This window comes from Oenanthe melanoleuca, chromosome 1A (genome assembly GCF_029582105.1).
Source record: "Oenanthe melanoleuca isolate GR-GAL-2019-014 chromosome 1A, OMel1.0, whole genome shotgun sequence".
In the NCBI taxonomy this organism is placed as follows: Eukaryota; Metazoa; Chordata; class Aves; order Passeriformes; family Muscicapidae; genus Oenanthe; species Oenanthe melanoleuca.
The window spans coordinates 55,427,396-55,550,851 of NC_079334.1; the positions used below are offsets into that span (position 1 = coordinate 55,427,396).

At 38.7% G+C, this 123,456-nt stretch overlaps 1 protein-coding gene across 3 annotated transcripts; it reads right to left on the bottom strand.

The window, feature by feature from the left end:
• Positions 1–28,083: 28,083 nt before the first annotated feature.
• On the bottom strand, positions 28,084–99,995 carry CPNE8 (copine 8). Of its 3 annotated transcripts, XM_056516272.1 has the most exons (20): positions 99,693–99,995; positions 85,778–85,818; positions 79,370–79,416; positions 75,579–75,682; positions 72,832–72,871; positions 72,019–72,095; positions 68,068–68,131; positions 65,368–65,471; positions 63,505–63,609; positions 60,257–60,298; positions 54,593–54,668; positions 51,865–51,918; positions 48,721–48,782; positions 45,022–45,068; positions 44,189–44,370; positions 42,170–42,297; positions 38,830–38,932; positions 36,145–36,202; positions 33,466–33,539; positions 28,084–30,016 (listed from the first exon to the last, which is right to left on the bottom strand). In XM_056516272.1, the coding sequence occupies exons 1-20, from the start codon at positions 99,830–99,832 to the stop codon at positions 29,828–29,830; spliced, it is 1,737 nt and encodes a 578-aa protein (XP_056372247.1). In that variant the 5' UTR covers positions 99,833–99,995; the 3' UTR covers positions 28,084–29,827. The 3 variants fall into 3 exon arrangements, with proteins under 3 accessions (XP_056372247.1, XP_056372248.1, XP_056372249.1); XM_056516273.1 differs by lacking the exons at positions 79,370–79,416; positions 85,778–85,818 and having other exon boundaries at positions 99,693–99,753; XM_056516274.1 differs by lacking the exons at positions 28,084–30,016; positions 33,466–33,539; positions 36,145–36,202; ... (3 more) ...; positions 45,022–45,068; positions 48,721–48,782 and adding an exon at positions 48,789–48,887.
• Between the last annotated feature and the right edge of the window lie 23,461 nt (positions 99,996–123,456).

Below are 123,456 nucleotides of genomic sequence, written 5' to 3' on the forward strand. Positions count from 1 at the left end.
AGTACAGCAGCCTTGGGATGTTTTTGAACAGGATGTGAGAGGCCTGAGGAAAATAAAAACCCTGCACAGGGCTGGGCAAGGGGATGGGGAAGGGCTGAATGGCTCCTTTGCCCCACTGCTGTGGGGCCAGACCCAGTCCCATCCCAACAGTGGATTTCTGTTTTGGCTTGTGGGTGCTTGGGATATAGGGCAAGGTTCATCTTGGCAAGTTTAGATAGCTACAGTTTAGGCATCTTCTTGATCTGATTGCCTGAGTGCCTCCTCCATCCTGCCTGGGGTCCAGCTGCCCCACTCACAGATGGCTGAGCTGCTCTCCCATCCCTCCCAGTGACAGCAGGGAGAACTTCACCACCTAGCTCAGGAGAGATCTTTAATTTCTTTTTAGGTTTATAAGTGATCCAGCATGAAGCTTAGGCTGGGAGGAGGAGGACATTCCTCACACCCCAAGGGTAGACCCTGCAATTTTTCAGAAGGCCCCTTGCTGTCCCTGAGCCCAGATATCAGGGCAAGGCTGGGAAACGAAGATTAGTCTCATCTTTTAATCTCCACATCTGAAAGGCAATATTTTTAGTGCCTCATTTTCAAGCATTCTTCCTCTTCATTCAGCCAAATCACGAATAATCACTTGCATTTATGCAGCAACTTTTAGGCAGAACTCTGAAATGCTTTACAGATCCAAGATGGCTCTTTAAATTTCTTTTTTTTTTTTTTAGTCCTCCTTATGCTCTGGATAGGGACAAGCTGGTACCAATCAATTCTTTCTGCACTTATGAACTTCCATGGTCTGTGACTGACAACTTTAATAATCATCTTTATGAAGCCCAGGCAGCATCCAGAGCAGCACCTAAATGGTCCCCAGGAGCTGTAATTAAAATTAAGCCGCCCATGGGTTGCTTTGATTACAGCGGGGCAGGCCAGCTTAACCTTCAATTTATGCTGACTTAAAAGATGGCTCATACAGAGAACCTGTTTGCCAGACAGAGATTTGAATTAATTATGCTGATTCTCTGGTTTATTTTACTATCTGATTAGGCTCACAAATGAAATCCCATCTTTTGCAGAGGCTTTGGTGTGAACACCACATCCCAGCAGCCTGCTGTGGGGTACCTGTGGGTACCTGTGGGTTTCTGTGTGCTCCCCAGCACAAGGCATGTGTTGAGGCATCTGGAGGAAGTGATGGCCACTCATGCACCCACTGCTGAACTATTCCTGGCCACAGACACAAAGCTTCTCATTTGATCTCATTGGAAATGTGCACTGAGCATAAGCAGCTCTGGTAAACCCCAGCTCAGCCAGATGCACTTCTTCCTCCTGCTTCTCACAAATGGAACAGGTTTTCAGGCATTCCTTGTCTTCCACCTGCAAGGAACAAACTCTTAATTAGCAGCAACAGAATCTGAAAAACTAATCAGAAAATATGATTTCTTAGGTAAGGTTATTTTCTAACTTCTGTGTACCAAAATACAACTTCACATAGGGCATTTTGCATAAATTAGGTTAGATGTCTCTCATATTGTGTAGTTTGAAAAGCCAGAACTGAAAGGTGCTGGATGCATTACATCAAGGCTGTAATTTTTTCATAGTCACTTTTTGAAAATATCAAAATACAAACATGAAACCTCCCCCTCAGCAAATTTACTAAACCCATTGCTAACAGCATGTAGCATTGCTTCTTATCAAAATTTTTGTGTTAAATTAATAATTATATTTTTATTTCCTTTTCTTTCCTAAGAGCCTGTATCAAATCACTAGGTGAGCTACAGTCTCCCTCTGACAGTATTGCTTTCCCATAACTTGACAAAGTGCATGGAGTTAGGGAATTTCTTTTAATGTCTGTTTTCCTGTGTGTCATGGTTTAACCCCAGCCAAAAGCTCAGCCCCACAAAGCCACTCACTCACTCCTCCATGGTGGGATGGAAGAGAAAACCAGAAGGGTAAAAGCAAGAAAGTTTGTAGTTTGAGATAAAGACTGTTTGATAGATAAAGGAAAAGCTGTGCACACAAGCAGAGCAAAGCAATGAATTAATCCATCCCTTCCCATGGGCAGGGAGGTGTTCAGCCATCCCCAGGAGAGCAGGGCTCCATCATGTATAACAATGACTTGGGAAGACAAACCCCTCATTCTGACTGCCTCCATCTCTTCTTTCTTCTTCCTCCAGCTCTATATGCTGAGCATGATGCCACATGGTCTGTAAAATCTCCAGGGTCAGTTGGGGTGACCTGTCCTGGCTGTGTCCCCTCCCAGCCCCTTGTGCACCCCCAGCCTCATTGCTGGTGGGGTGATGGGCAGAAAAGGCCTTGGGTCTGTGCAAGCTCAGCACTGACTGAAAAGATCCCTGAATTGTCTGTTTCCAGCACAAATGCACAACACAGCCCCATAACAGCTACTATGAAGAAAATGAGCTCTACCCCAGCCAAAGCCAGCACACAGACACAATATTATCCTTTTCCAGCAGCAAAGACATTCCATGTACTTTTCCTGCACCTGTGGTAGATCCAGACTGCATTTTTCATTGGCATCTTTTAATGCAGTACAGATAAAATAAAGCTACTGTGTACCTTTGTTGGCAAGAATGGCACAAAACAGGCTTGAACTCCTGTGCTGCCTCTTATTAGTCCATGAACAGATGAAGAAGTTGAGTTAAAAAATTACTAGAATAGATTGACTGCCAGTGCCTAGGAGCATGCAGGTGCTGCTCCTGTCACTGGTGATCTGTAGGTGCCACTGTCCACAGCTGCCCAACCCAGGAGAGCAGCTTTCCATGGCAAAGCTGGCACCCACACCTCCTGGGGCAGCAGCCAGTGTCCTGAGTTGGCTAAATGGGGCAGAAATCTCCCTCCCTCCTTGTATCTGCAGGTGGAGATGGATCCCATCTGAGGATAAGGGCACTGCATGAGCTGAGCACAGCAGCAGCCTGGGCTCTGTGGCACACAGGACTCCAGGAAACACTGGCCAGCCACAGCTTATTTCTCACATGTGATTTTTAAAGTTTCTTCTCAAACTAAAGGCTTCTCAGCACACTGCTTTTGCAAGTTTGGGTGGTAGGTGTGATAATTTCTGCTGCTCTTCTGTTGAGGATGTCTTTATAGAGAATTACTTTCCATCTTCTGTAAAGTTTTTGGCTCAGCACAGAAGCAGCTTCTTCAAGCACCACTGTAAAATGTCTGCTGCAAAGATGGCAGAGTATTGAGTGCTTTGGTAGGAAGGTTTTGGAGAGTTCAAGCCTAAAACTCCTCTCCTCTGTGAGCTTCAGGCACTCAACTCTTGCAGTGAGAGCCACAGTGCTGCAGTTGGAAAAGGTCTTACTCTGAAAAGAGAATCAGCAATTTGCCAGATGTTTGGCTTATCCTGCACTGTGTTCTAGATGTTTTAGAAAGGCTTTAAATATGGGCCCTGAGATTTACTTCTTAATTTACACAAATTATTAAACTGCCAATCTTCATATTGTTGATGAAGCCCTATTAAAATATTTCAAATTATCCTTACAAATTGAATCTTCTCCTGTGTGTCTCATGTACTATGAATCCTATTTTCTTAGCACAGCAATATTTCAAGTCTAGAATTAAAGCCAGAAGGATTGGTACAGTAATTAGCCTTTGAAATAACTTTATCTGCAGTGCTTTGATGCCTTTTAATATTTGGTGGGTAAATGGCAGAGCTCTTCCTAGCAGCATTTTTGTAATGCCATTTGAGATGGGAACTGGCTTCCCTGAGAAAGGGCTGCAGGAGCTGAGAAATCTTTGGATGGTGGCTATAAAGAGAAGGAAAGCAGAAGGACCAGGCTTTGCCTTGCTTTCAGGGACTCTGGGGGACACAGCCTGGCAGGGGTGTAGCTCCTGTGCCCTGCAGCAGCAAGGGAGGAGCCCAGAGCCTGCCTTTGCCTTAGCTTATGTGACCTCCCAAAGAAATGTCTCAGTGACTGGGTACAGTCCTGTGCCTTCTGGGACCACCCTACCTGCATCTGTCACCTCCTGCTAAGTCCTGATCTGGGGCAGCCTGCACCATGTCCCGTTTCCAAGGCAGCTTCCCAAAAAACGTACTGCTGACTCAACCTATGTAAACCTCAGCCACAAAATCACATGCAATCAGCAAACAATAAATTTCAAAGAAAGTTTTAAACAAGCAGGACTGTGCAGTGAGGAGAAAGAACCACAGCCACACACAAATTTTACCCAATTTGGCAAACCCATCTCTAGCAGCTAGCTGCTGGTGTTTCTGGAGTAAGGCAGATTCTAGCCCATCTCTCTGTTTTAATCCCAGTCTTGTGATGGTTCAGAGGATGGGAAACTGATTTAGAAGCTTCACAGGCATGGTGGCTAGAAAGCCCTTGTGGAGACATCCAGCCCATCCTTGAGAAAATGTGGAACACAACACAGTCAGGCATGGCAACTCTTATGTCCACCTGAATCTTGGGTCTCCAAGCAGAGCAGGCTTCCAGCAGCTCTCTGGGCAGCCCCTCTCCCACTGTTCTGGTGAAGGGGGTGCAGCCTTACCATGGCTGGTGTGCCAGGCAGCAAGGCTTGGTGTGTCCTCTCCCAGCAGCCAGGGGTTTGTGCCACTGCCAGGGTGGAGAGAGGGATTACTCCAGAGAGGGATTTTGGTCCTCTGCTTTGAATACAAACTGTTGGGTTTGACTGTTAAAGCTGCTCTGCATCACTACTGGGAGGCAGAACTCTTGGAGCAGAACTGCTGGAGGTTATGTAGAGATATCTGCTTTTTTCCCCCCATGGATGTCAATGGAAAGTAAAGCTGGATTGTGACCAATAAGGACATGAATATATCTCTAGTGAGGTAGGCTAAGTTTTAATTTACCTCCTGCTGTGTCAGTCAAATGTCAGGAAGAGAATGTGCATCATGAAGTACCACAAAGAGCCAAGGTAGATATGGGAGATCAATTAAAGTTCAGGTCCTTTTGAAATCTTTTAGGTTTCTTTTTCACAAATCAAATTAATATGCAGTTTTCATGGCTGCTTTGATTATGTTGCTGCTTCCTTCCTAGAGCTCTTTAAGCATCATGAGTGTGCAGCTGATAGGCTGATATTAACTGCTAAGGGGCAGATTTTAGTGTAACAGCTCTTAGACAAAGATTGTGGGAGAACCAAACCAAACAGAATTAAGTCAGTTGGCTTCAAGAAACAGATTTCAGTAATCAAAGAGAAAAAATAAATAATACTTTGCATAAAAACAATCTAAAAGTAAATAGATCAGGAAAACTGTCCATTCCTTGTGAAAAATGATGTCAAGACACAATTCCAGCAGCATGTAGTCACACTGGAAATTGCAGCAAGAGACCAGTTTGGACAACTTCAGCTCTTTAGTAACTCATACAAGAAAAAGTACAGAAAACATGGGCATGAGGTCAAGTGAGCAAGGATGGAGGTCAAAGAACAGCATGTGCTGGAAGGGAGAAAATCAAATTCAAGAGAAAAAGAAATAAAGAATAGCAAATTCCACAATGTGTGGAGGCTTTGGAAAGAGAAATACCAGATGACACATTGGTTCACTACTCACTGCAGAAGGAAAGCTAATGACAAGAAATACCAAGGAGACAGAATACCTCCTTTGAGTCACTTGTTTCAAGATGCTTTGGTAGTGATTGAATAGCTGCTTTAATAGAGGGGAAATGGTTCAAACTCAGACTAAAAGAACAGAAATGTGAAAGATGTTAGAAGGTGGAATTTGAAAGTTGAATGCTCTCCACGGGTACTTCGAAAAGTACATGCAAAATTTCAGAGTAGAAGTGAAGAACCAAGAAGTTCCTTAAATGAAAATTTTATCTCTTGCTAAGAAGAGGAGAGGCAAAAGGAGACTCTGGTAATGCACATCATTTGGCTTATTTCTGAATCTCAGAAGAGGTATTGAAATAAAACCCATCCAACTTTTAAGTGCTTCAAATGTGTCAAATATACAAATAATAGCCACTGTAGATTTATCATACACTAATAGTGTGTATTGATAGCCTTGGACTGGGATCTTACTGGCATCTCCCAGATGCCTGGGATGTCTCCTGAGACTGGACTGTTGGAATGGAAGGATACAGGCTCTTCAGGAATAACAGGCAGCAGAGATGAGAAGGGGTGTTGCCCTCTAGGTCCATAGGCTGTGGGATGTGCAGCCATCACCTGGGAAGGACAGTGGGACTGGGTCAGACCAACGTCTCACCCTGAAGCACAGCCCAGCCTGTGACAAGCTCCTCTAGGCACCTCTCCTGCCCTGCAGAGTGGGTGTTACCAGGATATCCACAAGGGATATGGCAGCTCTTGATTTCCTCTACTAGGAGTGACTTTGAAGGGGCCAGGGCCATTTCCCTGCTCCAGCATGTTCATCCATGGACATGCAGAGGGGATCCCCCTGCCCCATCCCAGCCATGGCAGGCATGGGAGGATCAGCTTCCCCTCTCTGGTGTGGGGATGAGCAGGACCATTGTTGCAGGTGACCTGACCAGTGCTGCTCCTGGTGACACTAAAGAATTAAAATATAACCAGTTCAATGTGGATGTAGGTGACACTGAGACAAAAGCTGTTGCAGGACATATAGGAATTAATTCAGAGATTGTCAAACACCATCAATAAAATGATGGAGGGAAAAAGGTTTTCTAAACATCCTGCTCTAACAGGTCTTCACACTCTATCCTTTTCTTCCTAGTTGGTTGTTAAGAGACACACAAGGAATTTTAATCCTATCTAGAGAGTACTGAACAGTGTCCTTCAACTGATTTTAATTACCATAAACACTGTCAGTGTTTTTCAAGTTTCAGTATTGAGATGCAGTGAGCAAAGCATGCTCCACAAAAAAAAAAAAAAAAAAAAAAAAAAAAAAAAAAAAAAAAAAAAATCAGACTTCACAATGTGAAGATTAATTCATGGTCGCTGTCAAGGAACTTGGATATAATAAAGGAGAAATAAAGTGTTTCTTGTAAACCTAATATTAAAACATTGTTCCTTTCTGTTCTTCTGCAAAGAACATTTTAATGGGACTCTGTAGGTGAAAACTGCATTAAAAACAATTATCTCTGTAATTGCTATCTTGCAGCTCTTGACCTCAGAACACACAATCCTGCACTCATTGTAAGGAAATTATTCCTGGGATAAATGCCTATGTAAATGGGGTCAAATATGTGAGACATTTAAGATTGATGGATAAGAGGAAAGTAGAGTGATCAGAGGCTACAGGTGAGTTTTTATTTGTAGAGGAATTGTGCAGAGGCTGAGCTCCCAGCATTTCTCACCCCTGCTGCTCCAAGCACTCACACAATCACTGTGTCTCTGGCACTGAACAGCCAATATTGAGGGTGTCTGGTAGCAGCTGTACTCCAAGCTGCTTCCAAACACTGCACTATTTACAACTGCAAATGAGTGCCCATGACCAACTGAGGCCCACATTCCCTCCTACAATGGTACCTGGCACTTAGTCAAGAAAAATCCTGGCAATTGCCTTTGTGTCAGATGATGAGCCTCACCCCAAAAATTTGCTAGGCAGGCTGCAGATTTCCAATGGAAGACGTATTAAAACAACAACAATAAAAGTTTCATCCCACTTTTTTGCATATGATTAGATTGTGGCACTCAGCTGCTGAATTAGGATTCAGGATTCTGGATTCTGGATTCTTTAAACTGTCCTGTGCTGCTGGAGAAGGGCCCCACAGTACTCCTGATGGAAATCATCCAGCTGAGTTAAATGAAAGGAAGTAACAGGACTTAGAAATCTATCCCCTTTCTGCTTTGCACAGAAAGCAGGGAAGGAAGCACCATCATGTTTATTTTATTCCAGTCACTCTGTCAGGATGGTTTTCCATGAGAGGGACTCTTGGCTGAGTGCAGATGGCTGAAAACAGCACGTGAGCCAGGGTTTATCTACAGGTGTGACAGCTACCTGCAAGCAGCTCTGTGCTGGTAAGTGAGTCAGCTTGACGCAGCACAGCTGCAGCAATCTCCTCTGCATGCAGCAAGAGAAACTGTGAAGGAAATGACCTGCCTCTAAACATAACCTTGTTACATCTCTTTACCAGAACTGAGTCCAGGCTCTGCAGAGGAAAATGCCTGCTGGCTGCTCCTCAGGAGGAGAAATTACCTCTCTGCAATGCCAGTGCTGCCTCCAGCTGAATCTGCTGCTCCCAGGCAGGAGGCAATTAGATGGCCAAAGTTAAAATTCCTGGGTCATATCAGCAGTGAAGCTGCTCCTAGATGGAGCCAAGTGAGTTTTTTCAGTGACACAAAATGAGGATTTGAAATCAGTTTTATTGGGTTGGTCTCACTCTTAAAAAGCTCAAAAGGAACTTTCATTTTATTTCTGGTTACACTTTCAATGGCTCTTACATTCAGAAGTGGTTCTTCCTTCTCCCTGCCTGGCAGTGTATTAGTCAGAATCCTTTTCACAGGATCCTTTAGATATTGAAATTGGTTTTAGAAGAGGGCACCTTGCCAGTTATTTTTCTCCCATTTTCTTGGAAAAGGATCAGACATATTTATTGTCCTTGTGTTTGTAACCATGGCAAAGTATCTTATCTTCTCTGATGCTTATGTGGTAACATGGCCATCTTTTCCTGGAAGTGTGTCAAATTGCCTCCCAGAGATTTTAAGTCTATTAACATTTTCATAGATACCTTTCTTACAGATGTATTGAACTATACAATCTCCTCTCCAGATTTTGGGCTTTGTGTTTTGTAATGACATGAGTTCTGTGCTTACATGATCAAGGCTGGAGATCAGTGATTTGGTTTGGTGGATATGGAAGAAAAAGGAGGAGTAACATTCTCCTGCCCAAGAAATGTGAATATCCCCAAGCAATGCCAAATCCCTGGGGCCTGTCTGCTGCAGAGAAAGACACTGTATTTTCTCCAGAAATGCACTAATCAAAAAGCAGAGTTTTTGGGTGGTCAAAAATTGCACCAAAGAATAACAAAATTGGGAAGTACAGATGTGCAGAAATTGTGTGAAAGAATAAAGTTGCATGAGGAAAACTAAGCTAGTAAGATAAAGTGTAAATGTTCTAGATGTATTGAGGCAATGAGGACTAAAACCTATACTGGAGGAATATTGCAAATTGCTTTGTTGTGTTTCAAACAATTATCTTCTATTAAGATCTTCAACACAGCAAATTTTCTTTCTCAGATTTTTGACCACTCTCAAATTCAATTCATTAAACACAACTAAATCAGTTCAGGATATCTTTAAAGATGGCCTGAAAGAGAAAGTAGTACTTATGCTTCATTACCAATGAGCATCTTTTTCTTAATGTCACACACTAAGGGTATAGCACTTCTTGTTGTCTTCAATGTTTTTAGTTTTTCATTGTGCTTTGGGAATTTCTAACTGATTTTCACAAGGCATTTGTGCACTTTTTGTTGTGTGTATATACAATCAGATCATACAATCACTTTTTCTGCAAGACTGGAGACCAAATATGTTGATAATATGAAGAGAAAGACATTTGAACAACTGAGAAGGCAGAAGTTTTTAGTCAAACTATTTTAAAAGATTTGACTTTGTTTTCAGGGTTTGCTGCCTCCAGTTTCCCACAGTGCTGTTTGCATTAGCACAAATGTGGCAGCAGGACTGGGACAGGCTTCATTCCCTGCACTTGGCACTTGTGAGGTTGCACCTTGACTCCCAAGATCAGTTTTCAGCCCATCACTGGAGTGTGTCCAGAGAAGGGCAGTGGGGCTGGTGAAGGGTCTGGAGCACAAGTCCTGTGCAGAGGAGCTGAGGGAGCTGGAGGTGTTTATCCTGGAGAAATAGAGCATCAGGGGAGACCTTGTTTTCTCTGCAGCTACCTGAAAGGAGGCTGTGGCCAGGTGAGTGTTGGTGTCTTCTCCCAGGTAACAAGTGACACAATCAGAGAAAATGGTCTCAAGCTGTGCCCAGGGAGGTTCAGATAGGATATCAGGAAAAATTTCTTGACTGGAAGATTGTCAAGCACTGGAACAGGCTGCTCAGGGAAGTAGTGGAGTCACAGTACATGGAGGCATTTAAAAGATGTGCAGATGTGGTACTTAGGGACATGGTTTAGTGGTGGGTTTGGCAGGACTGGGTTAACAGTTGGACTTGACCATCTTAAGGGTCTTTTCCCATCAGCAGTTCTTTAATTCTGTAATGTTGCTGCCTGCTGGCACAGGTGGAGCCCAGTGAGCTGCACAATGGAAAGATGCAGCACTGTCAGCAAACACAGCATCTCACTTTGCCCTGGGCCCTTCATCCTGCAGCTGAGCTCACACCTTCATGCACCTGCAGAAAAGGTTCAGTCCTCTTACATTATTGGGATGGTTGGTTTAAGAGCCACTATTTTTAAACTAGAATTTAAGAAGAGATGAAAGAGAATGACAGAGTCTGTCTCAACAGGGATAAAAGACCCAGAGGTGTCAGAGGGCAACCATAGTCTGTGTGTGCAAATGGCCACATCTGAGCTGGCCTTCCTTTATAGCCACCAGAGAAAGAGGCACAACCTCTGTGAAAACTCACTTCATTCTAATGAACAGCCCAGCTTAGTCACACCCTGCAAGAGCCCATTTCTCACTCTTCACTAGAAAGGGAGCTCAGGGTGATGGGCTCAGCTACAGACATTTGCACCACAGACTTCTAACATTAAGGCAGATGAATCCTTTGATTCCTTCATAGCTGGCTTCAGTTTCAACACCTCCTGCCTCTATGTGTATTTTTCCTGTCTTCAGAAGTATTATGTGACTTATAAGACAAGCTTCTTTGGGAAAGAACAAACAAAATTGATCAAAAATGAACTATGCCCTCTTGATACAGCAAATAGACTTGGATGGAATGAGACAAGATAAAACCTGTCAATATTTGAAGGCCTAGTAAATGATAATTTTGGCACAGTTGTGCTAATTTGCAGCCTGTCTTCTACTATAGAATCCAGCAGTGGTCCCCTGATGCTGTTATTTGCTGTCTTTGATTATTACAGATGCAGATTTCTTTGCCAAAGAAATTGATCTTTGGAGGTGTGCAGGGTTCAGAAAACCTGTTGGCTGCCCTGAGAACTGAGGCCACTCATGTAAGGGCTAAGGCAAGCCCCATTCCCTCCACAGTCTGCCCCAGCCCCAATGTTCAGAGCTTTCCCAGCAGCTCCCTTTCCCTGGAGGCTTGAGCCAAATGAATACTCAGGCTGGTATTAATGATCTTGTAAAACTGTTCATGCTCCAAATATCCCAGCCAACAATTTCTCTTTAAAAAGGTAGGTAGTAACCCAATACAGCAGAATATTCTATCATACAAGCATTCTTCTAAATTTGGTCTTCTTCCACTGTTGGCTTTCTTCTTTGGCCAGAAGGACATTAGTTTTGGTGGTTCTCCATCAGCCCTGAGCTCATTTATCTCTGGGTGTTGGACTGCAGGTGAGACCAGTTTGACATGATGAAAACTGAGAGAGCAAAATCTGTGATGCATGATCTAAGGTCTTTAGCTAACACCTTCACAGCTGTTTTACTAACAAGTGGCCTGTGCCCCTTGGTACATTACACTCAAAAGGACAGCTCACAGGGCTTTGGGATCCCAGAAAGAGATTAAAGCAGATTCAATCAGCAATTTAAAGCCAGACTTGAAAGGGGAAGGAAAAGCTGTGTTGTCTGTTGACTGTGGCTAACCACAAACATTAAAAAATTGTTCACAATTGACTGGTGGCACAAAGGTAGGACAGGAATAGATTATTTAGTGCAACACTTGGCAAGATCCAGAACCAAAAATTTTGGCCTGAAAGAAAAGGTTTAAGGTTAATGGGTCCTCACAAAAAACCCCATGCTCGTCAGTCAGTGGGACCCTGCTACAGCAGTCTTAGGCTGCTCAAAGAACCACCAGCAGAGGTACTGGCCAAAGCAGGAGCTGTTCCTCAGGGCCAAGGGCTAGGGAGCATTTCTGAGATCACAGCCAGCTCAAGGGCAGGGGTGGCTCTGCCCCCAGAGGCTGCAGGACCATTGCCTGCTCCTGCAGGGCTCTGGGGAAGCAGCACACCCTGCCAGGGACAGTGGGTCAGGCTGCAGCAGAGCCCTGGGGCACTTTGGGAGCAGAGAGCTGCAGAGATTTACCAGCCAGCCTGTAAGGCCTATTTTATGTTATCAGTTTTAATTTGCAAGGGGCTTGCATTATGCTCTTTCACTGTATCACCCTGCTCTTGGGGGAGAAGGCTCACAGAAGTACCTGATTTATCTTCCTTCCAGCACTTATTGCTTTGTGCTTACTGCTGCATCCTCTCCTGTGTCTTAGCTAAAGCCTAATACATCCAACTTTCTTGGTGCCTTCACACAGCAGTCCCAAGGTACTGCTAATGAGGACAAATTATATTTTGGCATTAAAGTTTTTGAGATCCAGAGGAGGCCTAAGGTACAAGAATCTAGAAGATATGTAGCATCAATTTGTGCAATGACATTAAAATGGGACTCTAATGACTGGAAGCTGATCCTGGATAAATTTAAGCTCGCAGGAAAACAAAGACTTTCAAGAGAGTAATTAATCAGTAAATGCTGGGCTGGGATGATGGAATACTCAGTGTAATTGAAGATGAGGTGTCCCTTTCTGGAGGGGTGAATTGCTTGAATATCTTTTCTGGTTTTTAAATCTATGTGGGAATTCTCCTTTACCAGCTTTTTTTTTTTTTTTTTTTTTTTTCCCTGCCAAGGTTTGTATACTTCAGAAATTATTTTGTCTAGTTGAAAAATCAATTATCACAGGAAAGTCCACAGGAAAGTCCTGTCATGCTGGCCATGCTAAAGGGAAGGCCAGATAGTTGTATCTCTCTCACAGACTTGTAGGGCTGGTTTTGAGTTTATGCTCTTGTCTGTAACTGTCCCACTGCTCTGTTTGCATTTCAACCCCTGAGTGTCCCAAGTAAGTTCTCTACTTCACAGCCAGGGTAGTCTAGAGCTGTGTGTTGGATTTCAGCAAGGGCTGCTGTAGACACAAAAGGATTGGGCAGCTGCTGTTGAAGATCCATCTTCATGTCCATAAAAGATATGAGACCCTGCTGCCCTGAGTGCTACCAAAATTCAATTAGTGCTCACCCAGGAGCCACCCAACTCCTTGGGCAGAGGCAGATAAAAGCCCTGAATGGCAGTGGGTTTGTGCCTCGTCTGCTCAGAGGATACGAGTTTGTTGGCACCACCTGGAGAGCTTGATGTGCTTGTGTGGGGAAGCAGGGAGGTGGAGCAGGGATCTGGTACCACATTCTGCCACATCCCCACGTGTACAGAGCAGCAGCATTGCCCTTTTCCAGACTGGGGAAAGGAGCTGCTCCCAAACCTCTTCTCTTCTCTTCTCTTCTCTTCTCTTCTCTTCTCTTCTCTTCTCTTCTCTTCTCTTCTCTTCTCTTCTCTTCTCTTCTCTTCTCTTCTCTTCTCTTCTCTTCTCTTCTCTTCTCTTCTCTTCTCTTCTCTTCTCTTCCCCTTCCCCTTCCCCTTCCCCTTCCCCTTCCCCTTCCCCTTCCCCTTCCCCTTCCCCTTCCCCTTCCCCTTTCCCTTTCCCTTTCCCTTTCCCTTTCCCTTTCCCTTTCCCCTTGGCAGTGTCTCTGGTAGGGAAAGTGGTTTGGAGAAGTCACATGAACTTGCAGCTGATGGGTATTTCTGTGTGCTCCAGTAAAGGACTTCTCCTTGAGACAAAGGACCTGCCTTGTGTGAGGCATCAGAACAGCAAACACCTGCACTCACTGTCAGCATTCAGAAAGCTCTGGCCCTGAGCTGAAACCAGTATCAAGGGTCAGGATTTCAGGAAGGCATGGCTGTACGTGGGAAGAGTGATAGAGCACTTCTTTTTTGTCTAAGGATTTTTAATCTGTCTTCTGAGAAACACAGGACACTTCAGCCTTCACCTGTTGAGATTGTCTTAGGTATTGCTAGGAGAATTTCTCTGATGTATGTTAAATGCAGATCCTTAAGCCTTTTTACTTCAACAGTAATGTCTCCTATAGTAACTCCTGACAGACAGTTATACAGGTGGAAAGAAGACAAGAAAAGGCTCCCTGCTCCAGCTGGAGCTTTGGCAAATATCCTCCAGGACCCACTGTTGGTAGGATCATCATCATCATCTCTGACTGCCACACAGACACTGCTCTTCAAGGCAGCCAAGCACAACAATTTATTCTTTCAGTGTCTAACACCACTGGTGAAGAAAAGATAATTCCTAAGTCCTTCTTAGCTGACAGTGAGATTAAACCTTGCCCAGCCCACAAGGCTTAGAAAATCAGCCAAGAACCAGCTATAAACCTGAAATGTATGGTGAAGGCCAAACCCAGCACAGCAGTGTCTACCTGAAACCTTTCCACTCCTGGGTGACCCCTGACTGTGCAGACAGAGCTGTGGCTCTTGCACCACATTGGAAATTCAACATGGTTTATTACCATCTGCCTATTGTCTCTTACAGCATTTATAAAGAAAGGAAGGCAAATTTTTCTCTGACAGTAAATCTACACCATGGAACAGAAGAAAAAGCTTTGTTTTGACTTGTAATCTAAGCAAACCTGACAAGGAAGGAACAAAAAAGTGAAAGAACAAAAGGCCATTTTTACTAGCATTTTTTTACAAAAGAAAAATCACGAAGCTGAACTAAAACAGCAGAAATGTTTGAAGTATTGCTGCTAGAGCCATTTCCTCTGTTTTTCAAAAGTCACCTTCTAAATAACTAATGCAACTATTACCTCTGTAACCATGTCAAAAACATTTGGCTGCTTGTTTGCAAGTATGAAGGATTTACAAGAAAAGAGGAGTTGTGTACCTGAAATTAATTCTCAAAACAGTTAAAAATAATCTAGCTCAATCTAAGGATTGAAGATTCCCTGTGAAACCAAATGAGCAAGGAAGTAAAGTACAACTGGCTCTGATATATCTGGTTTATGTCATCACCTTCTCCTCAGTATACAAGGGATTATACTTTTCAACATCTGCTCCAAATCATACATGATAATATATGTGAGCTTTCCCATACATGATGGAAAAGTAATACTGAATTTATTCTTTTGCCATTCATTGGATGAAATGCACAGTTTTAGTATAGCAGAGAAGACAGGCATGAGATTTGAATGTGGTCTTTGAAGACAGCAAGCTTCTCCCACTCCAGTGCTCAGGTTACCCAGTGCTTAGTGCATGGCCTCTGACAAGGGCTGCAAGAACCCAGGAGTCACCAGAGGCCCCTGATCCCCAGGTGTGACATAACTAAATAGAACACACCTTGAAACCACTTGGCTGCAGCAAAAGAGACATTCACCACTGAAGGCTGCTCCAAGTCATGACACTGTTATCTCAAACCATCCCCAGCCCAGGGGATACCTGCATATCATAGTGGTGTCAGAGTCACTTTTGGCAGGCTCAACTGCCCTGTGAAGAGCTTCCAGGGGAGGGAATTTGGAGAATGTAGCCCATTAGGGTTTCTTATATTTCTTATATTATGCTGATATGCACAGAGCAATCTCCATGTATTAACCTGTTCAGGGCTTCTCCCTGCCTCTTAGATGCTGTCAAGCAGATTTCTCAAATGCACAGAAGAGAGTTTGGGAGCAGATCCTTTCCCCAGCCTGGAAAATGGGATGCTGCTGCTATGGTACATGAAAGGTGTACCACACACCACTGCTCAGCCCTAAATGTGCCTCCTTCAGCAGAACAAGACATCTGAAGTGTTGTAGCACAGAGGGATCCCCAGTAGCTCTGGCTGCCATGCAGCCCACACAGGTGAGAAAACATGTGAGCAGCTGTGGTGCCCAGAGAGATCCATCTCCACAAGCACCCACGACTGCCAGGATGACACTGAAACTATGAAATATCCCTGTTATTTCTTGGAAGTCGATCCAAAGGCCACTCTCAGCAGGACCCATCACTGTGCTTAACCAAATACTCTCCTATCATTCTTGTTCTGCTCTTTCTAAAGTAGCATGGTCCTGTGTATTCAGCAAGGAACACAGAGTTAAATGCACCAGGAGAATGTACATCAAGCCACCTCCTCCTGACACTTCTCACCACAGGCTCCATTTCCTCAGGATCTGTTTTCACAGAGGTGGAAGGGGTCCCTGGATGACAGCTGCTCCAACGTCCTGCTCAGGTTACATCCAAGTTCTCCAGGTAATGCCCAGCTGAGAATGCTGCCAAGGGAGAGGTGACTGCTCAAAGGAGACCTACTCTCCTCTCTGGAAAACATGCAGGGATGCAGGGTGTGAGTTGGCCTGGAGGATGGTTCCTGGTCCGGATGGTTGTGGTCAGGGCAGTGCAGATCTAGAGCTGACTCTGAGTCATCCCAGCAATGCCTGAGCTGCTCTGCATGGCCAGCTCAATTCCCCACACAGCCTGTGAGCCTCTGAAGCCACTCAGATTGTTCCCTTGGCTGAAATACTTTTAACCTGCCTAAACAGCCTTAGAAAGTGAGATTCTGCCTCAGATTTTTTTTTTTTTTTTTTTTTTTTTTTTTTTTTTTTCCTGTGGATGAACATAAAAGAGAACATAAAAGAGAGAGGGATAAAGAGATGGAAGAGCTGTGAGTTGGAAATGGGACATGACTGTACAATGAAGCACAAGAGAGATAGATACAAGAAGTGAAGGCAACATAAAGAGTGAAGGAAGAGAACACTCCTCTAGACAACACTCTTTCCAGTTTCTTTCAACAACTCTCTTACTAGGAATGGAAGTCATTTGGAAAAGACAAACTTCTCTCATACAGAAAAGTCTTACAGCTGCACAGCCTCTGTGGGTGAAAAATCAAACAGAACACACTAAATAGATTACACCAATTAGAGGATGCAATATCCAGAGAAGAACCAGACAGTACTTTCTTTGGGGGTATTAGCTGTTGCCCAGATGAAAAATAAAGTCTTCCCAGCTGATCTGTCCTGGCTAATGTCCTTGCAGATAGGCTTTGGAATAAATTATGCTAAGTCATTGGTTTGGGTTTGTATCTGATCAGTTATCCCACATCCTCTAAGACTTTTGCTCTTGAAGTTCATTCACTGAAAGAATATATAAAAAATATGTTTAGCAATTGAAAGGAAAACCATTGCTGTTTTCCCAGCACTTGGAAACATGCAACACTGTCTTGCACTCAGCGACATGAGAGCCAAGCCTTGTTATGTAACCAGAGTTGGGGGAGGTTTTGTTCTGCACTCTCTGGCCAGGAGGCTGCCTTCAAATTCACCACTGTCCAATGTGATTCAGGGACCAGGATTCAGCCCCTCACAACCCTCTCAGTGCTGCAGCTGCTGACAGCTCTATCAGGACAGCAATTGCTGGTGCCAGTGACATCTGCCACTCTCATGCTTAAAAATGGAACAGCAGGACCTGAAAGCAGAGCAGAGTTGAGTACTGGGGCTTGGGAATGAAACAGAACTATCAGGAATAGGGCAAAGATCTTGCTGATGCATCCAGGCCTATTTAATACACCTGTGAAAGAGGCAATGCAGTGTGCTGTAAGCAGATAAGCACTGCTGACATCTTTGGTTGTAAGGTTTAGTCACATCACACTTGCCACGAATGAATGCTACACCAAGGGACAAATTAGTGAAGGAGGTCTCTTTTCTGACTGAAATCCAAATGATTTTTATGCTGCCACCTGAGCTTCTCCAAATATTTCAAAACCAGTCTTGACCCTAGCAAGTCATCCCTGTGGTAAGGAGTAGAAGGATGCTGCTGGCAGTCCCACAGCTGGGCAGTGAAAATGCTAAGCTCTGCTTTCCCCTCTCCTGCTGCCCAAACTGCAGGCCTGGTGGAGCCCCAGCCCCCTGCCCACACCAGCTGCCCTGGCAGTGCCAGGCTCCTCCAGGCTTGCCCCCACCCCAGCACTGGAGCCACATCCTCAGCCCAAGCCACCTGCCCCAGCTGCATGGCCCTGATGCAGATTGCTGTTTACAGAAAACATGTATTTTCCCCTTTGGCCTCTCTTTTCCCTTGTGCAGAATCTTCCCAATTAGGGATAGTTTTTTGGCTGTTTAGTACATCAGCCCCTTATTTATGTATTAAAATTTTCTTCAGCCTGTTTATTCTGCATCCAAGGGTTTAATCAGCAGTTGTGCTTAAGGGTAGCCTGTGTTTTTTATTATCTACTTAATCAGATGAAATAAGGCTCTTTCGTCTTTTTTTTATTTATTCTTAATTAAGAAAATGATGAGACTTGTTCCATAAGAGGAGTGCAGCCTTGTACCTCCTAGGCAGGAGCAAGAAATGCTGCCAGGGGAAATTCTGTACACAATCTTCCTTTCAGATCTGGTTATAAAATGGTAGGGGCACTGACATGATCAATTTGATAAAAACCAACTGCTGAATTTACTGAACCCTCCACCAACCTTGGACAACTTAAACTTATTAGAACAGCTTATCCCTATTTACTTTTACACATAAATATATGAAGTTTAAATAAAGCAACTAACATATGTGATCAATATACGAACATTTATTTTCTTTGAGGTTAGTATTGCTTCCAGCAAAGCATGATTATGCTGAAAGATAGAAAAAATACAATTAAAAATACAAAATTTTAATCCCCTACAACAGCTCTCTGCTCTTCCCAAACCATCTGCTTCTCAGCCAGGTGTCTCCTGCCCTTGCAGGAAGAATACATACCTGGCTGGAAACCAGGCTGCAGGAGAGCGACCCAATCTTACAGCAGTTAGGTAGGTGAGAACCCATCAGTTTTATCCCGTCAATATTCTCTTCACAGCTTTGCCTTTCCTTTTGGGAACCAGTGCTCAGTTGGTTTCCTTGCCACTGCATAGAATTCCTAATATTTCCATGGGATCTCCTTCAGTGAGCTCCTTGTGGCCACTGGCTCTTCCACAGGCTGGGGTAGCTGGTTGCTGGCATCTCCAGTGCTGTGCAGTGCTGTCACCAGTGCTGTTGTGCCCTGTGGTGGCAGAGCTTACACCCATCCTGTGCTGTTCTTGCTCCTTTACCCATTTCCCACACCCCTGCCATGGTGCCACCATTCTGACCACATCCCCAGCCCCCAGCCCAGCCCTGCTCCAGCAGCCAACGCACTGCCTGTGGGGCAGCTTCTGATCTGGGAAAGACATGACAGGGGTAATTGGGTTCCTTTGGCAGTGTGACTGTTTGCAGACCCCCTTGTCCTCCTCTAAGCCCAGAATGAATGCTCATGCACACACAGCTGCCAGTGATGCCTTAAGTGCCTCACCAGCACCTCTGCTCTGTCCTCCTTCTTCCACTAGAGCCCATGACAATAGATGAAACCCTTCAAGACAACCTTCTCTTGCAACACAGCCAACACTTGACTTGAAAGAGATTTTCATCAGCTTCACAGAGCCCTATCATGGCATTACTTCAAGTGCCAAGTGCTTGAGTTCAAACCTGAGACTTCTGGAGAGGCTCGTGGCAGACCAAGGCACTCTGTGCAATCACTCCTGCATCCTCCAGTGATAATTGGTCATCAGTCGAGGCTGCCAGCTCTGCAGAGAGCTGTATCCTAGGACAGCCTGTACTAGAACAGACTTCCAGCAGAGAACCCACAGAAGGAGGCTCACCACAAGTTATCTCATGGCTGCAATTTCTATATGGTCTCTTAAATGAAAGCACCTATTTGGCAAATGCCTTCTTTTTGTGTTGGTTTTGTTGGTTTTTTTCTCAGTTCCTTGTGAGGGCAAATGCCAGCCTGGAGATTTCTGACAGCAGGTAAGATCCAAGTTGTTGAATTTCACCCATTTAATATCTTTGATCTTTGTGAAATTTGCCTCCCACTCTTGGATGCGACAGGACAGGGGGTTATTCTTGCTTTTCCTGTCAACTCCTGCCAGAAGCTGGGAAAATGGAGATTTCCTTGCAAGAAAAGTGCTTTCCAAAAACCATCAAAGCTGTGATTTTGCCTACATTTTGCTCAGGTTTTGCTAAGGTTTAACTGAAGGTTTGTCAGCAGCTACACAGGTATAAATGAGAAATAGCTCCATGCCTGACTCATCCAGTACTCCACCACATATCCTACCTGGCAAGAGCTCCTGTTCAGCTGCTGCAGCACAGATTTCTTGCTCTTAGGAGGGGGCTGAGAGATCAGAGACCCCTCTCAGGACTGTGTTTAAAATAAAAATCTGTGAGGTCACAGCTTATGCCCTCTTATCTCCCAGGCTGCCTGCACCCACTGCCAGAGCAAGATCTGCCCTGTCCCCCTGGCAAGGGGGATCTGCTGGCACCTGGACCACAGACATCAACTCTTCTGCCTCTGGCAAATGGAAATACTGGGGGAAACAAATGTGTTCCCAAAAATAGTGCCTCCCTCTGTGGCTGTGAACAGCCATGTGTCACTCACACTCCTGCTGAGTCTGACTTTAGGTACAGCTGGCTGCTCTGGGTAAAGAGGGCTATTACTTCTTCCCAGAACAGATTGTCCAGATGATGGACATGCACAAAGATTCAATCTTCAGAAAAGCCCTAAAGCCCAGGAGAAGGGTTGAACCAGCCCAAAGGGGCAGGGCAGAGGCTGCCCAAGGCAGCAGATGGCAGTCCTGGAGGAGGTCACTGCCAGCCCCTCCCTTGCTTCCTCGGGCACTGCCCTGGGGCTCAGGGGGTGCTCATGATGAGCCAGGGGTGGCTGCCACTGCAAAGCTCTCACACTGCAGCCCTGTGTGCAGCAGGAGCTGGACAAGCCATGAGGGTGCAGGGATGGAAAGCACAGCAGTGGGAAGAAGGGGAGCTGAGGGAGGTGCTCCTGCTCTGACTCTCTGCTGAAGCTCAGATTTGAGGATAAACACAGCACACAGATTTAAAACAAGCAGGTGCCTGGGCACAGGCACAAGCCAGCAGGGAAGGCAGAGCAGTGCATGGCTAAACCCCTGCACTCCAACTCCTAATGAAATTCATGCAAATTTTAGAAAGCGATTGAGATGTCTGGAGTTTCCTCCACCTGTCATTGCCTTATTTCTAACAGATGCCATAATGAGGCACCTGGAGGACGAGATCATTTTGTTTTCCTTACAGTAATCACAATTTAGCTGGTCCATAATTTAATAAGAGTGAGAAGGGAACAGCAACTGGAAGAGCTCACTGGCTCCTTGGGCCTGCCCTGTCCTGCCGTGTTAGCAGTACAGCTTTGCAGTCCTAGCTCACAATCAAATCTGCTGCTGTCCTTGGGGACCAAGCATGCTGTGTCCTGGCTGCTCTGCTGCACCTCTGAGAGCTCACAGCAGCCCAGCACGCAGCAAAAGCCAGCAGCTTCTGGAGAGAAAAGCACATATTGCAGCTCCTACCAACTCAGCTGGGCCTGTGGTCACCCACAGATGTACCCAGCACAGCCAGAGCACAGGGGCACATCTGCCTGGGGAGAGCCTGGCTCGAATGGCAGAGGGATGCCTTGGGCAGGGAAACCTTCCCAGAGACCACGCACAGAGCTTGGTGCACCCCTTATGTATTTTAAACACAGGAATAGCCTGTGGCTATTTCTGCAAAACAAACAAAGCTGTGCTGCCCTGGGCTGCATGGTGAGCACACATAGGCTCCCCTTGCATCCAGGCAGGGCTGCTGCTCCTCAGCTGGGCAGGAGCTGCAGCAGCAGAGCTCAGCCAAGCTGCATCCTCACCTCCTGTTCTGAAAAGAAAAAAGTCCCTTTTAATGTCAGTAGGTATTTTCCCCCTCCTTGCCCAAAGCCCTCTGGATTCATTGAAGACCCTGCTTCTCCAGGCTGGCCTTACCGGGAATTTTCCATGGGAAAACTCATGGAAACAAGATCCTGAATGGCTTGTACCTTGTTTGCTGTGATGCTCCTGGGCTGGCAGGTCCCTGCCTCCCATCCAGCCCCTGGGACATTGCTGTGCTGGCCGCTGCCCGAGCTCCTTCGGCACCCGGGATCCACCCCTGCCTGGCAACATCTGGCTCTGCAGCTGCTGCCATCGCTGCGGGGACCGTGGGCAAAGTGACTCCTGCCCCCTGCTCTGGGAATTCTGCAGCACCAAGAACGTTCATTTCATGTGGTCCCTTGCCATCAATCCCAAACCTGGTGCGAGGGGTGCCTCTCCACCTGGCCTGGGGTGAGGGGAAATGCCCACACGGTGCTGGGGGGAAGGAGCTCCCCTCTATGGCACTGCCTTGAGGATGGGAGAGAAGGGGGAAAAGGAGGGGAGCACCTACCCACAAAGTACAGTGATACTTTAAACATTCTCTTTCTCCTATTTCAGTCTAACAGGTTTGAAATAAAGCAACATTTCAGTTGGTTTCACCATTGTGAAAAGGAGTTTTTGGAAGCCTGGTACTTCCTTGCAATGACAGGTAACAGATAAATCTATTGATAATGACTCTGCATGCATGAACGAGCATTTAGAGTCCTTCTGTACCGTGAAAAACCTGACAGTGCCAGGAAAAGAACCCTCACTAGTACAGTGGGGGTGTGCTCACACACATTTCTGTTCTTGCTAATCCTTCCAGGGCAGTGGAAATGTTGCAGTGCAGCTGACAGCGTATCTCCAATAATGAAATGCTGCGATTCAGTGGTTTTTCACACTCACAGTGGTATCACCTTCTTCCTGCCTGATTTCTTCTGAGAGGCTTAGCAAGATGAAATAAGCTACTTCAGAAACAACTGTGAAGTGTCTGCAACTGAGGTGTGGGTTTGGGGTTTTATATGCTGTAAAACCTCTTCCTATGCTGGAAGACACTTAGGTAAATAGCAAATTTAATTAGAAGATGTGATTTTTCCATAGTGTCAGTTCTACTGATTGAATCACTGAGTGAAATGCTAAAATGCAGTTTTATTTTGGTTTTTTTGTAGGGCTAGCACAGTGGCATTTGCTGAGATATGTATAGGTCTGAGTTACAGAATGGAGACAAGTTTTGAGGTCTAGACAGGAGAAAAGGAGGATGACTCATTTAAAACCAGAGGGGTTCTTGTTATCAAATACTTATCATGGTTACAACAAAAGAATGAATGTCTGCAGCTCCAACTGGAAGAGCAAACTATGAGATCAACAGGTTAATGGGAAGAGCAATTACAGCTTGCATTGTAAACTGATTTCCCCTCCACACAAAGAGGGCATTTATTTCTGAATTTTAACATGATAAACATGCAAAGCACAGATTTAAGACCATCTGATAATTTTAGTCTAATGATAGCTTTATTCCAACATCCCTTAAAGTCTTCAATTCTTTTATGCAGAGATTTGCCTATTATCAGGGAGTGAATCAGAGATATAGGCAAATACCTGTTCTTGTTTCTGAAGGAACTGCATGTTTCAGTATAGCCTTGTGTATGAATCTCGAGCCGACAGCATATTGTGTGTTGTTCCTCTTAAAGGAGTCATAGGGAATATAGGAATCATAGGGAAAAAAACCCCAGAAGGGTTTTGCTGGGTTTTGGTTGGTAACAACCATTGACCAAGTACACCAAGCCAAGGTGCCATGACTGTACTTAATTATCAATGGGACAGTTTTACTGCTGTACACACCTTGTTGCAAAACCTCAGGGACTTCCATCTTGCTGTCCATTTGGCATTTCCTGCTCCTCACCTGACCTTCACCACGAGACTGTTCCCTCCTCACAGCCTTTGTCACACACAGGGGCTGCTCACCTCACCTGCCCACTGGATGCAAGTCTCCTGAGTCTCTGTCTTCACGAGCCTCTTGAGTCCATGACTTTGGAAACAGGTGACTGGAAGCATGCATGTATTTCAGACAAGATCTCACCAGGGCTTTCTTCAGCCCTCCTGGTGCTTTCTTAGTCACCCATCCACTCCAGTCCTCCCCCTCTGCATTATCCTTTCCTCTTTCTTAATTAGGCCACCTACCTTTGCAGGACTGACAAAGGTGGCTTCAGGAGGCTATTTAACTATTTAGTGTTATTTCCCTGTTCAGAAGGGGGCTGCACAATTAGGGAATCCCCAGCAACTCTCACCCATCACTGCCGGCCTTTGAGAGCAGCCCCCCTTGCACAGACAGAGTTACCACACTCTTTCTGGTAATCTGCATACAAAACACACCCAAGTGCTTTAATTTTTTCCTCACAGGTCAAAAACCATCTGCTTATTTTCTCTCCTGCACTCTTTCAAAATTATCTGTGTTGTCCCTAAAGTGTGGCCCCATGGACCAGACACAGTGCCAAGCCCAGGCTTCAGCACAGCTTAGCCTGGAGAAATTATTATCTCTTTTGCCATATGAACATAACTGCTGTCAGCATCTTCCAGGGTGATCTTTGCTTTTTATGCAGTGGTATCACAATTTGATTCATATTCTGTTTGCAGCCCAGCTGTAATCCACACATTATTTAGCCCCAAACTGCTGCTTATAATGGTATCTTTTGTTTTCATTCCACTTGTGCTTATTTATCTCCCTCCTGAATGTATAGTTTTCCACCATTTTTTTCCCTGACCTTCCCTCTAACTCACCAAAGCCATTTTTAAATTTTTTCAGGCTTCCCAGCCTGCAGTTCTGGTGAGCTAATACTGTTATTCACTTTATAAATGTAGCCTCTATCTCATTTACCTACTGTATTAATGACAACATTTGCCAGAAATAGTCATGAGAGACTCCTGCTGGCCTCTCTTCCTTCCAGGTTTGACTACCTATTGATATTTTCCATTCCCTCCTGCTCACAGAAAGCCATCCACCAAGGCTGCCTGGTCACTCCAGTACTTCCAGGGCCTTTCTGCCTGTGCCCAGGGAAGGATTTAATCTTCTCCACAGTCTGCAGTAGCCCTTTGCCCATGGAAGAGAGACAATTTTCTTCTCCTTGAATTCCCTCTGGCTGGTGATTGTGTCCTGATGGCCCACTCAGCTTAAAGCACAGCATTCAGTGCTAATCTCTCTAAACATCCAGCCAATTGCTTTGATTTATGATCAGCCTGAAGCAAAGCAAACCACAGAGCAGCCTGTGGCACAGGGACACACAGGCCCCCAGTCGTTATGGCAATCTTGCTCTTCTCAAAGCTGGGCAGAATTTTTGCTCCCTGCGAACAAAGCAGTGCAGGAGTGATGGAATTGCTCGGGCACAGCCACAGCCTGCTGGGGCTTGGGAAGGTTCTCCCACCACTCACTGCCCAGGATCCACACTGCATGATACTGAGCAGGTGTCTCACAGCCCTTGCACACCTTCTGAAGGATGGAAGGATCTGTAAGGACACTCAGTCACGTCAATGCCTTCCATGGTTTGCAAAATAAAATCATCAATAAAAATTCCAATGTTGAAATTTATTACTGTCAAGTGTTTGGCTGTAGGTACGTGCTCCAAACTGAAGCACTCTATACCCTTTCTTTAGATGCCAATTTGAAAATACCAGTCATCTACAGTCACTTGCACACTCGTGGCAATGCATAATGCTGGCTGGAAAGAACACCTGAAATCACACCCTACCAGCTCAGTGGCAAAGAAGCAAAAATCCACCATGGAGTGCTGCAGAAAATGCTTATGAGTGCTATAAGCCCATTGTATGCATTTTCTGCAGCACTGCATGGTGGATTTTTCGAAGTGCTAAAAGCCTGTTTAAGAATAGTTCACATGAAAAAGATGAACAGTATGAAACAGCTAGCCAACAGTGAGAATGGGCATGGTCTGTCCTTCTGAAAACATTTCTGCTGTGATGACATCCACCTGCTTCCCCACACACACCCATTCAGCAGGGCTGGTCCTGGTCTCATGCATCACCCTTGCTCTGGTAGTTGACTCAGAGTTAGAGACAACCTTGGGTGGGGAGAGCAACCCCACAGAAATTGTCTCTGATCATTTGCCCAAATTGTTCTGACAGTCCTCAGTGCCCCAACTCTCCTCTGAGTCTTTCCAGTTTCACACATCTGAAGTCTCAAAACTGGACCTAGTACATGAGCCAAAGCCTTATTATTTTGAGAACATGGATTAACTCAGGGGCCAATATTCAACACTTTTACTTACAACACCTTCTCCTCAATATCTGTTTTGTGATCCACTACAACCTCAGACACTGTTTTAAAGAATTGCTGCACAGCCAGAAAGTGCTGTAACTGCGTGGTAGATTTTGGTTACTCCAGTACTCTTACCTACCTGCCCTGATTGAATTTGCTCCTCTTTTAGGCAATTTTTCGAATTCATAATTTCAAGTTTTAATTCAATTTTTGGAGGTGAATAAATTATCTCCAGTTTATATAATCCAATAATTTAATACCAAAAATACTATATATTGCTTCATCAATGGAAATGACTGGGTAATACCAAAAACAATACATGTCCCTATGGAACAGCAATTATTCTATTTCTTGAATTTGATGATGGAAGACTAATAGCATTTTTCTGAACAATCTAACCAGCCTGATAGCACTTCACAACATTTCAAACAAGGCTGGTATCTTCTGCTTTGCTTATAAAATATCTTCTTGAAGCAGCTGTTTATCTTTTTTATCCTGAAGCTCATTATATTGCTTTTTAAGAAAATTGTTTCAAAACTGTGTAGCAGTAGCAAATTCTTATTGGTAAGGGTAAACCTTAGTCTAGATTTATTATTTTTAATTGACTATTTAATTCAATGATTATCCCTCTTCTGTGAAGCTTGAAGGAAAAAAAAAGAATATTTAGGTTTTCCCTAATGGACTAAATGCTCATCCTTTTGTTAAATAATTGATCTACCTTCCCTTTATAGTAGAGGCTTCATTAGGCTTTAGCAGTCATAAAATTTTTTCTGTTTTTCTGAGTTTTTTCTGTTCTTTTTAGAGTTTTTCTGTTCTTTTTTACACATATCTTGGTTTTACATTTATACACAGCTACATATTCTTTCTATTCTTGTCAATTTTTCTCTTTAAAGAACTTCTGGCACAATTAGAATGACCTCTTACTATGCTCCCAGGTTTTCCATTGCATTGATGTAACTTCTCATTATGTGTCCTTTTATTAGTTCCTAAAGACGATAAATAATCTGTCATTCTGTTTCAGCCATTTTATCCTGGAGTGAATTTCATCTGCTCCTACTCAGGTGAGAATTTCCAGCTTTCCAAAATGCAACTTTTCTGAGACCACCACCCTCCTGAATCCTCTTCATCTCCTACAGACACTTCCCTGTGGCCCACACAACAAACTCTTCTTGTAGACCACTGAGCTGATTTGAAGTCCATGTAAATTCTACTCTATAGCTTTCCATCTTGGCCTAAAATGACAAAATTCTATTTTGTAACCAAGATCAAACCAGTTTCTTCTTCCAGATTAGCAAACAATTCCTCACTAGTCTGAATCAAACCTAGGAGTCACTCTTGAATTAGACTCCATGAGCCAGTGCCCCCCTCATTTGTAGGAACATTTGTGCAGTTTGCCCCACCAGAAAATTTTCTGCATGTGTTAAAAAGAAAACATCTACTTCCAAGATGGATATCAATAGAAGAGAGCTTTTGTCAAGGCCAATAGTTTCTCTCAGGTCAACTCATTTGTCACATAACATATTACATTTTACCTTTCATAAACATAAATACTCTCTGCTACTCTTCAGGCATGGCAAGTCAGCAAGTTTTGATAGCAGCTAGCATTTCTTGGGAAAGAATAAGAATTTTGTGTTCCATTATTCTTGAGAATAAATCCAGGAGTAAAAATGGCTGCAGGTAATCTTTTGGAGAAATTCAAGCTCTGAGCATCAATTCTCATCCCAAAACTGGAATGAGAGTTAATATGTGATTCTATGTAATAAGTCTCATACACTACAGATTCAAGATGTCAAGCATAGAAACAAGGAATCTCACAGGTCTGGAAAGAGCCCTTTTCCATTAGAATTCTCACTCCACTTATCACAACTATTTCTTTCCATTACATATGCTACACTTAGAACCCAATACTGAACAGGAAAAAAAAAAAACCCAACAGTGTGGAAAAGAATAGGCTGGTACTTAGGCTGGACAGACAAAATAACTCTGATGAAGTAACATATTTCCTTAACAGTTCTTTCACTTGTTAAATGAACTACTAGATTAGTTTTGAGACTAATATTTGAACTAATAAAATGTACTGGCCAAATGAGAGCTAATAAATTACTTTCATTACTTGAGTAGTGTGTTTTCTGGCCTTCTAGTGATATGATGAATACATGGCCCATTGGGAACAAATACTAATAACAACATAAAGATTTGTCTAATCAAATGAAACAACACAAACATGTATAACTTCAGTTTTTTCAAAAGTGCCAAGACTGTCCATGCAAAAAATAAAACCAGAAGATGAAAGGAGAACACCACCACCACATAGTAGATTTAAACTTACTCTTTATGATGCACTTTCATCAAAATTTGTAGTTGCCAAGTATCAAATTTCACTCATGCAACATCAATCCACTAAGAAATACAGATTTTGGTGAGAAAATTAAAGTCCATATTTATGTAAAAACTGTTTCAAAATAAAAATTAAGCAAGACTTTTTTTTACAAAAAAGAGATTTTTTTTGTTTTTGTTAACAGAATAATTATTTGGAAAATGTGATTTTCCACATGAAATTGTTAAAGGAAGTTAAATATATTTAAAAATGGAAGATTCTGCATTTACATAGTTATATGTCATTAATATTGAAGATATGCTTTCTGGCAAAAAACTTCTCATGCTTAAAAAATGCACCTTAGTTTTATACTGTACATTACAACATAGGATAGTAAGAAACAATTAGTAAACAGGTTATATGCAAAGAAAAAAGTTACATTTACAAGACAATTACAACTGACACAAAAAAATTTAAAATGTTCAGTTTAAACAGTATTTGAAGGCAATTCACAATCATTTCAGGAGTTTTGTGAAATTTAAGGCCATTAGTTCTAAATAAAATGTATCTGACACAAACTCACAAAACTGTGTATTTTGTACAAAATATACATGCAAAACCATTTTATAATTATATACGAACAGGCATATAATAAACTTTTTGGGTAGCTCTGTACACAAAATTGTGCACAAAGCAACATAGTTGTGCAATTTTTAAACCAGTTAATTAACTTTATTATTCATGCACCCTGAATGGAAATGTGGTTAAATGACAACATTAAACCCAAATATTAAGTCAGCATCCCTTTGAATGGGCAATCTAGACAAAAAAAAGTTAAGATTTTAAATTTTTAAAGTTTAAAATTTTCCACTATAAAACATCTGCTGTAATCACTTCAAAAGACATTTCTGATGCAAGATTTCCAGTGCTTTAAGGAATGCATGATATGATTTAACGAGCTCAGTGAGTCAACTATAACACTGATAGTTCTGGATTGAGGTAATTTTCTTTAATTAATTATAGCAAGTAACTATTCTAATTTGTTTCAGTAGTTAGTTTAAAAAACTGTAAACTTAGATAAACTTAGAAATTGGAGAATCTGTGAAAAAATACACATACCTCCCCCTCAGAGTCTGGAGTATGACATATGCAATTATGCTGTTCACATTTAGGAGTTGAAATTTTCAGTACATGAGATGAATGGTCTGAGCACTGATTGAAGCACTTCAGTTACTTTAAAACACACCAATGTATTTGTCCTTTTCTTAGCTTTGATTTGTATTTGTCTGGACAAACATTCAAAGAGATATTGCTTCTCTTGTTATCTTGTGACAAACTATTGCAAGCTAGAAGACAAGTGAGTCAATATTCCAAACTTTTATTCTTAAGAATAGTTATAAAAGTCCTGAAATTTAAAAATAGTAACATGTAAACATTGATACAGAGTAATAGCATTCCTATACACTTATATACACACAGTATTCAGAGAGGACCCAATCTTCTGAGTTTAAAACCTGACTTGTGCTTTCCCCCCTCCAACAAATACATCAAAAAAGTAGGGTTGGATTAAAAAAAAAAAAAGTCTCAGAACATCAACATCTTGCTCCTAGCATTTAAAAGCTTTACAGTTGCTTATGCAACTATAGGAGAATTTTGGTATGTGAAGAGAACTTTTCTAGCTCCAAGAAGTTGTCAGAAGCTACTGCTGCATCCAGAGATTTGTGAAATTGCTTGAGAGCAGTCATATCTGAGTCTGCAGCACGTGAATCGGGGGCGTGTAGGGTGGTGGTGCAGGTGATGGCTTTATTCCTCTGACTCTCATGTAGGACAGAAACTGCTCTGGGATTTCAGCTAATACATCTTTAGCAAGTCTTGCCATGCTCAACACGTGGTTTCCACTTCTGTCAATGTAATCTCGGAATGGTACAAACTACAAAACAGAAGAGATGTTCACCCAGGCCATCATGCAGACACAGAATATATCTTACAACAGTAAAAATAACAAAGCTTAACCTAGGGAGTTAGAACACATATGTTACCTAACACATGTACATATACACACATTGCATTTTATGTGATATATTTTATAAATACACATTGTATCTCAATTTTTACAGATCTGCCTTCTAATAGAAATAATGTAATGCTTTCACTTGGGTGAACCCCTTCACATGAGCCATGGCTAGCTCACATTGCTGATGACATGGTTCACTGATATATTTGGGTTCTCTCTCAACCCTTCCCATTCAAGAAGGTAATTTTGTCTCAGAAAGCTATTCTCAATTTACATTCCATGCTCCTGGTGCTACCCACCAAACTGCCTCCACTCAGGCACTTGGTGAATAGATTTTTTGACCTCTTAACTGAACAAAACAGAAAGGATGACTTTAAATTTTTTATCATTTTGTGTTATACCTAGTGGAACTATGAACCACCTGAACACTTTTAATATGATACTAACAAAAGCATAAAGAAGCTAAACAAAAAGGATTGGATCAAAAACAAACTTGTTATGTGATATCCAGACGTTCAACACCTAAACCAGTTACTGCTCACCCCTGGCTTGGATTCTGTAATACTTAATGAGAATCTTGTGCTACTGGCATATGAAAAAGAAACAATCCAGGCTCCTTGATTTTTTTTTTCTTGTATGAAAAGTAGGAGCAGTCTGAGTTAAAGAACATGTGTCCCATCCTAAGAGATCACCTCACCCAGTAGCCTGCAGACATGAAATCTCAGACCACTGCTCTGTAGTGAAGTGGGGCTATTTCAACAGTGTAATTGTTGAAATGCAATTATACAACACAGATGGCCTGATTTAGCTCTTCTTCACCTCTCCTCACACTGCAGAGATGTCAGAGGAGCTGGAGAAACTATGGACAGGCAAGCAAACCTAGAGTTGTACAAGGACAGCTAACATGGAGATGGCAGAGGAATAGAATCAAAGGTACAAGAGAAACCAAAGGGAAACTGATGGAAAAACAAGTGCTTTTTCTATCATTTAAGAGTTTAATTTAAAAGTCTAATATGAAAAAATCTCAGGAGAAACAACAGGTGCATCACTACAAGTAAATATTCTCCTACAATGTCTTAAACAACAAAAGGATAGGAAAGGAGCAAAAATTAAACAAAACTGAGGAAGAAGTTGTACACATGTAATACAATATGTACACACACAAACGAGGAGGAAATAGTAAAGAACATGCCTTTACATGGGTTGCAGTCAGTAGTAAATAAAACACATACAGTGACTCACTGTTAACAGACAAACTTTTCCTATACTTATTTAATCAAAATATTTCACAATACTGTCAGAATAGGTGATTCACTAGTTAATTTTAATTAACCTACTACACAAAAAATAGAAAGTTTTTATATTTGAGTAGTTAGTTTTATAAAAGCAAATCAGTTTTAGCCTGCTAGATACAAAATAAAGGTCAAACCAAACTTAGAGGGTTTGACAGAATCTCTATTTATTTAGTTAGTCTATAAAGTAAATATTTGTTAGTGTTTAGACAGAAAAGGAGCACAAAATAATACTGTCTTCAGGTAATTCAATATGGCATGGGACATCATTCTGATTAGAATATATTAATAATAAATACATGCTTTATTACAATTCTGATATGCAATGAATTCCAAAGAAATACAGAACGGTATTCATTGCATTTTTTTTTAACTTTTCAGCATAGGTTAGTAACCCCTGATGCAAAACATTTTCACAAATCTCATTTATAACGTTAAAACTCTATCCATTCAAGCTCTTTGAAGTTTTCTGGGCTGCCGTTATCAGAGAAATTATGTTGCTTATATTTAAATGCATTTAAACATAAGTGTAAAGCATGACAGAGATACCTGAATTAGCTTTAAACAAATTGACACGGCACTCAGGGCTTTGCAGAAATACTAGCTTGGGGTTCACCCCACACACTGCTCTGCTGAAAGCACTGACATTTACAGAACAACAGATTACTGACAGCTCCTCTCCAGCCCAATATGGACACCAAGAACACCGAAGAACAAAGGCTTTGACAAAATGAGAAAAAAATTCTTATCTCCTGTTCAGCTGTCTTACATCATCCCTACTTTTAAAACTATCTGACAACAATGATCAAAGAAGCCAGCATGCTTTACTCTTCTAAGAGTTTTGGTATCTCACTCCCATCAGTTGTTATCTGTGTATGTTGCAGAAATGAAAAAAGTATGTTTCTCAACTATTAGAATTCAGGAATCCATTACATTCTTTAATGTATATCCATAAAGAGTCTGGGGGTAATTTAATTTCTGTCATCTTATGCTCATTCCTGATCCCCATTTAGAAAAAAAAAAATAGAGAGGAAATTTTAATGTAGTATGGAAGAAGACTGAAGAAGACTGAAAAAAAAATCTGATCAGTTTCACTTCCATATATTTATGTAGCTTTCTTTATTTTTGTATTCTAATAAAACTGTAGTATAAAATCAGATGTTAAATACATGTTTTGAACACATCCTTGAATTGAAATATTACATCCACCAGGAGTTATCAATCAAACCTTGAACATTCATGAATCAGTATTTGTGACATTAAACATTTGGAAAAGTTTCAGTTCCTGCAGATATAAATGCAAACAAATAAACATATCCCAAAGTTCCTCAGCTGCTCTCTGACCTTAATTATCATGCAGTATGAGCTATTGATATGGCTCAGTTATTCTCCCTCTATATATATTCTACTAAACAACAATATAAAACTCCAATCTGTCTTGAAGAGAAATAAGTGAAAATAAGTAAGAGGAAAAATAAGTGAACATTATGAAATTTCAAAAATAGGAGGAGGAATAAAGGAAGAAGAAGAAATGGCAGATTCACGGTGGGGTTTGAATCTAAGGATGCCTGTCAGTGTTTAAGAGGCATTTGGACAATGCCCTTACTAACATGCTCTTAACTTTCAATCAGCCTTGGACTTAAGTGCCCTGGCAGGTGTACTAGATGTCTTCTGTAGGTCCCTTCCAACTTAAATACTCTATTTTATAAATGTATTCAGCTATGAGTAGAAAAATATGGCTTCCATATATGATTTACTTCTAGACAGATACCATTTTTTCTAGAAACATTATGTTTCTCAAAATTTTCAATAGCTTCTACATGGCTGTATAACATCAAGACTTTACAACAGTGTCCTGCCAGTTAGGGGTCATTTCCTAACAAATGCAAATCCACTACTATGCGTTATAAAAAGGCTTAGAGCTAACACAGAGAGTTTCTAAGCTTGTTATAAACACCTCAAGATAAAATATGTCATTGCTAAGGTAAAATGAAAGGTAGGAATATAGACAGAAATGAGAATTCAAAACAAAGAGGAACAGTAAAATCTATGAGAATACATTTTCTCTCCCACCTGCACAATGTCTCTTTCTGCAAACCTTCCTCTTGAAGAAATCCTTACTACATCCCCATCCAGCTCTTCCATAGCTTAAAAAAAAAACAAACAACAAAAAAACCTATGAGTTCAAGTACACAACAAAACCATCCTACCGAGAAAAAGTTCAGACAACTTACACTTTTGAGCAATAAAACCAACAATTCTTTAGGTAACTCAGTTAAGAATCATTTGCATCATAAAATACATCATGTTTTGTAGCTGTTTTGCACTTTTTCATGGTGACAATACATACTTCTATCTTTAATGTCACCTTCAGAAAAGAACAAACTATGACAAAGTTTTTATCCTTTCATCTCTCAAAACAGCAAGTATATCTGGTTTTGTAAGGTAATATATATATACTTTCAGAGATGGAGAAGAATTCATCTTCAACAGCTATTGTTACAGAAGGTATCAGAGGATACAGCACAAAGGGATAATAACTCACAATTCACACTGATAAAGCAGTATCTTCTAATGCTAGGGAATGAGGAGTGCATAAAAAATTGTTAAATTTATTGGGCAATTCTTCTTGTGTCTTCTGAGCAGGATACAGCAAAGCTCTGTTGTCCAGATACCTGGAAGCTATTCTAGGTAGAAAGATGTACCTGCTCTCTTGTCAGTGTTGGAATGGATGAATTTGGAATCTCAGATTATTGCTCAGATGCTGGATCTGCAATTCTACAAACCTTGCAGTGTACACTATGAAAATCAAAGCCATGCACCACTGAGCTTCTCAGCAGTTTACAAACTGGGTTGAATTCACTGAAACCAGCTCTTCAAAACCTAGTCCTTCTGAGCATATTTGTTCAAAGAAACAAATCAGTAGGTCTGCAGAACAAGTTGCCTGATGATGCTGTTGCAAAAACACACGTCTTCAAACCAAGAGACTGAAGTATTTTGAAGGGATTTCACTAAAAAATTCCAAAACAGACACAAAGCACATCCTGCCAAAATGAAACTCCAACCTTAAGAATATTCAGGGAAGTACCATATTTGCTTAGTCTGTTCCTAACATTCTCTAGGAAACTACCCATGGTCAGATACAGGATGGCAAAAATCCTCCTGTTGTGACCTATTATAGTCATCCTCAGATCCTTTAAGTAAAGCTCTGCCAAATGTATCATCTACCCAAGCTTCAGACTTTTAAGAACCCCTCTGGTATTCCCCAAGGGCTGGGAGATCTGAAGAGGAGCTGCTTGGTCTCTCTACAGCAGAACTGAAGCTTCAGGGGCATCTGAATGTCCAGACAGTGCCTAAACATCACCCTCCTGCAGACACACTTCTGCTGCATCCACGCAGACATGGAGTCTGTTGTGTATTCCAGGAGGAATCTCTGTAGATGGGAGTAATTTCTCTGTCCTCTTGGGCACTGATGGAACACAGACCTAATGGGTGAATCTCACTGAGGCAGTACACACAGGATTGTGGCTCCACAGGTGGAAAATATAACCTGCAGTCCAAACAGAATCCTGACTTCAGGGAAGGGGGAGGGATGACACCCCAAGAACATATCCTGACTGAGAAAGGGGGCCTGGGCAAATCCAAGGACCAGAAAAACAGCAAGAAAGGGGAAATGCAATGGAGGGATGAGAGAATGGTAAGTAACACACCATTCAGACCATGTTGGAATTCTCAGGAGTAAAAATGAAGTTTACAAATTTCCATCATACACATTTATAAATATAAACTTAAACTGTCTTTTCTCACTGATTGTGGCATACAATCATCTGAAGTGTAAGTGTTCACCTAGACAATTTTTTCATGGAATAAGATATTTAAAATTATGACTAATATACTAATTGCCAAACAGAGTAAGAATGCTTGTAATAAAATAAAATAAATTTTAAATAAAATAATTTTTGTCTTATTTTTTCCCTCTTTTTGTCTACATTTAGAGTATTTGTACAAGAATTAACATGTACAGCCATTAGTCAGCACTAAACATCTGCAGTATAAGTATATTTCATGTACAACAGAAGGTGAACTGTTCTAACCAGACACAGTAGAATTAAAAAAAGGAATTCAGGACTTTAAGGAATAGACACACACACAATGTCTACACTTCATAGTACAGTGATACATACTTACTAAATTAATACAAATAATGGAAGCAGCTTAGTTATTTCAACAGAGAATGGTGTTCCAGAATATCATAGAAAGAATATGCAAACAACCTGGTAATTTCTCTCCTGCTGTATGTAATATTCTGTCAATGCTGCTGCACAGTAGGCTCACTCCTGTTACCAAGTGAAGCCCTGTTCAATCCAGATCACCCCAAATGTATTTATTTTTCTCAAGATTTTATTACTGCAGTAAGATCAATATTTCCAGTCAACTGACACTTCATGAGGCATCTAAATATTTGTGTTGAAGAAATTTAATATTGCTTGAGTATACTTACTTTACTGTAAATGCTGAGCCCCCATATGGCTCTGACTTGAACAGAGAGCCTGAGGGGCTACTCAGCTCCACATGGTAGCTTGTAATCACACTGAGTTATCAATCAATCAATCCAGCTGGAAATGCCAACAGCACTCACTCCTTGCTCCATATAATGTTCTTTTAAAGACCAATATTTGTTTGAAAAGCCACACATTACTAAAATGTAAGCAAATTTAAAAAATAAAATAGACGAAACACTAGAACACTTACCATCAAACTCTGCTGGTCCTACCCCCACTATAATTATGGACATTGGAAGCTTTGAAGCCTTTAAAAGAAGAAGAAAAAGAAGTTTAGTGCATTACATAAGCTCTGCCAGTAATATGAGATCTAAGAACAAAGTGAACAAAAAACAGAACAGAAATTATGTTTTAAAGAACAACTTCCCCCCTAAAAAGTTGAATGGTATATACTCTCTGCTTAAGTAGTACAGAACATCTTGGATGAAGATAGAAAGGCACAGGATTATTTTACTTTTTCAGTACCAAGTCTTTGAATCATACAGGATGCTAATTAAAGACAGCAAACTATGTTAGTGTTTAATACTAATATGGCAACGAAGAGGAAAATTTTCCCTTAGAAACTTTTGTAAATTTACAGTAATTGCAAATATGTACCCAACAGCAGTCTGACATTCATTTAAATGATTTGCTGTTTCTTGATATTACACAGCTGTTCACAACTATTTTGAACTTTGATATTATGTCAATTTTTAAAAGAAAATTAAAAAATCTATTTGAGCAATATGCATATTACATTTATCCCATTAATGAAATTTTAGTCTAGTCAATCATCCATGCCACAGAAAAGCAAGGTATAAGATTGGCCTGTGGTAGGATTTTAAATTTTACTTTATCTTTTTCATTCAAAGATGATATCTGGCTTTTTCTGAATAAACTCTGTAAAATCTTTAACATTACAAAGACACTATTTTAAATACTGGACTCTCCTGCCCTATAGTAGCATCAGTTTATAGAAATAAGGTGAATCTGTTTCTGATGAAGAAGGCATCAACTAAAATCAAAGAACATTCAGCAAATGTCATGGTTGACAACTTACTGAGATAATTCTGACAATTCTGTTGCTTATTGAGATATTCTGATAAAACATAAAATGGCTACAAGTCAATTTAAACATTAAATAGGAGTATACACTGGTCGAAAAAAATCATAGATGTACACCTTCTGATCTCTTAGAACAGAGCCTTTTGTTTTTCAGATATTTTCTAGAATGTTATTTCTTGATTATAAAGAAAGTATCTTTTAAAGAGATTCCTACTCAGACATACACAGAATTATGAGTTACAATGAAATATGAAACAGTAAGTAGCAAGGACAGCATAAAGACAAAGAGTTAAACTTTTGCATATAAACTAAAGTGTTGGCATTTCCTGAATGACAGCATAACCTTTAAACAGTTTGGTAAAACAGAATGTGTCTGACATATATGCTGTAATGAGAAAGATGCCTAAAAGCACAATTAATGTTAAAAATTGAAATTGAAATTCTGAGTTTTATCTGAGATCAAGATGCATTGGACATCACTGCCCTTTTTAGTATTAGGGATATTATTAAGACTGAAAAAAAATGCTGTTGAATAGCATTAATTAGTTCTGTCATGGTATACTCACACTTCAAGAAATATGCAGAAAAATGAAGGCGCCCTCATAAAAGACCAAGACAGCAAATATTGCCAAAGTTACACTTATTTCAAGCTAACAACACATCTGCTGTGTTTCCAGAAAACTGCAGACTAACAGCCATTATCTACTGAAATGAACTATTACTGAAAACAAAATTCTTCTGCATGTCTTAGTGGCAACTGAATTAACCTTACAAGGTATCAGCCAACTGCACTTGCTGGTCTCTTATGCACAGATTTCAAACAGAAGGGTGAGTCAGAATCAAGAACTGCTCTTTTTTTCCTCCACTTTTTGTGAGCCTTTTTATCACCTAAAAGCAGCTCATCTGAAAGAAATTATGTTTGAAACTTCTAGGCTGGGCTGGAGAATGCATTTCCAAGCTTACTAACACACAGATTGTGTGTGTGCTGCAGGCTGGGACTCGGGGGCATCCTGCTCCCCAGTGAGAGGCAGAGCACTGGGGCAGGATTTTCATGGCACCCCACAAACTGCAATACTATCAAATCTCTCAGGAGCTGCTGAAAGTGGGTCTTCAAAACTGTGCCACCTAATTCTACACTTCTCACTTGGACATGATGCTAAATTAATGTAGGCTTTTCAACTCACCACTTTGCTGTTACTCAGATCCACTGTGGTATGTTAAAAACTCTTGGTTTTAAAAGAGATCTTTTCCAACCATGTCCAGGAGTGTTTCTGTGTGTACTTTCATCTGAAATTTCCCATGGGCAAAAGCACAATAGAACCTGCTCATAATACAGAATACTACCTATACACATGACAGTTTTGAAGAGAAAAATACTGAAAATAATGCAGAAACTAGGAAATAAGGAACATACAGAGTTTTAGGGGACTGTTTTGAGGGAAATCATATTATTGGTATAATATGCCAATCAGGATATTCTGCCACTCAGGATTAGAAAGTTGGGGGCAGTTTAAAAAAGTGTGGGGATCAAAGTTGTTTGCAATAATGAGACAGAAAAGAATTTACTATGCAAGATTGCCTGGTGGGATGTGCATGAGGAAGGAGGAGGCAAGAAGTAGAGAGGAAAATCATATAAACATACAGTGTTAGAGAGAAGAGTATCATTTACCACAGAACACTATCTAATTAAGTCAAGTGCAACTTTTGCTTTCTTTTCATCTTTATGCATAAACTTTTCATGTTTGGTAAAAACAGGCACTTATGGAACAAATCTAGTGCCTAAAATATGAATTCCCAGAAACATACTTTCAACACTTTCAGTAAAACTTACATTCACTATGGATTCTTTAGTCTGAGCCATATCAGATATAACTCCATCTGTAACAATGAGAAGAACAAAATACTGGGAGCCATCTTTTACTGAAGCAGCATATCTAAGGGAAGAAAAACCAACACCATAATAGTAAAAAAAACTTTATAAAATGAATTAATATGAAAACAAGCTGTATTTGTCAAATTTTATTACCAAGGACTAAAAAACATAACACAGTGAATTTCAAAAGTAAAGACATTCATAATTAAGCCAGATATTATACTCTTAAATGAGAACTTTGAAAAAACATAACTAATACAATATTGATAATCTGCATGTTGCAGAATACTGATGTGTTGCATCAGTGAAAAATGGGAACTGAACCACTACCAAAAGGAGCATGGACAGAACATGCTTTATAGAATCATGAGACATTAGAAAGACTAAGCTTCTTATGAAAGATACACATGAATACTGAATGGCTGGGTTTATAGCACAAATACAACTTAACAGGAATCAACGTTGCTTTTTTTTTTGTCTGACAAATCTAGGTTACTTACTGTTGACTATGATTGCAGATTTATAGTTCACATTTATGGGCACATTTGTAAAATGGCTGAACATGCACCCTGCAACCCTGGGTTAGATATTCTCTTCTTTGCACCACCCACAGATGACTCAAGCTTCAAGACTCAAGCTTCTCCTTGTGCTGTACAGGAACGCAAGATAAAATACACCCAGTGCCATTCCCACCTCAATCAAAGGACCCAAGAAGCAACTACTCTTTGAAAAAGAGCAGCTTTTGAAGGTTTGCAAAGAGAGTGAGTCCAAGCAACCTCACTAAATTCTATGGTCTGAACAGAAGAACTTTTTTTTGTGACAAGCTGTTTGCTGCTTCACAGCCACTACAGTTCCTACTTCAATAAAGACTCTTGCTGCTGGGTAGAAGTAAAAAAGTAGAACCTTGTGCAGTGAGTTGTATAGGGAGATGTAAAAGAAAAAAAATAGTTGCTACAGGAATACTTTTGAATACATGCCCAAGTACCTAATATGACTGCCAAAGAACTCACAATTTTTTTGGTCACTGAATATGAAAGGCCTGGTTCACTTAACAGAGTATGTTCAATGATGGCCATGATGCTTTTCTATGCTTACAAAAATCTCAGATTTGCCAGTGCATTGGCATGCAAGTACTTCTGATGAGTATAATGCTGAAGCCACAACATTTATAAGAGTTTGGAGAAAGCCACAACTAGCTCACAGAATGTCACCATCTTCCACACCCAAGATACAGATGGGTAAAGAAGCCATACAAGCAGTGAACCTGTTGGACATCACCTATCTGCATGCTGGCAATAGGGAGTGATAGCTTAATACTGAGATTAGCAGGGCCTACCATGGAACACATTTTCATTGCCATGCAGAGACTTCTCTTATCTCACTTTTCTACAACGTTTATAAACTTTTCAATGATGATTGCATTGACAAGGTATGATGACAGAATAAAATAAACATTATTTTCCTATCTGAGCACTTAACACTGTCTACATAACTACACTGAAGAAATGGAACAGAAATTCCGTTACTTCAAAATTTTCACAGACTAAAATGACCCAAAGCAAGAAAGATCTTATATGAGGAGGGGAGGTGAGAGATGACACTAAGTTGAATCTGGTGTAGTTTAGATAACTCTCTAACTGGGGAAAGGATAAAAAAATCATTATCTGCCTAAAGAGTTTCCAAAGGATACCAATATCACAACAGGATAGTAATATCTGACATTGTTTACACAGATTCATCAGAGGCATTCTTTTAAATAGGAGGGATGTTGATAGAAGAAATTGTTTTGAGGCTGAAGGTAGGTTCAAAGAGTAACTGCAGGGCAGTACCATGTCTATGAGAGTCATGAGAATAATCAAGAACTTGAACCTTGAAGGAAAATGTTGTCACTGAGAACTGGACTGATACACAGATTGCTCTAGGGATGATCATGCAGTACAAATCCTTGTGAAGACACTTAGCTTTCCCACTATAACCTAGTATGATTTATTACCAGGAGGAGCTCCCAAAGTTTGTAACAACTTGATGTTTAGACAAAAGTTCAGTGGAAGGACTACTAATACTGGTAAACTGCAAAAGTTGGCAAATATTCCTGAAAAACAGCTGGTGAGAAAAAGAACTAATTTTATGCCAATGCTTTGATAACACTGTATCAAAAATTTCAATTTTTGCAATGAAGAGCAGGCTTGAGATAAATTGCCAAGTTTTGAGTCAGCTGCTATGACCAGTTCTGAAGAAAGAGCCAGAAAAGCTGTCAGGTTAGATTTACAGATAATGTGGCTAATGCAGACATTGAGTACCACACAGATGGAAAACTGCTACTGAAGAGATCATGTCAAAGGAAAGATTAAAGGAGACAGCTACTTTCAGATGACAAGCAATATAATATACATGTACATAATTTTAATGGTATGATCTGAGGACAAAACAACTGACCCTAATGATAAATAGCTGAAATCAACTATCTAGCCATGCCAGGGGGCACAGAAATTTGCAAATTATTTTCTGGTCTGTAGAACTAATGACAGTAAACCAGAGAGTATATAAATATCTCTTGCTATTAAAATTAGCTATTTTGCAAGCTCATAAATAAAACATTACCAGTACAATGACTTATACATCCCTACTTCTTTATTTTGTAACCAGTAGTTCTTTGTGTCTATAAATAAAATAAAATCTGTTCAGCAAATCATCCAAGCCATATCACTTTCCTATATAAATTCATGTAGGTATCATACTGCCAAGGTCTTGAGCTCAAGATTATAAGTCAAGATCTTCTCTGCCAAAATAAGTCAACATTATCCTTCTTAAGAAACTTCTATAAACACAGGAAGGTTTTTACTCTGAGGAGTTGGATGAGACATTGTATAACAGCACCATGGTCCCCAATGGTGACAGTTGTATCACTGCCTTAAAAGTGCCACTACCAGCTGGGAATTGCTGGTACAGAGAGACACGGAAGATTTTGTTGACATTTGGGACATTCCGAGATTAGAGAAGCTACATATACCTAAAAAAATTCAGAGTTTATAAAAATTTTTTATAGATGCATGTATATTCTGTGAAGCAGTAATTCTGTGCTCTAAAGGACAAAAAGGGAACATGACATGACAAAAGAATTTCATTCCTTATGATTTTTTCTAAGATTTTGACTCAGGCTGGTCAATTGGATCACTTGCATTTCTTTTTAACCAGTGATTAAATTCTGCATAACACCAGCCATGTATGTCAGCCTTTTACATGAAGTTGTTGTTCTGAAATGAAGAAGTTTCTGCACAGCACCTATTGTGATGCTTACCTGGCTACATGATTAATTACAGGAGCAAAGTTTGTTGGTCCATAAAGCTGTACACATTTTAGACTCCTGTAATATGCCTCCATTACACCATCAATTCCATGGCAGTATGGATTTTGAGGGTTTCCATTCTAATGAAAACAAAAGATGATTAATCACTATAAGTAATTATGAAGTAAAAATTACATAGGTTAATGAACACTATCCAGTGTACATTTTTAAAAGGCAAAGATCTAAGCATTCTAAGATCTATCCATAGAGTTCACTACAAACACTCAGTGTATGTGCCATGTCTGCTTGTGAGTGTTAACTGCTGAGGTAAGGAGGTTCTACCAGCCTCAGAGTAAGAATCATTAGGACTGGCTCCTAGACATAAAAACCACCTTTAGTGTAATTAAACACTCCTTTGTACATATGACAGGCATTTCTCTGTGTGGATTTAAGGTATGACTTACAGCCTACTTCCAAACTGGAAGCATGTTTAGGAGCACAGTTCAGGCACAATGATTCATTCTTTTAAAAATGTGAAAAAAAAAGAAATGGTAGCCAGATCCTAAGATTCATACACTTATAAGAGTGTAAGGTAAACAATAAACTTTTCATTGTTTTGGCTTTATATTTCTGCATTGAAAAAGTTATTTTTGACCTGGTATAAACAAATGAAGAAAGGAATTTACTCTTTGGGAACCCACAAAATGGCTGGTACTAAATTCTTAGAGTAAGCATTTTATTACCTATCTCTGTAATGACTCTTTAATGAGGATACCTATTTACAGATGGCAATACAAGCATAAAAGCTGAATTCCAGACCAATGTCAGGCCAGGCAATGACCTATGTAAGGCTTCAAAAACCTTTCAAGTCATCCTACTTTTATAGGCCAACACCTCAGTAGCTCAGTGTGCCAGTACCTTGCTCTGAGGTAAAATATACTTGCCTGAGAATCTAGAAAACCAAAGGGGATTTTTGACAGAATTTGTCTAAAACATTAAAACAGAGTGCTGAAAACACTGCTTAGCATTACGTGGGAGACACCTATATATGTTTATATATGGAGGAAGGAAATATACACACACATATGTATGTATGTGGTGTTTCTTCTTCTGTGGCTCAAATTAACTGAATTAATTTGAGACATCCTTAAAACTGAAAGATGTATCAATATATTTGAACTTGCTATACAAAGTCCAAAGTCTGCAATTTAAATGAGTATTTGCAATTGCACCTGTTTTAAATTACTATCTACATGGAAAACCTTTCCCTGAGGTAAGATATGTTGCATTCTTTTCTAGCACAGGCTGACAGAAGAAATATACATCTAGTCACCAATCTTCTGCCATGTCTTTGAAGCTGTCTGATTAGAACTCCCCTGATATAACTACATTTGCTGTAATTCTGACAACTTTATCCTACTCTGAGAAGAACAAAAACCTCAAATAAGCAACTAAGATAAAATAGCAACACTAATCACAAGCGTCACTTTTACCAGATCAACCTTTCTGGCAAATCCTGGTAGATTTTAGGTTTGCAATTGAACTGACCGTGGACCAAACTCAGATTTTTTCTTATCAATTCATCTTTTAGTCCACTTAGATATCTCTATGTCTCTGAATGAGCAGCCTGAAAAGATAGAGATCCCAGAAAATGAGACAGAAAAATAAGAATAATAAAGAAATATTATCTTGCAACGTGATTCGTTTCCTTCTTTAGAGAGATTAGCTTCAATCTGAAGTCTTTAAAGCATCTGTTTCTCAAGCCGCAACAGCTGAGGTTAAAGACTATTACTTTTCTTTATGACAATTTTTGGCCTACAGGGACTTCTTGACTCCAGATTTCTCTCCATAACCTCAAGTGAAGTAACTTCACTATGATGAAAAGTTTTGAAACAGTTATTTAGAGTTAGCACAGAAGACTGTGTACATTCTCTATTCTTTTCTTGTCCAGTAACTGCTTAAGACCACAACCTCAAGTCCAAAATTCTGTGGTAGTAAAGAAATTTTTAAAATACCTATGTATTTACTTACCAGTGCAAATTCATGTGATACTCTTCCATCTGGAGGCAGTCTAGCTCCAAAACCTAGAGCTGGGAACATTTTATCACTATCATAGTCCTGAATTATTTCACCAACAGCTCTCAATGCCATGCCATAAGCATTCAGCTGATAGGGATTCATGTAGTGCAGTGAAGTTGGCTGTGAAGGGTTACCTGTTGAAGCAAGGATCAGATTTACTTTAAAACTGAATCACTTCAAAATTTTCTCTCTTAAAAATAATAAGTTGTATCAGGTAAAAATGCAGTGTTCTGAACAAATTTTACAAGTAGTAGTTTTCTAGCAGTTCTATATACATTTCAGCAGAAGTAGCTGTATTTCAGCATTGAAAGAGCAGCAAGAAACTTGTAAATTTGTGCAATTTATACACTTTTAAGATGAAATTTACCAAAGTATTATGACATTCTAAAAGCAACTTTGTGAAGGATCACCACTTATCTCTGCTTCACCTCACTTCAGCCTCACTCTACCTGGAAGTATTTGGTCCTTCTCAATGGGTTCTTCTAAGTTTTCTCCCAGCAGTTATAAAAAACCAAACAATAATAATAATAGTAACAATTCAAAAACAACACAGATATTTACAAACTGCTTCTGGTTATGAAATTTTATATGTAGATTTCCTAACTATTATCTGTTCTGTTTGTCCAGCTTCCCTAGACAGGAATTGGCCTCTCATCTTCTTGCTCAGCAAAACGGAATGCCAAGTCCAGGCGGTGCCAGCTGCACACTGTTACAAACACACACATATGTACACTTAGAACTGAAGACAGCACAAACACACACAAGATGTTTATTTTTATTCTTACCATTGGAGGCTGTGAAATCAATAGCGACTGTGAAATTGATTTGGGTTCTGCAGAAAAAGTAAACACAAATCTTATTAATTGTTGTACTGCTATGTAGAAAAACAAACAAGAGATGGTAACATAATTTGTGGACAAAGTGTAGGACACTGACTTTCTAATAGAGGAAATAAACACTGAAAATACTCTTATATAAGGTTCAAGCCAAGGGCTACACAACAGTATCTTATTAGCACGCTGAAAACAGTTACTTGACTCCATAATTCTTTTTTCATTGTTTATTAAATATCCTAAATAAATTACTAATAAGAATTTAACATCTATAAATATTGTTAATTCCTTTCAACAGTAATACTGATTTTTCCTTGGACATATTTTAATCCTGGTCATACAAGGTGTCCTCTCCCAACGGAGGTTGAATACCCAAACAGAGAAATGTGCCTCCTAGATTCACTGCTGCACAGATCACTACTACTTTGCCATAATTTAGCTGGTATAGAAATACATGACCTACTTGAAACTGGACAGGTGATTTTACTCTATATTCCTATATACCACAAGAAATGAATAAAGTATCTAAAAAGGAACAGTAATCCTCACCTCACAACCACAGAAAGAGCAAAGTGAAACCTGTCACCTTTTAATGAGATCCATAAGTAATGATATACATAAGGGAACAAATTAAGCCTGAATGTAGTTTTTGACTAGGCTTGATTAGGTTTTTTTAAACAGTACATTGAAAGAATCATGGATTTCCCCCTGTGGCTTCAGAATGACAAGCAGCTGGTCTGTCAGCAAGGGGGAGCAGCTGAAGGTTTGAGGACCACTTCCTGCACAGAACTCTGCAACAGAGCTGTCAGAGTAACTGATTCTACCAAGAGGCTGCATCCTCTCTATGGCACTTATTATTTCCCTTTGCAGATGCTTGTTGAGACAAATGCTGTAGCAACATAAAGATTTTCAGATAAAGTCTCTTCAAGATCTTCCTCTTACATAGTTTTATTACTCCTTGATAGTCTCCAAGGATACAAGAAAAATGGCAAAGCTTCCAAAATATCTAGCTATGGCAGCGCTTGCTTTGTAACTTTCTCATTCCTGTGAACAGCAAATATGCCTCCTATGACAGTGGCTAGTGCACTGCCTGCCTTAAAACAGCTGTCATGAAAGGAGATCTGAATATCCCTTTTGGCCATCAATGATTCAACACAATTCAGTTAAAAATATGTGTCCAAATCCTTTTGAATCCAAAAAATGTGTGGGTGCTCATTTCACAAGACCTGGATGAAGGTAAGGCTTTTAACATGATGGAGGAAAACATTTCCTCTTATCTTTCACTAATCTGGGACAGAAAAGATGACAAGATGTTTCAGTTGCGAAAGGAATCAGCTCCTGAATTTTACTGATTTACAAATAACTAGCTCACTACCTTTCCCAATAAGACAAACAGGCTAGAAAATTCTGCACAGAAGTATCTTTTCTGTCCACTAAGTCTTGGAGCTTTGTGGCTTCTGATCTTTCTCCCAGACAAAAAAAAAGAGTAAACACTAAGCTAGGTTTGACAGTCATTCCCGTCAATACAATTGCATTCATTTCCAAGACTGTATCCCTTACTTGCTTAACTTATTCATATATTTGGAGGCGTTTTGATAGGAATATGTTACTAACTGGGGCTGTATTAAGCAGCAGGAGAAATGATTTTGAAATATACATTACTTTTAGTACAACATACTTACTTTAAATGTGGGAAGGACAGTGGGGCAATATATGTGATTAAGTATCAAGATGCAAGGAAAAGAGAGCTACTAAGATGACACTACTTGATGTAATATTCAGATGCAAAAGAGACATCCTCTTTACTGCCATACTGCTACAAAATCCAGTCTTACGGAATAAAATGAAATCTCAGTTTATGGACAAACTTCTATTTCATTTTCCAAAGCTCTTTAAGAAAACAACTTAATAGATGATACTGGTAATGGAATATCCCAATTAAACAGATGCAGAGTCAAAACTTAAATGAAATCAATACTGTAATCATAATTTGTTAAAGCTGTCAAGATTTCCATGACATCTGCATTAACTCTAAAAACTTCAAATGAATTACAATGAAAGTTTTGAACATGAAATATTTTATAAGTACCCATTTTTGGAAGAGCAAATATGCAGTTGTGCCTATTGCAGAATCAGTGCTTTCTACCTCTTGCTTATCTAAATGGAAGAAAAACAGGGAACTAAAAAAAAAATAATAATTTGGAGGGCATGATGGGAAAACAGACCGATTAATGACAAAATCTCCTCTTCTCCCTTCCTTCAAATATTTGTCAACTGGACTTTAACTGATATGTAGTAATATTAAATGAGACAAACAAAGGAAGGGAGAAGCCAAGAAAATACCTCTGAGTAAGCCTCCTTGTCATGTTTACATAACTGCCTATGCTGCAGAAAGGAAGGTAAGATTTTATACAAGTACTTCTACAGTTTTCACTGGCATATACATAGAAGTAATTGTATGAATCACTAAAAAAGATTCTATATAAAATAATTTAGTAAGTCTTACTGCTCATACTTTTAAACTTGGAGCATTCTACTGTTATATCACTTCTTTGTAAAAAGCAGAAAATATTTAAGTTTAATTTATTAATATCACAAGTCTTCTTTGACTTGCAGTTAATGAGATATATACAAAATATCAGTAAGAACAACATAATATTATTGTAATTTATGTGATTTTTCTAAGGCATGTAGATAATTAGGTTTATTAACTTGTACTGTAACATCTCAGTGAGGAATGTGATAGACCACCCTGAAAAGACTTCATAAGCATCCTCTATATAATTTTCTTTTTAAATTTAGATATAAACCTCAATTCCTCAGTTCCTTATACCTGCTCTTTCTGTAGAGATGAATTTTGAATGAATGGGGAATAGGACGGTCACGGCACATTTGTACAACACACTTCAAAGGAAACACTGCACTCGAGGCAAGACTGTTTCTTCATGCATTTGTGCATATACAGAATTCAATCAATAGAAATTTCTGGTAAACATGGATGGATGGCCATTTTCAACTTCTGTCTAAATTCACAGCAGGAATGTAGGACTGCCACTGCTGGGACCAAAGGCAAAGCCCTTTATAGCAACTGTACTGTGCTACAGCACAGACCTCTTTTTAATTTACACTGAACTCTGGCTGAAGACTACAAAAAAAATACAAAAAACCCCAAAAAACAAGAGCACATTCTAAGGTAAGACATTTGACACTTCTGTCTCTACTTCTCTTTAGAAAAAATGATGATAAATGAAAAATAGAAGGTGTTAAAAATTTTAATTAGTATTGAAAAAAATGCCTTTGAAGGGGAAAAGCTCTAAATAAATGCCAATATTAAATCCACCAAAGCTCAGTATAATCGGAAGAAATAGACAGCGTTTTAATAATTTAATAATATATAGCTAATTCCCTTTTGTTTAATCAAATTTTCTTCGATGGATCAGAGGTCACTCTTTCTCAGTGTTTTAGCATCAACTCCAATTCCAACACTATATGCAAAGTTCCATAACTTAACTTAACTATGTAACTATGTGCATGCCTCATGTAGGAAAGCACAGCCCCTAAAATGAGGATATACATACAGCTCCTTACAGATGCTACTGAGAGCCATAAACAAATGGTGAAAACAAGAAAGGTTTGTTGCTAATCACATACCCGCCTTTAATATAGTCAAGGAATGAAACTTCTGTTTCAATTAGGAAGGAAAGCAATGTTACCTGAAAGCAAATAAAAGAGAGTCAGACATGAATTGTGTTTCCCAGTTGAACAAGTAGAGACATAAGCACAATGTTTTTCGAGCTCTGTCCTTAGGATGTAATTTCCTACAGTATTAAGGGAAAAAAGAAGATTAAAAAAGATATTAAATAATTTCAGTAGGCAGCTCTTGAAAGGGAAGAGACAGATTGAGAAGTCTATAATTGCCTTCTTTTTTTTTTATTAATTTAAGAAGAAGGTAAGGGGCAGAAGACTGCATTCCAGAGCAGGCTACCACATACATGTTTTCTCATTTCTGTGTACTACACCTACAATTGAATATTACAGGATTTATGATAATGCATCTATTCTATGAGCACTTCAACAAAATGAAGTTTTGTTGCTTAAAGAACTCAATTACAATTAAAGTCATTACTCATCTCACTTTAAAAAGCAGTATTGAGTATCGATGCAAAAATCTAGTAAAGTATACATATATAGGAAATACATAATTTTTTTTAAGTAGTATGTGTATATATATGTACACATGCATATATGGGTATATATATATGTACACATACATACATATACATATATATATATATACACACACACATAAATGCAAAGGTAAGAAATTTCAGCAGTCCCAGATTTTATAATTCAGAAATGACAGAGATCCAAAACACAGAGTAATCTAAAGGTGTTATTGACATTTTCAGAAATCAAGTCGCAGAGGTATAAACTCAAGTGGAAAATATCCAGCATTTAAGATCTTCATATACTGTACAATAGTTAGGAAGCAAAGAATTTAAATTATTTTAATTTTATTTACACAAATTCTCTCATTATGTAAGTGCAGCAGGCAGTCAGTGAAAACTGCTAAGTAATTTCTTAGAGCAAATCCACAAATCAAGATACAGTCAATAAAAAGGGAATGGAAGCCTATCACAAAGTTTTGTGTCCACTTGCAGCAAAATACAAAAATTGAAAATACTCCTATCTTGTAAACTTAAGACTCGGAATGAGATTACAGGTAGTAATTCTGTTTTCTATCCAACTTCCTTTGTCACAGTTCTGTGTGACTGAGTGATTAGCTAAACTTAAAATCACCAAATTACTCTTCTAGCTTAGAAGGGAAGACCCTAACAATGTTCTACCAGGCTATCAGTAGCATAGTCTTGCAAAAAGACCAAAATTTCTATGCATTTTCCCATTGGACACAGTAATATTAATGGCTGATCTGTTCTTACAGCTGGTTATCTTGTTCATAATTAATTTAAGCAAATATTTTCACTGCATCTGATTTTAAAAGTCAAAAAAATGGAAACAAACAACTCCCAAAGTGGCTGAAGTATTTACTTACATAGGCAACAACTATCAATGCTTCAAATTTTAGGCAGTGAATTTTTTATTTCACTACTAGGCTTTGTTTAAAACTAACCATGTAATGACCTCTTAGGTAATAATAAATTGAGATGTGCACTGTATGTACATAGTACTTGAAGGCAGTAGTAAGATAGCAGTCAATGATTTATATCCACTCTAAGTTCTCCAGAACTCTACCTCCTATTAATGAAAATTATGGTCCTGGTGCCTGGCTTGAGAAATTAAAAATTTGCAGGATAAAGAATATCTTGGGTAAATGATGAGGACAAGAAAAACAAAACTGCAGGCAAACACGTAACAAAGTGACCATGTGGAGAAGCAGAAGGGAAGCCTGAAGGACTTCTAGAAGTAAGGGCAAGTGGGGACAGAGGTGACTTGATATCAAAAAGAATATACAAAACCAACAGAAGAGAAGGAAAAAGAAAAGGTAAAGAAGGAAAAAGGAAAGAAAATTACTAACAACTGTTTATTGGTCATTTTGATATAATTGGAAGTAAAGAACAACAAGACACAGATGATTCTGCCTGTTCAAACGTGAGTAAAATGTATTTTTTCAAATGCAGACAGACACCTCACTACTTGTGAAGATGTCAAAGTATTTTAAACCAAAATCAACATGAAAATTGAATGTGACAATACATTTTTATGCCTTTCTGTGCCCTAAGACAGGTTTCATACCTAAAATTTTGAGTACACTTTTAGCACTGGTTGAAAATGACCACTTAAGTTTCTCACTCACTAATTTAATGCAATAGAACTTGAATTTAACATTATAGATTTTAGTAAAAGGAATATGTTAGCAAAGAATAAATTAACCTAATAAATTAGACATTGTATGGTAAATTTTAATAGGCAAGCTGCTTCTGCGAATTTTTCATAAGGTAGAAAAAAAAAATTTTATTTCCTCACTGATAAACAGAGACAGATAAACACTAGACGAGAATGTGAGAATGTCAAAACATTCCTTCAAGGCTACTTTCAGCATGAAAGTAGCCCTACTGACTTCAGTGGAGCTGTTCATGTGGAAAAACCCCACATGGTGGATGTGTTTACAAAAAAAATCTCTTATAACTGATTAGGTTTTCGAATATACCAATCCTCAACCTTTATCTTCACTTTTTTGTAAATGATGTTCTGAGTATCATGGATGCCAGGACATCAAAGCTGAGCAAGTGCTGAAGGGAAACAATTGCATTGCTAGCAAATGGCTCATAAACAGGAGAACAGAAAATGACATGCAAACCAAAATAGAGAAATTCGCATCCCAAACAATAGTAACAGATATTTCAAAATAAATTTACTAAAAGCCTGTTGGTAATAAAAAATGCTGACTCTTTTTGATTTAGCCATGGTAAGCATACTAGCTTTTAATGATGCTATCTCAGCAGATGAATTTAAAAAGAAAATTTATTTGTAGAAGTGCAGGAATGTTTCAGACAAGATTTTTTAAATGTTCAGTCCAATAGTTTCAATTATTTGACTGAAATTTTGGTAGAGTTTATTTTGAAAACCATTGGCAACTTAACAGCACACTTGGACAAATTTTATATCAAATTCTTCAAATTTAAAAAAATCCAAAAATAAACGCTGTGTAAAAGTAAATAGTTTATTGTGGCCTTGACAGAAAGTTCTGTTTTAATCCTGCAAAATTACAAGTCAAGTACACTCTGTTTGGAGCAAGAAGAAAAACATCCAGTAACGTAAAATATATTTACTTACTGTTCCAGAATTAACATATTTTTTCTTTTTTCCTTTTTTCTTTGGATTTATTACCTAGAAACACAGATACAAACATTAAAGCAGTATGATCCAATATAAAGATAAGTGTAAGGTATTTTCAATGCAGAAGGTATTTGACATTCAATGCATTCTAAGTGTACTCAGCATCCTGATGCTGGGATATGTGCATGTTGAAAACCAGTGAATTAATCTTCATGGTAATTGCCAGGTGAGCCAGCGCTGCTACGCATATTCAACAAATAAGGGATGGGGGCAAGAGAGGTGAGAACGTTCATTATATCTGAGAGCTCAGTGAAGCACTTTTTGAATTTTCACAAGATTCTGCATTTTTCTGCATTTCTGATCGCAGTATTTCAGTGTACAGTGTCACTGCTTTGTCACCTCACAATGCATCTCTTCACAACCCAGTTAATCTGTTTCATCTGCTCCTCATAGCACTTGAGAAACATGAGAATTTTCTACTCCCAATTTCTGTACTTGGTGCAATGACAGGATCTGGCTGACAGGAAGATGAAATTTAATGAAATAGGTAATTTCATGAAAATGTTGAAGATCACCACCTGACTGGCATACAGGAGTTTGGGAGTGGGGGGGCCTCAGTGCACTCCCCATACCCAAGAATCTTCCTTAATTAAGCATTAAACAGTTAAAGCATTAAACAGTTTTCTTGAATGTCTGGAACCCACACCTACAAAATTTCTCACTGTAGCCACCAATAATTTTTTCCCCTTCTGAACACCTACAAAAGGCAAGTCTCAGTTAATTTTGTTACATGCACATGAAAATGTACACCTGCTTTTCCACAAATGCACATGGAATTGGAAGCAAAACATTATTTTGGTAATTAGTTCATTCAACAATCTCCTATATATTTAGGAAATTCAATGCCTTATGGCTTACTGCCAAGTTTTACTGTAAACTACTCAGAGATGTTCTGCAAATGTAAGGAATGAAAACATTCCCAATTGAAATCCTAGTCACTCATCTCGTATAAACTATTTAAAGAATTTTGCCTGAAAATGGGCAAACTAGTAATACTTGTCTTCCAAAGATTTTCATCCCCAACCAAAATGAAATTACATTTAAAGATCCTATTCCTTGCACAACACAGAACAGCTGTGAAATGTAAGGCAGGAAGAGGCAACTATGATTTGAGGTCTTCCCAAACACCTAGTGACTCACTCTTTTCCCCCAATTTGCCACACTGATGTTATATAGTAAATATTCTGCAAAGCTTTTACTCCTTTACACACGTATAAGCCTGTTAACATTTTAAAAAATCCCCAAGTAACTCCTGCCCCTCCATTGAACAGTGTCTGATAGCAATAGATAAAGCCTGTGTAATGATGGCAATTAAACAATGCAGTAATTCTTGTTGAATCAAAATCTTAGCCAGAAAGTGACTCCTGCTGACATTTGCCCAGAATAGGAAGATGAAGGTAACAGGCTGCCTGTCTGCCCTGTGGCAGTTCATCCACTGCTCTCCAGAATTCAATGGTCAGGCCTGAATTAGCAGCATATTGCTTGCCAGTAGTCATTAAATGCCAAAGAGAAGATTCATTTGAACTTTCTGCTTCAGGTAACTTGACAATTGGCTTCATAGGAATTGCAAGGAACTGCACTAGAGCTTGGAGGGAAATATGTGAAACAAGGCATCTACTTGGGAGCAAAGATGAATTAAATGATAGCTTTTTTCTCTCCTATAATTAATAGTACTATAATTATTATAATATTTACATGGCATTTTTTTTTCAAATTTCAGGTAACTTTACAAATAAAACAACATTCTTTAGCCTCTGAAAGTTTTACACCCCTGCAAGAACCTAAAAAGCTACATGGATTATAATGAACCTATTAAAAAAAGCTCAATTCCAAAGAGTTGGTTCTAGCAAGGTTCCTAATCTTTAAATATGGGCACTCACTCAAACTTCTCTGCTCACCTTGGGTTAGTTTGTAAAAGCAAAACGTTTAAAAAAGAATTTGCCCAATAAAATCTTTTGTTCTGATACTGTACAGACTAATCAAGTAGAAGCAGTACCCAAGTATGAAGGATTGCAGCATGGGGAGGCAAACATGAGCTGCTCAGGAAATGCATGCTGCTGCTGGGAGTATGATACTGACACTATATTAAAGAAACTGAAAAATTACTTAAAATGTTATGACAGAATATTCCTGGTAGGGTAGGATTCACATCAGTGATACAACAGGAAAGGACATTTTCACTGCACACACTAATCTGTGTTATGACACTATTCACAGGAAACTACTATAACTTTCTGTAACTCTGGGGTTGATCTTGGATCTAAATAAGAAAAAAAATCATGGCTTTCAGGTTATCTTTGTCCTGCTTTGCACAGCAGCACCGTTGCTCATCTTCAAAATGAAAGTACAGCACATAATTGGAGCATCCTCCTCCCCTGTCTTTTTAATACTTACCTAAACCATTATATTTGTTACCACCTATATTAGGACTATGAAAACACTAAAGCTTAATGGCAGTAGTCTGAGACCAATTAAAGGATACCTTAAGGAATAATAAAGATCTGCACACCATACAGAAGCAAAAAAAAAACAAAACCAAGGGTTATAGCCATACAGGCTTGTCCACTCATTAGTAGCAATAATCACTTTTCCATTGTTTTTAGTGTTTTCCATTGTTGTTTTTTCATTTATTTCCTGAGAGTGAGTAAATACTCATAATACTTACCTCATAAACATTGAACTGAGATTGCCCTCTCGACAACTCTCTGTAACTTGTTGTGAATTCTCCAATAAAATCATGGCTGTTTGAAAAGTAAGATTTAAAATCAAATACACAACATTTAGGAATTTAAATATGCATTTTATTTATTAATGCAAAAGAGACACACAGTCACTATGAACTGACACTCAAGAAACAAGTAATGGCAACAGATACAATTTGCTTAAAAATCTTTATTACTCCCTCTGTTTTGTGTTCATGCCATTAGTAATGCAAATTTAGAGTTGGAAGGCATTGGCTTAAATCTTTGACTTTTGCTTAACTCAGCTGCACAATGAGGACTGCGCTGTAAATCAGTGACTGACTTCAATGTAAGTTTACAGAATCTGAAAAAACAGAGCAGGCTACCACAGACTGTCACCATGTCCTCAGTGGAGGACCACTGGCACTACAGACTGAACTGTGTTTGAGACTATGTGAGAGGAAGGGAGGTACTGAAAGCATGAAAGGAGTAACTTAAACCAGAAAAGAGTAGCCCTCCCAATCTAACATGTAACATGACACTGAACTTTTAAGGGGACAACCCAAAGCTTATTTCAGCTCCTCTGTCTTGCCACCTGGGAAGAGAACAGCAATCCCCTGAAGCTGCTCAGCTTATGGTATTATTGGACAGCAGATCCTAACCTAACAGTAACGCAGTGGTTATCAAGCTTCTCCTTTCTAAATTCTATTCCTGCTCCAGGAATACATTTGGCACTCCCTGTGCTGTCATTCACGTTTTAAAAACTGCTTTGTCAGTGCACTACAGGGCTGGCACACTGCCCAGGAGCCACTGTGAGCACAGTGACCAGAGGGAGCTGCAGTGGGGGAAGCACTGCTGAAGAAGGGGTCGGAAAAGAGGGAGACAGAAACCCACAGGGCTGCCAGACTGCAGGTTTGTATCTCAGACAGGTGCCTGGAGTGGAAGGACTGCAGGGGTCAGTGCCCCAACCATCAGATACACAACTCCCAGCACCCACAAGGTCTGTTCCCAGTCTCTGCTCCGCACAGCTGAACTTTGTTGCTCCAAATTTTCCCAGCTGTGCCCTAACAGAGCATTGTATTTCCTCTACACTGCCTCCACATCTCGTGAGCTACGAAGATGTTTTACCTTTCCTCCAATACTACAATAAACTACAATAGAAGTTCAAAGTTTTATGATTTCGTGACTTGCAAAACCTGTTTTTAAGAAATTCAGCACAGTTCTAATTAAGCTATAAATATTAAAAGCAAATTAAAATAAATCTGAATGTTTCAAGATGAAAAATAGAAACAATCCATAGCAACATGAAATTTCTTTCTTGCTTTATTTGTAATAAAATTAAACAAAAAACCCCCTCAAATATAAATTTCATTTTCTGAAATCAGCATGAATTCACAAAATATGTAAATCAAACATCCTAAAGGTTCAGTCATTTTTGTATGCTAATACAAAAAAAGCAAAGCATACTGCAAGAAAGTTTAAGAAATACTACATGTTAAAGATATTCCTCATTTCCCAGATTCAGAAGGGACGACCTTGCATGAAACACTCCCCTTTCAGCCTGAAGATCATCAAATTGCTTCCAAAACAAAGACTTTTCTTAAGAAATGTACTCTGGAGATACATCTCTGCTTAAATGCCCTCCAGACTGCAAGGACTATTCAAGCAGGGAACAGAGGAAGGCATCCACAAGGTGTATTTAACCTTAGGTAACCATGGCACTGGAGAAAACTATGTATTGCTCAAAATGGAACTTTTCCCTTTCTTAACAGTTCTAACTTCTTATTTTCAAATCAGGTTGTACATTTTGAAGGCAGAATTTCAAGCAATAGTTCAATGACTACCTACAAACACACTGCAGAACAGGAAACATGAGCCATTCCAGGCAGGACTGTCTCTGGGGAGCAAAAGAATCTGTATGGCTTAAAAGTAATTGCTCCTCTAATTCTAAGGGACACTGCAAACCTTCCTTTCCCTATGGCTATATACAAACACTGACAAGACCTGAGCTAGAAAGAAATGATTCCTCTGATGAATCATGTTAAAAAGGTGTGGGCATACATAACTAGTCTCAGAACCCTCTGCACTTACAAGAGCATCAACTTGGATCTTTACACTCAGTATTCAGGTGGATGTACATGTACTAGGCTGGCTCTGAAGGCTGAGCACCTGTTGGGCAAAATATGCCTTTGCCAAATGTGTAAGGTACTAAGAAAATATTTCAGTATTAATCATCACACTTCAGCAAATGGATCTGCTTATTAGTCTCTGTATTAAGAATCCAAAGTACTTTTTCTCTTTTCCTACCTAACACCAAATTTTCCTAGACCTACAGACTTTCATCCATGAGTGGCAGATCAGAACACTGAACCAGAGTCTTAGCACACAAAATTATCACTTAAAGCCCATCTCCCTAAGTTTTCCACTTTTAGCCCTATTTTGAAATGCTGAAGATCACTTCCAAAATTGTATTAACTTTGTATTTTTTTATTATCTAAAGGAAAAAACCAATAGAGGAAAGGACAATCCTAATCAGAAACATGTCAATGAATAAGGAGAAAATGCAAGAATTTAAAAATCAACTATCTAGCTGGAGAAGGAAGCTGAGGACAAAAAATAAGGTGGAAGGGCTTAGAATCTGAAATTTAAAATCTCTACTGCTGTATTGATATGCTCAGATGAATGCTTCTGTGGCCTCAGGTTAGCATGACAGTATTTACAGCTTTATAACTCAACACACCCTCCCCCTTCTTCATAAACACCAAAACTGTGAAATGACTTTTGCAACATGTATGCTAAGTGCCATTTTTTCTGAAATTAAATGAAAAAGCTTTTAGAGAGAACTAAAAACATTATAGTATTCCTGATGTGATGGATGATGTGAAGCTGTGCACTATCTTTTTTTCCCCTTCTGTTAGACCTGTCTACAAGTGCTTCACATATAAGGATACCCAATTAAAAAACCTAAAAATGTGACTATGTCAAACAACTTGGCTTGTACCAAGTTAGAAAACCAACTTTTGTGACTTCTTATAGCACCAAATATTTTGGGGTTTGTTACAGCTTTTAGAAGCAATAAAAAGTATCAGAACCAGTTGTTCACATTTTGACAACTGTTGTGCAAAAACAGGTTTGACACAAAGAGATATTTAATAATTAACAGCATCAATGTTACCACAGGCACATATTACCTTTTGTCAAGAAGACGTTTTATGTGATGTTTGTAAATAAATAAGAGCTATTTAATGATAATATGATCATGTTATTACATTACAATTACTCTAACAATGTAATTTAGGAACATGAAGCAAGAAGCTGAACCCAAAGCACCATGGTGCTATTTTTCAAAGCACAGGTAACACAGAATGGGGAAAAGGGAAAAAAACTTCTTAGTTGAAACTCAGGAAGTCAAAATCAAGACAAGTCATGATTCAGAAGTCAAGTACATGCACCATAATTTTGTCCTCCTGATTGCAGAACAGCCTGTAACATTCAGAATAACTTGCTTTGCTATCTAGAGAGCAGGCAATCATTCAAAGACTGCCCAGTCTGCACATCTCTGGAGCAAACAGATTTAGCATGGTGAGGTGTCCAGCTGGTGTAACAACAGCTTATAAAAACTGTGCATCATAAATGGAAATTAATATAAACTGAGGAACAGCAGAGTTGTACAAAAACTTATTAAGGGTAACTCTTGAATGGCATTCATTTCAGATATACTTGGCAATGTGAAAGTTAAATCAGGCACTTAGGTTTTGCTAAGATTGCTATGTAAGTTTATAGGCACCACCAACTGGCAATTTATTCCAGGTAGGATGGATTCAATCAGACCATCTTCCCCAGTAAGCCACTGAAGTAGCTTAAATGATTAGTTCAATCTACTTGTCTGATTTCTGCATTGTCTAAAGTCATATGAGATGAGTGCTGTCTCATCTTCCAGAGGCATTTTACATGTAAGATGTCAGTGCTTGGTGTGCTTCTAAATTCAAAATAGACAGAAAACAAGAAGTTTTAAAAAAATATTACCATTAAAATAAAAAGGAAAACATGTAAATGGTATCCTTCACTTTTGTTTTTTAGATATTAATTTTATAGGTATTCAGATTGTGATGTGACAGACACAGATAATATTTGAAATATTTGAGACTGGAGAGGCTTATGATTGCCTAAAATCCACAGTATGTTCAAGATTTCACCCAGACTGCAGTTAGTGTTATTTTTCAGATTTCTTCCTTTTCTTTTTAATCTTACAGATTTTGGATAAAGTGAGACAGCACATGGGGTTTGACACCTTGATAAAATATAATTCTTATTTTTATTAGCTTGGCAATAAAATGTAACTTTTCATTGCCAGCTTATTTTCAAAAAATGTGGTTTGTACAGATAAATAAAAATTCTAAGGATTTTTGTAAAGTCTCACTGAGGAAAGAATGCCAGTAGAAATTCTAACAGGGATGCAATGATTTTTGCTAGTATGGCTTTTTAAATTTAAATACACTAATCTTAATTGCTCAAATATGCTATTTTGTCTCTCTAGGGGTTATCTGATCAAGAAGGATGAATTTACACGGGCAGGTATTCACAGAGGGAAAACATGGGATAAGAATGCTTATAAATCAACAGGATTCATGATGAAAAACCAAAAAGACAAAATTACAACCTGAGAAAGCTGAATAGGCTTTTGGATCTTGTCAGCAAGGAAATGAACAGTAGAACAGGATAAATTTGCCTATTATGATTACAAGATATGCTGCCACAGAAGCACAATATCATTATCTATAATACTAGAAACAAATTGCATTGGTAGTATTAAAGACACTACTGTAGAATAAATAATATGCTTTTAAAAATCAAAATGCAAGTGCATACCCATATATTTTAAAATATAAATTAGGATTAATAAGAAATAATTAAGACAGACCAACTTAAAGATAAATGGAAATAAACATATTACTATATTACATTTCAGTTCTAGTACCAAGATTTATGAATACAGTTTCTAATTAAAGTATTAGGATATAAGCTCAAACATTTTAAAAAGAACAAGAGGTATCAATCCACTGTGTTAAAAAATAATTCTACCTTGCCTGTCAAAATAAGGGCAATTTGAAAGGCTCATTTCTTCAGAAGAAAATGTCCAGCCAGAACACTGGGGTTCATAGCTCCTAAGAGTAACATATATCTTTCCTGAATTTAGCAACAGAAATTCCACATATATTCCACTTCTCTCTTTCAAGAGGAGTTATACAAAACTCAAGTCTTCCAACTCCAGAGTTTGCAATAATGTTTTGATGAAGACAGACATGGAAATGAACATTCAGATCCTATCTGAAATTAAGGTAATTAATAGATGGCTTCTACATTGCAATATTTAGGCTACCATGAGTAGCCATGGCAGGCATGTGCATTTTATCATGTTCCATGGATGAATACACACACAGCAGGTTTGAAATAGGCTAATGCATCGGTATTTAACACAATTGCAAAACACAGAGCTGAATCACAGCAGAATTCTTCCAGTACCTCTAAATATTGACAAATAACTAACTTTCCCTAATATTATGCTGGACCCTAAATATTAATATGTTTTAAAATGTGTATAAACATGCAGGGATAACCCTTAAGTTTAAGGGAAATAAACACCTTACCTTCCATCTCTATCCCAGTCATATACTTCTACTTTAATTGTCCTAAAATAAAGAATCAAAACAACAACACAATTCTATTAAAATGTTAAACATGTACCCGGATTGCCTTTAAGATTAATAGCATAGGGGTGCATCAACGGTGCCAAATCCAAAAAGCAGAATTTTTCAGTCATTTCTCATGAGGTAGCAAATAGCCTGTCAGGTAACACAACAGATCTTCATAAATCAATAGCTAAATACACCACAAACTAAGGAAACAAACTCATTGGAAGTTTAACCAATATATTTTTACTGGCTGATGTTCTCAGTTTTCTGTAGTTTTTAAAACAAATGATTCTTTAAACCCCGAAGTATTATCAAAGTTTTTAAGAACTGCTTCCTTATGAGTAAAGTGAACTGGGCAGCTCTAACCTTGCTTCAGGGATGACTGGGAAACAGATAAAAAGGAAAAAGCAGACATTCCCCAAGAAAAGATCAATCATATTTCATATACTTCAAAAGTGGATTTCTTAAAATGCAACTACTACAGAGCATATTATTGTCAACATCCTTGATTAAACAGGAAAGATATATGAAGATAGCAACAGTATATAGCTTTATTCATCTCCTTTTATTACAGAAGTGTAAATATGTGAGCAAATTCAACTATCACTAACAGTGAATCCTATGTGGCCTAAAATGAACTGAACATAGGACAGAAAAACCTCCAGTATTTTAACTTACTTTTATTTTTATTCTTTTTATTACTTTTATTCTTAAGAACAGTTTCATATGAAGTCATCAAGGCTTTATATTAATAGATGGGACAGGAATGTAAGCAATTACTTTATCATTTGCTTCAATGGAAGCTGCTCCTCATTCTTCCAATTGCATGGAATCAAATATGTATTGTTTTATTTTCTTTACTAAGAAGGAACTCTTAGAGGATACAGCTGAGCAACAGCTGATATTATATACAATATAATATCAAGGAATTCACACCTGGATGTTTTTCACATTTTTTATGATATTCCAAAACAGGTAAAGAAGGACTTGCTTTGTCTGGATGTACCTCTTTTCAACTCAAAGGTTCCTAAGCACACCATTTGTTATATTTTATAGCTCTTGTATAATTCAGGTTGGATTTAAGTTACCTTACAATGAAAACTGATTAAAGTGAAAGTTGTTCTGCAGAACAAAGTGAAAAACAACTCCAAACCTCTTTTATCCCATCAAGTATTTCAACCTTCAAAGGAAACTACTTTCTCCTTCAGAGGAATTCAGCAAAAGAAGGCAATATCACGTTTTTTCCCTAGACAACCATTATTTTATTAATGTTTCAAAACCTGTTACGACAGGCAGAACACGCCACTAAGTTAAGATTTATGTAAGGTTTAGTGGGATTTAAGTTTTGAATTGTCTTAGAAATCTGTGTTCAAATAGCAAAATCATTTCAGTGAGAAAACTCAGATTATTAAAATAAATTACTAAGAATATCAAGATAAATTCCTGAGAAGGATCTTCAGACAGGTAACTGCAGTAAGAGCAATTCATCCTTGAATAAAGCTCCCCTCTAGTGAAATTTATTTCATATTAAAGGATTAATTACAGATCTTGACTTTTATCTATTTTGCATGATATGCAAGATATTAAAAGACCTTTCCAATCTTCACATACTGAAACTTAACCTTTACCTTAAAGGACACAGTTTAGAGGATGGGTTTCCTATTTTAATATTAAAGAAACCCCTTTCGTTTAAAAATAATCAAGGTTAGAGATCAGTATCTCTGTTTTAAAACTTTTATGCAGAAAGTAACTGAGTGCTTTTTGAGAGCTCATTCTAAGAAAAAGAAAGAACAAAGACATTAGACACTAAGTACTACTGCTGTACTGAAATGCCATTCCTGTGATGCCGGAAAACTCTATAACCACATAATTTGAGAAAAATTAAGAAAATCCCGGTCATTCCATAATGAAAACGTGGACAGAGTTTACTCAGGAGCATGTCCTAGCTGAAGATTTAGTCCTCCTAACACACAATAAACATTTACTGTGACATATTTTTACTAATGACATTATTCCCACTTTTCACATCTACCACAGAACCCAGAGCACACAATTTTATCTCATGTAACTATCTGAAAGAGACTTTGGGGTTTGTGTTTTCATGTATTACCATGTGGATGTTACCTTTAGGAAGAAGGGTTTTCTAATTCAAAAACCCCAAACCTCTAAAGTTTTTTCTGGACTATCACCAGGTCCATTTGAATTAACCTGACAGCTAATGACTACTTCTTAATTTGAAACATGATTGTTGTATGCAGGGATATGAAGTTTCATGGAGCCTTTATCACTGAGCACATTATGTTGAAAGCAGGTCAACAGTAGATAAACAATAATAATTTGAGAAGTGCTATTACACTTTTAAGTTCCCTTAATTTGGAATGCTGGAGTTATTTCAGTATGCCTGCACCACAACATCTTTTCTAATTAATATGAAAACTTTTTCTTTAATATGATAAACAGTACAGCGTCCAGAGACTAGCATAATGAATAATATTTTGCTTATGCATTATGCACATTAACCCAAATACAAGTATAAAATTCTATTTGAATACGTTCATTAAAAAATTGGTTCATTTTTATTGCATCTAAGTGAAAGACTAACCAACATGGCCATTTTTAAGGAGTCTAAAAATAGCCATTTCCACTGACCTAATTTGTTTGTTATTATTATTAGTAGTAAAATGTTGATTTAAAAAATGGTATTATTACCACCTGAAGATAGATCCTTTTGCATGGCACCACTGAAAACTTCAAATTTGAAGATGACTACCTTCTGTATTTCTAATCTACAGATATATGTATTTTAAAGGCTTTAATTTATCAGCATCCTCTGACACTGCATTGTCACCCAAGGAAAATCATCATTGTTTTTCATTGAAACATTAGAAGATACTTGTGTACACTTTTCACAGAGACCATGCTTTAAATCAGTTGTTTCTTTCTGCTTGTAATTCACACCATAGAGTGCAAAGAATTTTTTCCAGAAAACACCACTAACATTTTCTACAGATTTAGCATATTTGCTTTATTTTTCTAAATTCTTTAATTTGATGAACGGTTTTTTAACACCTATTATTCTTTCAAATGTTGATTAAATAACATCAGGGGCTGGACTGCATAGAAAAAGTTACATACAAAAGAACACACAGAGAGTTAGGGAGAAAAAAAAAGTATATGCTAAAAAAGCTTAAGCTACAGCTTACCGGTCATAGTCTCCATTACACAGTGCTCTGACAGAAATCTTGAATGCCTGCCACACTGGATTTAAAGTATTTTTTACAACCTCTGTTTTGTGGCAGATTGTAAAACTGTAATTAAAAAGAAAAATATATGTATTTTGTATTTATTTACTTCTTCTTTTGTGTCAGCAAAGATGAAATTAAAAGAGCTGCAATCATTCATACATACAATGTCTGTACAAAATATAAGGTAAGAAAAAAAGAAATATGGTTAAATCAGAAAGAAGACTGAAGACACTCACTGGAGAGAGATTACAGACTAGAGTGCTAAACAACTCTAAATATAAAATGTTTTTACCCAAAGCTTCAACAGGAACTATAACAATTCAGTATTTCAGGGCTTCCAACCCACTTGTTCAAACAGACCTTGTACAATGCAGGAATTAGTCACAGATTCAGAAAGAAAGTGATGATCTGACTCTTGCTTAGAGATTAAGAAACTGAGCCAAGGGAATGATGGCTTTCAGATTCTTATTCTCCATTTTATGTCCATGATTTTTTAACCAGGACTGTCTCAGGTAAAACATATAAGCCTCTCTGAGATTCCATGATCACCTTATCTCATGAACTATATTAGCACATTCTGTTTCCTCTAAACGATGCAAAATTAAAATACCTCTTTTGAATCCCCACCTTGGAAACTGAATTGTTCAAAAGAAAACAAGAGACAAAGTCCCTGGTGAAATCATTACTGAAATTCCTCATCCAGCTGCAACTGAAGTTATCCTTTGAGGGAATGTCCTCCTTGCACCCCAGACGCCTACACTTTTATCCTGGTTATGATTCGGAAGACACGCATGAAGCCAAGAAAAGGAAGCATCCTCCTGCCACAGGTGAAGAAGTACTGCCCCAACATTCTGTTGGTTTCAGGAGACCCATAAAGCACCACTGGCTCAACATTAGAAGAAAGTGGGGAAGAACAGCACTCAATGCCAAGAAAGGCTTCATGTGCCAGAACTCCCAGTAATACCCAGAGAAATTCCACAAGTGACCCTAATGCCACCCACAGAGGAGCCATAACTCCTCCAGGCTTACAGTTTTACATAGGCAGAGTTTACTCAGGAAACTGTCCCTGCAATCTGCCTCCAAGAGAAAAAGAGGAGGTAACAGACACACACACCCAGAAACAGATTTATGTTAACAACTGTTCCACTTAAGCTACAGAAAACAGTAATATCATATATGTCTGGCCTTTGGTTTGACATGTTAGACATGAGGACTTCCAGTTTCCAAGAAATCTTAACCTGCCAGTAGAGCCCCACAAAGACAAAGGGCTTTAACCTTGACCAATGCATTTCAAGGCTTAGCAGTAGAACAAAAGAGATTAGTCTACTTTAACAAATTAAAGCATGAATGCAGCAAAAAGCCATTTGTAAAAAATATAAATTCTATTTCAGGGATATTTGAATTCCATTTCCTAGAGAAGATATTTCCTAATTTAAATTTGCAGAATAAAATGTTTTTATCTAACACAATTTTCAAGCATTAGCATATTTTGCAGCTACAATTTTCTTTGAGAATTCTATATAATTTAAATACATAATATATCTTAACAAAAGCAACACTATTTATTTATTTTATTACAATTAATTTTCATAGTGCTGTATATTTATGAGACATTTACCTCTTAAAACCCTAAACTGCAGTATCTGATCAATTTGTTGCAATGTTTTTATTCCTATACTGCATAGAATGACAAACTGAAATCCAACAAACATTATAAAAGTATCTTAATCTGAAAAATTAAAAAAAAAATGAAAGATATATTATCTGTAAATAATTAAGTTGCCTACTGATTAACAGCAAAAATACTCAACAGGCACCTACCTGCCATCTTCATTGCTTCGATGAAATACAAGGAAAGGATCAGATTTCCCAAAGAAGTCCTTCTTGTCTAGCTTGTTTGCACAAAATTGCATTAAAACTGAATCCTGAAATGGGTAATAAAGAAAAATTACAGACAGCACACAGTCTACTACACTTAAAGAAAAGAAATAAAATTGACTACTATGCAAATAGAAAACAAAATTTTAAAAAAGATAAATCTTCTAAATGCCCTCTACATATTCACATTCGGGCAATGTCTTCACAGTGCAGTTTGAATGGCTGGAACCAAGAATTCCTTTTTAAGGGCACCAGAAGAAGAACAATTTTCTATGCTAAAATGGCTCAGGATTTTTCAAGGATTTCCTGATATCCAAAACCGCACTCTGAAAGAAGCAGATGCACACACAAGGAAAGTAAATTAGAAATAATTTTAAAAAGTCCAGTCAGGCATGACTCAGCCTCATTCCTTCAGTGACTTAGACCTGTTGATGTCTGCTCCTACTGTCTGTCAAGCAAGTGGCTGCTGGCTCTTAAGAGTCTGGAACCTTCAAGAAAATGAGCCTGAGAGGTACCAAGTACATCTAACCTGACAACAAAAAAGGAGAAAAGTTTCTGTGCTGTTATCTGGCAAACTGAATGTCACACAGGTCATCTCTTTGGGCAGTCAGGAATGAGAAAAGGATTATAAATGCAGAGATAAACGTGCAGACTCAGCAGTTAACTGGGCAGGGGATGCTGGAAGACTGCTCCATAAACAGGTCTAGAGGTACAACAGCAACGAGAGGATGATGACAGAAAATGTGGGCTCACCACTGAGTGGGGCAGGGGACCAGGTGACAAAGGACATTGCAAGGTCTATGATTCTCATGGCTTTCTATGCCTTGGTCTTACTGCTAAGATTAGCCTTCAAGACTGTTGGAAACTTGAGACCCAGACCTGGGAAAGCCTGGGACAAGGATAACTTGTGCTTGGTAGAGGAAGACCAGGAAAGGGAACATTTAAAACAGACCAGAAATACAGAGGTCCACAGGACTTGGTAGGACACACCTGAGAGTGCTGTTATCTCTATAAAGTTATGATGTTCAAGGGAAGTTCTCCTGACTTTAGAAAGGGAAAGAGGATCCAAGCCAGTTTTATCTTAACCCCTGAGATGATGTTAGAGCAAATAATCCTGGAAAACATATGCAAACACATGAAAAATAAGAAGGTGGCTAAGAGACATCAGCAAGGGATTTACAAAGGGGAAATTAATGCCTGATTAAGTGGAACAGTCTAGTGGACATTGTTTATTCTTTGCCTTGCATGGCCTTATACATTGTCTCCCATAAATCCTGGTTCACAAACTAATGAATTATAAACTAGGTAACTGGACAGTGAGACACTGAAAAATGGCTGAAATGCTGGGCTTCAAAAAGTCATATTGAGTGGCACAAAGTCCACCTGGGACCAGCCATTAGCAGTGTACCCCAGGTATCAAAAATGGGCCAAGAATATTGAATATCTTCATTAACAACCCAGATGATGGACAGAGTAGGCCCTCTGCAAACAATACAATACTAGAACTAGCAGTTTATACAACAGATGGTTGTGCTGTCATTCAGAGACATCTGTATAGGCTGGAAAAATGAACCAGTATGAACCTCATAGCGTTCAGCAGAGCAAAATGCCAGGTACTGCACCTGGAGGGGAATAACCCCATGCACCAGTACAGGCTGCAGGCCAAACAGCTGGAAAGCAGCTTGGCAGAAGGGGACTGACTGAAGGGGCTTGCTGGACACCAAGTTGATCAATGTGCCCTTGGCAGCAAAGGCCAACAGCCTGCTGGGCTACATTAGGAAGAGTGCTGACAGAAAGCTGAAGGCAGTGACTGAGCTCTGGAGAGGCCACTCCTGAAGTACTGCTCATTCCTGGAGCACTGTTCCAGGCTTCCCAGTACAAGGAAGTCACAAACATGCTGAAGCAATTCCACCAAAAGTGTCACTAAAATGATTGAGAGATTGGACCATCCCTCATCGAGAAGAGCAGAGAGAGCTGAAATTATTTAGCCTGGAAAACAGAAGGTTTATCAACCGTGTAAGTACATGATACCAGGGAATAAACAGCCCATGGTTAGTGGCATCCAATGGAAGAAAAGGTGGCAATATTCACATACTTGAAATGTGAGAAATTCCACTTAAATAGAAGGAAAAATCTTTTTACTCTGAGTGTGCTGAAAAGCTGTAACAGAAAAATTGTGGACATTGCTTGGGCTCAAAACCCAACTGCACAGAACCCTGAGTAACCTGCCCTAAGAAGAGCAGCAGTATTGGACTAGACAGTTTTCCAAGGTCTTTCCCAAACCCAGGAATTCAGTGATTGCAAAACTCATTGACATTCTGAATATGAGCTGTAAAAATTTGGATAAAGTACAAAAATCCAGAAGATCAAGTATATGACAGCTGCTGAGACATTGCAAGAGACTGTGAGAGAGTGAGGACATGAAGAAGAATTAGAGAGAATGCAAGAGATATTGAGCATTGGCTTCTGCTTCTTTCTGCTTCTTTTCTCTAAAACTAAGAGCAACTTAAAGGAAAACAGTATTCCAACTTCTTACATAAATCACAAAATACAAATTTAAAAGTTATACCATTAACAATCCAGTGCAATCTAAATAATAAAATAATTTCCATGTTATTTTTGAAAAGCAATGAGCACACTTACTCTGCAACACCCTAGTTCCTCTGCTGTTACTATGACTGTTCCACACTTCTTTCCAGGAATTCCTCTGCAAGAAAACACAACCACACCACCTTAGCTCCTTAGTATCACATATGAAAGTTACGACTGACACAGAGAGCACAAGGTAAGTTTTCAAGTCAAGAAGCTGATGGCATGCAATTCAGTTTCCCTTTTCTGCCATTTGTCCTGTGTAAAAAAAAATTGGTTTATCCTAAGTGAATTGGTAAATGAGTTGCATATTTATTCTAACTAGCAAGAAACAAATCAGCTTTGATTTTGAAGGAAACAGAATAATAAAATAGGTTGAAATAGTACCAGAATCCTACCATCCACCCTCCCATTGATGTTTCCTTTAGATACTCCACAACTGATTTGTGAAAACATCCTATTGCAAATTTTACTTAAACAAAATACCTAAAACGTAGTTAAAAGTAAACACCGGCAGTATACACTCACAGAACGCCATGGGCATTATAAAAAAAGAACAATATAAACATGATGGTTGATAAAGAGGTGAAATACTTCAAGATTAGCACAGAATTTCTCTACAGAACAAAAGGTTCTCATTATTCAGGAACTAAAAACTATCGAATGACACTCACACACACAGATAAAAGGATAGGACAAAAACATATAGAAAGTCAATTCAGGTGTTTTTCTCTCAGTTATGTTCACAGCAAGATGACAGGAAAAAGAGCTTCACATAACAGGCCAGCTGGCTCCAGTACTCATTAGCAGGCAACAGCACTCAGATGTGAATAACTAGCATAGAATGCTTATTAAGCTTTGCAATGGCCCTATCTCCTCATCAAAGGGAATCCCTACAGGAATGCACTTAGCAGATCCTGAAAAAACACATTGCTCAGACTTATAAATGTGGCTAGCATCTTCTCTCTAGGAAGACAGAACATGTAAAGATCTAATTCTGGGTAATATCTGAGCAGGTGACACTCCTCTTGAGAGAAAAATGAAACCACACAATTTCTGGAAGTAGATGCATCTGAACATTATCCTTCTGTGCCAATACAGCTGGAATATGCGAAGCCAGACAGAGTAAATCTTACTCATGGAGCTTGTCTTTTGAAGGCATTCCATGAATCTAGTAACCTAACAGATAAAGAGATAAACACTACTGTTAAAATGTCATATTATCCATTTCATTTTCTCTGAATCAGCAGAATTATTTTCCAATAGAAATTACCCAAAACATATGTTCACATATGTACCTGGCCAGTCTGTGCAACACTCAAGTATGTTCTTGAACAAAAATTGCTCACAGTGATAAGGATAACAGGCTACCACACTACAATACTGGGAGTGAGATTCTCCTGTGACAGAGTGCATAAAATTCCGAGTCTTTAATGGTATCAGAAACAGGGAGGGAGGTTCAGGGGACAAGCTCACAACTGCCAAGAAGAAATACTGTCAGGTTCATGCCTCAGAGGTGTAATCCACTGGTACTTATGACACCAATGAAACTGCAAGGCATGCATGCCATGTAGGGAAAGAAAACTGTGAATTGTGTACCTTCACTTTTGTACTTGCCATGAAGATTAAGATTAGTACAAGGTGTGTTCCAGCCTTCCTGCCTGACCACAGCAACAGTGACCCTCTAGGTTTGAGACATTTTACTTTAACTTTGAGGAAGGACAAGACTACCCTTTCATTGTAGACTTCCTAAGGCAACCTTCCCTGATGATACACAATCTGACTTGACGCTGGACAGCTCAAGGCAGCCATGGAATCCTGAACTGTGCAAGACTTTTGTAAATGCTAAAGTAGATAGAGCTGAAGAATAAGCTTCAGTAAAATAAATAAGAATTTACTTTCTAATTTTCATTTTGAAAGAACATCAGAGCTTACTTGAATGCCAATCAGAGAATGGAATTCAAGCTTCTCAAACTGCTTAAGTATAAAAAGTGCTACTCCTGTAGGGTGGGTGATTGGGACTAAAACAGCACCAAGCATTCTCTTCTTTGTACATCCACTGGCAAAGAACTGAACAGGGAAAATGTCAATGAACTTCAGAAAAACAGTGAAAAGATAAAACTCTCTTAACTCATAAAGAGCATTAATGCTATGAAAACACAGACATGACTTCATAAAGAGAACAGTAATTTCAAAGCAGTAAATATCCCTAAGAAGGGAAGACATGCAATATAGTTAATTCAATTCTCCTTGTTTGAATATTAAGAGACATTGAAGGCAAATCTAAAAGCAAACAATCCTGAAAATCCAATGCAACAGTTTGATGAAAAACAAAAATGCCTCCTAGACAGCCAGATTTTCAGACTTCAGAGTCCAGAATGGACAATCAGTCAGGCACAGTTGTCAAGTCACAGCACTGCCAAAAGCACCAATGACAAAATAAAACAGGGACACTATGAAGAAATGATAAAAAGCCAAACACTCTCCCAGTAACATGTCTATCCACATGCTGGGTCCACTTAATAACTATCATACAAGAGAGTATCAAAACCTAGACCTGAGAAATGCTTGCCTACCCAAGAACAAATATATTACAGAGGCCAACACAACTGTGAAGTAAGACCCTTTTTCCACAGAATCTTCACTGATACTTTTTCTTTTCTCATAGATAATTAAAAACTTTAAACTTCTTCTGTTACTCATTTCAGACTTCATTTAACCTGTGCCAAATGCTAAACTGCTAAATAGATGCCTTTTAATCAACATGTTCAAAATAAATTACAGGAATTTTCTCAGTAAAAAAAAAAAATGTGACCTGCACTGAATAATTTCCTAATTGAGGACAGAAACAAATTTGAAGACCTTAAAAAAGTCAGCTAAGATTCATCTCACTAAATACAAGTGTCTTCAAAGTCAGCACTTTTACTGACCACAAGCTTCCAGTAGAATCAAGTGACAATCAGTCAACCCAGTCCATGGGGTTGTGACAGAGCAATTCACTGTGGCAGCCAGCATGAGCTGGCCTAGACAGTGACAAGTCAGTGAGCTGTTGTTTTAGTATAAGTAAACAAAACAGGGCCAACCTCCTGTCCCAACTGACATTTCGGTGCTCAAACTGTGCAGCTGTCAAGAACTAAAAGCCCATCCAGAACAAGCAGTGACTGCATGTTGCCATCCCACAGTGCTGGGCTCTGGCTCTCCTGGGACAGCCCAGGAGCTGGGCAGGGATTGTTTCCTTAATTGTGTAACTGAGCTCCCCTGCCTGTGCCCTGTACCTCTGTGATTCTCTGAGTGTGTGGAGATGGGTTTCCATAAGATGATGACTCTCCTGGGATGGGTCTGAAAGTAGCCAGGGCAAGGTGTTTGGGCTCCCTCAGCCCCCATTGGGACACTCCTCTTGTCTGCTTGCAGACAAACTTTTTAATCAAATAACCTAACACAACTTCTCTATTATGACAAGTACTGTACTGGTCCTCAGAGTTATTTCCCAAACATGTTTTCAAAAGTTTAATATCCAGAATTGGATTAAGGGGAGAATCACAAAACATTGTTGTCTAATAGCCACAATATTTGCTGATGTTAATAATTTTGTGTGATTGTATTAGAAATCTGATAATCTGGTCAGCTGATTTTTCACTGTTTCTTTGTGAAGTTTTTTGCAGGAACTCAAATGCTTGAACAAGAGGTAATAAAAATGTTATGGTGTGCTAATTTGCAAACTAAAACAAAAACATTTTTTTAGAATAATACACTTAAGCTATTTCTAATGCAAGATGTAACAAGGTTTACAAAAATTTTAAATCAGTCAATTTCTTTGCTAGTTGTCCAAAATGAAACCTGAATTTTCATAGCCTATATAAAGATTTCCATTCCATGTACCTATTTACTCTCTCTTAAAAGTCATATTTGTCAATTCTGTATATCAAGATATCTCACAGCAAAAAAGCTCCACAACTCTTGCCTCATGCAACAGTATGCATTCATCCAATATTCCAGAATACTTACACAATTGATTTTTCCAGTCTGCTCCCCTGTGATCCCACTATTTCTCCCAGTGTACAAAACATCTGTCCCAAAAAATCCTGAAAAGCAATAACATGAAAAACGCAGAATTTGTATTTCACACAATTAAATTTGGTTTCCCATTTATCTGAGCTGCTCCCTACCGAAGAACAGATTCTGCTGAACACCACATCTCAGTAATACCTATGCAATAATGAATCATAAACAGACTCACTACCACCTATTTGACATAACATTTACAGATGTAATTCTAAGGCACTACAGGGAGCATGTAATTGGAGATCAATGGCTAAAAGTCTCATCTTTTCACTGTGAAGCACACACACAAGTATTCCTTCTACTATCCTCTTTTCCTTTGTTCCAGGTTCTCAAAGGTTCTCTGCATTTATTAAAAAAAAAAAAATTACTGAAAAGCCTCTGAACTCTATTCTTGCATCTCTAAATTTTAAAATATTATTTCATCACTGCCACTTCAAGAAAACATGAGTATAAAAGGTTTCTTCTAACATTGAGAGACAATCAAAACATGCTTCAATTTTAGGACCCAAGAAAGTATCAACAAACTGCAGCACATTACATATCTGAAAAGGTATATATGCATGCTCAAATATGCCCTTTGCAAGAGAAATGTCCCATTAAAATTATACTCATTAGCATTACAGATTTTCACTCATAGCATAATCACTGTATTTGTCTCTATGTATCTGATATTACTTACAGTCAAAAGAAAATAAACATACTTAAGAAATATAAGAGTTTTAGCACAAGGAATTATAATAGTGAGGAAGAACTTACGTGTTTTGACAGGTTAGGACTCTTTGAGTCAACATCATAGCTTATGAAAAGAAAAAAGAGAAAATTTATATCAGAGTTGCCAGATGATATATCTGAGGACAATTATGTAAAGAAACAAAAAAATCAAACAACCCTTTCACCTATTGCTATGTGTGAAATTTACACAAACAGATTTGTGAATCAAAGTTCCCCAGTAAGGAAGACAAAATGAGTCCTCACATATTATAGGACTATGGTTCACTAGTTATTTGAAATTAAATAATTTTCAATAAAGTGCAAGCTTTAAAGAGATATTCTTCTGATATTCATGTTTGAACAATGGAAGATGACAAAAAGCAGACCAAAAATTAAAAATTAACCCTAGAATACAAATTAACTTGTAAATTAATTTCTGAGGTAATTTTTCAGTCATTTGAATAAGAAAACAGAAATAACTGACAAGAAACTAAACTTTTTTTAGATAGAGTTTGACTTGTTCTTTTGAATTTATCACAATCTTGGTCTTCCTCCAGATAGAAAATGTCAGTTTCCCTTCCATAATCAAGTCAAGAGTTAAAAAAAATTACACTCTGAATTTAAGAGATTAAAAAACTAATGTAAGAAATTCATACAGGATTACTAATCTTTATACTAACAGTCTTCCATCTTTATCAGATAATGCAAGTAATATTTTTATCAAATAATCCGTTCAGATTCAATATCAGTAACTAAACTGAAAACGTTTTTATCTGTTATGTTACTGCCCATCTCAGGCTCCCCTGCATGTTTCTGTTCCCACTGAAAGGAATGCTATCCTCTGGTTGTGGTGCCACAACTGGTTGCTGGTATGCATTATGGAGCAGAGCACAAGCCAGGATGACAGGAATACCATAACATAGCTGGATGTGGTGCAGCACAGTCAAAGCTTCAGAAATATATTTATAAAGAAAAGAAATTCCTATAAACGCCATTAACACGAGTTAAAACCTCCAATTGAAAGCAAACTGGTGAAACTGAATGACCAGAAAAACACAACTTACAATTTGACCTGAGGGATAGCTACAGAAGCAAAACAAAGAATGTCTTCACTGGCAAAATCATTTACTAAGTACCAGCTGTGAGCAGAAAGGGGCCTGTGACATTGGTGGCTGTACATTTTGGGGGGGGGTCATGCTCCAAGACTGGCTATGCAAGATTCACATTTCTAACTCAGATATTTAATTTTTCATCTGGCACTGTTAGAGGGCTCTAGAGTAAATTCACACAGTATGGCTATATGGTCACTTGCAGACAAAGATAGCAGCAGCTATTCTGCTTTTAGCTCAGAACAGACTTGTCTCCAGGTAACCCAGGACAGCAGCAGAAAGCAGTCAGGTCTTTCTGATAAGTACAGAGGACGTGTGGTATTTACAGCTTTTCATAAACAGACAGGAGTCCATTTCTCTGACTACATAAAGAATTAAACAGGAGACTGTGTTTTCCCTTCCAGGTCCAAGTCTTTTCCAGATAGTACTTACCCAGAAGGGCTTTACAGACTCCCTTTTCTTTCCACAGACTGAACTTGGCTTTCTCTTTTCCAGTTCATTTATTTCACTTTTCATTTCTATTGCACTGCCCCCTCCCCATAACCTACATGCATCCTACAAGAAGCAGGAGGCAAACAGATACAGATTTCCACACAGCCCCCACTGTGTGGCTATTATTTCAGAAATGCTTTGTACTTGGAGAAGAATCCTTTATTTCACAACTTGATTGGCTCTTACTTAAAACTCATTTTAAATAACCCACAATATACTCCCCAGATTGAATGAGATTAAACCCAACTTTTAAAACCACAAATAAAGTCTGCATCAGGCTTCCATTGTGAAAGTAAAAGAATTTGTACCTAGCCACCTCAAAGCACCCTGTAATCTTCCTGGATTTAAGTATTTCCTTTAATTCTTTGAAATAGGTGGTATAGAACATCTTACAAAGAAGTGAAAAGAAATAGGAAAAGGGTTCTTCAACTAAAAAAGGACATACAAAGAAAATTTGTGGCCATAATGCATTGTGTGATACAAAACTGCAGCAAAAATTTAATTATCTACGAGGGTTATTCAGAGTCTCTCCTAGGGCAAGGTTAAGAAAGAACTGCTAATAAAAACAGGATGAAAAATTAAAAAAAACAAGACAACCTTGATTATCACAAAGACCGAAATAATCAGAAAGGACTGAAATGTAAGAGACAACATGCAATAGTGACATGACCTGTTGACTGCACTCTCAATTCTATTTTCCAAAGAATAAAGTGAAAGTCAACTCCACCAGTGGAATGAAATGAGCACATCTGGAATAATGTCAAAAGCCATCTATTTCTAGAACAATTGCTGTTGTTTTAAAATGCTAAAATTTAGTATATTTAGATGCATAGTAAAGAGAGTTTTGTCTATAATACTTGTATTTTATTTCTGGACAGTATATCTATACCTGTTTTGCTGTCTATGCTGCAAGAATATTTCAACATTTTGGCATATTTTCCTTTCTATTTTCTGAAAGTAGTAAGTGTAAGCATAATTGTACTTTGGCAAGTTAACATCTGCCAATTTCTTAAAACTCATTATTATGTTACGCATTTATTTCTAAGGAAGCAATGCTAAATCAATCATGTTTATTACATTAATTAATCTTATGTCAATAGATACCATCTCTCTTCAAGTTAATTTTATGCTGGGCAAAACTTTACATGCTTACAGAGGCTACAACATTAGAGTGAAAGATTGTTAACTTACAAATCAAATCGCAGATTTTCTCTTTCTTCAAAGAAGTAGTCCATTATAAATTTTCTTACAAAATCTGGATTTAAAGTATTATCAATTACTTCTGTTCTTCCAAACTGTAAAAGAAAAGTGTAAGTTCAAGCTACATTCTACAAGGAAGCATAATTAGATACCTGCCAATACCAGGAATAGATGAGATATGACAGCCTGTAAAAATTTCTCTTAAATAGATGCCATGAAAGAAAATAACTGCATTCACATGAATAGGTCAGTTATCTGAGGATGAAGACAGAGTGGCAGAAGATCTCATATTTCAATATACAGTGGTACATTTCTTGTGTTGTATGACCTAAACTTCATTAACATCAGCTCCCAAAGCCAATAAAAATCCATAAAAACTTGAATCAATAACAAAAATCCATGTTTCCTGAAAAGGTACCAAACACAACAGCAAGCAATAGCTTGCATATATTGTTTATTTCAGATAGCTTTAAATATTAGGAAACACAGTCCCTCCATTGCAAATGCATCATTTTTGCACTGTCCATCTTCTATTTCACCTCAGTTCGCCTCCCTCTTCATCACTCCTCTCTCTGAGCTCTTGGCAAAATGCCTCTTCTTTCTTGATGTTTATAGGAAGTGCCTTAGCCTCTGTCAAGCTGAAAATATTTTAATTTTAAGAAGTTCAAACCTTAGCTGGGGAAGGCCCACAGCAACCTGGCCTGACTTTGGAGATGGCCTTTCATGGATCAGGAAAATGAATACAGATACAGCAGATGAAGAGGAGGCTAGATAACACATAAGTTCCTTCCACTTAAATTATTTCAGGATTGTCATATTTCATATATCATGGGTTTAAATTTTGTGTAGCTCCATTAGAAATAGAATTATGTATAAATCCAAAGGAAAAGTAACTTCAAAAGAAAAAGAAGTTATAAAATGGCAGCTAAGCATCAGTTTTAATCTCTTAAAATAATGAAACATCATAAATTTGTAAGTATTTTTCATCTCTTCAATTCTGCATTTTTTTCAATAAACAGTATTTAATTTCACACTACAAACATGTAACCCTTGGGAAATCTGTCAGACTTGATTTATAGAAGTGTATCAGTAACCTAAGATAAATATGCAACGTGCTGAAGATCAAAACACAGCAAGACCAGAAAAGGCCTAACTGAATACCCACTACACTGTCACCTTCATCTCTCACTAATTACCCTTAGATTGTTACAAAACTCAAGTGACTGAATTCATAATTTAATTCTTTAAATTATTTTAAATTACTGCTTTGGGTTTAGGTTGAGGCTTCAGCTTTTTTGTCTGTTTACTTTTTTTTTTAACATGGGCTACATAAATGATTCCTTCACATATGTTTGAACTCAATGATCTTAAAGGCCTTTTTCAACCTAAATGGTTCTGTGATTAAACTACTATAACTAATTACTTAACTGACAAATTACTAATAGAATTTACCTTACTTGTGACATTAAAATTATATTCCCTAAAAATTACTAGTCTACACTTTCCAGCTAAGTTAAGCACCTTTTGAAATCTGTCTTCCCAATTACCTATAGCCTTTTTAAGCAGAAGAGGTTACTTCTATAATCCAGTCACTTATGACTAATAACATAGCTACTGATTAGTTAGTTCTCCACATGGCCTATTTTTCCCACTAACAATTGAGTAAAGCTAAAATTTCAACATGGCCAAGAAGCAAAAACCTTCAGAAACACTATTCAGGAGAGTAACAGAATCAATGTAACTATTTAAAGGGACAATTCTTCTACTTACCACCTGAATTTTTTTACTGCTGTATAAATATAACATGCCAGAACATATAAAACACTATCCTAATTAAGACCCTCCACAATGCCAACCTCTAAATTTTGACTGTTGTAACAGATACTGGGAATGGATTCTACTCACTGAATGCTACATCTGACATAGTCAAAAGTTTAGGCTTTTGGTCATCTCTTGGAGGCATTTATATAGAATGATCCATCTGATCTAATGCAGACATCTAACTTAGGTCTGATGAACTGCCCTCAGGATGTTATTTTTTTTCCACTAACTGTAATACAGAAAACTGAGTTGCAAATATTGGTACCTGAATCTCCTGATAGACAAGATGGAGATAATTATCACTTAAAACAAAAAACTCAGATTTTCTAGCAACTGCAATGTCAAATGTCTATTTTAATACCTCTGGAGACTAAACTTCCTCTTTACTTCTATGTACTTCTAGGTAAGATTGTATTATAATCTTACCATCAGGACAATTATAATATTAAAATGGTAAATTGTTTTAACAGCTACACAAGAGAAGTATGAAAATTACACAAAGTTACATATGAACCCTAAACAATAAAAGCCAAAATTTTGACAAAATCATCTTAACACTGGACCAGAAGAGGACCCAAATGCTTAAGTGATGATCTAAGCTTGACAATCAAACTGTACCAAGTCACCTAGGCACCTGAATAACTAAAGAATCTTTTTTCAGTTTGCTATCCAGATGTCTAGAACCCTGTGTATGTCCACTACATCTCCTAATTTAACTACGATTAGGGAACTCCCATTATGAGTCCCTAAACTGACATTCCTTCACTCAAATCATCAGAAGAATGTGATCCAGTAGGTGCTGAGAGGATGTCTAGTATCCACTTAAGAACAACACAGAGCAGCAATTTTCCTACAAACTACAAATTCAATAGGCACGTTGTTTCACATATTGCATATCTACATGAGTTTTTCCCCCAAGTATGAGATAAATTCAATTCTTTCTTCTTGACAATACTGAAACCTACACCCACCATGTTTCAGCAAAGCAGAATATACAATTTTCTGGCCAGCTGGCAAGGACACCAAATATAACAGAAGAGGTCTGGTGTCCCTGGTCACCCCCCACTGGAAACCTTAGGCAGTGTAATCACATAAAATATCAGTTCTGAAAACAACAGTATCAGACCTCCTCTCTCTAACAGGGAAAACCAGGAAGATAGTACATTCCTCTCTTGGCTCTGCTCTTAAAGCCCATGACCACACTTCACCTGTAGTAAAGAACAGTTCCACCAATCCTCTCTGAAGGCAGGGAAATAGTGTATTTCATCAGTAGAAAGATGAGCACCCTTATCCAAACATTATCAGTTCTTTCTGATAACATTAAGAATAACATTGGAGGAAAAAAATTAGATGACTAAATACTGGGACAGAGTTCCAGGCTATAAATGTTGAACTGCTAGGTATCCAATTCTGAGGTACCTGATTTAGTTTCTTAAGGCACATCTCTCCAGAGTGTTTACACTCAAATAGGAAGATAAAGTCCAACCTATGCATAACATCCTCCCTCCCTTGTTGCCTACAGTAGTGTACACTCTATTCAGCTGTATCTAACTTCTCTGAAACACTGCACAGCAAAGGTAGATCTTTACCACAGCTACAGGCTAATTTTGCTGACACTGGCCATCACCACAGCTCAGTCCTGTTTGAATGTCTTCCTCCCTTGAGAGCCACAAACCTTATCCAAATTGACAGCTAAGTCTGGTTTAAATTATCTGAGGGAGACTGTGAAATGGGAAACTCATGCATTTTCTCTATTTTGTTTTCTTTTTTGATGGAAATGTGCGATGCAGATATGGAAATTGAGATCAATATGACTATATTTTAAGTGTTTGATAGTACATAGGAGCCCCATCAGCCTAGCATGGCACTCAAGAGACTGTGACATGCCCTGTTCTGCTAGGACAAATGACCAGCCTCAAATATACCCAAAAGGTTTATACATCTATGAATGTGCATCTTACCTCTCTCCATTCTTTGTTTCCAATTGCTTGTGTGTACAAAACACAGACTGTGGGGAAAAAAAAAAGTTTGGTTATTTTCAAACTTTAACATATCATTAAATTAAGTGAATTAATTTTGTAGTCTCTTGTGCTGTGGAAATTAGTAACTAGAACAATCAAATGGTAATGTTTTCCTTCAGCTGTCAGCAATCCTAATCAGACTGGTGACCATGTGGTGTACTTGTTGCAGAAATCAGCTAATAAATGGAGTGCTTCTAAAATGGGAGGCAGCACTTACGCCTGACCTCCAGCAAAGTACTTGACAATCTTTAAAGGCAAAATTGGATAAAAGCAGGTCTTCTTTAAATGTGGGTGGTCAGGCTATTCAAGATAATCTAATGCACAATTACCCTAAGATATACTTTCTTCAAGAGAGAAGAAAACTGAAGTAAAAAACCACATGAGGGCCCTACTGAAAAGAAACAGGGGAAACAGAACCAGAAAAAAAGGAGAAGAAAAAAAAGACCTCTCAGGTTTTCTTCCTTAATTTTATTTCAAATTATTTATACGCATTTAAGCATCTCACATACACATGCTTTATTTTTTTAACCTAAAGCCTTATAAAAAATGGAATCAATTAAATTTGCTGACCTAACCTGATTTTGAAATATCAAGCAGAACAACCCCACAGGTGTCACTCAGATCTCTATTTCCAGTACAGAACTCACTACACATTAAGCTGCATAACAAGAACTGGTGACAGGGGTGCAGTGATTACAGTCAGATCTTTCAAATACTATTTTAAGCACTGATCATTTGCACTGAAGGAGCACTACAAACCTTATTTTCTCTAGTCTTGAACTAGTTGCAGGTAACAATGATAAAGCAATTTTTACCTGAAACTCCTCTTCAAACCCTTTCTAAACAACAGAAATACAGATATTTCTACGTTCTTTTCCTCAACAAATTCTTTCTTGTACCAATCATTATTTTTCAAAAGAAGGTAAAAATACTGCTTTATGTTGCAGCCTTGAACAACAAAGGTAGAGGTTTGATTTTGTTGTCAGTGAAGTTAGAATCATTAACAGACAAAAGCAAAAATGAAGTCAACCTTCTAACTGCACTTTCTTCTTGCTTGAAATGCATTTGCTCCACACACACACACACACAAAAAATCCCTTAGGCAGTAGCAAATAAGAGGAGAAATAGAAAAAAAGCAATTTCAATATTTGAGCTCACATGCAAGCTAGAAGTTCACACTTTTATTTTTTAAGTAAGATGTCTTGTAGACAAAAAAAAAGCTTTTACAAAAAAAAAATCCAAAGTAATTCTCAGGAGATGTCTTTCTCCATTAACTCTAAATAAACCCTTGGCAATCATGTCCCTATCTTTGGTTACTGTTTATAGTAGAGTGAATCCCAACCAAAAAGCTTATTTTTACAGCACACTCTGAGACGTGAATTTTTACAACATAGGCCGCTGAGTGTATTACATGAAGAATGAAGTGAAATGGGAAAATGTGAGAAAACAGAACGAAATAGAAGCTGTGAATTCAGCTAAAGAAAGTTCTGTAAGTTTCTGAACTTCTGACTACCCATCCAGAACTGCAGAATCATAGAACATCCTGAGCTGGAAGAGACCCAGCTGGAAGGGATCCATCAAGATCCTCCAAGTCCAACTCCTGGCTGCACAGGACACCCCAAGAGTCACCCCATGTGCTGAGAGCATTGCCCAAACACCTCCAGAACTCTGTCAGGTTGGTGCTGTGACCACTGCCCTGGGGAGCCTGTTCCAGGGCCCAAACACCCTCTAGGGAAAAACCTTTTTTTCTAATACCCAACTTAAACCTCCCGTGACACAACTTCAGGCCATTCCCTTGGGCTCTGTCACTGCTCACCACAGAGAAGAGATCAGTGGAAGCTGTAGACTGCACTAAGGTCTCCCTCCCCTAGGGTGCAGATGTGGCCAATATTTTTAATAAAATAAAAATATTGACTAATAAGCAATAACCTCATGCAACATGTTATTTAAGTAAAAGGTGCAAGTCTGACAGGGATACATATACGAGTGCATCTCAGACTGAAATTAAAAAAAAAAAAAGTCAGCCCTAATGAAAGCTATAGAAAAGACATATTTCAGTCTTTCTGATAAATACTTAGAAGAACATTAGATTTTATTCTAAATTTACAATCCTTCCTCTAAAATGTACCCCCAAAAATTTCAGGAAACCAACCATGATACTGGTCTCCATCAGTGTTAAGATTCACTGTCTCGAATGGCTCTTGCAGCAAGTTTTGTAAAGACCTTGATACACTAATTGCAATAATCACTCAAAAATTTTGTCAAATTCATATCCAACTGGAGTAATGCAGATAAGTTTTTCTCTCATAATCTCAAAAACTGAAGGAGCAATGAGAATGTTCACAGCAGCACACTGATGAAGAGTAACTGAGAAATCCTTTTCAAAGGTTTTGCTGTATTGAGTTGTTCCAAGAGAAGATACAGCTACATCTATAGTCAGGAATATTAATATTTGGTAATTTTTAACTCTGGACACTGATACCACAATGTCATATTCAAGGTAAATTTAATTAAACCTTGCAATGAAGAAGAAGGTGGAAATGTCAACACTTATTACTCTGTTGTAGATAGAGTTACAAAAATATTATAAATTATTATAGCCTCCACCTTCCTATTTTCCTAGATAGTCCTTTCCCTTTCAATGCATATATGCTTATTCATTAGTCTGGCAATTATTGTTACCTCAACATTGCCCATCTCAGCTTTCCCAAACACACTTATTCCATTTCAAGGAAGACTCACCCATGATGAAATTGACCTTTTCCCCAAGCTACCTAAACCTTTTCATGGTACCAGTTCTAGCAGGGCTCCCCAATACTCTTCACTGACCAGCTTCTGCACCTTCCAGGCAGAAGTGCCCTGAGGTCCTTTTGTCCCAACTGCCAAGAAATTCTTCTTCTTGTTACTATCCCCCATGGGGAGATTCCCCAGGGAGGAGTTTTTTATTCAGTTTTCAGTCATTCACCCTGGACTCTTTCGATGATTAATACTCAGGAGCCACAGGGTTCCACAGGAGGACATTTCACCCAACTGTGCTGCTGCCAGCACAGCTCTGCAGGGCTCAGCTTGAGTTGTCAGAGCATGGGAGGAAAACAATTCTGCCTGTCATTAGACAGAAGAAACATGCCAAAATCATTAACCTGTTTCTCCTCGCCAGGTCTTATCCCTGCCTCATCAAGGAAGTGCTGCTTTGGCTCAGCTTTCTACAAGAAAAAAACAAACCAACAAAACCCATAGATTTAAAAATATATATCCTTAGAAAAAATGGAAGAGCAGAATGCTCCAAACACTAAAGTAAATCAGTATATATGACTTGCTTTGAGTCCACTGAGCAGAAAGCACTGTCAGTAAGAGGCTTCAGGATTGTTTAAAATACTTCATGAACACTGGCTACCCAAGCCTGTCCCATCTATAGCTACTATCTCTACAGTTACTTCTGTTACAAGACTTTGGGGAGGCAAAGTGACAGATTCCTCTTGGCATGAATATTCTAGATTGCAGGGAAGTGGTCAAACTTGGAATACTGAGCAGCAATTACAGTATTTAAAAAAGGGCAAGCATATCTCCTAAGAGAACCAGGAAAATCACAAGCTCCTTTTTAATTTCAGGAGAAAGATGTTTATATTAACATGGAAGTCAGCTATATTCATGTGTGTCCCACTGAGAAAAAGACCAAGAAAATAAAATTGGATTTTCACCACCAGTAGGATCTTCAGATAAATGCACTGGAGTATGAGAAGCATATTAGAACTGGCCTAGCCAAAAGCAATGAGACCTCAGCATACAGAATAACTCTACATGGCTCTATCTTATGTGAGATATAAAGGCTGCAAATTCAGTGGCTATAAAAGTGGATCTTGTGACAGTGGCAGAATGCAGATTTTGACACCGTTTTAGCTACAGAATAAACTTACTGTATACAGAGCAGCCTAAGAATGGCCTTTGTCCAAGTGAATAGACATTGAGAAAAGCTGTCGTGCTGTACTTCCAAATACAGGAGAACAAGAACCTTTTATGCTACTCACCCCTTTTACTGTAGGACCATATCTCTGTGCCCAACTAAAGGACAGTACAAGTAAACAAACTAAACTGGCTATTAAAAAAACCTGCAGATTACTAAAACTGGATGTACACTCTTTGGAGAGTATCCAAAACCAAAGCTGTTCTGACAAATAATTTCTAGAGTGCAAATACAGTATGAGTACTTCCAGAGTCAACAGTTTCCCTCTTTTCTCTTCACCAAGGACAGTATTACTGTACTCCATGGCTTTATACTGCTAATCTGTGTCAGACAGGCCTGATTGGCAGCATAACTGGCCACTCACAACTGGAGACCAGATCTCTAAAGCACACCACCTGAGTGCTTTAAATAAGCTATTTACATATCGAAAAAGTAGTGTCGCAAACTGATAAACAAGTTTATGATTCTTTTAAAGTATTTCCAGATACTTTGAATCCATCAAAAAATACCCCCAATTTAATTCTCAGAAACATTTTAAAATAGATACTAAGATTTCTTTAGGTTTTCCTGCCGCTTTGCTTCCATGTTTTTCCCAGAAGGGGTCACCCACCAGCCACAATCACTTTGTTTGGCTCACCTGCGTGTCCCTGGGCTGTGCACAGGCTACAGAGCCTTTGAGGAACTCTGTGGAGCATCTCCAGCAGCGTATCTGCACACATGGCTGTGGCAGCACCTTCTGCAGCTCTGTCTCTAGCTCACACCTGCTGACACATTTTCCTGTGATAAGTTTGAGCAGGGCACTGCGTGCTCCCCTGGCAGGCAGGAGTTCTGGCAGGCAAGGGCTGCTCATGTGCTCTCCAGAGCTGACTGGAACCAGCTGTGGCTGTGGCCTCCTCCCACACAGCTCACACTGCAGTCCCCTGCCACTCAAACCCTGCAATTTATGCCTAATACAGTGCCCTATCTGATAAAAACTTGAAGCACTTGTTCTTAATAATTTTTGATATTAAGAACTGTAGACACCATATCACTTTTGCTAATATAAGAGATCTCTTAAATAGGAGCATTCAGAACAGTTGAGCTGAGGGTCTTTTTTAACAGAATCACATAATTTTTAGGGATCTTTGAAGATCATCCAGATCAACCAGAATTAATTTTTACTATTTTTTAATCCAATTAAATTTTTTATTAATATGCAAAGCACTCAGTTTTGTTTCTGTGTGATCTCCCTACACCAGAGGCATGATATTGCCTATATCTTCTGGGTTTTTTTTGTTTTGTTTTGTTTTAAAAAAAAGCTTTACAGGTTAGAAACATCAAAGGTACTCCTAACTTCTTGTAGGGTCTCCCCAGGAAGTAGAAGCTTTCCCCTTCAAAAGCATATTGTGGAATCCCTTTCAAGAAATTTTTGATGCAGAACGGAAACACACTCTAACAAAAGTACTCAAATATTTCATACTGCTACATGACTCAGGATTCAAATATCAAGACACGCTTGCATGTTCAGAGACTTGATACAAATATATGTGTCTTGGGTTATTTCCAATGCCAGTAAGCACAGTATGTGGCATCCTAAAGAAGAAAAGCCCAGGCTTAAAGAAAGAAATTGACCTTATAGATAAAAGCAAATGGAGAGTTGTAGGGGAAACAAGATGACACTACAACCTAAGGACCAGCCTATTAACAGCACAAAACTCTTTCGAGTAACATTATCAGAAAAGAAAGGAAATTGTTTGTGATCTCGGTTCCTTGATTAAAGTTTTCATAAAGCATCCAAGACAGAAAGATAGTAATGGATTTTGAATCAAAAGTCCCATCACAAATTAATAGACATGAGAATTTTGGGTTATAACACAGCTTACGAGGAAAGTGAGTGTCACTAGCTTACAATTTTGAAAAGATTAATTCAAAAACCATCATACCATTTTTTGATCAGGAAATCTCTGTTTCACAGAGATTAATTAAATTTATTTTTCAGCACTTGACTCCAAGGTTAGTAGGCAGTATGCACTAGCAGCAACAAATGCTTCTAGTTTATCTCGTATTTTACCTAACAGCTTCAAAAAATATCTAAAACAACAGATACTAGAAGAGAAACAAGAACTCAACTTTCCAGAATTTATTAATTTTAGGAAACTTTAGGTTAAATACTAAACAAGTGATTATTTAGTTCGGGAAAGCACTATTAAAAACAGTCTTTAAAACTCCAGTTAGCATAACATTAATTATAAGTGTAACTTATTCAAGTGTAACTTAATTGTTCTAAGTAATTGTCACAAAGACAATTTAAACCTGACACTGAAGAAAATCACCCACCTAATTTTATTCCAGTGTTAGCACATTCAGAAAACGTAATAAGAAGAAACAACAAAATACTATATACTCACTTGGATCAGACTTAGAAAATGTATCTCTGTCCAAAAGATTTCTATAGAAAAAAAGAAGAAGAGATAAAAATAATCTTAGGTATAAAAAAAACTGTGAAAGATGCAAACCAGATACCAATGCATATACATTTTTAACAAATCAAGAGTCAACTTAGTCTTCTCCCCTCCTAACACACAAGACTTAGTCAGCACTAACACTGTTACATTTCATTCTATTATCCATTTTGGACTTGAGCAAATGGTGGCTCATATACTCCAATACCAAATCAAAAAACAACCACATGTACATTATATATACATGTAACAGGCATCAGGAAGAGAAATACCTTTAAATCACAAAGGTCTACCAGCGATTAACTTGCCAATTCAACACAAAAACATTAGATTTTACTTAAAAGAAAAGAATAGCTATGAGATTTTAGAGCCATCAGAAAATATCTCTAGGAATCTGTCATGGATAAGTTAGGTAAAGAGAACTAATCCATACATAGGACACACCTAGGAATAAATATTAATTTTGTTATGGAATGCAGTCCCAATATCATAACCACACTTCAGCCAGCTGAGAATCATACACAGATGAAAAGACTTAAATGAACAATTCAAAAGAATCAGAACTGACCAGAAACCATTCTCAGAACAGTTACCAATATTTCACCATTCAAAAAAAAATTAAAAAAAAAATAAAAAAAATACTTTAAATTGTCTCAACAGACTAGAAAAATGTTCTGAAACAGGATGCCATTAAAAAGGGACAAGAAAGAGCTAATAAACTTTGGAAGGTATAAAACTTAACAGCAAAAATGCAGCATAACTATCTGGAGCTGAATATACAGACAGCACTTATGTCAAAAATAGCCCTAGACATCACAGTTGACCACAAATGAATGCAAGTCAGGAGTCTTGTACCTTTGGCAAAGAGGCATATTGGAATACACAAACAAGAATGCCACTTTAGACCAATTGTCTGGTCTTCATAATACCGATAAACACCCAATTCAACCAATAATGTTTTGGACACTCCAATTTCTTGCAATCCAAGACAGACATGGAGCCACTGGATTTCAGTGAAAACAAATAATTGGAAGTATATAAGCTCCATCTATGAGGGAAATACTGCTACAAATTGAAGCTGACCTCAATGTCGACAGAGCAAGTAGGAACAGGTTTAACGATAAATTAAACCGCAGCACAGAAGTTGAAGTTTACATCTTTCACTGTTAAAGGTGGGAGACATGATGTGAAATCCCCATAGTCTTCAAGAACATGTCAGATAGCTGCAATTTCTAGTAAGGTCTTTGATCCTAAGCCAGAGCAAAAGGAAGGATTAAATAACCAGTTTACATCCCTTATCTCTGATTATTTTTAATAACTAGTACAGCCTCTTCAAGGGGCACCATTAACTACTCTCATTCAAATCTAAATCACATTATTTTTGTGCTACTGAACAGGGCTGAAGAGTGTATTAATATTTTGCTCAATACAGGTGTTTTAATGGTCCAATTAAGACTTCAGCAATGAAAAGATACTGTATTTCAAATTTAGGTATTGCCAAGTTCAAACTTCAGAACAAGGAATATGAATCAAAAAAAAAAAAAAATCTTGAAAAGAACACTGGACAGATCTGTTTTATTTAATTAAGCCAAAGCAGTCACTAGCCTTAATATTAGTACTTGTGAATACACCTGAATTCTGCACACACTAATTCTTCTGAACTTCTCTAGTCCATTCAGAAGTGTAATTTTTATGCCTACAATTATACTCAGTGAAACGATATCCTACCGTAATGAAAATGTTGCAAATATAAATTGGAAGTATTACGAAACCCAGGAAAATCTGTGAATCCAAGTCAGTACTTGACAACAACCACTACAAACTGCTTTAAAAGACAGTATAGCAAGTTCTGCAATATTGGAATTGCCAACCCAAAATGAAAATTCTCTCCTACTCCACCTTAATTATACATACCTACATACACTGCTAATTCCTGGTAACTAGAATTGTATTATCCCAGGAAGAACTGCAATACAACCTCAAAATTAGATATGAAAGAAATAGTACATTAGATTTTGGAACATACTCATTATTAGAATTCCAAACAATTTTAATTCCTCTGCATGATGACTACAAAGTGACCTTAAAATTGGTAGGTTAGTGCTTGTCACTGTAGATAAGGATTACGGAATTTTATCATGCTTATACTAAGATAAGGTATTTCAAGTTCTTGAGATATTTCCTACTCTTCTTGTGTTCCCTTTTAAGTTTTGTTCCCCTCTATTTTCCATATACATACTAACGACACATACTCTAAGTGTGGCCTGGTACTGTAAAGCTTAGTCTATCCTGACACTTCCAACAGCTGCAAAAAGCAGCCACCATGGGAACAGCATAAGAAGGAGGGAAGAGTCTGCAGATGAGAATCTACAGGCTCTTAAAGAATCTAAAAATAAAGAATCTTTAATGAGTTAAGAACATTTCTATAGATACAGCAACCCTGAAAGGATTGCAAGGATAGAGACACCCAAGTTTAACATTGTAATTCAGGTCATTTCGTGCAATGAACTTGTGGCTTGAACTAGTACAACTTGCAACACCCTCAGTTCAACCCTTCACACACTTTCCTACAAATAAACAATGTCTTCAGCAAAGTTTGCAGCATGACTGATTGTCCAAATCATAAATAGCCACCAAAATAGTAACAAAAGAACTTCACAAGCTGTTCAAGCAATGCAGCCAATTTCAAAAGGAACTTTAAAGAAAAAGTGCCAACAAAGAAAAAGAAAAAGAAAAAGAAAAAAAGAAAAAGAAAAAGAAAAAAAGAAAGAAAAAGAAAAAGAAAAAGAAAAAGAAAAAGAAAAAGAAAAAGAAAAAGAAAAAGAAAAAGAAAAAGAAAAAGAAAAAGAAAAAGAAAAAGAAAAAGAAAAAGAAAAAGAAAAAGAAAAAGAAAAAGAAAAAGAAAAAGAAAAAGAAAAAGAAAAAGAAAAAGAAAAAGAAAAAGAAAAAGAAAAAGAAAAAGAAAAAGAAAAAGAAAAAGAAAAAGAAAAAGAAAAAGAAAAAGAAAAAGAAAAAGAAAAAGGAGTCTGATTTGGACACTAAATAAGGTAACACCTTATTAGGCTGCTCAACTTCATTTGTTTTCATTTCAGGGGGATAACAATCAAAGTGCTCCTTTAAATACAAGAAAGCTACACAGTACCTATACATAGAACAATCTACAACCACAAGAAATGGTAACACAGAATAGAAAGCAAACAATGTATTTCTAGTACTTTAGGTAATCTTTGCACTCTTAATTTTCAGTTGCACTTTCTGCACATGCTAAGAAAGACAGAATGTATTTTCCCTTTTTCCTGAGAAATGAATTCTCTTTGGTAGCAAACTGTTGTCTCAGGAAAGCTCACAAAGCTTTCAGAAACTAGAAATATCTAAAACTTCTTCTTTCTCCTAATCAAAGCATCAAGAGAAACAGACTTGTATTTTAACCAAACTTGGTGAGTATATTTTTGTCTATGTCCATTAAGCCTTTCAGATAAAAAAATGCAAAAAGAAAAACAATTTCTATCAATTATGAGAGAAGTGTAAAAACCAAATTTTTTCTTGAGAAACATGTATATCAAACACCTACAGCAAAGAAGTCTAGGAACATCTGTGCAGAAAGCACTATTCTACTAGTACAGATCTTGAAGGAATTAATTCTTCACCTGCCCATTCTGGTGTGGACCTTCCAAAACAGTTGCAACAACATAGATGTCTAAGGAAAAAAGAATTAATAGGAGCCATGGCAGTAACACTGGAAATGCTGGGGTAAATTTTCTTCTGTATAATGAGAGCAATTTCCCCAGGGTAGGAGAGAAAGTGATCAGTAAATAAGATAAAACATTTTTAGCCATGCCTCACAGAATCACTGTGTTCACATAGTTTCATAAACTCCATAAAAAATTATCAAAATAACAGTCCAGTGCTCAAGAAGTTTTTTAGCATAGAATGTTTCAGTTGACAGAACCTACAATGATCAGCCAGTCCAAAGGCCCAACCACCTCAGGGTTGACCAAAAGTCAAGACATGTAATTAAGGGCATTGTCCAAATGCTTCTTAAACTCTGCCAGGCTTGGGGCATTGACCTCTCTAGGAAGCCTGTTCCAGCATTTGACCACTCTCCCAGTAAAAAAGTGCTTCCTAATGCCAAGTGTTTTATACTGTTTAATCTAAACCAAGTCATATCTATAAATCAGATGCCTCCAGATTCACTGATCTAGCTAGCAGTGGTAGCTAACCAGAAACCATCACAGCCTACACTGCTTCCTACAACCTCATCCACCATGCACTGTGTATGTTGTCAGATGTACACTAAAACGTAGCACTTACTCACCTTGTCCACATATACCTTCCTTCAAATTTCACTTTTAGTTATCAATATCTGAACTTCCTTCTCTGTAAGTTTTTTTTTAAGCCTTTGTTACACTAAGCTGCTAAGCAGAAGTGAATCCAATTCCCCCGTCAGAAATTACAGAATTCTGGCCTTGAAGAAAGACCACAGTAAATACAGAACTGAGCAGTTAAAAACCTGCTTCTCTAGTTTCAAAATTAAAAAAAAAAAAAAAAAAAAAATCTTTATTGACTGAAAAAAGGCTTACTTATACATTGCTTTCAACAGCTCTGAAATTTTTAATGATAAATATGTTGTTCACCTAGATTAATTTGTCAAAACTTCTCTGGGTGCTATGGCTTTATGTTTCTCTTCATCTTTGGACTACATTTAAATGCATGCAAAGATTTCTTGGTTGTGAAATAATAAATAACTGCACTCAGCAGTTTGCAAACACAGAAGTTGGTTACTCACACAAAATAATTTTTATAAAGTACACATTTTCAGTATATCATACATGTATTATATATTATAAGCACACACTATTTTCTCACACTTTTATCAATCCATGGGAGAAGAAATTGTTCCTAGTTCATTAAATAAATGCATTTCGGTTTCCCTCACTTAATGATGTGTCCACATCACATTTTCACAGAAGATCCTGATAAAGAAAGAAGCATCTTAATCACTTTTTAATGTGCAGAATGGTACCCATAATACTACTAATTGCAACATAACTGTTTTAACCTAGCAGGCAGTGCACCTCAGCCTTAATGGTGCCACTGAACCAGCAAGTATCAGTCTAAGATGACATATTATCCATAGAGTCCACTCGAGTGAAGAGCCCACTTGACCTACCTGCAGAGTCATTTCACAAACTGCAGTGGCAGCTTAAGCAGTCACCCTTCCACAGCTGTTTACTCTCTCCTCTATTCAGTACAGCAAAGCCAGCTATTAGCCTCCAGATCACTAGATTCAAAATGCCCCGGACCTAACAGCAGATCAGACAATCTCTCAGAATTTTACATTCTTGTAAAATAACTAGTTCTCTAAGAATAGGCTCACAGGTGAGACAACAGTGACTCTACTGACTAACAAGTAGTTAGGATGACCTGTTCCTTTCTGTTCAAACCATCTCCACTCTTCGGGGCACTAGAAGAAACAGAAAGAAAACAAATATAGCTCTGATGTGCAAGATTAAGAAAACATTCACAATCCCTTTTCATAACCTTTGGAAAAGTAATTCACTCTTCTCGTTCACCAGAAAACAAATAATTTTCAGCCTCATGGTAACTCTCATTGTCAAGCTAAGAATATATTGATTCAGAAGCCATAAGGGAAAAAAGAAAAGGAGAAGCAATGAGTAATGGGTAAGATCAGCAGTGCTTCCAGGAGTTTTAAGCCAACCCACAGAAAGGCATCTCTGGCTAGATGTGCGCAAACAATTTCAGGATGAAACCTCTACTAAAACTGTTGATTACTCTAGAGGGTTAAAAAAACCCCAAAGGAAATGCCAAGTTTATTTACTCTAACACAGCAAAAGTTTTACAGGAATTGAAACAGACAGGAAGTACTAGGTTATAAAAATACACTTGTGCAGATGAAAGAGACCTGAACACAATCTTAGACTCCAGTTTAAATTTTAAAAAAGAGTTCATTTAGTACTATGACAAACTAGTAGAACTCTGCTTCAGCACCAGGAAATATATACCATCACCCTAATATTCATCCTTTCTCTGCCAGGGCATGACTGTTGGTGGGCAAGCCACTGCTCAGATGGGCAGAGGAAAAAATGACGAAAATAACACTACCACAGAAAGTCTTCATAAAAATACTCAAAGTCAGTGCACATTTCCTAGTAGCTAGATTGTTTCCTGCTGCCAGGCTTCCCTGTATGCCACCTTTCTGAGGCCTAGGACTGGGAGGGTGTTACAGTGAGCCACCTGTCAGTGTCCCACCTCTGGTCTGAGGAGAGCCATGAAGTTCACAGAGGTGGAAGAGGTGCTCTTGGAAGGAGTATGATGTTGGTGACTTCTTCTTCCCCACTCCAAGGACCCCTAGCTAAGTTAACATTCTCTGACTTCATTCATCTGCAACTCCATTCTTCATCCACATTTACTGCACACATATACAGCCTGTATCACATCTGCTCGAGACCTGCTCTTCCATCACTTTCGGTTTTGCCCAGCTCTAAACTGCACTTCTTTACCAATCACTGGTGACCTCTTGACAGCACTGGAGTCCCCAGTAAGGGGGACATCCCAAGTACCCTCTTTTCACTCCCTGCTGCCACACTCCCATCCTGTGCCCCCACTTGCAAAGTCTTTGCTATCACACCGTGATGATGCTCCTCTGCACTACACCATTCTGTGAGGGTCACAAATGCATCATTATACACATAACAACTACTTGCTACTACTATCTGCTGAAAGAAATGTGGTTATACCACACAATTATACAAGAAGAAGCCAAAAGGAAACTAAGCAGCAGCCACCCAGTAACTAAAAAAAACATACCGGGTTTGGATTTACAGCTAAATAAAGCCAAACAAAGCTCCATGTAGGCAAAGGCACGTTCAGACAAAACCTGACAAGCCCTGAGACTTGCAAGGTTCTGTGAAACCTGAAGCCTGCGTGAGAACTGACATGTTAAAGACTCAAAAATCAGATTTGCAAAGGCAATAGGTGCTTTGCTGAGGCCAGATTTGCATCCCCTAAACAACGGGGAGGAGAAGAATTTTTTGGGTGTGTGGTGAAACCTCTGATCTTCCAAAGAACAGCCCAGGTGCAGAGGACATGCACATCCACCAACTAGAAGATGATCACAACTAACTGAGCTTTGCTTAACAACAATCTTCTTTGTTGAGGGAGAAGGCCAGTAAGAAGCAGATCCTGCAAGGTGAAATAAATGCTTTTTATCATGCCAATGTCCTCTCCTGATGAGACTGAGGGGTAAAACCACCCCCTGGGGGAGGTATTGGGATGTTCACAGGTAAGCCTGAAGGTTTTCATTCTTTCTGGTAAGTCACAACTGACTTAACCTGTTGTGTTGGGTTAATGTGGCCAAAAATGTGTATTCTACCACCAGCTCTTGAAGCCGGGTGGGGTAGTGATTCCTTATCTCTGTGGCACATTCTATCTGCTCACAGGCCACCTTTAAGACTAAGTGAAGCAATCATATTTATCTTTTCCACAACCTATCCTCCCTCCAAGAAAATATCATCTGCTGCTAATGGGCCATTAAGTCCCACTGTATAACTGATAAAATTACATCATCCCATTAGAAAATGCTCCAGTCAAAAAAAAAAAAAAAAAAAAAAAAAAAAAAAAAGAGCCAAGTCTTTCCTACCTAAATAAAAAACTGAAATTTTAGACATCAAAATACTGTCTTTCCAATAAATTCCAGAAGAAAACCAAACCTTTTCCACATCATCCCTAAACCTTCAAAAAAACCACTACACCCTTTTACAAAACCACTGTTTCAGCTAAGCCACATCTGCCACTGCAGGAAAATTGCAGCCACCATTTAATTAAACTACTACCAACACCCTGACTGACAGGGTGTCAAGTTGTATTCTAATTCTGTCAGAGTTAAGATTGTTCTTTGTAATACTACATTTCTATTTTAATTTTCCTAGTAAAAAACTGTTATTCCTAATTCACATATCTTTGCCTAAAAGCCCCCCAATTTCAAAATTATACTAATAATTTAGAAAAAGAGGGTTTACATTCTCCATTTCCAAAAAAAAAAAGAAAAAAGCTTCTACCTTAATTAGCAAACACCTGTCCTTCAAACCAAGACACCTGTGCAGTCATGAAAAACAGTGGCCATGTTTTAGAAAGGGCTACAAATCTTCAAAGACCCCCCAAAGCACCTCCAGACTGTGCATGATCCACAGTATTTCATAGTGTAAAACTCCACTCCCAGGAGAAGCACCTGGGCCTTCCCACCTGAACATATATCAACCCACTGAATCTTTTTTTAGAGGAATTCTCCAACCCTCGATGGATAAAAACTGTGACCACAACTCTGATCAACTGACATTGAAATTGCAACAATTGAGTCTCAGGGCTGGATCCACGGGTAGTGGTACCTTTCCTCTCCTTTTGCATTCTTACCCTTTCTTCATTTTCCTGCTAAGTTTTCCTAATAACCAAAGCACATACATATCTCAGTTCCACTGTAACCACACTGTTCTGAAATAAACGTTCCATGTGTATACACACTGGTCATTCAGTCTCCTTTCACTTCAATCCACCTCAAGGGATCCAGTAAGAACTTTGAGTTACTCATCTAACCCTGGGTGTGTTAAAACAGCCTGTCCCTAGTGTGTAGAAAATCCACTATGAAAAGCCACTGTCCATGAAGGAGACAGAGGAGTCCTACAGCTTTATTCAAATAAAGGGAGAGTCCATTTGGCCATACACCCGTGGGGTTTTTCTTGAGGTTTCAGAGGATGCAGCCTCCTTTTATCCCAAAATCCCAGCCGCATCGCCCTCTTCCTTTTCCCAGCAGCTGTGGTACTAGGAGGGTACAGCCTTCCCGAACCATTTAGCACATTTTCCCCTTCAACAGGTCATTTTCCTCCAGAGTTTAGAAATTCGAGCTATGTGGGCTCTGCAGAAGACTGTGTGCTGACCCATTTGTCTATTACCCTTAAATTCAGGAGCCAAACTGTCTGGGCTCTGTAGCTTGAGGTTGGCAGAGGTACTAAGACCAATTCAAAAGACATTAATGTCCATTTCTCCTTAAGACACTCATTGTTTGTAAAGACATCCGTCCATTTCTCCTTAAGACACTCACCCATAGAACTGTTTGTAAAGACACCCATCTTTCTCAATCACAACTATAAGACCGAACTTACAGTGCAACTGATCTGCTCTAAATTCTATTAGTCATGTGTCTGCATGTTTAAATTTCAAACAATGGAGACACACAGCTTTAAACTAAACCATGCACTCTATCAGGAATGCATCTCCATGACTAAGGACACTGTAAACCATTTATATTTCTTCCCATCTGAAACCAGCTGGTTGTCTAGGCCATATCATTTCAAAGGACATAAACATGTAAGATCAACCTTCTGTTGCCAGTCACAAATCACCACTCCATGGACTTTTATTCCAACCTAGAAACACATACACATACACAAAGGAAGCAGGAAAATAAAAACCGTATTTACAATCAAAATTAATTTTATATTCTGCATTTTGTACTATACAATAAAGGGTTACAAGCTCAAATAATTAAGTATCTCTTTTTATATTGTATCTTTCTGTGACAGGGACTTCAAACAAATAATTAATATTTTAAAAAACCCAGAAGGTAAGTCTGATGGCTGGAGAGACATGGTCTTGCCAGAAATCAATGCCTAGAACAATCAAAGATATAATTGAACATACTTTTAGGTATTGCAAGCACTTGGAAGTGGCTTGTTAAGACTGTCAGACTGCCAAAGAAAAGGAAAAATTCTGAAGTGGCATGCTTTGTTCCTCTGTGCATGAAACTTGAATTATTTCAATTACTGAGAATAGGTGTTGCTTAATTCCATTCAGCTCATTCATTAATGTTAAGACTTCTGTACAAGTTGTGAAGTGGCATAGGACTGATCCAAAACAGGCATGGGCAACCATTTCTGTTGAATTAGCTATGACAAGGCATTTATGATGCCTTTACACACATAGTGCCTGTTGTGGGTACACAATAGTATACAGTATATCCAACATAGATCCAGACCAATACAGACACACTGCCTGACTGAGCATAAAGCCTTGCAAAGCAGTATTATCATAACAAACGTTCTGAATTAGCAAAGTGACCCTGCACTGTGCCAATATTTTGCAATTCTACTGTCTTCCAATAACCATGTCATCTAGACAGTCATAAAATTATAAAACTACAGCTTTAGTTTCCTATAGATATTAAAAACATTCTCAAGAAGATAATTCTGATTGACAAGTCCATAAATAAACATTAACATGAGATATAATGAAACTCTTGACCATTTTATTCACATAATAAGATTGCAGAATGGCTGCAGAATTATCAGGTACTACAGGGAAAAAACCTAGGCCTGTTCACACAGTAACCATGATAAACAGATATAATCATTACACAGATGACAACAAAAAAATTAAAAACTTGAACCCATTAAACTACACTGAACTTGCTCACACAGAGCATAACTTCAAGACACGTAATAACCACAATCTTGCAGTCCTCAGCATTAGATCAACTACTTCAGTCAACACATAGTAACAGCACTAACAGGGAAGATGGGAACAGAATATGAAGGTTTTCCGAAACTTAACTAGATTGGAATCAGTGGAGAACATCAGTAGAGGAAAAACAGGATGACAGATACATGGCCTGAAGCTCACCTGAAGCTTACATAAGACCACAAGCTTATACACACAGCTGGTAAGAGAAGAGTCGTGTCTAGACACAGGCCTACAACCAGCATGCAGTGCCAACACCCCTGTAGAGGAAGAGGAACTTTTGGGCTCAAAAACAGTAGTGAATAAAAGGATTGAGTGCAGCCTATTTCCACTCTTTCACACAGACTGCAGGGACAAGGTCTTTGTCCTTCACCACATGACAATTGTGCAAGATTATGCCAGGCAGCAACAAATAAAGATGGCAAGGCAAGTGAAAGCAACATTTTCATCGGACCATGACCTTCAGTACATGTGATGAAGGGAGAGACAGGGTGCCGAGGGAGATGGCTACTAGAACAAGTGATCCAGACAATAGCAGACAACTACCAATATCAGAGGATCCTCTGGGATACACATAAAAGTTCTTCTGCCATATTAGAGCTGGCTTCAGTCAAAGACTTCTGCTTCCTGATAAACTATGTCTTATACAGTCAGAAAAGAATTGTGAAGTTTTTATTTGATAGGAACTGAGTAGTAATAACTAAATTAATTTCTTGCTTTTCTAGCATTTTTAAAATTACAGCTAATGCTGACATTCAAAAGCCATGGAAATGATATAAAAAGCTTTTAGTCATAAAGAAATCACAGAAAGAGCATTGCCTGACAACCAAAACGTTTCTGGATTTTACAATTTTCACAGAATTTCTCATCCCATCCCATTAGATGCATATCTCCTAAAGGCTACCTGATGTGACCCTGAAGCTGAACCAGGGTGGCTTGGAAAATACCAAGTAGTGCAATGCCATCTGCATAGTGCTGATTCTGGATACTTTGATAACACTGGCAGTATGAGCATGCAAGCAAATTGGGAAATGCGGACAGAGAAACCACATGGAATTGAAAACTAAAGGAATAGAAATTGTATCCTTACTGAATAAGACAGACAAAAATACAGAACAAAGGGAAGAAGAGTCACAGATTTACTTTATGGCACAAGCAGTTTGCACTGCTTCACTGACCACCAAGTTGCACCACCTGTACAAACTGGAAGAACTTCCCTCATGTCCTACAAGGAAAACAAGTAAAAATCCACAACAAACAAACAACACCCCCCCAAAAAAACCTCAAACAACAAAACAATCAACAACCCAAAACAAACCACAAAACACCACAACAACAACAAAAAAACTCAAACCCAAGGAAAATAAATCTAGGAAGAAATAACAGTTGTCAACTAACAATTGTTGGTGTAAGTTAGTGACCACATTGGTCCTACAACTCTTCAGGTATCAAGGAAAAAAGTATCATGACCCAAACTGTTGCTAAAAGCATTTCTCTCCATGTATTAAGGAATACACAACTGCTAATTATTAAAGAACTTTCAGCATTCTCTGAATTTTGCAGTTTGCTCTTGCAGTCTTTCACAATTTAACACCGTATTTCACAAGCTTTAGCCAATGGATGTGTTTACAGATGAATCACAAATGTGTTAATCATTAATCTCTGCCCTAGTGTCATTCATTTTATACTCCACTTTGAAGCATAATTTTGTAATCAAAAATTGTCATCCAGCACATAGAGAAGAGAGGAATCTCCATGGAAATTCCCATCCTTCTGCACTTGACATCTAGACAAATGAAAGAGTTTGAACAAAACTGACACGGCTTTTAACATCTACAGAGAAACTGTCTCTGTAAACTATTTACTGAAATATACTGAAATTAATTACAAGTAAGGTCAGAATCCATTGACTGTGTACTATACCTGCATTTCTTTGTAACTATCTGATGGATTCTTAAACCACTGTGAAACATGGCAGGTATACACAAACGATATCTGGAATTAAAGGAATTCTCATAGTAAGTGAGTTGGGTCAAATTCAGCATAAATGCTCTGACATCTGGAACTGTGACAGGCTATTTGAAGAACTTACAAGTAATACTAAAGGTCCTGGATTGCTTTTACACATTACAGCACACCCTTCCTCGGACAGCAGTCAGCGCTTGTGAACTTTGCAGAGACAGCCAGCAAGTACAACGGGGTATTTATGTCAGCCTGGTGACTGTTCCAGTATTACAAATTTAAACTTACTCTATTTCTCACTGCTTCAGCCTTCTTTTAAAAACAACACCTGATAAAACATCAAATCATACTTTATTTACTAACGAAAGAGAGGGAGTGGTCTGACAATTTAAGTTTAGAGCACTGCCGTTCTGTCCTGGTAGTAATACCGGTAAACAGTAACAGCTCTGGGAAACTACATTATAAAATGAGCAAAGGATTGCAGAGTAAACTCTGTCTCATTTCCCATCAGGAAACACTGACAGTTCAAATTTTCCGCTAGAAGCTGCCAACTCTGCTAGCGAAAGGCGTCACCGATTTGCAACTAATGGGAAATACTTAAGGAAGTTGCGGAACGTGAACGAAGACATGAATAAAAAAGAGCACAACTAAAAGTATTTTTAGACCTCTAAGAAGAAAATCTCTGCATCACAGGAAGAAAACACGATTTTTGAAATACCGAAGAACAAGCGTCAAAGGAACAAAACCACGGATAAAATTGGTATTTTGGGTTAGCACTCCCTCAATGTCTCGGCAGCAGCGTTACGATAAAACATGACGAGGCCACACAACACGACCGTACACGTAAGTTTTACAAGGAGCTTTAAAGAACCCAAGACGGGAACACTCCGGACGGAAGGTGTCCGTCCCCACACGGCACTTGGGACCGCCGCAGAAGTGAAATCCCTGCCGGGTACCGCGCCCCGGGCGCTCACCGCCGCGGCTCCCGCTCCCGGGCAGGATGCGGGGCGGCGGCAGCCGCGGCCGGTCTCGGCAGAGCCCGCGGGCACCAGCGCTTCGGCCCGGGGTCCGGCGGCAGCAGCCTGCGGCGGCACGCCCGGGGCGCGGCAGCGGGCTGCAGTGGGCTGGCAGCCGGCCCCGGCTGCGCCCGCTCCGCCCGAGGATGCGCGGGCAGCTCCCCGCGCCCGGACCGCTCCGAGGGCAGCGGCGGCTGCTGCGCCTCGCACGGCGCCGGGCGAGCGGAGCGCGTCCCGCGCTGCCCTTCCCCTCCCCGCTCCGCCGACGGCCCCGGGACGCGGGGCCCCCGCCCGTCCGCCCCCTCCGACGCCGCGGGGCGAGCGGGTGCCGCGGCCGTGAGCCGCCACCGTACCTGCAGGACACGGAGAGCTCCACCTTGGTGGCCGGGATGCTGGAGCTGAGCACGTTAAAATCCCCCACGGACGCCATCTTCGGAAGCCCACCGCTCCTGCCCGGCTCCTGCCGCCCCGCCGGCTGCTCCAGCCCGAACATGGGACAGAGCGGCGCGGGTGGGAACGAGGGAGGGAGGCAGGGAGGAGGCGGCGCCTATTGGCCTCCACAGAGCGCCGCCGCTGCCGCCCGTGGCGCGGACCCGGCGAGCCGCGCTCAGCCCCGCTCCGCGCCCGCGGGACTCGCCCGCCGGCCGGAGCCGCGCGTGCCCGCCCCGCGCGGGGAGCGGGACGGCCCGAGCGGGGCGCGCGCCGCAGCCCTCAGGGGAAATGCGGCACCGGGGCCGCGGCGACCCCACAGCGTGCGGGGCGGGGAAGTGCCCCGGTGGAGGCGTGCCCGGGGTGCGGTCCCGAGAGATGCCGCTCCCGCGCCTCCCCGGTCACTGCCCCGCTAGCTCCTGCACGGAAACTCCCGTCCCGTCCCGTCGGGTGTCCGGGCAGTCTCCTCTCTGTGAGGAACCTCCCCGGTGTCTTCCCCTTGGCTCTTGCACGGGAAGTCCCGCTCCGCTCTGTCCCGTTCCGCAGGCTGTGCAGGGAATCCCCTCCTTCCGCGCTACTGCGTTTGCGGTCCCCGAGCAGCCGCAGCTGCGCCCGGGGACAGCGTGTGAGGGCCACACTGCGAGGGCTCATTAATTCTCCCGGGGCCGGCACCACAAAAGCCCCGGGCGGCGAACGCGGGGTTTGCGGGAGCGGCGGGGCAGGGCCCGGGCCAGGGCCGGGGCGGCGGGGCCGGTGCCGCCAGGGGGCGCGGCAGAGCGGCCCGGAGGGTGCGCGCTCCTCGGGGCGGTCGCCAGCGCTGGGAAGACCTCGGTGATCCGAGCCTTTGGAATTCCAACAGCCTTTCCAGTTGCGCAAGAGTCGAGGGAAAAGAGGTGAATTTACACTGGATACTGTGTGCATTGACACGCTGAAAAACGGGGGTTTCACTCACTCACACGTGCGCAGACACATTTCTTTTTTTTTCCCCAAGAGTACCAACCCAGTTGCCCTGAATCTGTTCATAATAGTTCACAATAATCACAACAGCTCCGTCATCTTATATGTAATGTGTATAATTTGTATCCATTATTACAATGGAATCTAAGAGGACTCCAAAGTTTATTTTTCATCATGGTAGTTTGAAAAGAGATGGAAGTGCTACCATTCCCATGTCACAGGTGGGAAGTTAGGGCAAAGGCAAATTAAATACCATGTCTGTAGCCATAATATGTAGGACAGGTCGAAGATACCAACCCGAAATTATGTACTGAACTTCTCTACTCCTCTATCAATAGTTTTACATGCAGCAATAAAGAAGCTTAATGTTTTTATTTGTTAAAAAAACAACCAAACAAAAAACAACAACAACAACAACAACAACAACAACAACAACAAAAAAAAAAAAAAAAAAAAGACAAAAAAAAACTCCAAAGCCACAAACATCAAGATACATTAATTTTGAATTTAATTTATAGATTCTTGTTGCTGCAATTCAAGTTCAGTGCTTGATCTCAGGCAGTATATCAAAATAGTGGTAAGAGAACCTGAATGTCAACACCTGGTTAGCTCATAGCAAACAGAAAGAACAGCAGTGGGAATGCAGAGAACAGGAATATGTTCTTATGAACAGGAGATATCCTCCCTGTGCACAGCATGCATATGAAACATTGCTCCAGTGGCAGAAACTCAAGGAAGATATTATGGATATTTTATTCAGAAACTTTATTCAGACCACATTCCAGTTCTAATCTTCTGGCTCTTTGTTTTCAGGAGATTTTCACCTGAAGTCTCATTTCTTTATTTTCATTCTCTTGTCCAGAGCAATTTGTTAAGCACAGAGCAATTTCTCATCAGATATCTCTAAAGTACTTCCTCTTAAACCAATCTGTCTAAAGTTGTCAGTGCAGCCTGAGGAACCACATACCTTCACAAGTATTCAAGGTATGTCTGCAGGCAGCCAAACCAGTAAGCCTACAGCTGAAATTGCTTTAAAAAGCCAAACCACAAAACTCAAACAGAAAAACAAGAAGAAATTTAGTTCACTTCTGTCTTTGTCTATACAGTAGTGTGAAGGGATGGATGAAGGCCCAGTGGTGTCTTGAAAGGCTAATGCCGAGTACAAATAAGATACTAGATGACTAAAAGCTAAAGAACAGTTTTTGAGAAAAAAAGAAACTGTTTTCCAGCTTTGTAATATACTTCCTCCCTCTTTTATAGTCCACTATAAGGATCTAAACATGATCAGTGTTTCCCACAGGGCGTGGCATGAATAACCAGAAATGTATGAAGAGTTATTATAGTAAGGATAGTACATCACTATAAATGATGTAACTGTTAAAATAATATAGGTGTGAGTAACCTAAAAGTATATCATGTGACATGATTTTACATTATTCTCTACTAATCCACTTTACTTTTGGTTACGTGGGGGTTTGTTTTGATCCTTTTTTATATTACCTGATCTTAATATTTTATTCCACTTAGAAAAATGAAAATTTTTGGCAATTGCTGATTCCATAAATAGAGCACCCTATGAAAATAATGGAGGAGTTAAGTAAATTCAAGTCTTCAGTGTTGCTGGGGAGATATCCATCTTCTCTCATCACGTTTATAAGGGCATAACTATTTTTTCTTTTAATGTTTCAGCTTAGAGTAAGTACATAGTTCTCATGAACTGAAAGTGATTTATATGGGAAAGAGAAACTGAAAAGTAAACCAAGGGGTAGCTGAAAGATACGCACCAATGAGACTAAATATACATTATTATCATTCCAGAGAGGCACCTTGTACTTTCTCATGCTTAAATGGCACTAAGGTGTGGGGACTGGAATAATGCCCAAGTATTAGGTCTGAGGCAGTTTTAGTATCTGAAATTTATGTGCAAAATACCTATCAGATTACAGTGCAAAAAAGAAACGTAAGAGTTGTGTGTGGTATATGGTAAGCTGACATATGAATGACATCAGTGACTCTCAGAAAATTTTGCAACGGAAAACAGAGCATATTTTCCTTGCTTTCTTTTGTGATTGTTACTTTATTATTACTAGCTGTTGCTAATTATCAGATACCTACATAACTCGTTTCAATTCCCACTACCTAATTTAAGGAATGAGGGATATATTTGCAGTAATTATAGCATAACTATGAACAAACTAGAGATTCCAGAATAGCTGTAATGCGTAACACTGGATGATTGCTTTAAAACATCACAGCTTCCACGTTTCAGCAGTATAATTGAAGCCGAATGCCACAGGATGCAAACATTGATTACTCCCCTCCACCCCCTCAGCTTTCTGCCTTGTAGATCATTATTAAACATCTCAAAAAAGAAGTTTAATGATTAAATCTTTGCACTACTAAAAAAAATAAACCACACGCAAAACCAACACATTCTAATCTGTAGGAAGTTAAGGAACTGGAAATGGCATCTATTCTAGTTATGTGGTAGAATAGGTGGATGATTATAGGAGTGAACTTAGAAATGAGCTACTGCATTATTGGAACAGAACAATGCGACTACAATGCATTTTCATGACAATGACATGCCTACTCAGTCTGTATTTGTGATGAACATCCCATATTCCCTTGTTCTTCTTCAGGTATCTGTTCAATAGTTTGCTCAAGTAACAGTAATCAAATGACATAATTTTATCCTGGCTGCCACCAAACTGTTTCCTTCAAAAACCTGAAGATGAGAGTGAACTTAGCCATAACTTGGTCCTTTCTGATAACTGAACATAGCACTGAAAAAAATCCAATATCCTAATGTACACTACAGTTTGATGATTGTTTTATCTTTCTCTCCTGCCTTTAAATAATATGGTTAATTTCTTTCTTCTTTTCTAGTGCTGGTTGTTTCAATTTTCATTGAACAAAGACAAGGAATTTAGCGTTTGCTGGGACAAGTGGAACCATTAGTGCCACCCTCTCTACTGGAACCATCAGCAAGAACTGTGGCTGAATACAGACCATAGGCTTTTAAAAAAACATCAGTAATAGAACATGCTGATGGATACATTCAGTCTCTTTAGTCTTCCAGGATGAAATATCTCCTATAACTCCATGATTTTGTGATCTGCTTTCAAAACACACAAATACTGATGCTCTATTTTTGTGAAAGTAAAGTCTAAAGATGTCAGACTCAGGTTTGACGTAAAGAAATCTCTCCACTTCTTTAAGGTTTTCACTTTAAACAGTAGTTTTTCAAGGGCTAGTGTCTACAGTCTCACAGGTGTCAAGGAGAATACATTCTTCTATAAAAAGTATCTAGGCCTTCTGTGTTTAAAAGCCTTTGAAACCTATCTTCAACTGTCTGCATAAGAGCACCTCTGTTGTGAGGACCCAGAAAACCTTGTCACCATGGCATAAGCTGAGGAAGGTTAGTGAGTCATCAGTGCAGGGACAGCTGATAATTTCACCCTTTTTGTACCATGATGAAATTAGTAATGCATTTATTTGTATACCTCTCTACTATTTCCTTGCAGAATAAAATCACAAAGTATAAATACCACTTCCTCTCTTCAAACACAAAAAGGACACCTATCCAACAAATACTCGTCTCACTATTTATTTGTTTACACTAGAACTACATTATGTAGCAAAGTACCTTTATTTACATAATTTTCCTGTACTATTTCAAATTTTCTTCCAGTTTGATCCAGCCCAGAAGAGAGAGATCAGCAGTACAACCATAAGGTTCCTTCCTGCCACAGCCTAAGGAAAGTGTTCTTCCATAGAATCAGGTTAAGTAGTGTCAGTTCCTGACACAGTTTTCAGTTAGTTCAAGAGCTCTTCAAAATGGCAAAGCATTTTCAGAGTCATCCAGGAGATGTAATGGAATCCATTTCACATCTTACACTTAAGACTGCATGGTAAGGTCTCTACATCTACAAACAGAGGAATTTTAAATCTACTGAGCACTTTTTCTGGCTCTCAGAGTGAAGCAAGTAGAGTGGAACTCAAGTTCTAAAAATTTGACTTGGGAGTATTTTTAGTACAGATTTTAACTGTTAACGAAGTCAGATTAAAGTTCAGGTTCCGTTTTAAAGGACAAGGAAAACTTACTAGGAGTTTTTGGGTGGAAAAGTATTATTCATGAACCTTCAACTGAGCATTGGCCATCCAGATTTCATTTGTGGACAGGCTGCCAGAAAAATGTAAGGGTGCATTTAAAATAATTTTTCTAGAAAGACAATTTATGACTGGCTCATGGCAGCAGATAATTCTAGGTTCTGCTAAACTAAGTGTTTAGTATGGCAGAAAGGATGGTAACAAGAAGATTGTCTGCATACAATTTATCTCAAAAATTCTAAATAATTATGTTATTTTTAATGGACATAAGATAAGATAGCCCCTGTAATGGTTTTGAAAGCAAAACCAGTGAGAGACTCCTAGTCAGAAATACAATTTAATAGGGAAAAAAAGAAAAAAATATAACGCATGCAATAGTACAAAAGAAAAACCACTGACAGAGTCAGAATACAACCTCATTCTCCACTAGTTAGCGTGGTGATAGCAGTCCAGATGAACTGGTCTGCTTGGAGCAGTGATCCTGTAGAAAGGCCTGGTAGCTCTTGTCCTCTGGAAACCAGTGGGTAAGGGCTGCTCTGGTGCTCCAAATCTCAGTTTTTATCCAAGTAGGAAAGGCTTGGCTCCTCCCCCTGGGTGGAGCATCTCCCAATGGGATGATGTAATTTTATCAGTCATACAGTGGGACTCAATGGCCCATTAACAGAAGATATCTTCCTGGAGGAAGGATGGGTCATGGGAAAGATAAAGAACAATGCCCCATCTGGTTTAACAGATAGCCCATTAGCAGAGGATATCTCCCACAGAGATAAGAATCACTGTCCCACCTGGTTTTAGCAGATGATGATAGAATACATACTTTTGGGCTACTTTATGTTGTAACCTAGGACAGCCCCAAAATGAAACCTCAAGATGTTTGTCACCAGATCAGCTGAACAATTCAGTAAAGTATTTTAGTCTCAGAAGAGGTAGAGGAGAATCTACTTCTTGCTCTTCAATTACTTCTTATATTCTTGGACTACTCTTGATGATTAGAATTATTTTTTCCTTCCCTTCCCTGCCCAATCAGTTCTAGGCCTTCTAAGAAATATCAGCTGATTTGCAGAAAATATTTGCTTGCTACAAATCTTTTAGGAATAATATATTTCACAGTTTCTTTCTCTGCCTAATCTCAACCCACATCTTTTCCCTCAGCATGCTTCCAGAATATTCGTAAAATAAATGCCACCATTAGCAATACATCTTGGGAGGCCAAGTCTTCATATGTAATAGTTGCTTAGTGAACACAGAAGAAATTAGCACATAGCCTATACAATTTAAAGGTATGTTATCCAGTTATTTTCTTCATGGCAACTAAAGTCAAACTCAGTTCTTTTAGGAAAAAATCATTACATCATTTCTGAACCCAACAGCGGCAATGCCCAAACTGCTACATCCTCCTCCATCACCCAGGTGGTGGCTTCAGTACTCATGCACGTGACTTCATGTATTTCCTTCTGAAGGAGATATTGGGTCTCAGCAATCTGGGCATGGAAGAAATCAGTAACTCTTCCAAAACAGACATAGATTTGATCTTTGCGAGTAGACTATAACACAGATTTCATAAGGCAGCACCAATTGCTTTTCTATTACCTACCTGTAAATATTCAGACAGATGTGTACACAGTGAGGGGGTGACCTGGACTAATCTGGTTAAGTGTTGGATCCACTGCTTGTGAATAGTCACACACTTGAACTCACATAAATAAATACTCTGGATGATATATCAGGTTATCTTATAATTTCATCTTCTCAGAAGGATCCCTGTGGAGTCAGGGTAACACTACATATTCTAATTAGCCAGCAAGAAGCAAACCCAAATTTTTCAGTCAATTGCTTTTTAACACTTTCTTTCACAAATTTCTCAGTGTAAGTCAAGATAGTGGAATATCAAAAAAATTATCATCATATGTCCCCTACCATTTCTATGGTTTCCTCATTTTGAAAAAAAATTGTTGGGTGTTTCTGTATTCTTTCAAAGACCAATAAAATCCCAGCATGTTGTCAGATCCCTCCATGTACTACTTTTCATGCAGTCAGCTTACAGTGAAGCTCTGTCCCAAATTAATTTTGAAGGCTGCATGTGATTTACTTTATTGGCTTCTTGATTATTTTTTTCCCAAGATTATACTTGTTTTGTGGAAGAAACTGACAAATGCCCTTTGGACAAAATGAGAACGTTTCTATTTTCAGAGAGGAAAATCTTTATGGCTCCTTAAGACTCTCCGTCATATTTGATAACTCACTGTTAAACACAGAACCAGAAAGCATAAACCTCTCCCACAAAATGGGTTCCTATGCTCTGGGTTTGAGATAGAGGAGGAATTGTGTCTGGAAAGATTTGTGAAATCATGTGAGGATATAAAAGATTCTGTTTCCCAGCTGAAAGACTTTCTGAGTAGGTAACAGATCTTACCAGTACTATCAATGATTTGGCTTCCGCTGTTGATTTTATGCCTCCACCTACAGGGATATAAGCTGCAATAACTGAAACAACTGGAATATCATTAAACACCTCCACTCCCATAATTATCAATTATTAGTGCTTGATAGGAGCTTGAAAGTCATATGCTCAGTCTGACAAAGCAGACTCTAATCCATTAAATCACTTCAGCTTTCACCTCCAGGAAGGGCCTCTAGCAGTAGAGGCTTTTTCTTCAGCTGTTCAAATAAAGTTTATCCTTCTAAAGTGCAATTTTCTGAGCTACTGAGTATAGTTGGGTTCTAAAGAGCCCATAGTTTTCTTCCAGGGTGCAGACACCAGGTTTCTCTCAGGGAAGGAGCTGTGCAATGGTCTGGGTTGCTCTGCCCCTCAGTGAGCCTGGCTCTTTGCTACACAGCTGGGAGATCTCTGCAGCAAAAGAGGTCCTTGTATACAACATATATTGAAGAAATATAATTACTGCAGGACATTGTCTTCTTTTTTTTCCAATTTACCAGCAGCAAGCTCCAAAGTGACTATACAAACTCTCAGAGAAGCTGATTTTAATCACTCATGACTCATTTATAACTATGAATTAAATTTTCCAACTTTACAGCATTTATTTTGATTGCGTTTTATAATGACAGTTGCCATCCTAGTTACCAAACACTAATTTATGATATAGGTTAATTTTGCGTTATTAATGAACTATCAAAAAGGCAGTGTGACTTATAGTACTGACATTTAGCAAGTCACTAAAATATCTAGAGGAGAACTTCAGAGAGTTGCTTCTTTTTCGTTCATGAAAACAGAAAAGAATCGCAGATAGAAAAGTGAATTTTGAATATGTCTTCTTTTTTCATCCTCATTAATGAATTTTAATGTTATTTTATTTTCTGTTCAAGTAAAATACCTTAAACAAACAGTTAACAGCATGTGGATTGTCTTTCGGGAACACTGTCCATCAGATTTTTCTCATTTCATGGCAACATTTAAGCAATTAAGGTTTTAATGAGGCTGAAAATTTCCAGCCCAAATAATGTAATGAGTTTGACTATCTTCCAGAACAACTGTGGCACTAATGCAGGAATGCATTTAACCATATGCTTGAATTCATAACTGTGTTGTTGGGCAGCAGCTGTCTGCCTCTTAAGTGAGGTGTAAAGCTCACACTTAACGTTTGCTGAGCTTGAGGGTTCCTTGCACCATTGTTTTGCCTGTGTGAGAAGTACGAGTACAAAATTGCCATTTTCTCTTGTCACATTCTGCTCTCTCAATGTACTTATATCCACAAATTATTCGAATGATACCTGATCCATTACCTATTTGCAGCTTTAAAATACCACTAAAGATTCCACAGTATTTCTCAAATGGGAGGTAAGTAAGACTCTGTTACTTAACAGAATATGAAAAATTAAACTGTCTTGGCACCATGGACTGAGCTGTACTGATGAGTGTCAGGACTTCTAATTCTGTATCTGTGGTTAGTGAGAACCTTTCATTTCCTCTTCTTTTCAGAAGGGTTTTGATTCCCAATAAAAACAGTATTTGTTTTCCTAAAATGACTTCATACACAGTATTTATTTGACTGTGAAATAAATATTCATCTTCAAAAATAAAGAACTAATTAGTTTGGGGCAATTGCCAGATACCAGCAGCATACTTTCCAGAGCCACAGTAGCAAGAATTCTATGAAAATTATTCTACTATTTAGGTAACCATAGTACAGTTGTCTTCAAGTTATTTTGCAAAAGAGATGCTGACTTGCTGCCAGCACAACTAGCATTTCTACCAGCTGAGAAAGTAACTTCATGAACACTTAATTTTTTTTTTTTCTGGTGGTAAAAAATAAGTAAAAAGGAAACAAACCACTAGATAATTATTTAAATAATTCTAAAACAAGTTTAAAGAAAAAGTAAATGGCCAATTTTAGAACTGTCACATGGACTGCAATTCTGAATGTGCTTCAGAAATATACACAAAACTCCTTAAAATAAGAAAAAAAATTTTTGAATAGTGATTCCCTATTTCTGTATTTCCCTGTACTTATATGTTTGATTTAAAATTTAACTATAAACACACACAAAAAAATAAATTATTTAGTTCAGTAGCTTTTAAAATGATAACTTAACCTTACTTTGCATAATTGAGAAAAGGATTAGAATGATTCTTAAACTTATTGTATTTTAAACAACCTAGGCCAAATTTATCCTTATAGCAACTTAACAGAACTGAAATGATCAATGAACTAATTAACCCTCTTGAATTTAACAGATAATTCAGTACAAATTAATATTACACTTTAAGTATTAACTTCAGGTCCTTAATTATTTACAGTTTTGGTGTATCTTTTCCATAGTGATATAATTAGCATAGCTATGTGGGGATATATAGTAATTTTAGAAGGAGTTTGATGGCGAGATATGTTTTGAGTCCAGTTTGTGTGTCTCCCAAGCATTATAAACTTTTGAAAGGGAAGGGTGCTAAAAAATCTTTACTGTTGAATGTTTCTACTTTTAAAAAGCCTTTTGGGAAAATATTATACATTCGTCAGCATTAATCTATATAAAGAACAAACTTGGCTTCTAACACAGGGATAAACTCCCCATATATAATTGCTAATTCTACATAATACTACACTATATTATTGCTACACATAACACTAATCCTAACACTCAGTCCAGTTTTAGTCTTGCAGGGTACCTAAATCCATGAACCAGTCCTCATTCAATATGGAATAAAATCCTCTGCTACCTGGTCCCTGGTAGAAGCAGACTCCCAACATAAGCATTCTCCGTAAGCGCCACTTAGATCCCAAGAATTGTATCATGCACTGTATGTCAGAAAGGGTTACTCTCAGCTATAGTGAGAACTCAGCTTCTTTTTGCAGCTTCATCAGTAATCTTGAGTTTACCTTCTGCAAGACTAACCTTTGCTTTGACTTAGCATTGGCTGAGAAGCCACCCATTTCATGAGCTTGGTATGGCAAGGAAAGTTTAGGAGTCATGCTTCCAAACCTATTTTATCATTCCTTTTCAAATTAAAACCATTCCTTTTCAAATTAAAACTCCTAGTATTCTATGATTCTAACATCTCTAGATTTAACAGTCCTTCCAGGTAGAAAATCTTAGTTATGAAAATTAGTTACTCTTCATTATAATCTAAATATTACTTTTTATCCAGCTTTTTTTTTTTTACTCACTAGTTTTCATTTTACTTATTGCTGTAGATGTTTGTCAAACTATAAATTAAACATGACCCTTAAGACATCGTGAGGCCATCTTGGCATGGCACCTTACTTAGCAGGGAAAGCTGTTGGATAATGCTGGATAATGTTTCTCATTACCCAAAGCATGGAAACCTGCTGGTTTTTATCAAAGAATGAAGGGATCACTGAAGTTGAAAGTTGCCTTCATGTTTCACCTAGTCCTCCTGCTCTGAGCATGGTCATTGTCAAAGCTCTGAGCGTGGCTATTGCCAAAGGATGGACAAGTTACTCAGGGTTGTGTTCAGCTGAGATTTAAAACTCCCTAAGGCTGGCCAGGTGCCACTTTCCAACATCTAAACACTTACAAAAATTTGCCCTATGTCCAGTTAGGTTTCCCTATGCTGCAGCTTGTGACTGTTGCCTTTTGTCCTTTCTGTTGTGCACCTCCAAGGCAGCACTCCCAGGTATCATCAGAGAGCTGCACTAAGGTAACAGACAGCAGCAGTTACATTCCTCATCCTTGTCATCTCCAGGCTGCACAGGGAGAGTTCCCTCTGCTCTTCTTGCTCATTATGATCTAATCATCAGCTCCCTAATCATCCTAATGATCTTGCACTTACGTGTCTCTGCAGTTTAATGCCTTTATAGCAGGGGTCCCAATGCAGTTCAAAGATGTGACCTGGGGGAAAAATCCCTGCTGGCTCTGCTACCACAGCCCAGAGTGTTGTGGTGCCTGGGGTAATCTTTGCTCATTCATGTTCAGTTTGTTTTCTGCCCAGGGCTTTGCTGCAGAGCTGCTGTCCAGCCCTCAGACCCCCTCCTTTACCCATGTCTGGGTGCACCCACACCAAGTGCAGGCTTGTGCTTTGGTCTGCATTGAAACCCACAATGCTCCTGTTGACCTGACCCAGGGGCCTTTCTCGACACAGCAAATCAGTGTAATAAAAGTCTTTATTGCTTATTGTCTCAAACTTGATCATGGTTTTTTTTTTGGTGCCTGATGATAGCTTTTTACAGCACAACGTAATGTGGTAAAGCAATAAACATCAGTTTACAAAAATTAGCTCAATTTGGTTTTTTTAAATAAAACATGAATCTTTGTTTCTTTCAGAAGTCCAAATCATAGGCAAAATGTAGTGTAAGTTTTAATATCATCCTTGGCACAGCTTCCCAAATAGTCTGTGAACTTGACATGGTAAAAGAGTCTCTCAGGTTGCAGAAGCCAAGCCATAACCACCACTGTCTCATGTCCTCCTCACAGCCCTTGATGTTCTTAAAAGGCAGATACAACACAAGAATCTATTTGGCATTAGTCTCCAAAACTTATATATTTCACTATACAATGAATCTTTGCACTTTACATTTACCTCATTCTTTATATTGTCTGAAACTGATTTTCTAATATTACCATTTTAGTTTTTCTTTATAAAGCTCTCTTAAAATATGCTGTTTCTTTTATAGTTGCTTTCCAAAATAAGCTTCTTACACACATTTACTATCTAAATCAAATTAATTAAATTGAATCTTCTTTTGTAGTAAAGGAGGACAAATAGGGTGAGAAATGCAAATACTAACATATATCACTTCTCCATCAAAGGCTTTTTCTCCCAGTATGCTTTCTGGAAAATTGCTTCTGCAAATGCAAATGAAAAATAGTTGTTATACAAACAAATAGATTATATACAGCTTTATTTAACTCTCATTTTTTGATGTTTAAAACATTTCTGAATGCCACTTCCTCTTTGCAGAGAAAGTCCTATGAAACATAAATATTTTAGAGCTGCAGAATTGTTCAGATTTTAACTGCTCATGTCCTCTTTCATTTTTTATGTCAGTGGAATGCATTACTTTATTTACAGTCACAGAGAAATAAATACTTTCATGATCTGTTTGTCATATTGAGGAATAGATCAGATATGTAAAAAAGATCTTACAAGGAAAAAGGACAGCTTCAATTGTATGAGCAACGTTATTGCTGCAGATTTTAGAATTGCAGAAATTATTTATCTAAACATATGGAACTATGACTACAGAAAAAAATCTATCTTTTAAAAACTACTTGCTTAGAATAAAATAAACTTAAAAATTAATGCGGTTAAACTATGATGTAATGATTTTTTTATGTTGCCACTCTTCCATACCAGTGTTATTACATAAAAGGGAATTCTGAGACCAATGTTGCATTCAAAGTCACCTTCAAATTCAAAAAAGAAACACCTTATATGGAAAGAATTTATTATTAGTCTAATGAAAATCTCAACACTAATTACAATACAATAGACAGTTACTAAGATTAATCACAATAATACTTCCTGGTTCAGTACAAATTATCTGATCAATTCAGAAGAACATTAATAATGGAGTTGAAACTGTTGTACAAACCCTTCCTGGTACTAGCTCTGCTCTTGGGCTCTGCTGTTGGGCTCTCCCATGGGCTTTCATGTTTGGTCCTGTATTTGATAGCATCAGTGCTGCTTGAGAAAAAGAGGGCTGCAGCAAGCCATCAGCACCTTGTGCCCCTTGCAAGGACAAGTGTGGTGTTCATGATGGAGTTCCTTCTTTGCTGGAAGGAGGTGTATGATGTTGATGGTTTCTTGCTCCCTACTATGAGAACCCTCACTTGGGTCAGGTTTTCAAGACTGATTCTGTGAGCTCCTGCCTGATTGCCCTGCAACTCAATTTTATATTTAAATTTACTGTATATGGTGAGCTTTGCTCTTTCAGCCCTTTTGGCTTTGTCCAGCTCCCAAACTGCTCTTTCTTACCAACCACTGGTGACTTCTTTACAGCACTGGGGTCTCCAGCAGGAGGAGATCCCAAGCACTCACTTTTCACCCTCTGCTCTCACAATTGTCATCATTTACTCCCATTTGCAACTATCACACCATGACGATGCTCCTCTGCACTGCACCATTCTGAGGGTCACAAATACATCATTATACACATAGTAACTACTTGCTACTACTATCTGTAGAAAAATTCTAATTATCTCTCTTTTCCAGGTGTTGGTGAGTATATATGGTCTATTTAAGAGATGTGAACTTCTAGCATAGGCTTTAAAATTCTTCTTAAAGGAAATATCGGATCATTTGGACACTTCAAGATGTAGCTTGTAGGGACTTTGGTACTTCTGGACTTGGTACTTCAAATTCTGTTCTGACCAAAGTAATGCAATAAATGTGAAACAACTAAATCACAACAGAGAGCTGAAGAATGGTTGGTACAGAGTTATTATTAATAGTTCTCTGAATTCCAGTGCTCTGCACTGTCCTAACACTGGAATTGTTCCTGCCTCAAACAGATTAAATTAGGCTAAGGTTCAACTTTTGGATTTTAAAGATAACTGCAGAGGATGGGTAACAGAGAGAACACAGAAAACAAATAATGCTGGATAATTACTTCTATTGATAAAATCTGTGAATGGAGACAATGCAATATAATGCATCTAGATTTTACTAAAGGATTTGATATAATTTCTCACCAAATGATGTGTTGATTAAAAATTAGCACTATACAAAATGAATGCTGCACATGCTAAAAAGAATATGATTCAGAAAGTAATTCTAGAGAGCATCTATAATGGAGTGTTTCAGGATCAGTTCTATTCAATGTATTTATCCTTTACTGGGAAACTTCAAAGATAAAACATAATGGAGGCCATTATAAGGAAAAGAAGTAGGTTGATCAAGTGATTGGAGTTTCATGGTAATCTGGGTTCCCTGGAATAATGGTGCAGTGCAGTTCAATGCAAATACATGTCTATAAGATGCAAAGATATGGATCTTTCACTTAATATACAAAGCCCTGTTTTAGAGAGCAAGTTGAACCAAAATTGAAGACAAGGTGGATAGCAGCTTTAAACAGTTTATAGTGCTGTAGAACAGGAGATGAGTTATAGCCCTGTCCCCAAGCACATACTGGCCACAAGCAGCAGATACTGTTTTCAAGAGGCCTTAGGAAATATGGAACAGGAGTGTCTCAGGAGAATTAAATCAATGCACCTAAACCAGGAAAATTTTTCCCCATTGACAAACAATATTTTGTACACATGAGTTTAAATAATAAAAACTTTTAAGGGAATGGCTACAAGAAAATGTCCAGCAAGGAAAACTACCCTTCCTCAGAACATACTGCCTGTACTCCACTCCTCTTTAATCGTCCCCCTTTTCATCATCTAATCCACCTAGTCAGGAATCGAGTTGCTGTCCCAAAAGCCAGAACTTGGCTGGTGCTGCATGGGTTTACCATGTCACTCTGCTGGCAGGAGAAGCCAGAAAGGCCCTGTGCTCTAAGCTGAGGTTTGCAGCTGCACTGGGCCCCTGGGCTGGCTCGCAGCTGCTCCTGCCAGCTGTGCTCCCTGCAGGTGTTCCCTCAGCTGTGTTTGCTGCCTGCAGGCAGAGCGGCTGCTCGGCACTCCCAGCTGCAGGCTGCTCCCTCGCTGTGCTGCATTATTGCACTTGGGGTGTTTCAGCTCTTAGGGAAGGTTCAGTGGTGTGCAGGAACGTGGTAAAGTCATTGCCACAGAAAGAGGAGTCCCCAAATACTATCTCTTTAAGATAAATTCAGTCACTCCTTGGGATCACTTTTGTCAACTCTTCCTACTTCAGCAATTTACTGTAGATTTGTTGGATTGTCCAGGCTTTTCCAATCCCTATACCTTAGCTGATTTTAACAGAAATGTTGTCAATATTACAAAATACCTATGAAATGTAAATATGTTAAAACCTGACATGTTGTCTGTTGAAGTCAATACTTCTCACTGTTCCACAGATGCCCAGAGTGGCTGTGCCCTACAACTGCAACTCGAGCAACTCCCAAGGAAGGCCCACTGATCCCTGAACAGCTTACCTGAAACCTAGAAGGTAAAGCAATGCAGTACTGGCATATAACAGAAAAACCAGCAAAAACATGCTTGTAAAAATAATGCCTCAGACTGTGGTGGGGTTTTGAGGGTTTTTGGGGGTTTTTTTTGTTGAACTTCCTCTCCACAAGAAATTGTTTTCATTCCTTGTTTTTCTTACAGCTTCGGCTACACAGTGAACATCCTACTTTTCCTGTCTGTAGCATTTGCACTGAAGCAACTGGAAAAAAGCAAACTTGTTAGGCGATATCAGTAAGACTGATCACTTGCCTATTTTTGGCTGGTTGTCAGAGGAAGATTAAGGAACCAGTTATCCCACAAGCTAATCTTTAATGGCACCCTGCAGTGCTACTATAGATGACTTAACTGAGGCACCAGTTAGATGGTCATTACTGTACATGTCATACATACAGGATGTAAATATTTCCCAAATTTAATGCTTAAACTATTAGCCTTGCTCTTCACTTCTTCTTCAGATAAATTTTATTTTAAAACTCCATTTCAAAGAAATCTTAAAAAACAGAGATGGATCTAAAACTAGTCTAAGGGATTGTGTGGTAGGTTTCCCCAATAAGTCCAGGCTGAAATGGGACACAGCTTGAATGGGAAGGAGGAAAAGCTCTAAAACTACTGCTCTGTGACCAGCTGTGCTATTCTGAACAGTGCTAATAGTAAAACCATAGCCCATTTTCATGTCTCGTAAGTCCAAACTCACACATAGTTGTTGTGTCCATTCCTATCTGTCAATAAAACCTTTATAGGTTATAGTGTGAGTAGCATAAACTACTTCATCCTTGTGATTGTTTTTGCAGTGTTTTAGTTAACTTTATTTTTCTGCAGCATGATACATTTCATGCTGAAGGACAGTTTTTGGAAAATGTGGGCCACTCACCTGCAGTACACACTGGTTTGCCTGGGGCTTCAAGGCATCAATGCCTGGAAGCTGAAGGACCATCTCAAGAAGGAGCCCTCCCTCCTACACTTTCTTGGGGATTCACCTAGGGGAAAAAAATTCACAATGAGATTTGCTATTCAGTTCCAATATGCTGCCTGATGACCTGAATAGCTGCAATTTAGAATCAGTTGAAGCTCCTTGGATTGAAGTCTTCTCATCTGATATTAAAGTCTACAGAGTATGTGTGCATGTGGGGATAGGTGCCTAGGCTCCTTCTGTGACCAGGGAGACCTAGCAAATGCCAGCAGTGGAATCCAGGCTGGGGTAAAGCCTGCTTCAGTGTGGGTGATGCACTCTGGAGGTCTGCACTGATAGCAAGGAGCCCCGAGGCTCATGTCCAAGTCTGGGCTGCAGATACTACATTTAAACAGGAAGAATCTCATTCCTCCTCTTTTATTTCCTGTGTTCAGTAAGACCAAAGAAAACAGAGCACATAGCAATAATCCTGTAGCAATTTATAGTCACAAATAGCATTAAGAAAAGGAACTGTAATAGGCCTGACTTGTTAAACATATGCAAGCACTGGTTGCATAGGAACTAACACATAAAACTCATGGTAATTTTGTCAGTTATAATAGCAACTACAGGGAATATAAATTTCATACTCTCTCTAAATTAGCATCTCCTGTTTTCTAGAGGTGAAAAAGAAGCAACTATGAAGAAAACATTTGCAGTTTAGGGTGGATTGTGAGATCTACTTGTAATAAGATAATTATTGCTTTTTAAGATTCAGCAGAAGATATGCTTATTAAGCTTAATAATGGCTCTATTAAAATACAAAGCCAAATAATCAAGAGTTGTCCTGCCTCACAAGAGTAACAATTAAAGGGTGTGATCTGGAGCAGAAAAAGAAATAACAGCAAAGTAGACAAAAGTGAGAGAGAAACCACTCTGCTTGGAAAATGAGTATTGCAGAACAAAAGGCTATTAAAGAATATCTGAAGTAACCATGATGCTTACAGTAGAGAATATTTGCCAAGTCATTAAGTATCATTAAACAAAAACTTAAGTCACATTTAAAAGCATATTTTTTTTCATAAAGCAACTTTTCAGTAATTGCTGATCTGACCTCTGCCACTTCAAAACAAAATAACAAACAGTATTATAGATGTAACATTAGGAATTTGAGAGTTGATTCATTGTCCCATAAAAATTAGCAGCTGCAGGCTAAACTGATAATGCAGAAAGAAAAGCACTGGGAGTATTTTAACATTCTGCTGAAAGTACTGGAGTCTCACTGTCCCTCCAGATGTTAGACTGAAAGTTTTTTAAATTTCTGTTAGGAATGAGGTTTTGCAGGGGAAAAATATACATTATGTGTCCTCCCTGATGTGTAAGGATTAACTCAAACAGAAATAAAAAGCCCAAATTTCTCTAATATTTTTTTCTGATTTCTTTCTGTCCTTTCACAAGTTCTTTTAATCTTTAGGAGATGCTTCAAACCATTTTCAGACTATTTAGCTAAACTGCTGGGCTAAATTTGACCTGTCTAACTTAGAAGTCAGTAGGAATTCTATGCACCACCCAAAATATGAAATTGAGTCAGACAAATTAAAAACAATAATGTGTACAAATACTTTATACAACAGTAATTTCATAATCTCCTATAAAATCTTTAATAAAACATCCTGTTATTCTGTATTTATTGCCAGCTTGACATGAACATTTAAAGTGCAAGTCTATTTTATGAATATATAAATAGCTACTTTTTCAAAACAGAATTCCAATGGGTGAAAGAAAGAAAGAAAGAAAGAAAGAAAGAAAGAAAGAAAGAAAGAAAGAAAGAAAGAAAGAAAAATATTTATAACACACATAAAACCATTGTTGTCCGATAAATTTACACAGAAGCTTCATCCACATACAAAAGAACTCTTGAAGATGTAACAGGCATCTTTAGATTGTTACTTCATGGTTTGAAACTTCCCTTAGGAGATGAAAGGCAGGAAGTGTCTGTGTCAGGTAGACAAACATACTCTTGGCATTTCACTGGAAACACTGTGTTAACTTCCATTGCTTTGCAGCTGCCTATAAATTCCAGACATTTTAAGTTAGAGCTTCTCAAACACATTCTCCTTTTCTAGCCTCTAAACCTCTATGATCCCATGAAACAAATTAAGAAATAATGAAATGCTGCATAGTTTGTGCACTATATTATTTTCTTTTATGTGTTACTAAAAGAATTGTTTCTTTTCTGCCATTAAGTACAGTACTTCCAGCTGCTTGATCTGAAAACACATCAGTGTTATGGAACTGTTCTTTTGTCTTTTTCTACTTGGCAATGGCTCAGAACAGCTTTCCCATCAGACTTTGCCTGTGGAAGGAAAAAGAGAGGAACATTGCTTGTATCTTCAAAATTATTGTGTGAAGTTTTATATATATATATATGTATGTACATATGCATATATATAGATCCCATAATTGCCATGCTTTTTATCTCAGCTTTCTCAGATTTATTCTGCAGAAAACATAATCAGGTGGTGAAAAAAACTGATTAACACCCTTTCAAAAAGCAAAGAAAAGTGTTTCTTTCCTTTTTGCTTCCTCTGAATTAATATTGAAATTTCTATATTTTATCTGGGCCTATTTTTTTTTTTCCTTTTTTTTTTTTTAACTAGGAGTTTAGATGGATGATTGAAAAGCAATTGTGGCATCATGGTCTACCAAAGAAGTATTACAAACCTATAATCTCGACTCTTGATACAGGGGTAAAATGCTCCAAAATGGCATTATTACTGCTTGGAAAAAATATTAGACAAACCTTTAAAGGAAAATGTTCAGAGAGATCTGGAATGGGAAACCATGGCATAACTGAGAACATCCACCATCATCTATTGATAAAGAGAGGATCTGGAGAAGGCAACTAGCAACTGAGAGAGTATTTCTCACCACAGTTTTAGTAATGGTTATTCAATGGCCACAGATGTCCTGTTGGCACACACAGTGCAGTCTAATCATTCCTGACCATGAAAGATCAACTACACGTGATATCCGTGGGGACAGCATAAAGTAAAAGCAGAACAGAAAGGGCAACATTTTGAGCAGCTTGCCTGATGTGAGCAACCTTCCAGGTGTGAGTTTCAGCCGTATCCCAAAACACCAAGCTCTGCCTTGCTTTGCACTCTCATTTGGTAAGTGAAAAATAGATTGTATTTCACAGCACTTTTGCAGCTGAGGGCGGTCCTTTGTTCTCCAAATAATCGCTGTATCTGCAGGAGTTTGAGATCAGCAATTTAATTTCTACACAGCCCCATTTTCTCTCCTCCATACCTGTGTTTATGTGGGGGAGAGGGAGGGAAAAGGCAGGAAGAAGAGCATAGTCCTAAGCTATCAGCAAGAGTCTGGAAAGATTTTATCGTATCCCACAAGCGCTGGACTTTGGTTTCACCAAAACAGGAGGTGGGGCTGCTGTCAAGTGCTTGTGAAATTGCCTGAACCAAGAAGGAGTGGATAGAGCAGAAAACTTAGAAGGAAACTTTGCTTTACAAATAATACCCCAAAATATTTTTGGTACATCCCTGAAGCTGCATTATATTTGAGTACAAGCTACAACTGCAACGACCTCCTAATCAAAGTTCAGTGAACAGAAAGGACACACAACTCTCATTATTTTTGGATATTTTTCCATTTGGGTCTCTCTGTGGTGAAACTACAGTTTAGAGAGTGTCTACACAATCCCTTCTGGGTCACTAGGAAAAGCCTCACCATCTGTCTCAGGCCTGGAAGTGCTCAGAACAGCTCCAAGGCTCTGCTCCTGCTATCCATGCACCTTTCTCTGCCTCTGCACTCTCAGGGTTTCTCCAGTTTACTGCATTGCTCCCAGGAAGAGCGTTTTTCTGTCTCTCCTCCTTCATGGCTTTCACTGTGCCCTGGGTGTTGCAGTCAGGACAGTGCACAGGAGTCTCTGCTGTGGGAGACTTGCCTACCTCATGCACACTCCAGACTCAGTGATATTTTTCATCTTTGTTGCAGACCTGTTGGCAATATGAGTGGCAAATATTCCCTGCATGAGAATGGCAGTGAATTGCTTTGATTTTCAGGGAGATTCGGGTTCCATTTGGTGACAGGAAAAAGTAGCTACCAAAACCTTCACAAGAAGTTATTAAAATATTTTCAAAATATATTGCATATATATTGCACCAATATTTACCAAAAAATCCAATCATAGCAATGATATTTTGCAATCTTTGCAGCTATGTGGAGACCTCCAAAAGCACTGACGTGTCACAGAAATCTCCATATGTTTTGCAATAAACCTACAAAATGTCCTTTCATTATTCATGATCGTGAACCCGAGAGAGATTGTTGTGATCACTTGGCATGACACAGGTTAGGGATGCAGTTCCAAAAATCTCATTAATTACTGAGCAAGAGCATTTCGTTTAAAAAAGCATCCACTTTTCTTATAAAAAATTCTACTGCAGGAGAATTCACCATAGTTCTTGGAAAGCTGTTCAACAATTAAAATATCAGGTTTGGATTTATGTAATTTCTTTAACAGACACCAAATCTTACCTTTGCTAATTTAAAGAGCTTCTGCCATTACATTTCTGCCCCCATAGGACTCTCACGGGCCTGAGCCTTTTCTTGGCTATTAGAGACAGGTTGAGCTCCTCAGTGTATTCACCAGAAAATGTGTTTTTTGCAGCCTTTCAAACTTTGTTGTGGCTTTACTTTGTGGCAAGCTGATTTATTTCAGTATAATCCACATATCCCTTACTCCAGAATGGGATGGAGTATTCCAACAAGATGGTACCAGAATGACAATCAGATGAGTTATAGCATCTCTGCCTTTACTTGTCTGTATCTCTGAGGTTGCTCTAACTCCTTTTGATTAAATCTTTCATTGGGAGCTCCTCCAGTGTCTCCTTTGCTCTAGCAGAGTCACATCTTCGTCTCTTCCCCATTCCAAGACACGCAATACTTCATCGGGCCTAGCAGATATTTTGAGTTTGGCTTCCTGAGCACAGCAGCTCCTTCTATGCATGTCCCCTTCATTTAATTTCTTCTACTTCAGCTAGTGTAGCTGATTCAGGCTACCACCATCTTTTCATGTTACACAAAATCAACATAAGCCTTTTGCAAGAATGAGCAGTGAGATCCTTTGAGATTAAACTTAAAATCATCCATTTTTGATGAAAAAAATGAAGAATGGAGAATGTTTGTTTTTCCTTTCTCTGCAGAAGAGAAGCCTAATGACGTATTCTCAGGGGTCACTGTACCTTGGCTGGTGAATTTCTGTGTTCTCTTTATGGCTTTGTAAGGCAGAGGCATAGAATCACCAGGGTTTTGAAATGCAAAGTATGATTTTTCCCTTTACATTTCAACTCCTTCAGATTGTGAGGGACTCAGCTGGTGGGTTTTATGGCTAACAAAGGCAGGATGGAGAAAGCAGCTGGCTACCAATGCTTTAAAATCCCAGCCGGAGAAGTTCTCACTCCACTGAAAATCTGTATCTGTAATAAATATAATCCACACCAACACTCGGGGGAAGTTAATTATTTTATCGAATCTAACATTTAAAGACAGTAAAATACTTGTCTGTAGATTCTTAGTTTTGCCTCATAACACTTTTAACAGGTGATCAGTATTTTTTGTTGAAGTTGTTATCCTTTGCACAAAAAGAAAATTGTTGGAATGGGAACGAATAAGCAGTGTAACCAGAACTTCAAAAAGTGTAAATGATCTAAAAGTACACCTGCATCTCAATACTCAAAGAGGATAAATAGCCAGATACACACACGGCCACACAAACTCCATTTTGCTTTGATGTCCCTATTACAAATGCTGACCAAGGGCTGTCTTGCTTAGATTTACTGAAATAAATATGTGAAATCAGAGCCCAAGGCAGACATATTACTGACTGGTGATTTCCTGTTGTGTTCACTGAAGCTACAAGGCACAAAATAACAAGAAAGGAATAAAATCCAGGTTGTAATACAAGCTTGAACAGCATATTGATGCTGGTAAGAGTGTATTTTTCTGCTCTCGTTTTATTAAGATATATGTGCAAGTGCCGGCTTAAGTCACTGATTTCACAAAAAAACTTGTGAACTGGCTGATTCCACATGCTTATCCAGCAAAGAGCTCTTTACAGAGGTGACATCTCCAACATCTCCATTGCTCTCCAGCCACATCTCTGCTCCAGTTTCCACACCAGTCTCCTTTTTCACCTTTTGTCAGCAAATTCACCACCTTCTCCTCTCCCAATCCTGCTTTTACCCACACTGTAAGGCAGATTTAGAGAGAAACCCACTGAGCCAAAAAAAAGCCCCGCTCACAAACCAACCAAATTCTGTTCCCTAGTCCAGGCCAGGGTGTCTACAAATTTGCTTTCTCTAATACACTGGTTTCTTGCTCTCTTTGCTCTTTTGCCACGGTGAGGAACTAACATCCTCCTATTTGGAGAAAAACTGAGAGCAGGTACCTCTTTGATGCTATTGCTGCAAAGACACATGAAAGGGACTGAATTCTGCACAGTACTGGTCTGTTTCATTGGTCTCCATTCATCCCACATTGTCAAGCCATGCAGCAGTTTTCTCTCTTTGTGTCTGCAGCATGCTGGGGGTGAGCAGGCACAGGGGCTCTCACAGGCAGCACAGGAGGATGAGTGGCAGTGTGGCCAAGCCCAGGACAATGTCTGCCCAGCAGCCTCTGGACCAACACCTCCTGTGCTGCTGGAGCCCCTGCTGGCTGCCCTGCTCTGGGGCCTCTGGTGCAGAGCCATGGCACACAGTGCAGACAGGCCTCTGCTGTTCCTCAGGTTTGTGCAGCAAGCACTGCTCTGTCTGGCTGCCTGCTGCTGATGGTGTCTGCCCCAACAGAGCTCTCCTCCTTTCCTCTGTCCCACTACACAGCTCTCACTAACCCTGCTAACATCACTCCTCTGCACAGGGACCTTCATTTGCACTGTCCATAGACTCAGACTGGCACACTTTTCAAGTGATTATTTCACCAAGGACTGTAGTTACATGCTGTATGCTACAGCAATGAACATAGTTCATCTGTCACCTTGAATCCTCCTTGACCTCACTGCTCATATTCTGCTCTTCCTCAGCCCTTTCTTGCCATCTTCAGCTACACCTTTTTGAAGTATCTTATTTTCTCCAGCTTCTTTCCACAATATAGCTGAAGTGCAAGTTGCTTTCTCTGCATTGTGCAGAGAAAATGTGTCTCAC

Coding starts and splice junctions, on each gene's coding strand:
- CPNE8 (XM_056516272.1), bottom strand. CDS start 99,832: ATGTTCGGGCTGGAGCAGCCGGCGGGGCGGCAGGAGCCGGGCAGGAGC. Junction 72,872..75,578: donor GAAAATCTGCGATTTGATTT/GTAAGTTAACAA, acceptor TCTTTTCATAAG/CTATGATGTTGACTCAAAGA. Junction 42,298..44,188: donor TATCACATGAATTTGCACTG/GTAAGTAAATAC, acceptor TGTTTTCATTAG/AATGGAAACCCTCAAAATCC.